General features: G+C 39.5%; 10 protein-coding genes, 1 non-coding gene and 2 pseudogenes across 24 annotated transcripts; 5 read left to right on the top strand and 8 right to left on the bottom strand.

Annotated features, from left to right (window-relative positions):
• Positions 1–2,157: 2,157 nt before the first annotated feature.
• LOC146362035 (cytochrome P450 2J2-like) lies at positions 2,158–13,327 on the bottom strand (annotated as a pseudogene). The gene is made up of 8 exons (XR_014799418.1): positions 12,618–13,327; positions 8,901–9,063; positions 8,599–8,748; positions 7,442–7,602; positions 6,629–6,848; positions 6,110–6,437; positions 2,530–2,671; positions 2,158–2,423 (listed from the first exon to the last, which is right to left on the bottom strand). The product of XR_014799418.1 is annotated as a cytochrome P450 2J2-like (transcript).
• Positions 13,328–14,603: 1,276 nt separating this feature from the next.
• On the bottom strand, positions 14,604–20,834 carry LOC146362034 (cytochrome P450 2J2-like). 3 transcript variants are annotated; one of them, XM_084921166.1, is made up of 10 exons: positions 20,752–20,834; positions 20,125–20,662; positions 17,875–18,037; positions 17,541–17,690; positions 17,190–17,350; positions 16,653–16,829; positions 16,438–16,576; positions 15,827–16,014; positions 15,492–15,633; positions 14,604–15,242 (listed from the first exon to the last, which is right to left on the bottom strand). In XM_084921166.1, the coding sequence occupies exons 2-10, from the start codon at positions 20,323–20,325 to the stop codon at positions 15,067–15,069; spliced, it is 1,497 nt and encodes a 498-aa protein (XP_084777292.1). In that variant the 5' UTR covers positions 20,326–20,662; positions 20,752–20,834; the 3' UTR covers positions 14,604–15,066. The 3 variants fall into 3 exon arrangements, with proteins under 3 accessions (XP_084777292.1, XP_084777293.1, XP_084777291.1); XM_084921167.1 differs by having other exon boundaries at positions 17,560–17,664; positions 17,872–18,037; positions 20,125–20,815; XM_084921165.1 differs by having other exon boundaries at positions 20,125–20,813.
• Positions 20,835–22,044: 1,210 nt separating this feature from the next.
• On the bottom strand, positions 22,045–30,942 carry LOC146362033 (cytochrome P450 2J4-like). 2 transcript variants are annotated; one of them, XM_084921168.1, is made up of 9 exons: positions 30,646–30,942; positions 29,425–29,587; positions 29,133–29,282; positions 28,799–28,959; positions 26,304–26,480; positions 26,063–26,201; positions 24,026–24,213; positions 23,371–23,512; positions 22,045–23,224 (listed from the first exon to the last, which is right to left on the bottom strand). In XM_084921168.1, the coding sequence occupies exons 1-9, from the start codon at positions 30,844–30,846 to the stop codon at positions 23,049–23,051; spliced, it is 1,497 nt and encodes a 498-aa protein (XP_084777294.1). In that variant the 5' UTR covers positions 30,847–30,942; the 3' UTR covers positions 22,045–23,048. The 2 variants fall into 2 exon arrangements, with proteins under 2 accessions (XP_084777294.1, XP_084777295.1); XM_084921169.1 differs by having other exon boundaries at positions 29,152–29,282; positions 29,451–29,587.
• Positions 30,943–31,215: 273 nt separating this feature from the next.
• On the bottom strand, positions 31,216–41,524 carry LOC146362031 (cytochrome P450 2J2-like). 5 transcript variants are annotated; one of them, XM_084921157.1, is made up of 9 exons: positions 41,074–41,522; positions 37,705–37,867; positions 37,459–37,608; positions 37,197–37,357; positions 36,565–36,741; positions 36,349–36,487; positions 35,928–36,115; positions 34,097–34,238; positions 33,464–33,921 (listed from the first exon to the last, which is right to left on the bottom strand). In XM_084921157.1, the coding sequence occupies exons 1-9, from the start codon at positions 41,272–41,274 to the stop codon at positions 33,746–33,748; spliced, it is 1,497 nt and encodes a 498-aa protein (XP_084777283.1). In that variant the 5' UTR covers positions 41,275–41,522; the 3' UTR covers positions 33,464–33,745. The 5 variants fall into 5 exon arrangements, with proteins under 5 accessions (XP_084777284.1, XP_084777283.1, XP_084777282.1 ...); XM_084921158.1 differs by lacking the exon at positions 33,464–33,921 and adding an exon at positions 31,216–32,326 and having other exon boundaries at positions 37,459–37,867; positions 41,074–41,523; XM_084921156.1 differs by having other exon boundaries at positions 37,459–37,867; positions 41,074–41,523.
• On the top strand, positions 34,479–34,584 carry LOC146362032 (U6 spliceosomal RNA). The gene has a single exon (XR_014799547.1). It is a non-coding gene; the product is annotated as a U6 spliceosomal RNA (small nuclear RNA).
• An 815-nt stretch (positions 41,525–42,339) lies between the features above and the next one.
• On the bottom strand, positions 42,340–47,345 carry LOC146362030 (cytochrome P450 2J2-like; the record flags this gene model as incomplete). Its single annotated transcript, XM_084921187.1, has 9 exons — positions 42,340–42,913; positions 43,100–43,241; positions 44,308–44,495; positions 44,707–44,845; positions 44,924–45,100; positions 45,651–45,811; positions 46,126–46,275; positions 46,430–46,592; positions 47,157–47,345. Coding segments are annotated over 9 exons (1,485 nt in total), but the record flags the coding sequence as incomplete, so codon positions are not given.
• A 6,392-nt stretch (positions 47,346–53,737) lies between these two features.
• Positions 53,738–59,079, bottom strand: LOC146362029 (cytochrome P450 2J2-like). Of its 2 annotated transcripts, none has more exons than XM_084921164.1 (9): positions 58,776–59,079; positions 57,573–57,709; positions 57,268–57,398; positions 56,975–57,135; positions 56,363–56,539; positions 56,146–56,284; positions 55,384–55,571; positions 54,657–54,798; positions 53,738–54,391 (listed from the first exon to the last, which is right to left on the bottom strand). In XM_084921164.1, the coding sequence occupies exons 1-9, from the start codon at positions 58,974–58,976 to the stop codon at positions 54,216–54,218; spliced, it is 1,452 nt and encodes a 483-aa protein (XP_084777290.1). In that variant the 5' UTR covers positions 58,977–59,079; the 3' UTR covers positions 53,738–54,215. The 2 variants fall into 2 exon arrangements, with proteins under 2 accessions (XP_084777290.1, XP_084777289.1); XM_084921163.1 differs by having other exon boundaries at positions 57,249–57,398; positions 57,547–57,709; positions 58,776–59,078.
• Positions 59,080–60,465: 1,386 nt separating this feature from the next.
• Positions 60,466–76,460, bottom strand: LOC146362028 (cytochrome P450 2J2-like). 3 transcript variants are annotated; one of them, XM_084921171.1, is made up of 9 exons: positions 76,245–76,460; positions 67,620–67,782; positions 67,386–67,535; positions 66,704–66,864; positions 65,948–66,124; positions 65,663–65,801; positions 65,382–65,569; positions 65,063–65,204; positions 60,466–60,803 (listed from the first exon to the last, which is right to left on the bottom strand). In XM_084921171.1, exons 1-9 carry the CDS (start codon positions 76,443–76,445, stop codon positions 60,628–60,630), a joined length of 1,497 nt encoding a protein of 498 aa, XP_084777297.1. In that variant the 5' UTR covers positions 76,446–76,460; the 3' UTR covers positions 60,466–60,627. The 3 variants fall into 3 exon arrangements, with proteins under 3 accessions (XP_084777297.1, XP_084777296.1, XP_084777298.1); XM_084921170.1 differs by lacking the exon at positions 76,245–76,460 and adding an exon at positions 68,715–68,943; XM_084921172.1 differs by lacking the exon at positions 76,245–76,460 and adding an exon at positions 68,715–68,943 and having other exon boundaries at positions 67,405–67,535; positions 67,646–67,782.
• A 5,306-nt stretch (positions 76,461–81,766) lies between these two features.
• On the top strand, positions 81,767–88,106 carry LOC146362027 (cytochrome P450 2J2-like). Of its 2 annotated transcripts, none has more exons than XM_084921176.1 (9): positions 81,767–82,035; positions 82,489–82,651; positions 83,112–83,261; positions 83,368–83,528; positions 83,612–83,788; positions 84,111–84,252; positions 84,848–85,035; positions 85,140–85,281; positions 85,370–88,106. In XM_084921176.1, exons 1-9 carry the CDS (start codon positions 81,853–81,855, stop codon positions 85,543–85,545), a joined length of 1,482 nt encoding a protein of 493 aa, XP_084777302.1. In that variant the 5' UTR covers positions 81,767–81,852; the 3' UTR covers positions 85,546–88,106. The 2 variants fall into 2 exon arrangements, with proteins under 2 accessions (XP_084777302.1, XP_084777301.1); XM_084921175.1 differs by having other exon boundaries at positions 83,112–83,265; positions 83,372–83,528.
• A 1,503-nt stretch (positions 88,107–89,609) lies between these two features.
• LOC146362026 (cytochrome P450 2J2-like) lies at positions 89,610–94,019 on the top strand. The gene is made up of 9 exons (XM_084921178.1): positions 89,610–89,862; positions 90,142–90,304; positions 91,345–91,494; positions 91,601–91,761; positions 91,845–92,021; positions 92,332–92,473; positions 92,788–92,975; positions 93,074–93,215; positions 93,302–94,019. Exons 1-9 carry the CDS (start codon positions 89,680–89,682, stop codon positions 93,475–93,477), a joined length of 1,482 nt encoding a protein of 493 aa, XP_084777304.1. The 5' UTR covers positions 89,610–89,679; the 3' UTR covers positions 93,478–94,019.
• Positions 94,020–103,920: 9,901 nt separating this feature from the next.
• LOC146362025 (cytochrome P450 2J2-like) lies at positions 103,921–108,551 on the bottom strand. Its single transcript, XM_084921174.1, has 9 exons — positions 108,276–108,551; positions 107,791–107,953; positions 107,311–107,464; positions 107,048–107,204; positions 106,786–106,962; positions 105,733–105,874; positions 105,418–105,605; positions 105,193–105,334; positions 103,921–105,082 (listed from the first exon to the last, which is right to left on the bottom strand). The coding sequence occupies exons 1-9, from the start codon at positions 108,456–108,458 to the stop codon at positions 104,907–104,909; spliced, it is 1,482 nt and encodes a 493-aa protein (XP_084777300.1). The 5' UTR covers positions 108,459–108,551; the 3' UTR covers positions 103,921–104,906.
• Positions 108,552–110,744: 2,193 nt separating this feature from the next.
• LOC146362024 (cytochrome P450 2J6-like) lies at positions 110,745–117,617 on the top strand. The gene is made up of 9 exons (XM_084921173.1): positions 110,745–110,990; positions 113,433–113,598; positions 113,687–113,839; positions 113,938–114,098; positions 114,218–114,394; positions 114,483–114,621; positions 115,500–115,687; positions 115,783–115,924; positions 116,029–117,617. The coding sequence occupies exons 1-9, from the start codon at positions 110,805–110,807 to the stop codon at positions 116,202–116,204; spliced, it is 1,488 nt and encodes a 495-aa protein (XP_084777299.1). The 5' UTR covers positions 110,745–110,804; the 3' UTR covers positions 116,205–117,617.
• Positions 117,618–126,455: 8,838 nt separating this feature from the next.
• Positions 126,456–133,348, top strand: LOC146362023 (cytochrome P450 2J5-like; annotated as a pseudogene). The gene is made up of 9 exons (XR_014799476.1): positions 126,456–126,700; positions 127,760–127,925; positions 128,010–128,162; positions 128,260–128,420; positions 128,550–128,730; positions 128,822–128,953; positions 130,442–130,629; positions 130,724–130,866; positions 130,972–133,348. The product of XR_014799476.1 is annotated as a cytochrome P450 2J5-like (transcript).
• The last annotated feature ends 345 nt before the right edge of the window (positions 133,349–133,693 follow it).

Raw genomic sequence — 133,693 nt, 5'->3', positions numbered from 1 at the left:
CTGCTCTAACAGGTAACAATTAAGTTTAACATCCAGGCATCCATGAAAACAGGATTAATAAAATTTATGGAGTTAGAAGTTAGCAGGGATTTAGCTCGATAGTTTCCACCTAAACATAATATACCAGGTTCTGACAGGGATTTCTGAAAAAAATTAAGACATACAGCTCTGCTATCACTGCGAACATTGAGGAAGACAGCAAGCTAAACAGTAGTGATGTTTGTAGGGTTACTGAAGTTAGACTAGCTGGTATATAATGATGTGCTACGTGATCGCTAGTGACACAGTTGTGTTAGCATAATAGACTTTGACAGTTTTGAGGCCAGAGTGAGTCCAAAAGTCCGCAAAACTACAGATATCAAAGCAACTGCAGAGCAAAAACAATTAATCCTCCTGACAACTTTGTGGGGTTTACTGCCAGGGGTATGCTACTATATCCATTAAGGAAGGGTTTTTCTCAGCCTTCGTCAACGGAGACGGGCAAAAAGAGTCCCAGGTCCACTCTCAGCCAGGCCAAGTTTGTTTACTATATTGGTTAAAGATGGGTGATGCATCACCTTCTGACAGCGAGGACGGGCAGATAGCCTCCCAGGTGCATCTTAGCAGGGCTGAGTTTATTTAACCCTTTCTTTGGACTTATCACCGTTGGCCTTAACACAATCAAAGGTTACTTATTGATCCTAATTACTACATTTGAGACAGTATTGGTCAACATGTCCTCATACAACAAGTGGCACACACTTCATTAATGTAATTGTAGATAATATTTGACCTAAATATGTGGGTCTTGTGATTTAAACATGTAGGTTAGATGCTTATCACAATGATTCCGTTATATAAAACACTCCAGTGTAGGTATATATATAGTGTATGCGAGTATATATGATTACATAGTATATATGTGAAAATATATGTCATAAATTGTGGAATTCTTTTTTCTGGCAGCCACATTTTGGACCAGCTGTGTTTGGTTCATGCAAATGTATAACAAATTGCATTGATCAAACAAAGAGGAATTATAAGCAAGGCATGGCAGCTAGATTCCTTTGGATCAACCTGAGCTGAACTTAATAAGTTGCCTAAGCCAGATAGAGCAAGATTGGACTAAATTGACAGTGATGCTTATTTATGCTGAGGTTTTTACAATATTGGCCCACATTTATAAGCAAGGAGCCCAGCTATATATGAATAAGGTCAGAGTGCCATAGTCTACTTTACTTACATGAAGTAATTGTGCTCTTGTGATGTCACCAATGTCAGAAGGATTTAAGCACCTGGCAACCTAGAAGTGCTCCAGTTCCTGTGACCAGTTCATCCATTTCCTGCAAAGCTGACAGTAGTGCAGGATCCTCCAGACCAAGCTCCTTTCTGGACAGCTTTTGCAAGAGGATCTTAACAAAGAGGACAACAGAACTCCAGATTCTTAAAGGAGTTAAAGTATTGTAAATTGAACTAAAAGAGAAACAATACCCCAGAGGTACAGAGGTTTGGATGCCCAGTTGCAGCCCAAACACTCTCCCCACAACAAGGAAGTCATGATCCAAATCAAGTCCTTCATACCATGTATTCTATACTTTTTTTGATATTGCAACCATCATGGCACACCTCCTACTCATCTATTTTTACATTTCAAATGATTAGTTTTAGAAGTATTTCTAAAAGGATTTCAATGCTCTCTCTACTCTTGCCACCCTAGATTTTCTCATTTTCTCTTACTTGTCGTTTTCTATCTCTAACTTCAAACACACTTCAGGTAAAACAAAAACCTTTGACTGTGTGTTAATGGTGTAAAGAGAAATGAAAAGTCAAGCTTGAGATTTTTTTAATGGTAATTGTTCAGAATTAACATTCATTTCAGGTAAAGTAACAATTTAGAAGAAATGATTCTGTAAGCCTTCAAATACAGTGGAAAGTTTTCTAACAGATTACTTTGATTGTCCTTAAAAGGGACAGAATCCACTTTACTTGTAAAAGCAATGAACCAGGCAGGTATCTCTGAAATCGTTAACCAGAACAGAGACTCAATCCTTTCACTTGCCTTAATGTCAGAAGAAAAAAAAAAGGATAAACTAATCTCATTTTTTTGGTGGTTTAACATTTTTAGTAACTTCTGTTAGAGTAGAATAGATTTATATTGTAAAAGTTTATCAAAAAGGTCTACTGAACTACAAGAACAAAAACTAAACTGCATTAGATGATAAATGTAATAAAGGAGTGATTTATTTTCAGTTTGCCATAGTTGATGGTTTAACGTGGTACAGCACAGAGACGGTAAGGTTTGGGACAGCGTATGCCTCCCAACTGGAACTCCAGACTGGGCTGCTCTCCAGCAGGTGGCGAAAGAGAAAACCTTTGGAGGAGGGAAGTAAACAACAGGAATAACTCCATCCTGGCCAGCTTTTCTCCAAGACACACACGCTTGCCTGAGAATAAACAGTAAGTCATGAGTTTTATTCAAACAATTTTTTTTACTACACTTCTGCAACAAACTAAGGATGCATGCCATTTGGCTAAAAGAGTACAACAAACCTGTAGAAAATGGAAGGAAAGCATCTCTCTTACGAAATTTACCATCCTTGTCCAGAAAGTGTTGAGGATTGAAAGAGTGTGGAGTTTCCCACATTGACTCATCGTGTAGGACTGAGTCCAGGGTAGCCAGTATCATGGTACCCTGAACAAAAAAAAAACCCAAAAACCCCACAAAATAATCTTAAGACCTGAGATACTGAAATTGGAAAACCAACAAGTAAACAAACAAACAAATCTAAATTGTTACTGAAAATTGGTTTAATTTGCCATATGACGGAATCCAAATCCAATTTATATAGCATTTTAAAAAAAACAGAAACGTCTTGATGCATGCTCATCCAGGTAAGTAAATATCCAAAATTTGATTATTTTCATCTGGACGTAGCATTTTCAGTGGGAGAAACATTTCGTCACTCATCCAAATGACTTCTTCAGTCTCAGCTGACTGCAGGTTTCCCCAGTCTTATAAACAGTACATTTGCATAATGACTGAAACCAGCCCACTGAAGGAACAATATGCTGGGAGGCCAGTTGGGGAATGGCTGCAATCACAGCATTGTACGATGGCGAAAGATGTACCCTTAGGCCCCCTCCTCGATTAAGAGGTGGTCTTTCCCTTTTCACGTAAATGGCCTCCTTGACTCCGCGTTCAAACCAGCGTTTTCACTTAGGCAGTAGTTGTCCTTCTCTCCTGGATCGGCTGGAGCTTTCTTTTGGTGCCTTCCCATCTTTGACAAAAGTCCAGCTGGGATAACCACGTTTACTCAGGGACTTCTTGATGTGATGTTCTTCTGCCTCCCTGGCCGCTGTGTCTGTGGGGATTGTGTTATGTCTCTGTGTTGTAGCGTCCTGATGACACCCAGTTTATGCTCCAGTGGATGATGAGAATCAAACCTTAAATACCAATTCATATGTGCAGGTTTACAGTACAAATCAGCTTTTAGATGTCCCCCATTACTGATGGAAATCTCACAGTCTTAGAAGGCTAACCTGCCATTTTTCATATCCTCCCTGGTGAATTTGATGTGTCGGTCCACTGTGTTAATGTGATCCGTGAATTGTGGTACGTCCGGAGATTTGATTTTCACCCAGGTGTCATCCACATATCTGAACTAATGACTTGGTGGTGTTCCAGGGTAGGATAGCAAAGCCCTCTTTTCCACTTCTTCCATGTATAAATTGGCCATGATAGGTGAAACTGGGGAACCCGTGCACACCCATGTTTCTGCCTGTAGAACTGACCCTTGTATGTGAAGTAGGCCGAATGAAGACACAGTTCCAAAAGCAAACACACTTGGTCAATGCTGAGAGTGGTTCTGTTGCTGAGGTTTGGGTCATCCTGTAATCTCTTACAAACTACCTCCAACGCTTCTGTGACTGGGATGCAAGTGAAGAGAGATGTAACATCGTACGAGACCATGGTTTCATCCGCCTCCATAATGACATCTCTCATCTTCTCAACAAAATCCAAATGTAAATGTACTGTTTATAAGATTGGGGAAACCTGCAGTCAGCAGAGACTGAATAACTCACTTGGATGAGTGACGAAACGTTTCTCCCACTGAAAACGCTACGTCCAGATGAACAGAATCAACTTTTGGGGTACAAAACAGAAAGTTCGCCTAAAGTGCTGTACAAGAACAAAACAATAGATAAAACGAAGGATAAAAACATTCACATTTAAACACATAAAACATAAAAGCATAAAAAGCATATCAACTCACACCAGTCTAGACGCTATTGAATAAATGTGTTTTGAAAAGAGACTTAAACAGGAAGTGAAGATGCCTGTGTAACATTTAAAGGCAACATATTCCAAAGTTTGGGAGCCACAATTGAAAAAGCTTGTTCTCCTCTAAGTTTCAGCCTAGTTTTTGGGACAACCAAAATCATCTGGTTGTTGAAGTACATCAGAAAGGTATGGAGGAGCAAGACCGTTTAGGCATTTCTAAGTCAAGATTAGGACTTTGAAATTCATTCTGTGATAAACGGGAAGCCAATGAAGAGGGGACAGGATAGGGAAGATATGTTCATGCCTGTGTGTACCAGTTAAGAGACGGGCAGCAGCATTTTGAATAACCTGAAGATGTGAGAGGGATGATTGGCTGACTCCAGCGTAAAGTGCATTGCAATAGTCAAGCCGAGTTGAGATAAAGGCATGCATTATTTTCTCCAAGTCACACCTTGACAAAACTGACTTAAGCTTTGCTATTTGCCTTAACTGGAAAAAGCTTTTTTCAAGACAGAGCTGATTTGTTTATTACATTTAAAATCAGAGTCCATAATTACTCCCAGATTTGTGACATTCTATTTGATGTATGACCCAAGCCAACCATAATTAAGTGGGGTGCATGAGGTATTATTAGGCCTGAATATAATTACCTCTGTTTTGCTTTCATTGAAGCTCAAAAGGTTGAGAGCCATCCAAGCCTTGAAATCTTCAAGGCAGTTTAAAAGGAGTTGGATGGAGCCTGGACTATTAGGTGCTAAAAGGCAAGTGAGGTGAGCTGATGGAAAAAGGTCATGTAACATTGTCAAAAGATCTAAAAGAGCTATTTAAAACGGAAGCGATTTATTTGGCCCAAATCGATTTTCCAACCCTCCAGATGTTGATTTCACTGTTTTGACCTCTTATTTGAAGAGTTCAATCACAAATCTTGGAGTAAAGATCGATTCTGCACTTACCTTTGATGACCACGTGAATGGGGTGATAAAATCAGCATTCTACCACCTCAGACGTCTATCGAAGGTCAAGCCCTTTTCTCTCCAAACGTAACTTAGAAATTGTAATTCATGCTTTTATTACTTCACGCCTGGATTACTGTAATTCCATTTTAATAGGGGCTGGGCTGGGCACTTTGTCACGCTTACAATTAGTGCATAATGCTGCGGCTCGACTTTTAACTGGTAGAGGGAAATTCGACCACATCACTCCGGTTTTGGCCTCTCTACATTGGCTTCCAATCGAATTTAGGATCCTATTTAAAGTTCATTTATTGGTTTTTCGGAATCATCAGAATCAGAATACTTCATTGATCCCTAGTGGAAATTATGTAAATTGTTTTTGAATCTTTCAATGGTTTGGCACTCATTTATTTGTCCGATTTGTTGAAGCCTTATGTTCCCTTCATTCCCTTCAGGCCCTAAGTCACGGCTGAAACTCAGAGGAGACCGGGCGTTCTCTATTGTGGCCCCGTTGCTTTGGAACAATCTTCCTCTTCATATTTGACAAGCTACATCAGTTGGTAGGATCAATTTTGCCTACCAAAACATGATTTTTTTATTGAAATTTGCCATTTAAATTTCTTTCCCCATTTTTTCAGTGTTTCCTGTAAAAATCTGACTTGCTACCTCTTTGTTCTAGTGTGCCTATTTTTAAGTATTTGTCAGTAAATACAATTACATTTTAATTTCAAGTAAAAGTAATTAAAATTAAATTTTATTAAAGAGGAATTATGCCCTCAGTCATAGGCTATATTGCTTTTGAAGACCTTTGAAGCCAGCCTCAAGTGGTTGAATTGGTAGAAAAGGAATACTTTAGTCTACAGCTAGCTGCCAGAAAGTATTATGGTTTGTGTACCTTTGGGATTGTGTATTTATCCACTGTAGTTTCATTGAAGGCTTCATTGTCATACGAAGCACATTGAGAGGAATGATGTTGGCCATTCTCTGAATCTCATGAATGACAGCATCAGTATAGGGCATGTTTTTTCGGTCACTCACAGAGGGCTGTCTGGACGAACCGACCACAGCATCAATCTCAGCTTGAACTCTCTCTGCACAGTGAAAACAGGACACAATCAGAGTGTGCATCAAGGTTATTACAGTAACCTAAGACTAGATGAAAAACTTAAAGTGAGTGTAAAAAAGACATTCCAAGTCATTAATACCAATACTGGATTACTGGACTACTTAATAAACTATGAAATATAAATAGAAACATGAACAGGAAATATATTTTCAGTTTTAGCATTTGTGAATTAGTTAACCTTTGTCAACACAACAAGCAAGAGGAGACAATCGAGCATATATCTATTAAAAAGTGAAAATATAAATGTTAATCTGCCATCTTTACAAAATGCAGATTTTATATTGTCACACATATGCTGGACTTCTTGTTTCCTGATATATACTGCTGTTTTATATTTAAAAAAAGAATACAATTGCACATTTTAGAGTAACAGAAACTAAAGGTCAAGGATTTCTCTGTGTTCTCTGATCCTGATATCTACGAAGTCCTTTATCTCTTGTGTCAGAGTGAAAATTGTCTTATGAGGTCCAGGTAGCCACTTCATCAGCCAGGGAATTATGTTGTACATCTACACAATAGGAAGATAGATTAATCCATATTTAATGACTGGATAAATATTCATATGGCTGTGTGCTCCACATATGAAGCTGTGCATTTGGAAAATTATGAATAAAAATCTAGCGGAGGATTCCACAGCAGCAGAAGTGGTGGTAGAAATATAATTCCCAATATTTGAGGGCAAATTCAGCAAACTTTTTTTTGTTTGTTTTTGTTTTAATGAGACAGGTTGAGGCCAGGAAGGCTGATTTTCCAAATGTCTGAGATTTTGTGTATCTCTGTGGGCTTTATATTTCCCAGGTCTTAGTTACCTCATCTCTGCCCTTTAGTGTGTTTTAAATCAGTCTTTGTTTTGGCTCCTCACAACTGATTTGTCATTAGAAACCCTATTAGGGGACCAGAAACATAACTCTAGGATGCACACTCCACCAAAACTGACAACGACTTAATAAAGATGTCATTATATAGTCACGATATTTAATTACAGTTATTTAATTTGGACATTTTAGTTATTTAAGACGCTTAAATTTGGCTTGTGCATTTTCCATAAATCGTGATGTAATATGATTATTGCATGATGTAGCACGGTAGGAAGAGGTTCACCTGTATTGAAATGCTTCCCTGTAAGCGCACAACTTCTTTGAAGTTATGAAGAATGGACTGGTACTGCCGATCAGTGTACTCAAATCGACTCCCAAACACCAAACAGCAGATGATATTCGACACAGCATTATTTATCAGTAGCTGGACATTAAATGGCTTTCCTGTAAATGAATACAGAAAATATAGTGTCATGGTTAATGTGTCTGAGGAGCGGACCCAAAAGCAGATACACAAGGGACAGGACTAAAATTTAACAAAAAGCGAGCCATTTAGTTTGGCTGATAACTACAACAAAAACAAAAGCACAAGCAAACAAAGGTGAAAAACTACACAATAACTTAAACTGGGGAAAAAAACTAGCGCAGGACAAGGAAAAGCTCTAACTATAAACCTACAAATGAACATGAGAAACCCAAGACTAGAGAAACATGACATCCATGGACCATGAGGTGAGAATAACAGGCAACCTGAAACTAAACAAAGGGAGACAGAAGACTTAAATACACAGAAGGGTAATGAGGAAAGTGGAAACACATGGGGAACACAGCTGACACAAATTAACATGACGGCACAGGGGAAGCAAAACTAAACACACTGAATAAGGAAACACAAGACTTTCAAAAAAAACCCCCAGGAAACATGGGAAAACATAACCTGGGACACACAAGCTTGAGATGAGTGACAGAGAGAGAGCGAGGGAGGAAAGACGAGAGAGAGAGAGGGGGATTTGAACACTGGGGATACAGCAAGAGGGAACGAAACATGTTGGGCTGAAGAAACATACATGGACAAACATAACAGAGAGGGGAGACATGGAACAGAACATGAGGAGGCGTGTAAACAGGAAGGGGAGATGAGACACCTTGCCAGGACAACATGGGAATAAATATGACAAAACATACAGCCAAAGCATAGAACTACTAAATAAGAGAAAACTAAAACTTTCCAAAACACATTGAATTCACAAAAGAACTAAGACCTCAAAATGCTGGGTCACAGACAAAGCCCCCTGACACATGGGGGACAAGTACCCATGTCATAACAGTAGGTAAACTCTACTGAATGGTGGCAATAAGCCTCATAACTTCAGTTCTATCGCAGAGAAAGTTGGTGATCTTTGGACTCTTTGGAAAAAAGCATAGATGTTTTTTTCATGCCTTGGTGTTCTGTGAAAGCCTCTGAGAGATACTGGCACTCCTGCTGGATGTATAACTCCAGGGTCTTCTTGCCAAGACCAAAGTTTCTTAGGGTATGAAGAGCAAATCTCCTCTGCTGCTTCCATGGATAACCATTTGCTATCGCAAGACCTTTGAACACAAAAATACACAATATTAGACTGAATGTAACAAACACTAGCTACATGCTTACAGCCCCGATTTGGTGTCTCAATTATGCTGTTCACTGTATTCAACACTAACTAAATATATTTTTTTTCAGTGAAAAAAGAGAAAAACAGAACCTTCATTGCCAAATAATTCTTCAAACAGTGGTACGGTGGGTCAATCTATGAAGTCGTCTCCTTGCTGGACCAGGGCTTCTTTCACAAACTTGTAGCTATTAATGACCACGGTTCTTCCACCAAAGATTCTGATGGTGAAAATGTCTCCATATTTCTTTGCAAACTGAACAAAGACAGCAGGCAGATGTTGTGGTTCAACAGTACTCAGAGAATTAATACTGCTTCTACATCTTTACTGCAGATACTATAAGATTGCAGCAATGTTGCCTCATTAATATTATATCTCTTAAGAAGAACCCAAACTGCAAACACATGAGAAAATATTTAAAAAGAGAATATAAGTAACCGAAAATGCAGCTCTGGCTGAACCCTCTTGATGTGGTCTCCACCCATATGGAAAAGAAATAGTAAAAACTTATATGTGATTACTCATGAAAGTGGCCACTTTCATGAGTAAATCATATAAGGCTTACATGATTTACTCATGAAAGTGGCCACTTTCTCATTACTTTCATATATTGTTTTAGTAAGTATCCAAAACATACAAGTTTCATTATATAATTTTTCAAGGGATCTTATATCTGTTTTCACTCTTATATGCTTTTCATACAAGTTTCACACAAGACAGATACAAACTTTATAAGATTTGTATATATCTTTTCCATATGGGCATAAACCAAACTCAAGCAACAAACCTTCTCTCTTGTGTGAATAAAGGCAACTGTAGATAAAGTTCACTGAGTTAATGATTGCCAGAGTTTTAAATGGCAACTTCCCTGAACTTGTCCTTAGTACTTTAAAAGGTGAAGGTCCTTTTAGTATCCATATTACACATTTTCTTCCACTGTGGAAAAGTAATGGGTATTGAAAAAGGATTCTCCTTTAATTCTTGGATACTTTATTATTAACTCTTTGGAGGAGGTTATGTTTTGGTAGCATTTATATCCATGCATGCCAGCATTTTGTTTGTAAACCTGAAAGCTCAATTGTAAAATTTGTTGTTATTTATTGTTTTTGTTGTTATGCAAATGCATTTGCAGCCAAATATCTTGTCATATTTTGACCTCGAATGTAATTTATACATTTCATATCTGCCTTTCTTTCAGGGTGACCCCAAGATGCGTCATATCTTTAAAGAAAGTTTTATCGAGAGAAAGAGAAAATTAGCTAGAAATATACTGTAGTATCATATTGTATAATAAGCTCATGTCACGGACCCGGTTCCGGGGACTTGGGGTCCGTGAGCAGTGTGGACCTTTAGTATTACTATTGCTGTTGTTATTATTATTATTATCATTATTATTATTATTATTATTATTATCATTATTATTGTATTGGATGTATGTTTGCTGCACTGTGCTCTTGTGTTCCATGCTGGTGTGTGTACGTGTGGGTGTCTGCGGGTGTGGCTGAAGGATGAAGGACAGCCACTTGCAGGCCTGATGGGCGTGGCCCTGCCGACTGCCGGTCACGCCTAGGTTCTCACACACCTGCTTCTGATCAGGCTCGTCGGGGGAGCTACTTAACAGTGCGATGGAGCTTCCTCCGGCGCAGGATTGTTGAGTTAGACTCCATGTCAGTGTTTAAAGTGCTGTTCAGTGTATGCCTGCTGGAGTTGGTGCCATAACGGCTGTGTCTGTTGTTTTTCCTCAGGAGGACAGCGGAATACAGGACTGCAAGACACACGGGGTGTGCGAAGGCACAGGGGCAGAGAGCACGAAATACCAGCACTTAGGAGAAGACACGTCACGGGAGTTGAGGGAGCACTTTGGAGATTTATTGTGTGGTGTACATTTACCTCACTGTAAATAAACCCACTGCTCATTCCACTAAGTCCAGCGTTTGGGTCCTTTCTCCAACATCCCCCCACGGTCTGCCAGCCAGACCGTGACAGCTCAAGTTATTTATATTCAGTTCTTTCAGTTCTTGTTAGGAGAGACGGCATCCATCCCACTTTGGATGGAGCAGCTCTCATCCAACAGCTAGACCTCAGTGCAGCATTCGATACTGTTGACCATAATATCCTATTAGAGCTAATAGAACATGCTGTAGGTATTACAGGTACTGCGCTGCAGTGGTTTGTATCATATCTATCTAATAGACTCCAATTTCTGCATGTAAATGGAGAGTCCTCTTCACACACTAAGGTCAATTATGGTGTTCCACAGGGTTCAGTGCTAGGACCGATTCTGTTTACATTATACATGCTTCCCCTAGGCAGTATCATTAGAAGACATAGCATACATTTTCACTGCTATGCAGATGACACCCAGCTCCATCTGTCCATGAAGCCAGATAACACACACCATTTAGTTAAACTGCAGGAATGTCTTAAAGACATAAAGAGCTGGATGGCCGCTAACTTTTTGCTTCTTAATTCAGATAAAACTGAGGTTATTGTACTCGGCCCTGAAAATCTTAGAAATATGGTATCTAACCAGATTCTTACTCTGGATGGCATTACCTTGGCTGCCAGTAATGCTGTGAGGAACCTTGGAGTCATTTTTGACCAAGACATGTCCTTCAACGCACATATTAAACAAATATGTAAGACTGCTTTCTTCCATTTGCGCAACATCTCTAAAATTAGAAATATCCTGTCTCAGAGTGACGCTGAAAAACTAGTTCATGCATTTATTACTTCCAGGCTGGATGACTGTAATTCATTATTATTAGGATGTCCTAAAAACTCCCTGAAAAGCCTTCAGTTAATCCAAAATGCTGCAGCAAGAGTCCTGACAGGGACTAGAAGGAGAGAGCATATTTATCCTGTTCTGTCTTCCCTTCATTGGCTTCCTGTTAAATCCAGAATTGAATTCAAAATCCTGCTCCTCACATACAAGGTCTTAAATAATCAGGCCCCATCTTATCTTAATGACCTTGTAGTACCATATCACCCTATTAGAGCACTTCGCTCTCACACTGCAGGCCTACTTGTTGTTCCTAGAGTATTTAAAGTAGAATGGGAGGGAGAGCCTTCAGTTTTCAGGCCCCTCTTCTGTGGAACCAGCTTCCAGTCTGGATTCGGGAGACAGACACTATCTCTACTTTTAAGATTAGGCTTAAAACTTTCCTTTTTGATAAAGCATATAGTTAGGGCTGGACCAGGTGACCCTGAATCCTCCCTTAGTTATGCTGCAATAGACGTAGGCTGCCGGGGATTCCCATGATGCATTGAGTTTTTCCTTTCCAGTCACCTTTCTCACTCACTGTGTGTTAATAGACCTCTCTGCATCGAATCATATCTGTTATTAACCTCTGTCTCTCTTCCACAGCATGTCTTTATCCTGTTTTTCTTCTCTCACCCCAACCTTTCAGCAGAGCCTGGAGCCCTGAGCCTGGTTCTGCCGGAGGTTTCTTGCTGTTAAAAGGGAGTTTTTCCTTCCCTCTGTCGCCAAAGTGCTGCTCATAGGGGGTCATATGATTGTTGGTTTTTTCTCTGTATCTATTATTCTACGATCTACTGTACAATATAAAGCGCCTTAAGGCGACTGTTGTTGTGATTTGGCGCTATATAAATAAAATTGAATTGATTTTACAAATCAATACCTATTATCCATTAATATAACCATAAATATAACATTTTTGTAATTAAAATAAAGCTACCCTTATCTGATTTTTACTCCACTAACATCTTAATGTACTTTTAAGGAACAAAGAAAGAAAATAAATATATTAAAATTAAAACACTATTCCCTTAATAGTAAACACGAGTACCTCTCTGAACTGCAGGTGTATTCTGTCAGGCCTGATGCGATGAATGTCACCGAGAAACGGGAGAGCCCACGGTCCAGGTGGGAAGTTCTTCGGCACTCTGTTCTGCCAAATATCAGACAACAGCAGGAAAACACAGAGAAATATTAAAATGCTCCTCCCATCTATCCACTCAAAGCCAAGAACACTGTATAATGTCTCCATTTAAAGTTCTTAATGTGGAATGCTGGATTACTGTAGTGTTTTAACTGTGATGCTACCAAGAAACAAAGTGCGATCAGACAAATGGGTGGACTTCCTTAAACACAAAGGTAAGACTCGTGTTCGCGCAGCTGGACTTCAAAATAAAAGCTGGTAATGGTGGGGTTATTTTTAGTGTTTTCACATGTGGGACGTTATTGCTTGCAAAAAGGCTACACAAAGATTATGAATGAGTTTCCTTTTTAAATTCCTTTAAGAGACCTTGGATTGGCCATGGAATTGTTTGAACTAGTGTTGGATGTGGACCCAGTAAAAGACCTTTCCCAGTGAGACAAGAGAGGGACATCCCAGTGAATGCTGGGATGTTCCTACAATATTTGTGTTAAGACTGTTGCGCCCATGTAATGTTTAAATAGCAGCTTGGTGATTTTTAGCCCTGGTTGTTGTTTTTTAAGGCCCAGGCTTGTTTTTATTGTAAATAAATGAAATGTTCTTGATCACCACACTGCGGGTTTTATACTCCTTGGTTATCATTCTATTTTTTAGCTGCTCTCCAACCAATGGAAAGGATTTTTTTTTAAAATGTATTTATTTACAGTGATATAAATGCTGGCAGCACAAGGAGACGATGAGTGAGGAATAAAGAAGATTCAAAAATTGTAAATTAAAAGCAAGAATGATCAAATTAAAATTGATCACTACGAGAAGGTGATGAAAGGAAAGAAAACATATCTAAACTTCTCAGGGAGCTTTTTCCCAGGAATGGTTGCCCTGATGGAAAAGGTTTGGTTAGTCTTGATTCTCACCTGAACTGTGGGACAACCAGCAGAGCCTTGGCTCATGGCCTTAGTTTATGACCAGTGGTGTACGATGACAGGAGATGTGATAAATATACTGTGGCTGAAGCTCATAGAGAGCTTTAAAGGTCTACAAAAAACTCTTAAAACTAGTTCTATAATCAATAGGTAAAGCCAGTGAAGAGAAGCTTAAATATGAGTGTGGTGCCGCATTTTGGACCAGCTGTAGTTTGTGTTTGGTTCAAGCAAATGTATAACAAATTGCATTGATCTAACAAAGAGGAATTATAAGCATGGCATGGCACGGCACATAGCTAGATTCCTTTGGATCAAACTGAGCTGAACCTAATAAGTCGCCTAAGCCAGATAGAGCAAGATTGGACTGAATTGACAGTGATGCTTATTTATGCTGAGGTTTTTACAACATTGGCCCACATTTATAAGCAAGGAGCCCAGAATGTGAGGTCATCGAGCCATAGTCTACTTCATTTACATCTATAAATTAAGTAATTGTGCTCTTGTGATGTCATCAATGTCAGAAGGATTTAAGCATCTGGCAGTGGAGTGCTCCAGCTCCTGTGACCAGTTCATCCATTTCCTGCAAAGCTGACAGTAGTGCAGGATCCTCCAGACCAAGCTCCTTTCTGGACAGCTTTTGCAAGAGGATCTTAACAAAGAGGTTGCAGCCCAAACACTCTCACAATAACAAGGAAGTCATGATCCAAATAAAGTACTTCATACCATGTATTCTATACTTTTTTGGTATTGCAACCATCATGGCACACCTGTTGCTCATATATTTTTACATTTCAAATTATTAGTTTTAGAAGCATTTCTAAAAGGATCGCAATGCTCTCTCTACTCTTGCCACCCTAGATTTTCTCATTTTCTCTTACTTGTCATTTTCCATCTCTAACGTCAAACACACTTCAGGTAAAGCAAATGATTTTGACTGGGTATTAATGGTGTAAAGAGAAATGAAAAGTCAAGCTTAGGATAATTTTTTTAATGGTAATTGTTCAGAATTAACATTAATTTCAGGTAAAGTAACAATTTAGAAGAAGTCATTCTGTAAGCCTTCAAATACAGTGGAAAGTTTTCTAACAAATAACTTTGATTGTCCTTAAAAGGGACAGAATCCACTTTACTTGTAAAAGCAATGAATCAGGCAGGTATCATGTACTCTGAAATCCTTAAACAGAACAGAGACCGACTCCATTATTTCACTTGCCTTAATGTCAGAGTAAAAAGGATGAACTAATCTCAGTTTTTCAGTGGTTTAACATTTTTAGAAATTTCTGTTAGAGTAGAATAGATTTACATTGTAAAGGTTTGTCAAAAAGGTCTACTGGAGTACAGGAACAAAGACTAAACTGCATTGGATGAAACATGTAATAAAGGAGTGATGTATCAAGCTGAGAATCAGACATTTTCAGTTTGTGATAATTCATGGTTTAACGTGGTACAGCACAGAGGCGGTAAGGTTTGGGACAGCGTATGGCTCCCAGCTGGAACTCCAGACTGGGCTGCTCTCCAGCAGGTGCAGAGAATGAAAACCTCTGAAGGAGGGAGGCAAAGAACAGGAATAACTCCATCCTGGCCAGCTGTTCTCCGAGACACACACGCTTACCTGAGAATGCATAAGACAGCGTTATTCAGATAATTTACAAAATATTAAATCGTACCACATATTATTAGTGCACCTCTGGAACAAACTAAGGTTACTGTGAACACCTATGGCCTACCAACCAACGATACGTAAAAAATTGCTTAGGCAAATAAAGACATTGTGGTGGCAAGACGATTACAAGGAAATACAGTATTGGGTTTCATTTTGCTCTTTGTAGAGTAGAACAAGAGGTTTTAACTTCCAACCAACCTGCAGAAAATGGAAGGAAGGCCTCTCTCTTGCGAAATTTACCATCCTGGTCCAGAAAGTGTTCGGGGTTGAAAGAGTGTGGAGTTTCCCACATTGACTCATCATGTAGGACCGAGTCAAGTGAAGCCAGGATTATAGTTCCCTGAAGAATTATGACACAAAAACTGATCACTTATAAAGGACGTGATAATCAGTTTGTTTCAACAGTTTTTTGATTGTTTGTTTCTTTGTCTGTTTGCTTTTTGCCTAGAGGTTAAAATGTTTTTAATTCAAGAATAAGCCAGAAAATCTTACTAGGAAAAAAAAGGCACAAACACTTGTTGCAGATTGTGTACCTTTGGGATTGTGTACTTATCAATTTTGGTGTCCTTGATTGCACTGTGAGCCAGATTCAAGGGGATAATGTTGCCCATTCTCTGGATCTCATGGATGACTGCATCAGTATAGGGCATGTTTTCTTTGTCAGCCATAGACGGCTGTCTGGATGAACCGATCACAGCATCGATCTCAGCCTGGACTCTCTCTGCGCAGTGAAAACAGGAAACAAGTTTAAAAATAAACAAAGTAAACGACTGTGTACTTTTAAAGCTATCAAGAATAAACTCAGAAAAGTAAAAAATTGTCTTTGTTAAGTTGCTCTTTGTTAACACAGCAAGTATGAGGAGTCTACAGGACAATCACTCAAATACCTTCACACATGGTTTTGACATTGTCATCCTGATTCTGGTCTTCCTGTTCCCTTACAAGTTCTACTCATTTTAAATTAACAGAAAATAAACTAAGTGATAACTGAAACTGATAAATTTAAAATAAATTTTTAAAACTTAGAAAATTCAAAACTATGCTGCAAAGGTGGCTGGAAAAAAAAATCCTAATACCACTAACAATAAATATGTGATAGCAAGATAATTACAGCAAATGCAGGCACGGTGGATATTATGCACACCTTGTATGTCACTGTAGCAGATCATGTAAAGTAGTCCCCAGTTCAAAGTAGTGGTAGTAGTTTCACTTCCAGCAATAAACAGGTCCATAGTGCATGCACTTAAACTGCTGTGATCAAAAACTGAATCACCCCCCTCCTTCTAGCAGAGACAGGAATAAATGACTGTTGACATATTTCATTTGAAGTGCAAAAAGAAAACACAGCACACCACTTACCTCTCCCATTTCTATGAGAAAGGCATCGATGTAATCTCTCGGTGATGCTGGGTTAAAGTTTTCTATGTGTTCTCTGATTTTCGTTTTTATGAAATCAGTTACGCGTTTCGTCAAAGTTAATATCTTCTGATGAGGTCCAGGCAGCCACTTCACCAGCCAGGGCATTGTGTTGTACATCTACAGAACAGGAAGACCGTTACCAAATTATATGATGGTCTGGTAACAACTGTGACATTTCTACCTGTGTATTTCTCTATGGTACTCAAAGGACCCTGCATTAACATGTGTTGGGGAATTCCACGGCTCCTAAGATGGTTATAGAAATCTAACGTCCAGGGAAAAATAAAATCTTTCAAAACCTTATTTTGGAGCAAAGCCAACAAACCTTTTCTAATCTAGATAATGATTAATACAATTTCCAAATATGGCTCCTGAGTAGCAAAATTATTTCTAGAGGCGCTGATCAATACATTTGATTCAATATGGAGATGTTTGTAATTTTTATGTATTCTTGACACGTGTTTAAAAGGGGTTTACCTGTGTCCCTATGGTTCCCTGTAGGCGTTCCATCTCAATGAAGTCACTAAGAATAGACTGATACTGCTCATCAGTGTACTCAAATCGATCCCCAAATACCAAACAGCAGATGATGTTTGACACAGCGTTGTTTAACAGTGACTGGGTATTAAAAGGCTTTCCTGTAAAATAAAGAGTACAATGTGAATAAGGCTTGTTTCAGCTCTGCAAGAGTAATGATGTTTCGCAATGTCTGATGATTACACTAATGCTTTAATGCATGCTTGTCTGTTGGAAAGTTGGAAGAAACACAAAATGATGCATATGTATCAAACAGAAAAATATGTGAAAAACAGTGTGATATTTTTATGCCTTGGTGATCTGCAAGAGCTTCTGTGAGATACTGGCACTCCTGCTGGATGGATAACTCCAGGGTCTTCTTGCCCAGACCAAAGTTTTTGAGTGTATGAAGAGTAAATCTCCTTTGCTGCTTCCACTGATACCCATTTGACATCAGAAGACCTTTGAACACAAACACACACACACACACACACACACACGCACACACAGACACATGCACACACACAGGTAATAGAAACTAATTAGAACATCTTAATATCCCTATTTTGGCAGTTCTGATGCTGTTCGGGCATTAATTATAAGGGAGATTCTTTTGAACAAAAAACAAACAAACAAAAAAAACCACCATTATTTCCAAGTAAGTTTTCAAATGAGGGTAATGTGGGCCGATCTATGAAGTCTTCTCCTTGTTGGACCAGCACATCTCTCAAAAGTTTGTAGCCATTAAGCACCACAAGTCTTCCGCCAAAGAGTCGAAGGCTGAAAATCTTTCCATATTTCTCTGCAAACTGAACACAGAGAGTGGACAGGTAATGTTGTGCGTATGAAAACTGTGTATTTATACATCATTTTGCATTTAATAATTAATGATCAATTAAATCTGAATCTCTTGCACACTGTGTTTTTGTCCTGTCTCCCCCCCTCACCCCCAGCTGTTCGAGGCACATGGTTGCCCCTCCTCAAGCCTGGTTCCTCAGGAGATTTCTTCCTGTTAAAATGGAATTTTTCTTTCTCATTGCCAAGAGCTTGCATGGGAAGAATGGGTAATTTTAACCCACTGCCAGATGGTTGATAGGCATCTATAATTCAGTTTTTATGGGTTTAAATAACATATTACAGTTCTGAAATTAAAATGTCAGGATGTTAAAGGCAAAAACCAGGTCAACCTGCAAAATAACAGGGAATAAAAGGAACACAGAATAGTCCATTATTTGCACTTCAGTAAATATTTTTCACAGGGGCTTCCCCAAAAATGTCGTATAGTCCCTCTAAAATGTCACATAAACATAAAATGTCTAAAACTTTGTTTCAACATAAAATTTTAAATGTGAAAATAAAGTGTTGCTCTAAGCAGTAAATTTGTTTAAATATATTATTCTTATGTATACTGTTAGAATCTATTTATTTTTAATGCTCGTAAATCCAAATTATTTTATGTTATACAATTACCTCGTATTTTATATCATACATTTATGTTTTATCCTTTACTGCACACAGATATGTATTGTAGAATACTTTTGGATTTAGGTAGTTACACTCAGACACTAACAGATATATAGGGAGAGGCCGCTTCTCTGAGGAATTTGGGTGGGGGTATTGCACTAGAGATGGTACAATAAGGTACAGAAACTTAAGGCTCACTCCACTAATCAGAAAGCAATGCTATAAATCTTGGTTTTTGGGAAAGTTTTTTTCCTTTCTCTCCCTCTTTTTCTCTCTCTAAAGCAGGGGTGTCAAGTTCCAGTCCTCGAGGGCCAAGTGTGGAATGGAGCAGGTGTGATGAGCTGTCCGTCATGGAGAACAATTTGTTCAGTGACCTCTAACCCTCGCTGACTGAAATGCCTCCAAATGCTGAGCGGTGCTGCTTCCAGCTTTGCAGATTAATTTGTTCATCATTTTGGCATCTCTGGCACTGATGCTGTCCCTACTTGTACACAGCATCACTGCTGGTCCTCCAGTCCAATCTGTCATTCAGGTGAAAGTACCCGTATCTGTCCGTTTCAACCTCCACAACCATGATGTTGATGGGCATAGACCCACTGCAATCCAGAAGACAGTAGAAGTGGAGACACCCATACTGAACAGCTTGCCTCTCCGCAGAACTGTTTGGAAGGTATTAAAGGCACTGAAAAAACATGCTGTCGGCCCTCTTCAGTTTGCTTACCAGCCTTGTAGGAGTGGAGCATGCTGCAACAGGTAGATAATTCCTATCACACTACACTTGGTGTATCGAGGGTAGGTGGGAATTTTTGTTTGACATTTTTTGTAGACTGTACTATTTTCACTCTTCATCATGCTGCTGTAACACAACAATGCAGTATTGATCTATCTCTCCATCTATAATTTTCAGTGAAACACTACAGCTCACTGAGCTGTGAGCCAGAAGAGGAAAAGTGGGGGTGGCCCACAAAGTAAGAATCCAATGAAATATTTGCATCACCTAACAGTTAACATGAAAAAATAGACTTTTAAACATTAAGTACTGTAGTACTGCAATTTTATTTAGTTGGGGATAAGGGGATATATATATATATATATATATAGATATAGATATATATACACACACACATATACACACACACACACACACACACACACATGAATTTCTAATATTTCAAAACTCGAAGTGGATTGAGCAGTTAAATAGTGAAACAGTCGGCACCCGTACCATAATATAGGTAAGAAAAGCGCAACAACATTGTAGGGGAAGCTGGCAGTGCAGCTAACTTTAACTCCACACCGAGGGCTCACATGGCTGCGGTCTGGGTTTTGAAGCCTTTTGTCTCTGAGCTAGAGAGACGGAGGTCCATTTCGCCATGTAAAACTAATGTGAAATTCTAAGCGTTTGAAAATAAATTGTGAAAATAGGTCATACCTCTGCGAATTGCAGGTGAAATCTGTCAGGTCTGATGCGATGAAGATTACCGATGAAAGGAAGAGCCCAGGGTCCAGGAGGAAAATCTCTCGGCACTCTGTTCTTCAAAAAATCAGCCAGGAGCAAAAAAACACACAGGAATAACAAAATGCTGCTGAAGTCTATCCACTCCAACCCGAGGACACTGTATACTGTCTCCATGTCTTCACTTTTTTGTGACGACCTGTAGCTTTCCCGTTGAACAAGTCATTACAAACCACGTGAGAATGTTTAGTCAGCTGGTCAGATGAGTCAGAAATGGGTTACATAAGCTTTATGGTTAGTCGGTAGTCTCAAGTGACAGTTTGAACTCTGTACGTATACCGTATCCTACCGCACCCCGGAATGTAAAGCCTTTACGGCTTCTGGAAAGCGTTTAGCTCCAAATTGCAGCGTACACCAGGTAGTTGGCTCGGATCACGTCTGTTTAGAACCTCCAAATAGTCTCGGTGTGGTGGTTTTGGTCCGCAGGTCCGAACCGCGATTAAGGTGTTCACACCTGTACAAGCGAGAAGCACAAGCAAGTAAATACTGCATGTGTGAGAGCTGCCTTAACTGCGCCACTACAACGGGGAATATCTCATTTACGTTCAATACTGCCTTGTCCCAAATGCATGCAGCAAATGTCCGCAGTGTACTTTTGCCCTCTTGCTGTAGCCACCTGCATCACGTGCGGGGGGCAGTGGGCAAAAAGCAATGCAGTATCAAATGATGGGCATTGCAGCTGAATGCTGGAAGGGGTTCCTTCCAAAGAATATTTATGACTTTATAATATTTATGACTTTTCTTAAGAGGGTGTAAAATAAAATATCCCCTATTTAAATGATGCAGAATCTGCATATGTAAATCACTTTATTTCATGCACTTAGTTTCTTTGTAAAAATGTGTGTAGCAAACAGAATATGTTGCAGTTACAGCAGTTGGTGGATCCATCACATCATAGATGAGTGGAAGTAGAACACAGGAACATACAGTAACACAGATTGCTCTTTGAAAGCTGATATTAGCGTAGTGAAATCTTCACTTGCTGAAAGATGGTTTAACCAGATGTGTTCAGCTTCAGTAGATGTTCCTAGAAACTGATTTTTTCTGGACAGAGACATTGAAGGTACTATGTATAGTGATAGTCATGCACATGTATGTAAATATAAAGAACACCTCAAGTGTAAGACTATACATTTTTCAAAATTTGCTTTGCATACAAAGTTAAAGTGTCACGATCTGCAATGGCAGTGGAAAGAGGAGGAGGATCCAAATGCAGCCACTGGGCGTGAGTGATGTTGAACAAGAATCTGTTCCTAGGATTTAGTGTTTAGTTGTAGTTTCCTTTTGGCTTTTGTTTTCAGTCTCGTACAGCCTAAAATAAATGGCTTGCTGATTGTTAACGCTTACTTTCGCCTTCCAATTGTCTGCATTTGGGTCCTCACCGCTCTCCATGTGCAGATTGCGACAGACAAACTTAAGGCAGTTGGTCATCGAAGCAGACTGTTTTCCTAGAAATCTGTTGAGTGGAATATTTTTTTTTAATTTAAACTGACAGCAGTTTGTGGAATATTTTGCATCTTTAAGGAAGCTATTTTTTATCTACTCTCTTGTCACAAAGGCTCACCACAGTAGAAGCTCCATGTTTGAGAGCGTTTAACATCAGATATTCTTTCTGAAGCATCCCTAAAGGGGCTTTCTGTCTCTTGCTCAAACTGAACCAACAACCTTTCACTTGCCAAACAAATGCATAAGAAAGTTTAAAGCAGCTAGCACTGAACCACAAACAGCACCAAGCACCGTTATATTTCTACACAGTGTTAAGACAATGACTCCAACCTACAGGCTTGAAAATTATGGTTAAAATATTTTCTTTAAACATAAATGCATCAGTCCAGATGTTTCCACATAACTTTATTTAACAATTGAGGTAGGGTGATTACAATCTGTAGGTAGGGTGATTACAATCTGTCAGTGATAGCTGTCAGTCCATTACTTCCCTCTGCCAAGGCAAACACTAAAAGTAACACCGCTCATACAAGTTCATAATGAAAAAGGCAAGCATATGTAGAAAGTCCATTTATTTATGACATTGTGCATTTTATAACAAGCAGTGGTATGAAAAATAAAAACACTCATACTAATTGAAAAGTATGAGTGGTGTCACCACCTACTTTACATGGTTTGTCTGCATCCCTTTGATATCCAAATAAACATAAACTTATATACTTCTCAAAATAGTTTGGGAATTTTAAAGGCCCTTTTTTTAAGAGTGACAAGAGATTGTTGGTAATCAACCTGCTCATTAGTCAAAGGAGCTTGCAAAGAAAAGAGTCTGGACTTCTTTAAGTTGCTTGAAAAAGCAACCTGCTTTTTACAAATTTTACAAATTCAAGCAACCTGCTCATTAGGTTACATCATATAGAGTCTACTGTAGAATAAAAAGTGATTTGTTATGTTCTTAAAGAAATTGGGAAATTTAAGAGATGGGTTAACACTTTTAGCAGAACACCTTCAAAAATTTGTCACCATCAAAGCAAACAGAAAAAAAGACAAAGTCATTGTTAACTTTTGCTTGATGATGAAGCCCAGGTCAGAACAGGTACCGTAAAGAAAAACAGTGAAGGTACTATGCAGTAGGGTATGTAGGTGAAAAAAGAGAACTCTACTCTATGCATAGGCAGTCAAATGAGATCTCTTAAAAAGTTGTAGTTTAATATTGTAAACCTTTACACTTTTACTTGTTGAATACAGTAGACTGAATGGTTCAGTGAAAAGGTCTCCATGGTGAGAAGAAGAAAAAATACAAATTATAAGATACTCATGCTGTAAGGTGAAATTATTTAGCAGGTATAGATAATGCGATGGAAAACAGATGTTTTCAGTTTGTCATAGCTGATGGCTTAACGCGGTACAGCACAGAGGCGGTAAGGTTTAGGGCAGCGCGTGCCCCCCAACTGGAACTCCAGACTGGGCTGCTCTCCAGCAGGTGGCGAAAGAGAAAACCTTTGAAGGAGGGAGGTGAAAAACAAAAACAACTCCATCCTGGCCAGCTGTTCTCCAAGACACACACGCTTACCTGAGAATAAACAATAGGAAATGGGTTTTAGTCAAACAATTTACAAGACATTCACTATATTGCAGAGTTTACTACACTTCTGCAACAAACTAAGGATGCATGCCATTTGGCTAAATTAATACAAGAGGCTTTAATGTACAACAAACCTGCAGAAAATGGAAGGAAAGCATCTCTCTTGCGAAATTTACTATCCTTGTCCAGAAAGTGTTGAGGGTTGAAAGAGTGCGGAGTTTCCCACATTGACTCATCATGTAAGACTGAGTCCAGAGTAGCCACGATCATGGTACCCTGCACAAAATAATCATACGAACCAAGATACTAAAATTGAAAGACAAACTAACAAACAAAACATCTAAATTGGTACTCATAAAGGTTAACAGAAAGTAAAGTATTACATAAGTAATTTTTAGGACTACAAAATTTCTTAATAATTTTGAGGAAAACCAAACAATATTTCCCCATCTTACATCATAAATGCATTTTATTTTTGGGGAGATGAGTGTTATTATGAAAAGGATAAATTTTACCAAAACATCACTGTGTACTGAAATATACTTACAGTATTTTTTTTAATTATTTCCTTTTTTAGTTACCGCCTTATTCTAGTGTATATACCTTTAAGTATTTGTCGGTAAATGTAATTGCAGTTCAATTTCAAGTAAAAGTAATTGAAATTCCATTTTATTAAAGGGGAATTTTGCCCTCAGTCATAGGCTAAACTGCTTTTGAAGACCTTTGAAGCCAGCCTCAAGTGGCTGAATTGGTAGACAAGGAATACTTTATTCAACAGCTAAACTGTACCTTTGGGATTGTGTATTTATCCACTGTAGTTTCCTTGTTTGTCATATGAAGCACATTGAGAGGAATGATGTTGGCCATTCTCTGAATCTCATGAATGACAGCATCAGTATAGGGCATGTTTTCTCGGTCACTCACAGAGGGCTGTCTGGACGAACCGACCACAGCATCGATCTCAGCTTGAACTCTCTCTGCACAGTGAAAACAGGATACAATCAGAGTCTGTATCAAGGTTATTACAGTTACCTAACACTAAATGAGAAACTAAAAGTGAATGTAAAAAAAGACATTCCAAGTCATTAATACCAATATTGGATTATTAGGCTACTTATTAAACTACTAAATATAAATAGAAACATGAACAAGACATTGAATGAATTTGTTAACTTTTGTCAACACAACAAGCAACGAGACATTCGAACATATATCTATTAAAAGGTGGAAAGTCAAAATAAATGTCAATCTTTACAAAATGCTGTTTTTATATTGTATATTTAATACATATGCTGGACTTTTTGTTTTCTGATAACTACTTCCCATTTATTAAAAAAAATTAAAAAAGAATGAAATTGCACATTTTGGGAAACAATAACTAAGTTAAAGAATTAGATCTACTCTGGAAACTAATGGAATCCAAACTCAAAACAAAAATTTGAAGCATGCTAAAAATGCCCCCAAAATTACAAGGTTGTCATCTGGTGATTGGAAGGTTGGTGGTTTGATTTCTGGCTGCCCGAGTCTGCACGCTAAGTATCCTTGGGCAAGATACTAACCCCAAGTTGCTCTCCAATGACTGTGTATGAATTTTAGTTAGAAAGCACCAATAAGCATAGAAAAAAAAAGTGTTTGTGTGAATGGGTGAATCAGTCCATTTACCACTACAAGACTGACGTGACAAAATACACAGTACGGTTGAGTATTACATACATACAGTGTTGGGAAGGTTACTTTTAAAATGTATTCCACTACAGATTACAGAATACATGCCCCAAAATGTATTTTGTTACGTATTCAATTACGTTACTCAATGAGAGTAACGTATTCTGAATACTTTGGATTGCTTAATATATTATCATGCTTTTTTACAACTACATGAATGTACTATTGCTGTGTGATTTATTACTACTATTACTGAAGGCTACTCGCCATACCAATACCAACTAGATTTTTAAATCTTAATATAAATGAGAAACAGTAGGGTGGACATTAGGTAAGGCTGCGCTTTTTGCAGCGATCTCGTATAGAAAACTATTTTGCACGTATATAAAACAGGTCTGCGGCTGCGAACTGTAGTAAAGGAACTTCTGGCTAATAAGTCGGGTTCCGTGTCGGGCTCGTAGCTGAAAACTAGCTTTACTAGTTGTTGTCTGGGTCAACTTTGCTAGCGAGAGACAGAGAAAGGCGTTGAAAGGCTGCTCCAACTGAACTTATTGTTTCAGAGGAAAACACGAACACAGTGTACAGTGAAGTCTTAATAGCTTACTTACAACTGGGCTCGTCAGGCACTGTTTTTGGCTGCAGTGGTTATTATTATATTTACATGATTCCATCTCCCGTTTCTGGTCGGTGACAACTCGCACTTTTCGACTTTCCTTTTTGTCCCTCCCTCGTGCTCACAGACGATAACGGGTATGGCAGTCCGTTCTCCCTGCAGCACGGACTACAGTGCCCATTAGGCTACATTCTTTAGGGCAATGCCTGTAACACTCTGCCTGTTGCCTTCATATTAAATCATTTTTAAAAATATTTCTTCACGTCATTATGAGACACGAGATTGAGACACAGGCATTTGAGCCTCTTAATGCATGTCTTGTTTGGGTTTCCACCAGCGTGGAATTACCAAAAATAGAGAGAGCATAGCCTAAAATATGAAACAGGAAAAGACCACCGTGTAATCCCTTTATTTCAACAAAGTAACTGTATTCTGAATACCACCTTTTTAAAAGGTAACTGTAACGGAATACAGTTACTCATATTTTGTATTTTTATTACGTAACGGCGGTACATGTATTCTGTTACTCCCCAACACTGCATACATACCTTGTATATCAGGGTAGTAGATCATGTAAAGCAACCCCCAACGTAAAGTAGTAGTAGTAGTTTCAGTTCCACCAAAAAACAGGTCCATGGTGCAAGCGTGTAAGGTACTGAGAGAAAAACTTGAATCTTTCTCCTCATTCTATCAACGGTCCAAGCAGCAGAAATTAAAATATCTTATATTTCAGTTTGCATTACAAGACCAAAATGAACAAACATGATGGAGATCGATCACAACTCTCACCTTTGCCATTTCTATAAGAAAGGCATCAATATAGTCTCTCGGTGACGCTGGGTTAAGGGTTTCTTTGTGGTCTTTGATCCTGATATCTATGAAGTCCTTTATCACTTGTGTCAGAGTGAACATTGTCTTATGAGATCCAGGTAGCCACTTCATCAGCCAGGGAATTATGTTGTACATCTACACAATAGGAAGATTGATTAAACCATATTTTAATGACTGAATAAACATTCATATGTCTGTGTGCTCTACATATGAGGCTGTGCATTCAAAGAATTCTGGATTAAAATCTAACAGAGATTTCCACAGCGGCAAAGCTGATGGTAGAAATATAAACCAGAGGGAAAAATATTTGAGGGCAAATTCAGCAAACATTTGTTTGTTTTTTGTTTGTTTTTTGTTTTGATGAGATAGGTTGAGGTCAGGAAGGCTGATTCTCACTGGGCCCCGGTCCGGATGGGCCTGGGCCCCCTTTCCCTGGCGGGTCGCGGAGTATGGGGGTGCCTACTGGGGTCAGCGGGGGAGCTGGCCCCAGGGAGGGGTCACTTGCCCCTCCCTTCCTTCCCTCCCCATCTCCAGCTGCCTCCCTCTTCCCGCTCCACCACAACCACCCACACATGCAGGGCCTTGGAGTAGGGGTGTGTCACCAGGGTGCAGAGGAGGCTGCTCTCTGGCAGGTAGCTCCATGCCCTCCTGGGTTTTAAATGCACCTTAGAACACACATGCATCAACACTACAATGAGCGGGTGGAGGGAGGTTTGGAGTCTTCTCTCACCCCCATGGGGTGGGGCCTCCCTGCTGCTGCGGAGTCGGAGCGGTCTGCTTCTCCCCACCGCAGGGAAAAGGGTAACACCACCTGGGTCTGGGTGCAGTTCCCCCCTCCAGGGGCAAGGGTACCTAGACCCAGTTCGTAGAGTACGCTTGGGGAGTGTGATTGTGTGTACAGCGTCTCTTTATGTCTGTCTCCACGTTGGTTGAGTGTGGAGTAAGTGCATATGAGAGCATGAGGGTGGGAATGGATGTTTGTATCTGTGTGTGCCTGTATGTCTGTGTCTATATGTCAGGTTGGGTATCAGACGCCACCTCTCTGGGGACATCTCAGGCCCTCCAAGGTTTGGAGGCCTATCTCCCCCCACCACTTCCCCTGCCGGTGGCGGACTCCCTCAGACATCGGTGCGTTGGTGGTTCTTTGTGTCCGGGGATGGGTGTCCAGGTACACACCGGCTCATTCCTTGGCGGCCGCTTATCGGGGCCTGGAGCCTGGGGCTCACTCGGGCCACTTCGGAGGTGGGGTGCCCCCGGCCTTTCGGCCTGGGGCTCGGTCACTCAGGCACAGCTGGCTGCCGGCGGAGCTCACGGGCGCGTCACTGCAACCCCCCCGGCTTCTGCTCCGCGGCTGCTGAGTGACCCCTCATCTGGGACTCTCCTCAGCTCTTTCTGGGACAGTGGCGCGGCTGCCCCTCTGTTGGTCTTCCTTGGTCTCTTGTGTTCTGGGGGCCTCTGGATGTCTGGAGTTTTGATCTCCTCCATACCTGCTTCATGCCCTGGAGGACGGGGCAGTGGCTCCCCACACCCTCTAGCAGATCATTACATGAAGGAACCTTTTAAAAAAACAAGCGCGTCCATGCTCACAGGTGTACACACGGGTGATCACACACACAAACTACACCCTTTTTGGCTCCTACCTCGATCTTACGTGCTGCACAATAATGTTTAATATTTAGTATTTACTGTCATATTCCCATATATCATGGTGATGTTGTTTATTCTATTACTCTCGTTTTCTTCTGCTTGTTTTCTTTTTTCTTTCTCAACAGGTGATCCAGGTGATCGATATATGCATTTTTTTTTCTCTGCTTATTCTGTTGGTTTTTGTTTTTTGCCCTTCTCCCCCGTCCCTCTTCTCAGCTGTTTTTCTTTCCCTCTTTCTTTCTCCCCTTCTTTCCCCCAGTCAAGTCTGTCCCGTATTCAGCAAGTGAAAATAAAATAAACAATAAAAGGTGAATCAAATGGACCATTACGGCAAGGCTGGGATGGTCAATTTGGTAAAGTAAATCCGTTGGGCATCTTTCTTCGCCTTTAGACAATAATTCTGATGGCAAAAGAGCCAAACGGGACAGGCAAAAAAAAGGAAAAAAAAAGAAGAAAAAAAAAAAGGAAGGCTGATTCTCTGAGATTTTGTTTATCTCTGTGGGCTTTATATTTCCCAGGCCTTAGTTACCTCATCTCTGCCCTTTAGTGTGTTTTAAGTCAGTCTTTGTTTTGGCTCCTCACAACTGATTTGTAATTAGAAATTTTGACAGGAGACTGTTCTCCCAAAAACATAACTCTGGGATGCACACTCCACTAAAACTGAAATTGACTTAAGAAAGTTGTCATTTTACAGTAGATTATTAAAGTACATTTATTTAAGACACTAAAATGCAACTTGTGTATTTTCTGTAAATCGTGATGTAATATGATTATTGCATGATGTAGCACGGTAGGAAGAGGTTCACCTGTGTCGACATGCTTCCCTGTAAGCGCATAACTTCATTGAAGTTATGAAGAATGGACTGGTACTGCTGATCAGTGTACTCAAATCGATTCCCAAACACCAAACAGCAGATGATATTTGACACAGCATTATTTATCAGTAGCTGGACATTAAATGGCTTTCCTGCAAAAAAAGACAGAAAATGCAGGGTAGAAGGACCCCGTGTCATAACAAAGCAAGCAAACTCTATTGAATTGTACCAATCAGCCTCATAACTTCAGCTCTATCACAGAGAAAGGTGGTGATCTTTAAATGCAATTTCTTTCACAGTAAAATAGCACAGATGTTTTTTATGCCTTGGTGTTCTGTGAAAGCCTCTGAGAGATACTGGCACTCCTGCTGGATGTATAACTCCAGGGTCTTCTTGCCCAGACCAAAGTTTCTGAGTGTATGAAGAGCAAATCTCCTCTGCTGCTTCCATGGGTAACCATTTGATATCACAAGACCTTTGAACATACAAATACACAGAATTACACTGAATGTAACAAGCATTCGCTTACAGCCCTGATTTGGTGTCTCAATTACGCTTTTGACTGTATTAAACACTAACTATATATTTTTTTTTAATGAAAAAGAGAAAAACAGAACCTTCATTCCCAAATAATTCTTCAAACAGTGGTACGGTGGGACGATCTATTAAGTCGTCTCCTTGCTGGACCAGGGCTTCTTTCACAAACTTGTAGCTATTAATGACCACGGTTCTTCCACCAAATATTCTGATGGTGAAAATGTTTCCATATTTCTCTGCAAACTGAACAAAGACAGCAGGTAGATGTTGTGGTTCAACAGTACTCAGAGAATAAATACTGCTTCTACATCCGTAGTGACTGCAGATAATAGAATATTGAGCAATGCTGCCTCACTAATATTATATCTCGTAGAACCCAAGCTTCTCTCTTGTGTGAATAAAGGCAACTTTAGATAAAGTTCACTGAGTCAATGATTGCAAGAGTTTTAAATAAGGGCTTGCCCGAACTTGTTGTGCTTTACTTCAAAAAGGTAAAAGGTCATTTTAGTAACTATTACATCCAATTATACACTGCTTGTGAACATGATAGCGCAATTATAAAATGTATTTTTAACATTTGAATCTAAATATCTTGTCATATTTGACCTCTGATCTCACTTTTAGATTTTACATCTGCCTTCCTTTCAGTTTGACCCTAAAATGTGTTATATCTTTAACAAAAGTTTTATCAAGAGAAAGAGAATGGTTAGTTAGAAACATAATGTTGTTTTATATTGTATAATAAGCTTATTATTATATGCAGTTCTTCAAAAATCAATACCTATTTTCCATTACCTACTCCTACATAATGTTTGTGTAATTAAAGTAAGCCTCTGCCATGCTACCTTCATCTGATTTTTACTGCACTACCATCTGCACTTGCATCTTACAGTAAGTACTGTAACGGATAACCTTATTGACTATCTCTATGCACTTTTGTTTCTTTAAGAGAGATGTTTGGTTGTGCCGCAGGAAAAGCCAATGAGTGTGTGGGAGAGGTTTCTGGTTGTTGTTTTTCGGAGCTGGAGAGGAGCGGTGACCCTCCATGGGGTGAACGCCCGTGTTCCTGTACCTATATACAACCGTGGTGAGATCAAAACGTCTGGTGCTTGAGAGCACATGTGAACGTTACTGTACTTTTAAAAAGACCAAAACAAAAAAAAATCAATATGGTAAAAATAAAATAATATTCACTTCAAAGTAAATACTGCCCAGAGAATAACTGCCGGGTGGAGGTTTGCATTCTCTGAGTGTGTCTTGTTTGATTATACAAAGATAAGAATGAAGCCCAGGGCTCGTACCTCTCTGAACTGCAGGTGTATTCTGTCAGGTCTGATGCGATGAATGTCACCGAGAAACGGGAGAGCCCACGGTCCAGGTGGGAAGTTCTTCGGCACTCTGTTCTGCCAAATATTATTCAACAGCAGGAAAACACAGAGAAATATTAAAATGCTCCTTCCATCTATCCACTCAAAGCCAAGAACACTGTGTAATGTCTCCATTTAAAGTTCTTAATGTTGAATGCTGGATTACTGCAGTGTTTTAACTGTGATGCTACCACGAAACAAAGTGCGATCAGACAAATGGGTGGACTTCCTTAAAATACAAAGCTGAAGCTAAGACACGAGTTTGCGAGGCTGGCCTTCAAAATAAAAGCTGATAATGGAGGGGTTAATATTTAGTATTTTCGCATGTGCAACATTATTACACGAATTAATTACAGATTACTTCATCAGTGTCAATATCAGTGTTTGAGCGAAAAGTGTTTATTTCCTGCGTGAAACAAAGAAATATAAGCCACTAGCACAGCCTACCCACTTTTTAAATAAAAAATACAGTATGTAAACAACGTCCAATTACTTCATACCATTTCACAACCATGGACGGGCCAAAAAACAAACAAAATATACAGCTTCCAAGAACACAGCTGAGTTTCGTTTCTTTATTTACACAATTTAAGTCCTTTCAATGACAGTCAACAAGCATGAGGGATGGTCGTCTGCCATGACCGCTGAGGGGATGAACACAGGACAAAGACATGCTGTGAAAGAGACCCAGAGAAATACAATACTAGAAATAACAGTACTACTTATACACATTATATAATATTCTAGGGTAGCAGTATACAGTATACTGCCTAACTATAGATGCATGAATGCTCCCAAATGGTGTGCCTCTGCTTATTGATGTGTTGAGAATTCAGTGATAGCCATAAAATATTAAAATATTCAAGGGCAGAAGGAAATAATTGTTTGTGGAACCTGTTCCAGATGTAGAGGAGGCGTTAAATCCAATAAAAGCCTTTCTCAGTGAGACATAACCGGTTATTACTGACATAATCCTAGAACCTTTGTGTTAAGACTGTTGCACCTATGTGTATAATGTTGGACTATCTCTGGTTGTTGTTTTTTAAGGCCTGGGCTTGTTTTTAGGTTCAAGGTTCAAGGTTCTTTATTTGTCACATGCATAGTTATACAAGTATAACACACAGTGAAATGTAGCCGGACACGCTCCTCGACATGTGCAAAAAAAAAAAAATATATATATATATATATATATATATAGTATATACATTGGGTGAATGTGCAGTAGTAGCAGCAAGCAGGTGAATTCTGTACATTAATATGAATAGACATCTGACTATTTTACAGAATAGACAATATAAACATATTTAAAATTAAAGGAATTTGGAATGTACATTGTGCCTTGGTTTAGAGTGTCTGGAAGAGAGTCCTGTCTCAGTCAATTATAGATGATGTGAGAGGGCGGGTGTGTGTGTTTGTTTAGGGCCCGGGTGGCTTGGGGATGGAAGCTCCTCTTGAGTCTCTCTGTCCTTGCCCGGATGATGCGGAACCTTCTACCAGATTGCAGAAGTTGGAACAGTTTGCTGCCAGGATGGGACGGGTCCTTCAGTATCTGCGCTGCTCTAGTCCGGCATCTCCTGGTGTAGGTGTCCTGAAGCGGGGGGAGAGCAATCCTGCTCTTTGTAAATAAAAGAAATGTTCATGATCACCACCCTGGGTTTTGTACTACTTGGCTACCATTCCTTTTTTTTTTTGTTAGCTTGTCTCCAACTGGTGGAAAGGACCTTAGTTTGGCTTTTTACATGTACAGGAATTCTGACAGCATAAATTAAATTCATTAGGAATGATCAAATTAAAGTACATTAAAAATGAAAAAGTTGATGAAGCGAAAAGACAACATAGAAATAACTCAAAACTCAAAACACAGAAATGATAAAAATAACTCGTGAAAAAGCCTGGTGATAAAAATCTGTCTTTAAGAGGGATTTAAAAGATAAAAGTGATCTCGCTGTCAGCTCCCTGACAGAAAAAGCCCGGTAACATCGATTCTCACCTAAAATATAGGACGACCAGCAGAGCTTTGGCTGAGGACCTTATGACCAGGTACGATGTCAGATTAAAATACACTTTGGTGGAAGCTCAGAGAGGGCTTTAAAAGTCCAGAATAAAATCTTAAAACTAATTATAAAATCAGAACTCCAAATTTCTAAAGGATCATTCAAGTATTGCATCTTATTGAGCTAATAACAGAAGCAATACTCCAGGGTGCAGAGGTCTTTCTTGCACCAAAATCCTAAACTTAATGGTGTCAATTTGGATGCCCAGTTGCACCCAAACACTCCCCACAGCAAAGAAGTCATGATGCAAATCAAGTCCTTTATACCCTGTATTCGATACTCTTTTGGTACTGCAACCATCATGGCACACCTGCTGCTCATTTTTATACAGCTTAAATTATTGGTTTTGAGAAGTATTTCTAAAATGTGGCAATAACACTTTTACTCAAGAATCCCTTGCCACCCTAGATTTTTCTCACTTCAAACACACTTCAGGTAAAACAAAAAACTTTGACTGGGTACATGCTGATGTATAGAGATATGAAAAGTCAAGCTTCAGAAGAGACAAATTTTCAGAGTTACTATTTCTTTAAGGTCAAGTATTCTATAAGCCTTCAAATAAAGTGGAAATTTTTATAATGTTTTCTTTGAAACAAGCTTTTCTCCTCATAACATGACAGAATTCAGAATTGTAAAAGCAATGAACAGGCAGGTATCATATACTATGAAATTGTTAGCCAGCAAAGGGACTCAGTCCATTCTTTCACTTGCTTTAATGTCAGAATGAAAGGATAAACTAATCTCAGTTTTAGCTGGTTTAACATTAAAATGTATACTTGAATATAAAAGATTCACTGTGTAAAAGTTTATCAAAACTGGTATACCGGCTGACAAGAACAAAAATGACAAATCCCATTTTACACACACTATGAGATATGAAAAATACAGAGGGGTAGATACTGTATTAGATAATAAATGTGATAAAACAGTGATTCATCAAGCTGAGAATCAGACATTTTCACTTTGTCATAGTTGCTGGTTTAACGTGTTACAGCACAGAGGCGGTAAGGTTGGGGACAGCGAGTCCCTCCCAGCTGGAACTCCAGACTGGGCTGCTCTCCAGCAGGTGCAGAGAATGAAAACCTCTGAAGGAGGGAGGCAAAGAACAGGAATAACTCCATCCTGGCCAGCTGTTCCCCAATACACACACGCTTACCTGAGAATACACAGGATACAGTTTTATTATGATAGATAAAATAGTCACTTTTATCACAGATTAATATTGCACAAACAAAGACATTGTGGTGGCAAGATGATTACAAGGAAAGACATAGCATGGGTTTTTCATTTAGCTCTTTTTAGAATAGAAAAGGTTTTGACTTCCAACTAACCTGCAGAAAATGGAAGGAAGGCCTCTCTCTTGCGAAATTTACCATCCTGGTCCAGAAAGTGTTCGGGGTTGAAAGAGTGTGGAGTTTCCCACATTGACTCATCATGTAGGACCGAGTCAAGTGTAGCCAGGATTATGGTGCCCTGAAGAAGTATGACACAAAAAACTGAGATGCTAAAATTGTAAAATAATCAAAAGTGTGTTACGAACTTGCATGTTCATGTGTTTGTTTTGTGCAGGTGATGTATCTTTTTATGTTAATTCAGCTGTGCCAGGGCCCTGCTCCGATTGGTGCGTGGATACACCGCCCTGACGTGACTGGTCCCAGCTGGAGGACACGCCCATTAAAAGGAGACTGGAGTGCTACGGCGGGAGAGGTCCTTGTGTTACTTCGGTAGCACATATACTAAAATTGGAACGATACAGAGAAGATTAGCATGGCCCCTGCGCAAGGATGACACGCAAATTCGTGAAGCGTCCTTGCGTTTCTCCTCATGACCCAGCAGTGTACCTGTGGCAGCCGCTGGCTGCAGTGCGGCTTAGAAGTTGTGGAAGTGGAGTGGGTAGGGGTGAGCTTTTGATCACCCGTTTTCTCCTGTTTTGAATTAGTTAAGGAGGTCTTTATTTTTGGACTTTGTTTTGGTAAGGGCAGGGGTGCGGGATTTGTGTAGATTTGTTTTGTTTATTGTTTTGGCCTTGGCTCACCCTGAAGTGTTGACACTCCCGTTTTGTTGTTCCTTTTTTCCACATTGTAAATAAATCACATTATAACGAACGGATTTGTTTGCTGTGGCTGCTTGGGTCTTGGGGGGGAAGCGAGTGCCTCACTCATGTTATTGCCTGGCCCTAGACGGGTCGTAACAAGTGTAATAAATAAAAAAAAATAAAATAAAATCAGAAGAAAGAGAAAATATCAGATATTTAAACTAATAAAATTAATTGGGACAACACCATGTTTACCACTGTGTACTATATCATCTTTTTACTCATTTTTTTTACTCATTTGCAAACTGAGGAGACCTGCTACTGGACTTTTTTGGAGAAAATGTCCCATCCTTTCTGATATAGGAATTTAGCTGTTAGGCAGTCTTGAGTTTTATTTGTTATATATTTTTTTGTTTCATGACTCTTCTACTATCCCACCTTTTTAGGACATGTTTCTGTAATCAGATTCAAAATAAGCTGATAGTTTTTATGAAATAGTAAAATATCTCAATTTAAACATCTGACATGTTTTCTAATATATTTCTGTTACATGTTGGTTTATAAAACTTACAAATCACTGCATTCTGTTCTTATTTAAATCTCACAAAATATCCCATTTCCATATATTTTAGCCAATAACTACAGTTAATAATAAATGCACCTAATTTATCAGGAATTTAGATCATTTTATGAACAATATTCGAAAGACTCACTCACCTACAGGTTCAAGCTCACATAAACACATGATTTCTGTCTTCCCATACAATACTTGAAACACTAGTGTGAACTAGAGTGAACAGCTACTTAATTAAAGTTATAACTTTGTGCAACTTCAAAAAAAATAAACAATGTTTGCATCATCAAGTATCAACAATAGTCCAAAATGGACAAATGACAAAGCTGAGGTCGAAGAGCAAGTGTAGGATCTCCTGAAAGGACGTGATAATCACCTTGTTTCAACAGTTTGTCTGTTTGTTTCTTTTTGGTTTTATTTGTGTATTGTGTATTTATTTGCTTTTTATGTTTGGGGTGGGGGGTTGGGTTGGTTCCTGGATGTTTAAAATGCTAAGCCAGAAAGTCTGTCTTGGAAAAATAAAAGGCACTAAAATTATTAGTGGATTGTGTACCTTTGGGATTGTGTACTTATCAATTGCAGTGTCCTTGCTTGCACTGCGGGCCACATTGAAGGGGATAATGTTGCCCATTCTCTGGATCTCATGGATGACCGCATCAGTATAGGGCATGTTTTCTCTGTCAGTCATAGACGGCTGTCTGGATGAACCGATCACAGCATCGATCTCAGCCTGGACTCTCTCTGTGGAGTGAAAACAGGAAACAAGTTTAAAAATAAAGCTTAAGATGAAAATAAACTAAAAAACTAAAACTAAACTGAAATGAGTGAGACTTAAAAAAAAACTTAAAAGCCATAATAACTGAGTGTTGTCTGCTGCACAGATAACTGGGGAGAAAATTCTCATTCCACCTGCAATCAATATGTGATTGCAAGATGATTACACAGTATGCAGGCATGGTGGATATTATGCACACCTTGTATGTCAGGGTAGAAGATCATGTAAAGTAGTCCCCAGTGTAAAGTAGTGGTTGTAGTTTCGCTTCCAGCAAAAAACAGGTCCATAGTGCATGCACTTAAACTGCTGTGATCAAAAACTGAATCACCCCCCTCCTTCTACCAGAGACAGGAATAAATAACTGTTGACATATTTCATTTGAAATGCAAAAAGGAAAACACAGCACACCACTTACCTCTCCCATTTCTATGAGAAAGGCATCGATATAATCTCTCTGTGATGCTGGGTTAAAATTTTCTATGTGTTCTCTGATTTTTGTTTTTATGAAATCAGTTATGTGTCGTTTTAAAGTTAATATCTTCTGATGAGGTCCAGGCAGCCACTTCACCAGCCAGGGCATTGTGTTGTACATCTACAGAACAGAAAGACAGTTACCAAATTATATGATGGTCTGGTAACAACTGTGACATTTCTACTTGTGTATTTCTATATGGTACTCAAAGGATCCTAAATTAACATGTGTTGGGGAATTCCACAGATCCAAAGATATTGAAGGAAGTCTAACGTCCAGGGAAAAATTAAATCTTTTAAACCTTATTTTAGAGCAAAGTCAACAAACCATTTCAGTTTGGTGATTCTATACACTCAGTTTATGTTTCAGTGACCACTGAAATTAAAGGTTAATCTAGATAATTATTAACACACTTTCCAATTATGGATGTTCAGTAAAAAAAATTATTTTTAGATCAAGACATTTGAATTCAATAAGGTGATGTTTGTTACTTAACTATATATGACATATGTATTCAGGACATGTTGTGATGTAATAAGATTAATAAATGTTGTTGCCTTTTTAAAGGAGGTTACCTGTGCCACTGTGGTTCCCTGTAAACGTACTATCTCGGTAAAGTTATTAAGAATAGACTGATACTGCTCATCAGTGTACTCAAATCGATCCCCAAATACCAAACAGCAGATGATGTTTGACACGGCGTTGTTTAACAGTGGCTGGGCATTAACAGGCTTTCCTGTAGAATAAAGAGACAATGAGAATACGAGGCAGTAAAAGGCTTGTTGAGTAATGATGTTTGTGCAATTTCTAAGTGTGTGTGCGTGTGTTTGTGTGTGCCTTGATGATCCGCAAAGGCCTCTGTGAGATACTGGCACTCCTGCTGGATGGAGAACTCCAGGGTCTTCTTCCCCAGACCAAAGTTTCTGAGTGTATGAAGAGTAAATCTCCTCTGCTGCTTCCACTGATACCCATTTGACATCACAAGACCTTTGGACACATACACACACACACACACTGATGCTGCTGGTCTAATTACTGCTAATGAGATTCTTTTGGGGAAAAAAAGGAAAAGAAAAAAAACACCATTATTCCCAAATAAGTCTTCAAATATGGGTACTGCAGGACGATCTGTGAAATCTTCTCCTTGTTGGACCAGCGCTTCTCTCAAAAGCTTGTAGCCATTAAGCACCACAACTCTTCCACCAAAGAGTCGAAGACTGAAAATTTTTCCATATTTCTCTGCAAACTGAACACAGAAAGTGGACAGGTGTGTTTGTGAGGATGACAACTGTGTTTTTATATATCACTTTGCATTTAAACATTCGTTTTTATTCATCTCTGACTCTCTTGCACACTATGTTTTCATACTGTTTCCATCCCCTCACCCCAAACCAGTCGCGGCAGATAGTTACCCGTCCCTGAGCCTGGTGCTGCTTGAGATTTCGTTTCGTTTCGTTCTGCTAAAATGCAGTTTGTTGCCATGTGCTTGATGGTTGCTGGGGTTTTCTCTGTATTATTGCAGGAGTTTACAATATCCTAATCACACTGAAAAAAAGTTTTTAAAAAAATGGTGGTAGATGTTGTTTATTTGATCTTTTTTTTTTTAACCGACTGCCAGGTTGTTGCTAGGCATTTATAATTCACCTTTTATCAGGGGCGGATCTAGAGAACTATTCTTAGGGTGGCAAAGAAATCAAATGGGGTAGCAAAATCAAAGCCTCCCCCCCCAAACACATATGCAGGTGGTTACTTATGGTTAAAATGATTCAAATGCAGTAAGTATACAAATTTTCAAATAAATATAGTCTATAAGTTAATTATTGTCTGTAGTCCACATAATTACACACTTTAGTTACATAAAACATGTGAGTTTTGATGTTATGTACTGTATAGCCTGTATAATAAATAAATATGTAGCCCAATAAGTATAAAATCCAGAAAGCTACACAACATGGGGTGGTTCATTTACAAACACAAGTCTAACTTAAGTTTCACACTGTTTTTTGTTAGAAAACAATCACATTGTTACATGCTTAAATTACACAAAATGTCAGAAATCTGCACTGTCATGAACAAAAATTTAAACCTAATTTTTCATGATTTGTTGGATCAACCCACTGAGGTCTGAAATACAACCGGCCATTTTTGACTCCTTTTGAGTTTACGTTTGTATTTCACCCTCAAATTGTTTCATTTTATTTTTTCCCCCTTGCCTTGTTTGGTATCATTCTTTTCAGCTCAACTGAATTTAGTTGTTTTTTTCACTGACATACTGCATTAGTACTACTATTACTATTAATAGTACTATTACTGATCTGAAATCACACAAAGAACTTAAAATCCTAGTAGTATTTTTTACTGTAAAAGAAACCCCACAGACATGTTGAGTTAATTTTTATAACTTGAAATGCAAATATAAATTGTTCATTTTGTAAACATATACAACTATTTATCTAAAAATGCAGCCAATACACCTGCCGTTTGTTTTTTTCATTTTCTACAACCATTTAAAAATATTACTAAAACTAAAGTGAGAGAACAATCAGGTGTTGCAATAAGATGCCCCACAAATGATGTGTACCAATAAAAAAAAAGTTTGTCCACCAAAAGACAGAGGAGAACAGCACAGGGATAAACCTGCAGGCCTGACAACAGGAGGTGTATCACTCCGCTGGTTTTCTACTTAGTGACAGTGTTTACATTGCAAATGTGCCTTAGTGACATTCATTAGTGCCCTCACTGACACACAAAACAAAACGACTACACAACAGAACAGCTACACAAGACAACACAATACACTAAGTATACACTCCACACTAAACGTCACAAATCTCCCACATCTAAAAACTCTCTCTCACTCGCTCTGTCTCGCTGCCCTTACCGTCACTCCCAAAACTTTTCCCTCTTCCTAAACAACCAAATCCCACAGGTTGACTTTTTTTTTAATTGGTCGACATGGTACATTTTTCCACCGATAGGAAAGAGGTGGCTTTTTTTCCTTTCTTTACTGTTTTCGCGCTGTCCTTAGAAAATGCTTAAAACACACACACACAAAAACGTGATGACAGTATTTAGAAAAAAAGCATGGCTTATATATATTATCATAACTCTGGATTTACTGGCCTGTAATTAAAATGTAAAAACATTAAAGTCCGAAATTTCAATGTGGGCTGAAATAGAGACTCAGCATGGCTGCAGCTTTTTGCTATGTCAGCTTAAAATAGTCATGTGATTTGGAGGTGCAACGTGGACCACGGAGGGTTACTAAAACTCACCTTCCTTCCATTTCCAGAGTGTAACATCCAACCACCTGTGTAAAATCCAAAATTCCCATGGTGTTGTTCAAAATGTGCTCTGGCACAATCATAAGCATGGCTTGCTACTGAAAACAAGAAAAAAGCCGGTCCTGCTATGGGCTGAACCATTTGTTAAAGGTGCAGGGGGGGAACACTATCCAATATATTCAGTTTTAGCATTTATATTCACTGTTGACTGTAACTACGATAAAAACTGTTAATGCTATCTTATTTTAATAAACAACACCGTCATATGCAAAACTGGGGTGGCACTTGGGGTGGCAAGGGATCATTTTAGGGTGGCACTTGCCACCCCATGCCACCCTTCTAGATCCGCCCCTGCCTTTTATGGACATAAATAACATGCTACAGTTCTGAAATGAAAATGAAATGATGCTTAAGGCTAAATCCAAGGTCATTTTTACATGCTGCTAGGTGATTGCCAACATGATAAATATGTAAAAATATATATATTTGAAAATAATTAAATATATAAATAATTACTTAAAAATCGAGTATCATCATTTAAAGAATTTATTAACTCATTCATTTTTAATTAATGTCTTGTATTAATTAATAATATTTTTATTATTTAAATATTTAACATTTTAATTCATTAATGATACATTTAATTAAATATTTAATAATGTATTTATTGACACTCCAAGCCCTCCATACATATAAACACGCTATGCAGATTTAGAACTACACACGCATAGCACACTCATACCGCAGAGAAATGTGAGCACGTTTATAAAAGTGCAAAAATGTTTGTGTTTGATTGCAAAAGCAAAGCAGGAGTGACATTATTTCATTGTCGGTAATGTTATAAAACCAGCTCCATGAACTGCTGAATGAACAGTTTGACCTACAGAAGCACAAAGCTATTGCGAATCGAATAACAAAATATAACTTGCGCATTTGATTAGTGTAACTTAAAGTGTATCAGTACAATTCAGTTGATGAGGCAGAGTGACTTTATTGGGCAGGCCTGGTGTCTTCATCTTAAACTCTAAACTTAGCATAAAATCTTTAAGTTTAATCCTCTAATGAAAACAATAAATGTGTATTTTAAAAGCGGTCAAACTAGAGTGTTACTTTAACCTGTCAGCAATTTGTTTAATATAACATATTATTCTTATGTATAGTGTCATACCTCTGCGAACTGCAGGTGAAGTCTACTAGGTCTGATGCGATGAAGATCACCGATGAAAGGAAGTGCCCAGGGTCCAGGAGGAAAATTTCTCGGCACTCTGTTCTTCAAAAAATCAGTCAGGAGCAGAAAAACACACAGGAATAAGAAAATGCTGCTGAAGTCTATCCACTCTAAGCCGAGGACACTGTATAATGTCTCCATGTCTTCACTTGTTTGTGCTGACCTGTAGTTCGTTTACAGGTAACAATCAGTTGATCTATTTGTTAACTTGTAGCGTTCCCCCTCGAGCTTTGGTTTCTTTTCACAAAGAGAAAAAAGAGAATCAAAATGCGTCATTACAAAACACGTGAGAACGTTTACTCCGCTTATTCGTCAGATGTGTCAGGGATGGGATAACACTCTTAACTGCGCCACCACAACAGATCTGAGGTTTGGTACCAAATGCATGCGGTAAGCATGCAGCTGGGGCATGCTACGTTGTGAAAACAGTGCTCAGTGCTCTCTTGTTGTACCTGCAGCTGCTGCAGAGGGGTCCAATGGCCAAAAAGCAATATAGTAACACAGATTTCTCTTTGAAAAGCGCATATTAGCATAGTAAAACCTTCACTGGCTATAATGATGGTTTAAGCAGATCCCTTAGTTTCTGTAGATGTTCATAGAACTTGATTTTTTCTCAACAGAGACTTCAGAAGTTGAACTTCAGAACCTGTAATCTGCTGAATGCACTCTCCCAGTTTAGGGGTTGAAGTCTCCAATGCACCCATTCAACCTCTCAACCTGCTCCAGTTGTACCTCAGTCCTCTTAATCTCACAATTTTACTGTCACCAATCTGAAACTTGCTGTTTTCAACCACTTTTAGAGGTGTGTCCCATTGTGTGTCTGTACAAAGAACAGGCAGATTCCACACAAAAGCTCCAGCCAGCAATGCGGTTCACATCCAGCCTATAATTATCCTTTGTTTATAATCTTAAGATTGCTGAATTATTGGTCACTAGTAGTATTTGTGTGGTAATAGTGCTTTCACTTAAGGATTTAAATATTTGCCTCACCATGGTTACTTTAGACGTGGTGACATTCTCTCACTGGTTATTTGATATCATGCACATGTGAAGATAAAGAACACCTCAGAATTTGCTTTGTGTGCAAAGGCAAAGGTTTGATTTACACCCAAGAAAAGTTCTTTATTTCTTCACATGCCAGAATGTGGTGTTTTATTCATGAAGACAACAAGTGACTCTGAAAGCCTTTAAATAAAGAGTAAAGTTTTTATTGAAACTGAAGTGTCCAGATTACATCATGCATTCTCAAACTGATAAACAGCACTGAAATGAACTGCACTCCCACCTGTTAAAGCTCAGTCTGAAACTATATTGTGACCTTAAACACAAATCTTAATGACAGTGTGATTTATTTGAGCACAATGAGTTTGGTAGGCCTGACAAATTTAATGTGCACTGGAAAAGACTTTAAGAAAGTTGCAGGAGACGATATTTACTGCATATTTTAATACGGAGAGGATGAAAAATAACAATTGACCTTAATCTAAAGAAATAGTAATATAGCAGATCATCATTCATTACAACATAAATGTAATGGTAGACGGTGATTCGTTGCGATTCATTTTGCTGGGAAAATAAGTGCTCAGATTAAAAGAGCTGGTGTTTTAACGTGGCACAGCACAGAGGCGGTAAGGTTTGGGAGTGCGAGTGGCTCCTAACTTAAACTCCAGACTGGGCTGCTCTCCAGCAGGTGCAGAGAATGAAAACCTCTGAAGGAGGGAGGTAAAAAACAGAAATAACTCCATCCGGGCCAGCTGTTCCCCGAGACACACACGCTTGCCTGAATACACAATGAGACACATAAGTTTTATTCACACAATTTAGAAGTTAACACTGTTATTGTGAATAGCTGCTAAGGCAAAAGGTTAATGGCAAGACATTCTCCTTCAGTAATTTTGCCTCTTTAAAGCACTTGGCTTTAAACATCCTTTAACTGGATTTTGATGAACTGCAACAACTGACTAACCTGCAGAAAAAGGAAGAAAGGCCTCTCTCCTCCTGAATTTACCATCCTGGTCGAGAAAGTGTTGAGGGTTGAAGGAGTTTGGAGTTTCCCACATTGTCTCGTCATTTAAGACCGAGTGTAGAGCAGGTATGATCATTGTACCCTGAGAAAATACAGCCAGTTAGAAGCGTTATTTATTTGTGTCTCTTTAGCGTTTGTGCTAGTCAGTTTGTCATACATGTTTCTGGTATTGCTAATTGTTTGTGCATTTATTACTTCTACAGTTGACTATTCATTAGTACCAGGTCACTATAAATGCTCACTGAAAAGCCTTCAGCGAGCATTGATCCAAAATGCTGCAGTAAGAGCTCTGACAGGGACTAGAAAGACAGAACAGATTTCATTCATATTCACTTCTCTTCATTGGCTTCCAGTTAAATCTAGAATTAAATTTAAAATCCTTCCCCTTCCCTTTCTTTTTTCATTCTTTATGTGTTCATCCATTTATTTGTATTTAATCATTAGTTATTATTAATGTCTGGCTCTCTTCCACAGTGTGTCTTTTTGTTCCTTTCTCCTCCCCTCACCCCTCGTCTGGTCACAGCAGATGGCTGCCCTTCCCTGAAGCTGGTTTTGCTGGAGGTTTCTTCTTGTTTAAAGGTAGTTTTTCCTTCCTACTGTTCCCAAATAATTCCTTAAAAGCAGCCATCTGATTGTTGGACTTTAACAATAATCAGCATCCCAAGGTGACAGTTATTGTGATTTGGTGATATCTAAATAAAATTGAACTGAAACGAACTATATTCATACTGTGTTTAATGTTTTGGCCCCAAGTATATTTTGGGATGTCTCAGCATCTCAGTCCATCTCATTTGTGTCCCATTCTCACTCTTGCTCTAGCTTTTATTTTCTAGCTTAAACACGTTTTACAGGATACATTTTCTGCATTTTGTGGTGAAGCTGGGGCAGCTTTTTGTGGAAGTTACAGTGTTACTCCATCTTCTCACATGACATATAGGCTTGTTTAACTTAACACAACAGGTAGTTGTAGTTTAGGATGTTCTGGAATTCAAAACAAAACTTTATTTAAGTCAACCAACTTTGAGAATCCTGGCATTAGATGATAAAAGGACGGCTTTCCTAGTTTTTAATTCAAAATCTATCTGAAAAAGAAAAAAAAGAAAATGCAAAAGTGCTATAAAATTTCTCTTCACAATTGCTTTGTGTACCTTTGGGATTGTGTACTTATCCACTGTTGTTTCCCTGTTTGCAACATGGGCCAGATTGAGGGGAATGATGTTGCCCATTCTCTGGATCTCATGGATGACCGCATCAGTATACGGCATGTTTTCTCTGTCAGTCATAGATGGTTGTCTGGATGAACCAATCACAGCATCGATCTCAGCCTGGACTTTTTCTGCACATAGTGAGAAAACAAACTGGTGGCTGTTGTTGCAATTTGGCACTATTAAAAAAAACTGATGTTTGTGCTGCTTAGATAACCAGGGGGGAAATTTACACATCTTTCTCTCCTAAAACAAGAATGATCTGTGAGAAATCCCTGAAAAAAACTAATAGAAAGATGGTCACAAGTGTGTATTCAGGATTAATATTGTTCATACACACACCTTGAATGTCAGGGTAGTAGATCATGTATAGCAGTCCCCACCGTAAAGTAGTTGTAGTGGTTTCAGTTTCAGCACCAAACAAGTCCGAGGTGCAAATACACAAATTGCTGAGACTAAAACCAGAGTCTTCGTCTTCCTTCTATCAGAAACACAAAAGTGGGAAACATGTTTCATTAAAAAATGTAAATGAACAAGAACACATTTTGAAAACACTTACCTCCCCCATTTCTAAGAGAAAAGCATCAATGTAGTCTCTTGGTGATGATGGGTTGAAGTTTTCTCTGTGTTCTTTGATCTTGACTTCTACAAAGTCAATTATCTTTTGGGTCATAGTGAATATTTTTTGGTGAGGTCCAGGCAGCCACCTCATCAGCCAGGGTAATGTGTTGTAAATCTACAGAACAAGAAGACAGCCAATAAAGCATCTGACACCCTGGAAACAGTTGGCTTTCAAAGATATTACATCACATGGTGTCCCTGCAGTTCACTTATCAACTACCCATGGCAACCTACTAGAAGTAAACAGAATAACCAATATATTAATGTTAAGTAGCTCAAATTGGACAAAAGTAGGCTTAAACTGTGATAGACAGTAATTAAAAGTAACCAAGCAAATTCATTTAAACACAATTTTAAAGTGTACTTTAATTGTAATTAATATCACTTTTACATTGCGCCAGATTTCAAAATATGTAACTTTCTTCCTCCACTGTTTTTAAATGAACTCAACATTGAAATATTTCTGCTTTTGGATATCAGTGACAGAATCTGAGAAAAGGCACAGTGTTGGTGGAGTCTAATATGCACAATAGTTATGCTCCACTAACTGCTCCGTTTGCAAAAACAGCTTGGGCTGCACAAAAAAGTTCAGTTAAAGTGGTTTTATATATGTTCTGTATGAATCCTGAGTCAAACAACAACTACAGTATGTAAAAGAGTTTCACCTGTGCCCACATGCTTCCCTGCAAGTACACTATCTCATTAAAGAGCTGCAGAATTGACTGAAACTGCTTGTCAGTGTACTCAAATCGATTCCCAAACACCAGACAGCAAATGATGTTGGACACAGCATTGGTTAACAGTGACTGGGTATTAAAAGGATTTCCTGAAAGAGGCCATTAGACAAAAAATTCGAGTAAACTTATATTAATGAATTTTGGATTCTTTAAAACAAATTTTACATGGACTTATGTTTAAGTTTGTTGTGTGTTTCACTATGACTGTTTGAATAGTTGGATTTAGAGTCTTATGTAGTAATGTGTGGGTGTACGTTACTGTCTTGCAGAAGTTTGAGGTAAAGTAAAAGGATATATCCATATTAACCATTAATGGTTATTATTAACGAAGATTTAAAAAAAGTATTATTACTGTGTCATCATAAAAAGTGTGAGTTTCATGTGTTTGTGTGTCTGTGTGTGCCTTGGTGATCTGCAAAAGCCTCTGTGAGATACTGGCACTCCTGCTGGATGGATAACTCAAGGGTCTTCTTGCCCAGACCAAAGTTTCTGAGTGTATGAAGAGCAAATCTCCTCTGTTGCTTCCACCGATACCCATTTGATATCACAAGACCTTTTGGAAAAACAAAACTGCGTTAGACGCAAAGTAACTTAAAATCAAAGTCAAAAACATATTGACTTAGGTTTTAACATTGCTAAAAAGGTGACAGGCTAGTGATGCTGGTCTTATTAAAACATTTTAAAAACTTTTTAAGGAAAATTATCACCTTTATTCCCAATCAATTCTTCAAACATTGGTAGGCTGGGACGATCCATGAAGTCTTCTCCTCGTTGGATTAGGGCTTCTTTGACAAGCTTGTAGCCATTAATGATCACAGTTCTTTGACCAAAGAATCGAAGGCTGAATATGTTACCACGTTTCTCTGCAAACTGAACATGAACAGAAGATTCTGTTCAGTGCTGGTTTGGGATCTGCATAATTTGTTTTAGTTACTTCCTCTTAAGAAAGCTAATATTAATACAGCTTCTTGTGAATACAAATACAGCTTCACACACTTTAATGTCTATTTCCCTCAATAAATAGACAAAAATGACAACAAAAAGAAATACTTTATTTATTCCATAGGTATCTATTTTTATGTAAGAAAATAAATGTCATGTCTGCTGGTTTATTACTTCCCAACCCACAAGTGACTCATGATAACTGTTGTCTTCACTGTAGAATGCACACACACACACACACACAAAGGACAGACAATATATGGTTAACAGTGGTGAAGATGAGGTGGTTGGTGGGGGCGCCACATCATATTCTGGTTAACACCCCATAGAAAATTGGGCAGGCTCTGCACGAATACATACTAACCTTTCAAAAAGAGAGCAACAGCACTTTTAATGCCTGGGGCACACAATTTTTATGACATGAAATAACAACAACAGCAACAAAAATATTATTCTACAACTACTACTACTAATAATAATTAGTATGTATACCTCTGCAAACTGCAGATGAATTCTATCAGGTCTGATGCGATGAAGATTTCCAATGAAAGGCAGAGCCTTCGGTCCGGGAGGAAAGTTTTTTGGCACTCTGTTCTTCAAAACTTCAGTCGTAAGCAGAAGAACAAACAAAAAGATTAAAATGCTCCTGCTGTCTATCCACCAGAGGCGGAGCCAGACATTTGAAACACCCGGGGCTTAGCCCTAAAGGGTAGTATGCATGTGGGATTTTTTTTTTTTTTTTTTTGGGGGGGGGGGGGGGGGGGGTTAGAAATGACTGAAAGATTAATAGGCTCTGTTTTGAGTTTTGTTCAAAAAAGAATGACTTCATATAGGGAAAAATATATATCACATGTGCAGGACACCTTAAACTAGTTTTTTAATTAAGCAGCAAGGCAGAACAAAGTCGGGGCTGTATCAAGACATGAGGACTAAACCCCAATTCAACCAGACCAAGAACTGATCCGGAATTAAAACAGGACTACAACAGTTCAAAATCAGGACTACTGAGGACTTAACCAAGACAGAACCAGAATCAGAACTAGATGATAGTAGCACTAAAAATCATCATAGACCTGTACTACACTTGTTTTTTTTATTCTACCAAAGTCCACTATTTAGATTGAGAAAAGTTTATATAATTATTTAGCCTTGTTGTGCAAACAAGCCTGCATAACTTAATAAATGTAGAATTTGAAAAATAGCAAACCTAAAAAGAAACACTAGGTACAAGATACATGAGGACCTATGATACGGTGATACTTTTGGTAAACAACCATTTGACTAACATGTGTGTCTCACCTGCTCTTGTTTCATCTCTGTTCTGTCCTCATTCTCCATCTCCCTCTCTGTTCCTCTCTCTCCCGCTTTGTGCTGACAATCATCAAATATACAGTTGAAACCAGATATTTACACACTCTTCAGATCAAAACACAAACACTTTTTTAATTGTAACATCAAATCAGACTAAATGTTTATTTTTTTAGATTGATAAATATAAAAAACATATTTGTTAACTTTAAGAGTAAAGAGAGAAACTATCTGTATTTCTTAATTGCAAATGGCACCAAATTGTATTCAAAATTGAGCCACATTTATGGAGCTCCACGATTCTTTTTCTGGTGTTTTGGTTGATATCTCTTGATTTTCCCATTTCAAAGAAACAGGCTCTGTGTTTTGCCTTATATGCATCCACAGCTGTGCCACCAATTTACTCACATGGACAATAAACTTAGTGTACATGTACTCCTAAATTTGATCAAAGTGATAAAAAATAGACAGCTCTGTCTCTCTTTATTCTGACATTTAACTAATTCAAAAGATATTTCAATATTTATCTAAAACAAAAGTTTACTCTAAATTGATGTTGTACAGTAAAAAATTTTATGTTTTCTCCCTAAAGTGTATGTAAATATCTGGTTACCAATGTGAATATCCTGCTGTGTACTGAAATCCCTCTTGTTTTGCATAGAAATATACTGAACAACATACAAAGTATAATATATAAAATAACATTTACCTGAGTTTTTTCTTTGAAAGAACCCTCTAATGTCCATTCTTATATTTCAGTACATAACTGAAACCTATTTAGTCGGGGAGGGTAAGAACTGAAAATATGAAATAAACACACGTAAGTTCGGCTTTTCATTTCGCCATTTGTTGATTCACTTGAAGAGCAAGTAACGTAATATTGGTCAAGTGATCAGTTTGATATCAATCTTTCGTGATACACCATCATATTTACATTATTTGTACGGTACGAATGATTTGCTTTGGTACCTGGTCAAACTTAAGCTCTCCTTAGTATGGCTTTCTCCGTTTCTCCAACAGCGCACTCACAGGCAGCAGCTTCCCCGCCCTCTCGCTCAGTCGCTTAGTGCCTGAGCTCGGATCATACCAATATCAGGGGGGAATTCACGCACAGTCGTAAATTCCCACAGTGTGCACTATGTGCTTCGAATATTGTGTGTACTTTTTGTTTTATACAGTTGTCAGCCAGGCATCTAACTATGAAAAAATTACACTCCAAAAGACCCCGGGCTTCTGACAAAACAACCCGGGCTTAAGCCCAGTAAGCCACCCCCACGCTCCGCCCCTGCTATCCACTCTGAGCCAAGAAGGTTGTATAATGTCTCCATGGCTTCGCTTAGTGAGGCTGTCGCTTAATGTTGAGATGGGCTATATCTGCAAATATGACGATGATTGTTTTATTGCCGGAGGACGTGGTAAGACTCCAGAACAACGAACCGTGATTTGCTTTCAATATAAAAGCACGTGGTTAAGACTTAACCAATGTAAAATTAGACTACATCTCTAAGACACTCTGTTACAACTGTTACACCTGTACCAGGTGGTTAAGAAAAATTGGAGTTGTAACAGTGTATGAAGTTAAGAAAATTTAGGGCTACGTTTAGGAGGAACACAGGTAACAGTGCTTGTTTCAGGTCTTAGACACACGGTCTGCTTTCAGGAGTTTCATTATTTTCGTACATTTATTAATTAAGAAAACACCTGAGAAATAAAACTTTTACCTTTTAGTTAAATTTAGAAAGCTTATGGCTTTGTTTTTCACTGACTGTCTACTTTGGTTTTTTTCTCAAAGAATTACGTAATATATTTATTAAATATTTCATTCACAAAGATCTCATTTGTGATTTAAGCACGATCAGTTTTTGAGCAGTATATTTCAGACCTCTACTGGCCTGTATGGTTTACAGTAGTTGGTATTCTTCTTCTGTCGACCTTTGGGTTCTTGCCATAATTACATAACATATTCAGAGCCAAAGAAAACAACACACTCAGTGTGTGAAAAGTTTAAACCGCCCAGTAGGTTAAAGGCATTGGCACCTTATCTTGAAACCCGAATCCTAATTTGGTTTGGAATGTGGGAAGAATAATGAGGAGAACTTTAAAGAAAATTATTTAAAATGATACAGTTAACAAAAGATATCGGTGTGCCTTTTATTCGAATGGATCGCTTTTATCTATATACACTGTCTTAAGAGAATAGCGATTAATTGTTTAAGATTTATCTTTGTTTATTCTTACGTTTTGGTTCTGTGTATCCCCTCTAGTGTAGTCAGATCTCTGTGTAAAGTCCGCGTCTCTGAGTCTGTGTCTTTGCGTGTGTGAGTTTCCTGTTTTACCTTGAAGGTCTGTGTCGGATGTCAGTGTGTTCAATTTATGTTTCCCCTGTCTCGTCAGCTCTGATTTGTCCCAGGTGTGTTCCCCTCCTGTCTCCCATCCCTTGATTACTGCTGTGAGTATTTAAGCCCTGTGTGTTCTCCTGCCTGTTGTGGGTCTGTCTGTGTTAATGGCCTGTGGCAACCTGGGTTTCCCTGAGTGTTTCTATGTTCCCCTGAGTCTCCAGTTAGCGTTTCAAGTTTGTTTTGTTAGTTTTTTCCAGTTTAGGTTTTGTTTAGTATCCTCCACACCCCCGCCGTTTCTTTTTGTATCTCCACCTTCTCAATAACACTCTCCTGCATCTCAGCTGCCAGCATCTTGGGTCCTCATTAAATTCCACACGGCTCATCCCGCGAGCCTTGACAACAGTAAAAAGTATAATATGTAAGTGATGTGCCAAAAAGAAAAAAAAATCTGCTTATTTAAATCACTTGAGTTCATGCATTTAGTTTCTTTGTAAAACTGTGGAAAGGCAGCAAACAAAACATATTTCAGTGTAGTAGGATTAATAAACAACTATAGGTTATTTTTCTTGCTTCCAGCAATTGGTGGAATTTATAGATTTCCATTAAAACCCATAACATCATAGATGAGTGGAAATGGAACGCAGAGGCATACAGTAACATAGATTTCTCTTTGAAAGCGCATATTAGTAAGTGAAATTGTCACTAGCTGAAAGGTGATTTAACCAGATCCCTCAGTTTCTGTCGACATTCTTAGAATTTGATCTGTTCTTGTCAGAGACTTCAGATCTTTTTGTACCTGGAATCTGCTGAAGGCACTTTAATGGTTTTCGGATTGAAACCTCCAATGCACCCACTAGTTAACCTGCTAAACCTGTTCCAGTTGTACCTCCAGGCCCTGATACTTCTTCATTTCATAAGTTGGTATAAAGACATCATCTTGCCCAAACGATGTCGTGCCAACACGTTTCTTAAAAAAGATTTTGAATGTTGTTCTGTTCTGACATTTTAGCAATGTTTCATAGCAGTCTTAGTTCAGGGGTGGTGCCAGCCTGCTTTAAACATGTTGTTGTGCGGCCTGTATTTAAAAAACCTAATCTTGATTCCTCTGTTCTTGCAAATTTTAGGCCTATTTCAAAGCTCCATTTTCTGTCAAAAATCTTAGAAAAGATTGTATTTGTTCAGGTGCAATCCTTTCTAAATTGTCACAATGTTCTTGAGAGGTTTCAGTCTGCTTTTAAAGCCTTTCACAGCACAAAAACTGCACTTTTAAAAGTTCTTATCGATCTTTTACTAGCCACTGACTCAGGTGACTCAGCTGTGCTTCTGCTTTTAGACTTTACCACTGCCTTTGATACTGTTGACCACAGCATCTTGATCTCTCGGTTGGAGCACTGTGGCATCAAAGGCACTCCATTAGAATGGTTCAGGTCACACCTCTCTGAAAGGACTTTTTCTGTGAGCCTTGGAGATTTTATGTCTTCCTCAGCCCCCTTTACGTGCGGTGTTCCCCAGGGATCCGTACTAGGGCCAATTCTGTTCTCTATCTATATGTTGCCTCTAGGTCTAATTTTCAGGAAATATAATATCTGTTTTCACTCATATACTGACGACACTCAGATTTATCTTCAGCTAAAGAGTAACAGCTCCGCTTCGCTGGAATCTTTATTTCAGTGTCTCGGCAAAGTTAAGGCCTGGATGGCCTCTGATTTTTTTTAATTTCAACGAGTATAAAACTGAAGTGATCATTTTTGGACCAAGTTGCAATTCTAGCACCTCAGATCTACGCAGTTTAGTACCTTCTGCCAAATAGCATGCAAAAAAATTTGGGGGTTATATTGGATAATAAGGTCACTTTTGAGAAACAGGTTAACTCAGTTGTACAGCAGTCCTCCTTTAAATTGGGGCTTTTATCCAAGGTGAGATCATTTTTATCTTTTAAAACCTAAAGCGGACAATTGACGCTTTTATTCTACCTCAACTGGACTACTGTAATTCTTTATATGTAGGCGTTTGGCAGACTTGTTTAGCAAGGCTCCAGGTGGTCCAGAATGCTGCAGCTTGTCTCTTAACACGAACGAAGAGACACAAACATATCTCCCCAGTGCTTGCCTCACTTCACTGGCTCCCAATCTGCTTTAGAATTAAATATAACATTTTACTGGTGACTTACAAAGCACTGAATGGACAGGCCCCAGAGTATCTGTCTGACTTACTGCAGCCTTATATGCCCCCTAGAGCAGCGGTCCCCAACCTTTTTTGCGCCACGGACCGGTTTATGCCCGACAATATTTTCATGGACCGGCCTTTAAGGTGTCACGGATAAATACAACAAAATAAAACTAGTACCGGTACCGAAAAAAAGAAAATTTATTCATAACACACGTGAAAAGACCCAGGAAAACCGAGTAAACGATAAAAACGATAACAAAATAACGCTGAAAACCGATAAAAACCCTGAAAACTATACATTTCACACCTGAGCCTCAACTCTCGCGGCCCGGTACCAAACGACTCACGGACCGGTACCGGTCCGAGGCCCGGGGGTTGGGGACCGCTGCCCTAGAGCTCTTAGGTCAGGTAAACTTTTGCTCTTGGCTACACCAAAGTCGAGGCTGTTTCATAGAGGTGACCGGGCGTGTGCGGTCACTGCGCCTAAATTGTGGAATGATTTAGCTCTCCACATCAGAAAGGCCCCTACCGTCAATCTTTTCGAATCCTATCTCAAAACACATTTTCACACTTTCAACACAGCATGAGAGTTATTTATGTATTTACTTATTTATCTGTTACTTGGTATTCGTTATTTGATATTGATGCTATTTTCGTTACATTAATTTTATTGTGTAATTTCTATCTTTGTACATCACTTTGGCCAACACTTTTGTTGTAATTAAATGTGCTATGTAAATAAATAAACAATAAATGATAAGTTCAGAAGTTGAACTTCAGAACCTGTAATCTGCTGAATGCACTCTCCCAGTTTAAGGGATGAAGTCTCTAATGCACCCATTCAACTTCTCAGCCTGCTCCAGTTGTACCCAAGTCCTCTTAATCTCACAATTTTACTGTCACCAATCTGGAACTTCTTGTTGTTTTCAACCACTTTTGGAGTTGTGTCCCATTGTTTGTCTGTACAAAGAACATGTAAATTCCACACAAAAGCTGCACCCAGCAAAGTGGTTCACATCCAGCCTATAATTATCCTAAATACTTGCCTCACCATGGTTACTTTAGTTTTGATTTTTTTTTTCTCACTGGTTATTTGATATCATGCACATGTATGTAAAGATAAAGACAACCTTAGAATTTTGTCTCTGTGTAAAAAGGTAAAAGTTACAACCAAAATAAGTTTTTTTTTTTTCTTTCACATGCCAGAATGTGGTGCTTGACTCATGAAGACAGCAAGCAATTCTGAAAGCCTTTAAATAAAGAGTAAAGTGTTTATTGAAATTTTATTTTCACAAAACCCATTTGAAGTATCCAGATTACATCATACATTCTCAAACTGATAAACAGCACTGAAACTAACTGCACTCCAACCCGTCACACCTGATTCTGAAACTATATTGTGACCTTAAACACAAATCCTAATGACAGTGTGATTTATTTAAGCACATTGAGTCTGGTAGGTCTGACAAATTTAATGTGCTTTGGAAAAGACTTTAAGAAAGTTGGAAGAGAATGTATTTACTGCATATTTGAAAACAGTCATTTAATACAGAGAGGACAAAAAAATCACAACTGGCATTATTCAAAAATTGTAATATAGGAGATCATCATTCATTACAACAAATGTAATAGAATAGATTAGCTGGAAGACAGTGTAATAATAATGGAAGACAGTGATTAGTTGTGATTCATTGTGCTGAGAAAGATATGCCCTCAGTTTACAAGAACTGGTGGTTTAACGTGGCACGGCACAAAGGCGGTAAGGTTTGGGACTGCGAGTGCCTCCTAACTTGAACTCCAGACTGGGCTGCTCTCCAGCAGGTGCAGAGAATGAAAACCTCTGAAGGAGGGAAGTAAAAAACAAGAATAACTCCATCCTGGCCAGCTGTTCTCCAAGACACGAGCGCTTGCCTGAGTACACAATGAGACACAAGTTTTATTCACACAATTTAGAAGTTAATCACTTTGATCACAGATTATTGCTGCAGCTCTGGAACTTAACAGAGATACCATTAAGAGACCGATCCCCTACCAAAGTTAAGGCTGTAACTGTAAATGGCTGCTAAGTCAAACAATTAATGGCAAGACATACTACTTTAGTAATCTTGCCTCCTTAAAGCACTTGGCTTTAAACAGCCTTTAACTGGATTTTGAGGAACTGTAACAACTGACTAACCTGTAGAAAAAGGAAGAAAGGCCTCTCTCCTCCTGAATTTACCATCCTGGTCGAGAAAGTGTTGAGGGTTGAAGGAGTTTGGAGTTTCCCACATTGTCTCGTCATTTAAGACCGAGTGTAGAGCAGGTATGATCATTGTACCCTGAGAAAATACTGCCAGTTAGAAGTGTTATTTAAACATGTCTAGTGTTTGTTCTAATCAGCATGTCATACGTGTTTCTGGTATTGCTGATTGTTCATGCATTTATTACTTCTACAATCATCTATTCATTATTAACAGGTTGCTCAAAATGCTCGCTGAAAAGCCTTCAGATGATCCAAAATGCTGCAGCAAGAGTACCGACAGGGACTAGAAAGAAAGAGCATATTTCATTCATATTAACTTCTATAAAACTTGTGGTTCCCAGTGCATTTAAAAGTAGAATAGGAGGCAGAGCCTTCAGCTTTCAGGCCCCTTTTCTGTTTCTCCCAGTTTGGATGTGGGAGGCAGACACCCTCTGTACTTTCAAGATTAAGCTTAAAACTTTCTTTTTTGATAAAACATATAGTTTCCATGATGCACTGAGTGGTTCTTCTTCAAAACAAAATGTTATTGAGGACAACAAACTTTGAGAGTCCTGGCATTAGATGATAAAAGGACAACTTTTTCATTCAAAATCCATCTGAGAAAACAAAAAACACCAAAAAGTGCTATAAAAAAATTCATCTTCGCAATTCCTTTGTGTACCTTTGGGATTGTGTACTTATCCAATGTTGTGTCCTTGTTTGCAACATGGGCCACATTGAGGGGAATGATGTTGCCCATTCTCTGGATCTCATGGATGACCGCATCACTATACGGCATGTTTTCTCTGTCAGTCATAGACGGCTGTCTGGATGAACCAATCACAGCATCGATCTCAGCCTGGACTTTTTCTACACATAGTGAGAACATGAACTGGTGGCTGTTGTCGCAATTTGGCACTAATAAAAGGAACCTGGATTAAAAAATAAAACTGAAATAAACTGAACAAAATTAACCAACACAAGAATGATCTGTGAGAAATCTGTTAGATTTGTATTGTTGGATTGTCATTTATGCCTAGAAATATATATTTGTTAGGTTTGGGGAAGTCGTTTATGGGGTCACACACACACACACAAACATACTTACACAACGCACAGGCAAGGTACTCTTTGTGTGTATGTATACGTCATATGTTAATGAACCTATGTATATTCATGTAACCTAAATAAAAGAGCAGTGTTACGGGGGAACGGACGAGAGCAACTGGGGTCAAGCGAAGGAACGGCATTTGTCCAGTTCTCTCGCGTGCACGAGAAACATAAAGAACTTTGCCTACTCGTGTCTTGCTTTGCTGTGTAGTTAAATTGTCTTGAACGTTCCAGCGAATTGGTTTAAGCTACAAACCTGTCAAAATCTCTGAAAAAAGTAATAGAAAGATGGTCCCAAGTGTGTATTCAGAATCAATATTGTTCATACACACACCTTGAATGTCAGGGTAGTAGATCATGTATAGCAGTCCCCAGCGTAAAGTAGTTGTAGTGGTTTCAGTTCCAGCACCAAACAAGTCCAGGGTGCAAAAACACAAATTGCTGAGACTAAAACCAGAGTCTTCGTCCTCCTTCTATCAGAAACACAAAAGTGGGAAACATGTTTCATTAAAAAATGTAAATGAACAAGAACACATTTTGAAAACACTTACCTCCCCCATTTCTATGAGAAAAGCATCAATGTAGTCTCTTGGTGATGATGGGTTGAGGTTTTCTCTGTGTTCTTTGATCTTGACTTCTACAAAATCAATTATCTTTTGGATCAGAGTGAATATTTTTTGGTGAGGTCCAGGCAGCCACCTCATCAGCCAGGGTAATGTGTTGTAAATCTACAGAACAGGAAGACAGTAGCAGTAATAGGTCAAATTTTGCAAAAGTAGGCTTAACCTGTGATCGACAGTAATGAAAAGTAACCGAGTAAAATCATTTAAACACAATTTTGAAGCATACTTTTAATAGTAATTAAAATCTCTTTTACACCACAGCAGATTTCATAAGTGACTTTCTTCCTCCACTGCAGTTAAAGGAACACAACAATAAAATATTTCAGGAAAGATAATCTGCGTTGAGATATCAGTCTGAGAATCTGAGACAAGGCACAGCCCTGGTGGAGTCTAATGTGAACAATAGCTATGCTCCACTAACTGCTCCGTTTGCAAAAACAGCTTTCACTTGGGCTGCACAAAAAAGTTCAGTTAAAGTTTCTTATTTGTTATTTTTAAATCCTGAATCAAACAACACTAACATATGTGAAAGAGTTTCACCTGTGCCCACACGCTTCCCTCCAAGTACACTATCTCACTGAAGAGCTGCAGAATAGACTGAAACTGCTCATCGGTGTACTCAAAACGATTCCCAAACACCAAACAGCAAATGATGTTGGACACAGCATTGTTTAACAGTGACTGGGTATTAAAAGGTTTTCCTGAAAGAGCATATGTTCATTAGACAAAACATTAAAAGCAAACTCATAATTAATTTGGATTATGTAAAAAAATTGTGTACGTTTTGTGTGTGTGTGTGTGTGTGTGTGTGTGCCTTGGTGATCTGCAAAAGCCTCTGTGAGATACTGGCACTCCTGCTGGATGGATAACTCCAGGGTCTTCTTGCCCAGACCAAAGTTTCTGAGTGTATGAAGAGCAAATCTCCTCTGTTGCTTCCACTGATACCCATTTGATATCACAAGACCTTTTGGAAAAACAAGACTGCGTTAGGCCCAAAGTAACTTAAAAATAAGGTCAGTAAAATACTGACCTAAGTTTTAACATTGCTAAATAGTCAGATGATGCTGGTCTTATTAAAACATCTTGAAAAACTTTTCAAGGAAAATTATCACCTTTATTCCCAACCAATTCTTCAAACATTGGTAGGCTGGGGCGATCCATGAAGTCTTCTCCTCGTTGGATTAGGGCTTCTTTGACAAGCTTGTAGCCATTAATGATCACAGTTCTTTGACCAAAGAATCGAAGGCTGAATATGTTTCCATGTTTCTCTGCAAACTGAACATGAACAGAAGATTCTGTTCAGTGTTGGGTTGGGATCTGCCTCATTTGGGTGACCGCTTCATAATTTTGGCTATTTCCTCTAAAGAAAGCCAATATTAATACAGCTTCTTCTGAATAAAATACAGCTTCACATACAGCAACGTCCCTTTCTCTCAATAAATAACCAAAAAGACAAGATAACAAATACTTTATTCATACCATAGGTAGGCATTTTATATAAGCAAATATTTAAGACAATGTTAAACTCTGTGACTGTTCTGCTCTATTGCACATTTCAAAAGCAATTAAAAGCAATTTACCTGCTTTATAAATGCACTGTCTGTTTGTTTATTACTTTCCAGCCCACTAGTAACTCATTATAATGGTTGTGTTCTAGCTGTAGAATGCACACACACTAGGACAGAGTATTAGGGCAAGAAAATAAATACTGTTGATCATTTTGAGAATAAGATCAAAAAAGTATTTTGAGAAAAAAAGTCAAAATACTGTTCTTTGAAAAAAGGCGAAATTATGTTTCTGGGGAAAAAGTCAAAAAGCCTATTTAGAGGAAAAAGTCAAAATGTGGAGATTACAGTAGTTGTTTCACGACAAACTGCCACGTTTGCTATACTCTCTGAGTTAGTGAAAGCATACTTCAGAATGAGTTTTTAGTAACAAGAATATTAGGATCAACATATTAGGATGTTGAAAAGATGGTGCAGAAAGCTTCATCTGCTCAGATGGAAAACCACACAAACTTCAGACAGTTGGCCAGATTTGTACAAAATGAAATCGATATTTGTAAGGTTATTGATAGTTACACTCTTGTCCAATAAAGAGGTCATATGTCAGGATTCTGGCCTTCTACAAGTTCTTTTCATGCCCCATTTTTGTAGAACAACCTCCTTCAAGGCATGCTCTGTGGAGGTTTTTAAAGCTAAGTTGAAGACCCACTTGTTCACCGCATCCTACGTGTCTTAATTCGGTAAAAAATTACCACTTTTAATGCCCGGGGCACGTTATTTTTATAACATGACATTTTATTAATAAAAATTAGTAGTAGTAGTAGCAGTATGTATACCTCTGCAAACTGCAGATGAATTCTATCAGGTTTGATGCGATGAAGATTTCCAATGAAAGGCAGAGCCCTCGGTCCGGGAGGAAAGTTTTTTGGCACTCTGTTCTTCAAAACTTCAGTCGTAAGCAGAAGAACAAACAAAAAGATTAAAATGCTCCTGCCGTCTATCCACTCTGAGCCAAGAAGGCTGTATAATGTCTCCATGGCTTCGCTTAGTTAGGCTGTCGCTTATTGTCGCTTGTTGAGATGGGCTATATCTGCAAATATGACGATGATTGTTTTATTACCAGAGGACGTGGAAAGACGCTTTCAAAATAAAAGCGCGTGGTTAAGACTTAACCAATGTAAAATTAGACTACATCTCTAAGACACTCTGTTACAACTGTTACACCTGTACCAGGTGGTTAAGAAAAATCGGATTTGTAACAGTGTATGAAGTTAGGAAAATTTAGGGCTATGTTAAGGAGGAACACAGGTAACAGTGCTTGTTTCATGTCTTAGACACACGGTGTGCTTTCAATGTAGGATTATTGTTTTCGTACATTTATTAATTAAGAAAACACCTGAGAAATAAAACTTTTACCTTTTAGTTAAATTTAGAAAGCTTATGGCTTTGTTTTTCACTGACTGTCTACTTTGTTTTTTTCTCAAAAAAAAAATATATATTTATTAAATATTTCATTCACAAAGATCTCATTTGTGATTTAAGCGCGATCAGTTTTTGAGCAGTATATTTCAGACCTCTACTGGCCTGTATGGTTTACAGTAGTTGGTATTCTTCTTCTGTCGACCTTTGGGTTCTTGCCATAATTACATAACATATTCAGAGCCAAAGAAAACAACACACTCAGTGTGTGAAAAGTTTAAACCGCCCAGTAGGTTAAAGGCATTGGCACCTTATCTTGAAACCCGGATCCTAATTTGGTTTGGAATGTGGGAAGAATAATGAGGAGAACTTTAAAGAAAAATTATTTAAAATGATACAGTTAACAAAAGATATCGGTGTGCCTTTTATTCGAATGGATCGCTTTTATCTATATACACTGTCTTAAGAGAATAGTGATTAATTGTTTAAAATGTATTTTTAAAAAAAGGGGGAAAGCAAGTTGAACTGAACAAGGGGAAGTTAAAGTAACAGAGTCGTTTGTTAGTCATTAAATGCTGCACAATAATTAATCTCTATACAACAATTTGTTTGCAGGTTTGTGTATTTCTGCTATTACATTGAGGCAGACAGTTGAGCAAACCTCTTGGCTAGCGCCCCCCAAATTGCTAGAACATTTGTGTACATTAGTCTTTTGCATCATCCAGCTGTATTGAAACACTCAAATGGGAATGATTGGTTGTTAATACTGCAAATTTGTTTCCCATAACATTTAGATTTAACCAATAATATTTAGAACTGGCACATATACTTAACATGTTTATGTAACATTTAGATTTACATTAAAAAGTCTGCAAATATTTGTGACTTGAAAAGCAATATCAAAGCAGACTTTTAAGAAGTTTGGAGCTAAATGTGATACATTTTGAAGTTGTTTTCAGCATGCTTCAATTTACAATCAGCTCCATAGTAACCAGCTGGAAGAGCTCAACCTCCTGACTTGTTATTTACATTGGTTTTATTACAGCATCAATTTACAATAAGTTATCTCTCTCAAGTCATAAAAGGTAAAGACACTTGCAAATCAAATCAGAATTTGTCAGTTGCTTTAATAAAGTTGGTTTTCTGCTTCTGTTACACTTACACTAAAGAGAGAGAGAAATAACATTCTTGAACATCAAACATAATAGCAGAAGACAGTCATTGAGAGAGCAGAGAAACAGATATGCTCAGTTTAGGATAACTCGTGCTCTATTGTGGCACAGCACACAGACGATAAGGTTTGGGACTGAGTGTGGCTCCCAAAATGAAGTCCAGACTGGGTTTCTCTCCAGCAGGTGCAGACAATGAAAACCTCTGCAGCAGGGAGGTGAAAAACATGAATAACTCCATCCTGGCCAGCTGCTCCCCAAGACACACACGCTTACCTGAGAATACACAAGACAACAAGTTTTAATTAGTTAACATGAATTTCACTTTGACACCAACTTATTAGAGAAGCTTTGGAACAACCTAAGGGTACAATCAAGACACTGATGCCCAACTGACAAAGAAATGTTGTGATAGATGGAAGATTTTTTTAATTGTTTTTTTTTATCTCAATAAATGAGGCACAAGTCTGAACATTTAAAAGCACACAAATTTTTGCCCCTTGTCTTTTCCCAATGTTGCACGGTATGCGCTTTTGAGTTGACCTTCTCGATACATTAACAGACTACAGTGCAGCAGACTACCTGCTAATCTGTGTCTACTTCACCACTTTTTCAATTTATATTTAATTTGGTTAAAGGTTTTAAGATGCAGTCGTGATTGCCCTGTCGTTTGTCTGAACTTAGTTTTGAATATGCTGAAATGGTTGGCTAAAATGGCTGATGCCACCAAGGCAAAGACAAGTGAGCTCTGGAGAGATTCCATCAAACCCTCAAAGCTATGCTGCGCAAGTTCTGCGCAGAGTCGGGTAGAGAATGGGATGAGGGTCTGCCGTTATTGTTGTTTGCCGTCAGGGAGACCACTCAGGAATCCTTGGGATTCAGTCCGATGGATCTGGTGTTTGGACATGTGGTCCGCGGTCCCCTCCGGCTTCTCAAGGAGAAGTGGTTGTCAGAAACTTCTGAAACTCAGCATAATGTCCTGGATTATGTTAGCGGACTTCGGGAAAAACTCCACCTTGCATGTCAGTTAGCTCGAGAAAATCTGTCACATACGCAGGCTAAAATGAAAGCTCGTTATGATAAAAAGGCTGTTTGCAGAAGTTTCCAGCCGGGCGAGAAAGTGTTGGTGTTGCTGCCTGTGGTAGGGTCCAGTTTATTAGCCCAGTTCGCTGGCCCATATGTGGTGGAAAAGAAACTCAGTGACAACAATTATGTGATCCAGACCCCAGACCGCCGGAGAAAGTCTAGGGTTTGTCATATTAATATGTTAAAATCGTATCACTCGAGGAGCCCTTCGGGTGCGCCATCTCCAGTGTGCGCCGCTAGTGTTGTTTCTCCTTATGAACCCTCTGATGACGGGCTGCTCCAGAAAAGTGAAGCGCTGGGTAGCGGCCGGTTGAAAAATTCGGAGATCTTAAATGATTTAGACACATATTTAGCCTACCTATCTGAGCCCGCTCGAGCTGACATCACTGATCTGATAGAGAATAATTTATCACTTTTTTCTGATCACCCTCGTCAAACTGCTGTCCTGTGCCACGACACTGACGTGGAAGGACATAAACCGATTAAGCAGCATGCCTATCGAGTGAACCCAGTGAAAAGAGCGATAATGCAGAAGGAAGTTGACTATCTCTTAGAACACGGTTTAGCCATTCCGAGCGCCAGCGCATGGAGTTCGCCGTGTGTGCTGGTACCAAAATCTGACAACACTCCTCGGTTTTGTAATGATTACAGGAAAGTTAACAGGAAACCTGATTCATTTCCTCTTCCCAGAATGGAGGATTGTATTGATAGAGTGGGATCGGCATCTTAATTGTAACCAAACTTGATCTGTTAAAAGGTTACTGGCAAGTACCTTTAACTCCCAGAGCATCTGAAATATCTGCTTTTGTCACGCCAGATCATTTTCTCCAGTACACGGTTATGCCGTTTGGGTTGCGTAATGCACCCGCTACTTTCCAGCGCCTTATGGACAAAGTACTGGCAGGCGTGAATAACTGCGATGCCTACTTGGATGATGTTGTCATTTACTCATCCTCCTGGTCTGACCACTTACAAACACTCTCTCTCGTTTTCAGCCGTTTTCAGAAAGCCTCGCTTACACTAAACCTAGCCAAATGTGAATTTGGCAGGGCCACCATCACGTATCTGGGAAAACAGGTGGGTCAGGGACAGGTACTGCCGGTGACTGCGAAAATACAGGCGATCGTTGAGTTTCCAGTCCCACAAACGAGAAGGGCGCTGCGCCGATTTCTAGGAATGTGTGGTTATTACAGAGGTTTTTGTAAGAACTTTGCCACTGTTGTCGTTCCTCTCACCGATTTGATCAGTCCGGTGAAGCCTTTTGTGTGGACGCCTGTTTGTCAGACTGCTTTCGAGTCTGCGAAAGCATTACTGTGCAGTTCCCCTGTTCTTATGGCACCTAACTTCATGTCCCCTTTCAAGCTCGAGGTTGACGCTAGTGCGGCTGGTGCAGGAGCTGTCCTTATGCAGGAAGACCATCGCGGCGTGGATCGCCCAATTTGTTATTTTTCCAAAAAGTTCAACAAACATCAGATTAACTACAGCACTATTGAAAAGGAAGCCCTTGCCTTGTTGTTAGCCCTGCAGCATTTCGAGGTGTATATCGGATCCAGCTCTATCCCCGTTCAAGTATTCACTGACCACAATCCATTGGTGTTTCTCTCCCAGATGCAAAACTCAAATCAGAGACTTATGCGTTGGTCCCTTCTTTTGCAAGATTTCAACCTGCAAATCAAACATAAGAAAGGGACGGAAAATGTCATCGCTGACGCCCTGTCGAGAGCAATTACGTAGTTTGGGAATTAAACAATAGGAGGGTTGTTTAATTCTTATGGAAGGGGGTGTTACGAACTCGCATGTCCATGTGTTCGTTTTGTGCAGGTGTTGTGTCTTTTTATGTTAATTTAGCTGTGCCAGGGCCCTGCTCCGATTGGTGCGTGGATACACCGCCCCGATGTGACTGGTTCCAGCTGGAGGACCCGCCCATTAAAAGGAGACTGGAGTGCTACAGCGGGAGTGCGCTTAAAAGTTGTGGAAGTGGAGTGGGTAGGGGTGAGCTGCCGTTTCTTTTGATCACCCGTTTTCTCCTGTTTTGAGTTAGTTAAGGAGGTCAGACTCTGTCTTTATTTTGGACTTTGTTTTGGTAAGGTCAGGGGTGCGGGATTTGTGTAGATTTGTTTTGTTTATTGTTTTGGCCTTGGCTCACCCTGAAGTGTTGACACTCCCGTTTTGGTTCCTTTATTTCACATTGTAAATAAATCACATTGTAACTAACGGATTTGTTTCTTGTGGCTGCTTGGGTCTTGGGGGGGAAGCGAGTGCCTCACTCATGTTATTGCCTGGCCCTAGACGGGTCGTAACACCTTCAGTGTGGCTCTTTAGAACAATTTCCTAAATGATTATTCTCAGAGAGCTCTGCAATATCAAGTTTAATTAATGCAAAATGCAGTTCCTGGCAGACTAAAAAAAAGTGTTTTTTGTTTGCTTGTTTTGTTGAATCCATCCATGATGATTGCAGTTAATCTAGTTTATGTAGTTACACATGCAAAAAGGAGAATCAAACTGCGGTGTATTAAACACCTTTGATTTCCAATTTCCTAGCTGTTATTTTACTTGGTTTTGAGGGGTGTTATAAAAAATATACTGTAAATCAAATTAACAGAGGGAGAAGGGAAATATGGTTAAAGAGCTCTCTGATTACAGAATGGTCCCATAAGTGTAAATATGGATTAGGTATAAATACTGTCTTCTTTTCAGCTAAATAAAACAACTGTTACTAAACAGTTAGTTAAAAAATTACTAAACTGCAAATTCAAAGCTTACATTCATCATTTTAATCACATATTGGAATTGTGTAGGATGTATTTTGATAAATTGTGGTTTTTCATTTTTGTGAAACGTTCTTCAAAACAAACTAAGCTATACTAACTTTATGTTACTCAAATGTTGATGAAAATACTTGGTAGTTATGTGCAGGATAAACAGGTTAGTTTGCATTAATGTGGTGAAATTACTGGTGCACAGTAGCTGTGGTGCTCCTGATCAGATTTAGGTTACATCAAGTGCAGCAGATATGAATTTGCATTTAAGATGATGATGCTTAGATTCATTCACAGAATTCCCACTTCATGCCAACTGTATAGGCCTAGTATAAAGATAGTATAAAAAGTATAGTGTCTGTGTAGCTGATAGGCACCAGCCAAGATAGCTCGGGAAACTGCTGACATCTTGTTAAATTCACTTGTGTACATCCACAAAGAGCAGCAGGTCAGCTGATCACAGCCGGTGCACTAAGAAAACCTACTGAGGCTCATGTTAGAAATTACTGAGTTGTGATTACTGTTTAGGTGTGGCGGCAAAATCACCCTCTATCATTTACGTGACAGAAAATTGTTGCTTCAGTACCTCAACTTTTAGTGAAGTATTTTTTTTAACACAATTATCTTTATTTCTACCTAGGCAAAGAAAGTCTGTACTTTTGCCATCTCTGATTGTAACTAATAACTAACCTGCAGAAAAGGGAATGAAGGCCTCCCTCTTCCTAAATTTTCCATCCTGGTCCAGAAAGTGTTGAGGGTTGAAGGAATGTGGAGTTTCCCACATTGACTCATCGTGTAGAACAGAGTGCAATGTAGCCAAGATCTTGGTGCCCTGAAACAAAAACATTTGTTTAAATTATAGGATTTGAACTTCCCATTAGCTACAGTTCTTTAGCATCAAGCCTGCGATTTGAGTATCTCAGAATTATTCTTTATTCATTATTTATGGTCTTCTATCAGGTTAATTTGTTTTGTAAATACACACATTTGTTACTAGTGGATTGTATACCTTTGGGATTGAATATTTATCCAGAGTTGTGTTCTTGTTTGCCATGTGGACCACATTAAGTGGGATGATATTTCCCATTCTCTGGATTTCATGAATAACTGCATCAGTGAACGGCATGTTTTCTCTGTCACTTGTAGACGGCTGTCTGGATGAACCAACCACACCATCTATTTCAGCCTGGACTTTCTCTGCACACACAGAAAACAGGAAAACAAGTGTGTTGCACAGCTGACTAAGCTCACAAACTATATATTGCTGGTAGATATTACTTATACACACACCTTGGATGTCAGGGTAGTGGATCATATATAAAAGCCCCCAGTGTAAAGTAGTAGTTGTGGTTTCAGTTCCAGCGCCAAACAGGTCCATGGTGCAAGCCTTCAAATTTTCTAGGTAAAACCCAGAATCTTTATCTTCCTTCTATCAACAGATAATCGTGATATTTGATTATTTGCATAGTGCACACACCTACACACACACACACGAAAATGATGGCACACTTTTAAATCTCATAAACCCATCTTTTATATAAGACAAGCAAGAAACAAGAACATTAAAACACTGACCTCTCCCATTTCTATGAGAAAGGAGTCAATGTAGTCTCTTGGTGATGATGGGTCAAGGTTTTCCTGGTGTTCTTTGATCCTAGTTTCTACAAATTCAGCTATTTTCTTTATCAAGGTTAATATTTTCTGGTGTGATCCAGGCAGCCACCTCATCAGCCAGGGTAATGTGTTGTACATCTGCAGAGCACGAAGACAGTAACCAGATTATCTGATTGCCTGGCTGTATCAACAGCATTCATAGAGATCATTATTACTGTATTTTCATGTGTTCCACAGCACAGCAGTATCATTGCAGGAAAGGATATCTAGATGTAAATCTGAGTTACATTTTATTATTGGACTTCTGGTCTAATCTCTCCTCTGATCTCATGTTGTGATTAGTTTTATAATTACAACAGCTCTCCTTAAACTGATGCATCCTCTATCTCAGGCCAGGAAGCATTAGAAAATGAATGGTTGAATTGGTTCTAATGGGCTCTTACAGGTGATGGATGAACTTGTTATTGTTTTGTTGTAGATCCGCATTCAGTAAATTATCCTTTCTGGAGTATATTTCACTTGTTATGCAAAGTGGTGAAAAACAGTAAGTATATTTTCTCAAGCATTGTACTTATAGTACTTATACAATTTCAGCTGCTCTCTTATTTTGAAGGGGACATCACAGCAGATAGACCTGCAGATTGATTTGGTACACATTTTACATCCAAGCTTGAGACTGGAACTAGAAGTACATGAGTGTGAGTAAAGTTCACTCACCCGTACTGTCAAACTTCCCTGTAATCGAATAATGTCATTTATTGTCTGGAGAATATACTGGTACTGCTTGTCAGTGTACTCAAATCGATTGCCGAACACCAAACAGCAGATGATGTTTGAGACTGCATTATTAATCAGGTTCTTAGCATTAAAGGGTTTGCCTGGAAAATGAGAAGAAAAACACCTCTTAAATATACTAAAATAATAAATAATTTTTTTTAAAAGATGATGGGGGCCAGCTACATGGCAGGGCTCAGTTGGGAACAAATGGGACCTAATTTTTGAAAATTGCAAGTGGTTCAAACATTGCAAAATGCACACAGTTCATGAGGCCTAGAAATAAACATTGGTGGATTAGAGAAAGATTGTTTCAAAACATAACAAATAATTGTTAATCTAAAGAAAGAATTGGCGCTATATCAATAAAGCTAAAATCAAATGAACAGGATATAATGCATGTCAACAAGTGGAGAAACAGTGGGTGCCGTTTGCTGTTTGGCTTCTGATTAGAACCCCTTGTTATAACATAAATCAGGTGATGAGCCACAGGTAAAGAAAAGTCTTTAGTACTCCGAATCCTCTAATGTCATATGGTATGCAGGGAGAAATTATATTTAAATTTTATAAAACATGAAAAACATAAATAACATGTCACTATATTGTAAAAAAAAATAAATTATGCCTTGGTGTTCTGCAAAAGCCTCTGTGAGATACTGGCACTCCTGCTGGATGGATGACTCCAGGGTCTTCTTCCCCAGACCAAAGTTTCTGAACGTGTGAAGAGCAAATCTCCTCTGTTGCTTCCAGGGATAACCATTTGACATCACAAGACCTTTTGGAAATAAAAAAAAAATAATGTAGACCTGATCTTTAGATCTTTAGAGGGAAAAATGCAACCACTTTTATCAAACACTACCTTTATTCCCTATAATTGATTCAAATAAGGGCATAGTTGGGCGATCCATGAAGTCTTCTCCTTGGTGAACCAGGGCTTCTTTCACAAGTTTGTAGCCATGAACGACCACAATCCTACCACCAAAGAGTCGAAGGCTGAAAATGTTTCCATATTTCTCTGCAAACTGAACACAGACGGCATATTGTTGTTTTTGGAACAAGATACATTCTGAGGAGGCTATTTATATTTATCATTTCTACAATCAATACTTGTTGTTGTTTTTTGTTTACTAAATATCAGCACTGCTAAAATTTAGTCATAGTAGGCTGCAATCTGTTAGGTTGATTGAACCCTTTACCCTCATGGGCACATGAGGACCGCTATACAGAGGAAGCCAAATATACACATAGGAATGCGACTAAAAATAATTAACCTTTTTGTCGTGATAATTTCACTTGTTAAAAATATTTGAATAGAAAGAAAAATAAATAACTATTTACAAGCACTTACAAATACATTATACATATAACGCGTATTTGGTTAAACAAACAGTCCAAACTTCAAAAGAAGAACCCAAATTACTATCACAGAACCCATTGCACAAATATTTCAAAAATTAACTTTTGAGAAATTGGAATTAGTGCATTGCTGAATGTAATTGATTAAAATGTTACAGATTAACTAATTTTATGTCTATAAATTAAAATATTACAATTCCAATGCAGGATATTTTAGGGTCCATTTAATTTATGAATTGTGCTAGATTTGTTTTTCTGGGTTGACGATTCCATTTTATAAATAATTTTATATTTTTACTTGTTATTGACCCTGTATGTAGGGCTTGCGCAAGCCAGTAAAAGTTTGCTAAATAAAGCCTTAATCATTATATAGTTGCTTCAAGCCTCATGCAAGCTAAATAACAACTCTGTCCACTCCAGTGTAAATTATGCCTCCTTGCACTCCAGTGATTCATTTCACATGTTTGTTTCCTTTCACATTATTTTTCTTGTTTTATTACTAGTCACTCAGCTGCAGGTGAAATCTGTCTGGTTGAATGAAGGTTTTTGAAACCTCAAATGCAATAACTTTATTTTTTATTTTGGTAAGGACTCATACCTCTGTCAACTGCAGGTGAAGTCTGGTAGACTGGATACGATGAAGGTCACCAATGAAAGGAAGAGCCCAGGGTCCAGGAGGAAAGTTTTTTGGCACTCTGTTCTTCAGAATATCTGTCAACAGTAGAAAAACAGTCAAAAATATCAAAATACTCCTGCCGTCTATCCACTCCAAGCCGAGAAGATTGTATATCGACTCCATATCTTCTATTCAACTCTCCTGCTACAAGTGAACAGCCGACAACATGTCCAGGTATGTCAAGGTTCAACTTTTCATGGTCAACTCTGAACATAAGAGGACATGTTTGCTCTTCTGTGACAACAGCCTGTCTGGGGTAAGTCATATTGTGGAACCATTAAATAAATCCTCCAAATGCCTTAGCTTTAAACTTGACATAAAACTTAAATCCACTTAATAGGAACATATACACAGAACAACTAATGACTAATGATCTATCTCTGACTAGATACATCCTGAGAAAAGATCACAGGTTAACTTGTAACCTGAATCACTGATAGCGCTGCAGTCCCACCTCATACTGAACCGTGAGCAAAGTGCAAACTTTAACACAAAGAAATCTCTCAGTGTAAAGAAACCTCAGTGTGATTTATTTGCATTAATTAGATTTAGAAGGCCCTACAAGTTCAGTGTGCATTACAGAGGATTGTAATATGGTTGTTCCCAGTTATTTCTTTTGTCACGGTCTTGGGTCGGCGACGCAGTCTTTTCCTTTTTGGTATTATTACTCTTTGATTTCTTGATGTGTCTTTGTTAGTTCTTAGGTTTTGGTTCTGTGTTCCCACTGTTCCGTGTTAGCATTGTGCCTCTAGGTTTAGTCTGTGGATTTCTTGTTTTACTTTGAAGGTTTTGTCTCATGTTATTGTATTGTGCTTTACTTCCTTGTCTTGCCCAATTAGTTCCAGCTGTCTTGCCACCTGTTCCTCTTTCCCTCATGTTCCTGCCATTGAGGATGTCCACAAGAAGAGATGTCTACGCCGAGCAGGCTTCATTCTCAGGGACTCCTCTCATCCTGCCAATAAACTCTTCCAGCTCCTCCCCTCTGGAAGACTCTACAGGACCCTACAGACTAAAACCAGCAGGTTTAGGAACAGCTTCTTCCCCACAGCTGTCACCCTACTGAACTCAGTCCCCTGCTGCTTCCATCCACACTAATTCTCCATCCATAACCCCTTATCCCTCTCAGGGACCATGATCATGACTCGCATTCATTTGTAACATTCACCATATGCTCATATTGGTTAATACTGTAGTTTAGGACACTGACATAGTATGCTCTCTGGTACAGTGCATACACTTTTAGCTATTATAGTCTACTCAGAGCGCTACACTCCCGCCGCTGTAGATATACTCATGGGACTCTGTAAATCTGTTTACCTTACGGCAGTACATTGGTACATATGTAGCACATCTGTATATATTTAGGTAATCTGTATATTTGTTCATAGTACATCTGTATATCTGCCCATCTGTATAGGAATATAGAACATCTGTATGCTACACAGATCATCTGTATATCTGTACATATGTCTGTAGTTCATCTGTATACTTCGTCTCTCCGTACATAATCTGTTCATAGCCATTCCACCCTTTATACAGTGGCGTGCAAAAGTATTCGGCCCCCTTGAACTTTTCCTCATTTTGTCACATTACAGCCACAAACATGAATCATTTTTACTGGAATTCCACGTGAAAGACCAATACAAAGTGGTGTACACGTGAGAAGTGGAACGAAAATTATACATGATTCCAAACCTTTTTGTTTCCGTAATTATTCAGCCCCCTTTGGTCTGAGTGCAGTCAGTTGCCCGTAGACATTGCCTGATGAGTGCTAATGACTAAACAGAGTGCACCTGTGTGTAATCTAATGTCAGTACAAATGCAGCTGCTCTGTGACGGCCTCAGAGGTTGTCTAAGAGAATATTGGGAGAAACAACACCATGAAGTCCAAAGAACACACCAGACAGGTCAGGGACAAAGTGTACACCACTTTGTATTGGTCTTTCACGTGGAATTCCAATAAAATTGATTCATGTTTGTGGCTGTAATGTGACAAAATGTGGAAAAGTTCAAGGGGGGCGAATACTTTTGCAAGCCACTGTAGTACCCTTATCTGTATATATGAGTATATCCGTACATCTGCCTGTAGTACATCTGTATATTTGCTTAACTTATCTGTATGTAATCTGCTCTTATTGCACTTACTACTCTTGCACTTCTTATTAGATGCAAACTGTATTTTGTTACCCTGTATTCATAGCTGTGTAATGACAATAAAGTTGAATCCAGTCATAATCCTAATCACTTTGCAATATGTAACATGTGCAATGTTATATATTACTGTATATATAAAATCCATATTTATTCTTGAGTATGTACTTAGCACCAGAGAACTGTGCACTTTTACCTTTTTTCTTTTTCTTTTTTTTTTACATGTTTCCACTGGGCAGGAGTTTCTTTCAATCTCATTGTACATAGATCTATTCTATTCTATTCTATCCTATGCTATTCTATTATCAACATAGCACTTGTAGCTAGTGGGACATGATGATTTGCTTCTGTCTGCTTACTGTCTTGGATGGAAGATGACAAAGAGTTATTAAAAGTGGGCCAACATTTCTCCACAACTATGTGAGAGACAAGTCATACAGAACGAAAATATTTAAAGTTACTGTTGCTAAAGATAGTTTTTGTTTTTTACAGTACTGCAGTGTCCTGTGAAACGTTTCTTTTTCGCATAACTGAATGCAAAGGCAGTTCATTTTAAAAAAGTATCCTTTTCTAATAGCAAATGGGTATTTTTATGAAGTAATTTATTGAGATTGAAATCTCCTTTACACGTGAGATTCAACAACAAAAGCATAAACAAAGTATCAGTAAGAAAAAAATAGTTACAAGATGCTGTACTGAATCTCCATAAACAAGGAAGGACAATATGGTGCACTGACCAGTAGTTATACAGGTGAGGAAGGCATCTCACCTGTTTAACTTCTCACCATTTAAAAAAATTATATAGATAAAAGAAGACAATTTCAAAAGTCCATCATCTCAAAGATGGACTTGTGTGAAGATTTGCTGGTTTTCTGCTATTATTTTCAGATTTTCATTCTTTTGGTAAGTGATCATTTTAAAAAAGTATTTTATATGTGTAATAATATCTAAATAAATTATTTACAGGTTCAACAAATCCAATGTGCAGAGAAATTATAAGTACGACGTTTTGGTGATTCCCTTGAGAGGTTGTAATGGTCTGTGGATTTTATTGCATCAGGATTATTTTATTTGTGAGTCCATATTTATTCAGAAAAATCATGCAAAATTAAAATACCTTCAAATTCTATTTAAAATATATATTACTTATTAATTACTTACACTAGAGCGCTAGAGATAGACAGAAAGAACAGTAAAGCAGATATTCTTTATGCATTGCATCAAAAACAATCGCAGAAGACAGTCATTGAGAGCGCAGAGAAACAGACATGCTCAGCTGAGGATAACTCGTGCTCTAACGTGGCACAGCACACAGACGATAAGGTTTGGGACTGCGTGTGGCACCCAAAATGAAGTCCAGACTGGGTTTCTCTCCAGCAGGTGCAGAAACTGAAAACTTCTGCAGCAGGGAGGTGAAAAACAGGAATAACTCCATCCTGGCCAGCTGCTCCCCAAGACACACACGTTTACCTGAGAATACACAAGACTACATGTTTTAAATACATAATTTACAGGGTTTCCACGCTAATCACAGCTTATTACAGTTATTTATTAATTTAGATCAACAAAGCACAAATCAGAACATTTAAAAGCACACAATTTAATGCAAGGAACAAGCAGCAGAGTATCTGCTAATCTGTATCTACTTCACCACTTTATCACTGTATTGAGCAGTGTAAATATGATTATGCTACAAATAATAAAAAAAAAATGTTACATATACAAAAAGTTGACCATAAGCAGCAACATGTAGCATTTTTTAAACTTCTGCCTAAAACAGCATTTACCAGAGTTTTAAAGGATTGCAACTGATGACTAACCTCTTCCTAAATTTTCCATCCTGGTCCAGAAAGTGTTGAGGGTTGAAGGAATGTGGAGTTTCCCCACATAGACTCATCACGTAGAACAGAGTGCAATGGAGCCAAGATCTTGGTGCCCTGAAAAATACCATTGTTCAAATTGCAGGATTTGAACTTCCCCATTGGCTACAGTTCTTTAGCATCAACACTTGGTATTTGAGTATCTGAGTATTTGAGTTGTAACTGTTCTTTGTTCATTACTTATGATCCCGTGTCGGGGTGTTTCCAGAGGTGGGAAGTAACAAAGTAACTCTATTACTGTAACTAGAATTTTCAATTCAATTCTATTCTATTTATATAGCGCCAAATCACAACAACAGTCACCTCAAGGCGCTTTTTATTGAACAGTAGATCGTACAATAATAGATACAGAGAAAACCCAACAATCATATGACCCCCTATGAGCAAGCACTTTGGCGACAGTGGGAAGTAAAAACTCCCTTTTAACAGGAAGAAACCTCCGGCAGAACCAGGCTCAGGGAGGGGCGGCCATCTGCTGCGACCGGTTGGGGTGAGAGAAGGAAAACAGGATAAAGACATGCTGTGGAAGAGAGACAGAGGTTAATAACATGTTCGATTCAATGCAGAGAGGTCTATTAACACATAGTGAGTGAGAAAAGAGACTGGAAAGGAAAAACTCAATGCATCATGGGAATCCCCCATGCCTACGTCTATTGCAGCATAACTAAGGGAGGATTCAGGGTCACCTGGTCCAGTTTTCAGGTATCTGTATTTGAATATTTATTCTTCTGACAACTTTTTACTTTACTCCCTACATTTTTAAACAAATATCTGTACTTTCTACTCCTTACGTGTTCAGAAAATGCTCATTACTTTACGTTCAGTGTTATCATTTATAACGTTTATACTCAGGGGTTAAAGTTGGCCGGAACTTTAATAAGGCAGGTGTCCGTATGTTGTGTTGGCGGTACTTCAGCATCTAGCTAGTGCTACAGATAAGGAGGATGCATGAAGCGAGTGTTTTTTTAAGTGGCATGCAATTTAAAAATCAATGTTTCTATCAGTCTAAGTAGCCTGAAAAGAAAAGCGTCTGGACTTCTTTAAGTTTCCTGGAAGACGTTTCACCTCGGATGAGAAAAAACCTTCACAGACAGTTTCTATTAGCTCAGCAAACATCAGAAAACACACAAGCTGTTTGTGTGCAGTTTGTCGCACAGTGCGTTCATAGCTAAAGGTCAAGTTGATGGATTTCACAGGGAGAAAAGAGAATGAGAGCTAACTTCACTGGGAGATGGATAAAGATTTGGGAAGACAAACTCGACAGGAGAGGAGGAAGAGAGGTTAGATTTAAAGCTGAAGACTGCACAGTGACGCTTAAACAGAAAATTTAAAGCTTACATGCAATGTCATTATTTTAACCACATGTTGGAACTGTGTATGATGTGTTTTGATAAGTTATGTATTTTCATTGTCGTAAAATGTCCTGCAAAACAAACTAACCTATATTAACTTTGTGCTATTCAAATGTTGCATGGAAATACTGGGTAGTTTTGTCCAGGATAAGCAGGTTAGTTTGCATTACAGGGATAAAGCACTGTGTTGGACTGGTGCACAGTAGCTGTGGTGCTCCTGGTCAGATTTAGGTTACATCAAGTGTAGCAGCGACTTTGCATTTTAGATGATCATGCTTAGATTACTTCACTGAATTTAAACTTTATAGCAACTCTGTATAAAGTGTAGGGGGATAGACATCTGCCAGGATAGATGAAAAAAACCCATCTACACTTGTTGTGTAATTGTGTAAATCTACAGAGAAGAGCAGGTCAGCTGATCACATCATGTACGCTAAAAACCTCCTGGAGCCATAGCTGGACTGGCCATCAGGCATAGCAGGCATCTGCCCGGTGGGCCAATGGTGAACCAGGGCTTCTTTCACAAGTTTGTAGCCATGAATGACCACAATCCTACCACCAAAGAGTCGAAGGCTGAAAATGTTTCCATATTTCTCTGCAAACTGAACACAGACAGCATATTGTTGTTTTTGGAGCAAGATACATTCTGAGGAGGCTATTATTATTATAATAATAATAATAATAATAATAATAATAATAATAATAATAATAATAATAATACATTTTATTTATAGGCGCCTTTCAGACCTTCAAGGTCACCTTACAATAACACGTGAACAATACCATAAAAAAACATTAAAAAAATATATGTATATATAATAAACATGGTAAAATAAAATTTTGACATAAACAGTCATAAAAGTATAAAGGCAAGTATAAAAACTGAGCAGGTAAAAATGGACTAAGACAGATCAGGTGTATGCAATTCTAAATAGATGAGTTTTGAGACGTGATTTAAAAGTGGTGAGACAGTGTGTGGTCCGGAGAACAAGTGGAAGTGCATTCCAAAGTCTTGGGGCAGAACAGCTAAAGGCTGTGAGTCCAATGGTAGTCAGGTGAGCAGGTGGAACTGACAGAAGGGAAGCTGAAGAAGAGCTGAGTGTACGAAGGGGCGAGTATGTATGGAGAAGATCGGATAGATATGGAGGAGCTAGGTTATGAAGCGCTTTGAAAGTGAGAAGCAGGATCTTGAAATTGACACGGAGGTGAATTGGAAGCCAATGGAGCCGTTTAAGAACAGGTGTTATATGTTCAGTGGATCTAGTTCTGGAAATAATACAAGCAGCTGTATTTTGAACTAACTGCAATTTATGGAGGGATTTATGAGGTAGACCATAGAGAAGAGAATTACAGTAATCTAAACGAGATGTGACAAGAATGGCGGTACTGTGTGGAGTGAGGGACGAAGGCGGTTATTATTACGGAGATGAAAGTAGGAACACACACACACACACACACACACACACATATAAGAAAAGGTTTTTGTTGTTTTTTACTTAATATCAGAACTGCTGTAAGTTAGTAGGCCACAGTTAATTTCTTCTGAGATTAATAAAATATTCTTATTCTGCATTCAGCAGAGTGGGGAATTCAGAACAGCTTTGGCATTAAGACAAGTTCCTATAGTTATGAAAATGTCACTATATCAGGTGTTAGCCTACCTGTAATGAGGCCATTAAGTTAATATTCAGTTAAATAGCTAAAATTGTGAGGAATAAATACCAGTTCAGTGAAGGGTTCAATGAACCTCTTAGGTTTATTGAACCCTTCACTTTACCCTCATGGGCACGGGAGGAAGCCAAATGCAATACAAATACAAAGTATTTCTATACAAGCTAAATAACAACTGTCTACTTCGGTGTAAATTATGCCTCCTTGCACTCCAGTGATTCATTTCACATGTTTGTTTCCTTTCACATTATTTTTCTGCTTTTATTATTAGCCAGTCAGCTGCAGGTGAACTCTGTATGGTTGAATGAAGGTTTTTTGTTTTTTTTCCAATTTTCAAATGTTTTTTAATTTTATTATAATATAATAACTTTAAATTTTATTTAGGAATGGACTCATACCTCTGTTAACTGCAGGTGGAGTCTGGTAGATTGGATACGATGAAGGTCACCAATGAAAGGAAGAGCCCAGGGTCCAGGAGGAAAGTTTTTTGGCACTCTGTTCTTCAGAAAATCTGTCAACAGTAGAAAAACAGTCAAAAATATTAAAATAATTTTTCCATCTATCCACTCCAAGCCGAGAACCTTGTATATCAACTCCATATCTTCTCTTCATCTGTTGTGCTACAAGTAAACAGAGGACAAACACAATCAGATAAACAGCACTGACTGGTGTCCCACCTCACACTAAACCGTGAACTGTGAAGAAAGTGCAAACTTTAACACACGTGTCAAAGTCAAGGCCCGCGGGCCACATCCGATCCGGCCCAGCGTACATTTAATCAATCAATCAAGGCTTTATTCGTCACATGTAGGTTGCCCTGCAGTGAAATGGGACATTCATGTGTCGTGCCAAACTAGGTATCCCCGACAGCATTTATTTCCCCTCTGTCGGGAGCACACGCTGGACTGTCCAAATCACGGACAAACAGTATCCCACATTGTTGATTTTTAGTTTACAAACACTTCTTATAATGACTAACTACTCCTGACACTGATACCTACTTTGGCACGACACCTGTGTTGTGCGGTGAAAAAAGCGGACTAGTCAGCAGGATGCGAGTAAAGATGCAGGAGGAGAACTGTACCGGTGAGTTAACAGTATATCACTGATCATACACCAGGAAAGGCTGTGTGGTAAAGTCCTAAAAATCGAGCATGTAATGATCACCCTAACGCAGACCGTAAATTTTATCTGAGCTAAAAGTTTAAATCACCGTCAATTTCAGTCTTTTATGTGGGAAATAGATTCAGAGTTTGCCGACATTCCTTATCATACTGAGGTCTGTTGGCTGAGTTGGGATAAAAATTCTCAATAGAGTTTTTGAGCTCAGCAAGGAAATCTGTCAGTTCATGGACATGGCATGTGTGATGCTGAACTGCACAATTTTGACAGGATATATTTTTATGAAGAGCAAAATATTTAAACTTAAAGTTGGTGAGTTTAAAGTCAGTAATACCCAAAAGGTTGATTCTGTTCTCTGTTCAGCCCATTCATTCAGTGGTGCTAGTTTCAGTCATTGTGCAAATGTACTGTTTATAATGTTGGGGAAACCTGCAGTCAGCGGAGACTTAAGAAATCACTTGAATGAGTGACGAAACGTTTCTCCCATTATGTCCAGATGAACAGAATCAAGCTTTTAGGATTTATTTACCTGAATGATTAGAGTCAATAACACTGAGTTCTCTTATTTATAACATTTCAATACAATCAAGGGAATGGTTTATCAGGCAACTACTAAAGTAAAGCAAAGATTCTAGCATCGCATTACAGAAGTGCCACATCCGACTAATCTCATCAGAATAAGGAAGTTTGCTTTTTACTGTCCACATCCAGAAAGAGTTTCCTCACATCAGCGCTTCAAATTACACGCATGCGCACAAATGCACAGTTTTATGTAACTTACACCATCAACAAGTGATGGTGTAACTAGAGCGTGGTGTTTTAAGTAGAGAGCACAGTCAGACGGAGAATGTCAGCCCCAGCATTTTTGTCCTGAACTCTCTGGAGACACAGTAAACAATGTGAGACTGTGTGCATGGATTTTCAGGGTGGAGGAGGGTGATTACACATTCCACACAGTTTCTCTTCCTATACACGACTGACCTATGAGAGACTATTGACTAGACAGTCACATCATGATACTTTTAAAATATATATGGGAAAGATGCTTTTTTAATTCATGCACACTCCTTATAATGGCCCTTCTTTTTGTGGTCACTATGATTAAACAGCACAACATTTTGGTGAAATATTTAACGTATTTGCTCCACTACATTAATCTGACTTTGACACTTTTAGAGGTCCAACTCCTGAGTTGGGAAACCACTAGACAATATAACCTGCTTCTGTATCAGGTAGTTAGAAATTCCACCTAAACCAGCAAAATTCTTCAGTAAGGTTATTGGAGGCCTCATCAAAATTTACCTGTAAAATAAAGAGGAACATTAGAAAATAGAAAAAAAAAACTAGCATAAAGCAACAGTGAGAGGGTCAAAAAGCAGTTTGAACTTTTATCAGTCAGATTCGCTTCACTATAACGAGTTTCTTGCTTTACATCTGTTTTCCCTCCAGTAGTGGCAAAGCTATATAACCAAAAGCAATACAACCACAGCAGAGATTATGGCTGTTACACCTTTTTTATACTGTCAAAGTAGAAAATTGGAAACACTTGGACACTTCAGACATTTCAAAGAATATCAGCAAAATAGTCTTCAATAATTACGCTTAAATTAAGCTAAATAGCCAAAGTAATTCTTTACTGACAAAAATGCCAATTTTAATTTGTGTTTTAGAAAAACATGCTTAAATTAAAAATAAAAGTTTTTACTACAGAGAAGGTAATTGTGGCCATAAAATGCTAGCATTCTCATAATGCATGCTAAGTAATTAATTAAGGATACATAACAAGCCATAATACTTTTTTACTAGTTTCTAAATAATAATGATCACAGACATTGGGAGCGCAGTTAACAGAAAAATGGCATGTGTATATGATGCAAGATTTATGGTCCAGCATTTTGATTTAACTTGGGCACCCGGAGGTGTAGCAAGTAGAGCTTGCTCTTCAGTTCTCTCTGGAGAAGCTGGATTAGCAGAGGCTCCAGGGGAAGCTAAGGAGTCCTGAAAAGGTACCTCAGTTGTAGCAGGGCTAATTAAGATACCCAACTTGATTAACCCCTCCAACAAACCCTGCTTAATATCCTTCTTCACTCCATATTTTGGTATGGAAAGTTTATACTGGGCAGCAATACTTAACAAGTCGTCTTTGCAACACAAGTCAATTTTTTCAACGCTAGGTTGATTAACAAAATCAAGCAGGTCAAAACTCATCTTCAACCGCAACCATGAAACGTAGCCACCCTAAAAATCACGACACACTTTCATTTAGGTTGTCCACAGCATAAAAATCTCCCGGACGAGCCCCCACTTGTGTTACGTCCCCCCCCACCATGGTGGAGGCAAAGGTAGGAAGGAGACAGCAACACTGGACAACCACAATCAATGAAGGAGGAAGACAACAGAACAGTTAAAAACCAGGCAGGATTTATTGGTTGCTTGCCTTGATAGTCAAACTTAACAAAAGAAAAGAGGTGGGGGAGGAGGACTGGGCGGTTGATCCAAATCAAAGAAATTAATAAAACAAAAAGAGGTCGATAGCTTCCAGGGCCTAACTGAAACAAAAAATGCAAAACAAAAGGCCTACCTAGCTACTCGACAAAAGGTCAGTGAAAACATACAAGAGTGGCATCAACTGCATAACCTAGTGTGACTAACAGTTTAAAACCTGCAACCAATGTATAGGGTACCCCAGCTTACCTGTCCAGCCTCCCACCAGACACAATACAAAGACGCCTGTTCGCAAATGTTTGTCATAAAGCAGAAGCCAGCAGCCACCAGCTGGCCAGGGAGCTGCTCATTTGTAGTGATCCTCGGAGAGTGATTGGCCAACTGGGCCCAGACCAGCCAATAGACACATGCCAATTAACTTTGAACTGGCCAATAGGTGGAGGCTTGACACCTGAAAGATAAAAAGAACACCAAAAGCAAAGCCACATCCCTTGGCACGTAACACCCAGTATAGTTTTATTAACAGGATTCAAACAGGCTCTGTTTGCAGCTTTGTACAGACATCTGACAGTCTCACCAATATTTGGAACAACCTGTAATGTGGGCACTTAAAAACTTTTGGGTAGTTTGACTCGTTTTTATGTATGTAGTCCTTTAGCTACGTCCCAGTCAGAAGACAGAAAATAAAGAAAAAAACTTCTTTGTTGTGAAGTGAAATCAAGGTGGAGGGGGGGTGATCTCCTGCTCAAGCTAAGTTCTTTAACCAATCAGCATTCAGCTGACATGTAACATCATCAACACCTACCTACTTATTGTTGCCTTTTTGAAGGACTGCACTAGAGTACCTCTTCACAATTGCTACATTGATTAAATTTCCACAATCACTCCCTCTTCTTTAAACCACAACAGTTCATGAAATATTCACATCCTCTAAGCTAAGTTAAAGTTGGACACGGATTTAACAGTGTTTGTGTTCCACACGTAACATTTTCCACCCTTAAAAGGCCAAAACGTTCAAGATTAGGCTTAAAACTTTCCTTTTTGCTAAAGCATATAGTTAGGGCTGGACCAGGTGACCCTGGATCCTCCCTTAGTTATGCTGCAATAGACGTAGGCTGCCGGGGATTCCCATGATGCATTGAGTTTTTCCTTTCCAGTCACCTTTCTCACTCACTATGTGTTAATAGACCTCTCTGCATTGAATCATACTTGTTATTAATCTCTGTCTCTCTTCCACAGCATGTCTTTATCCTGTCTTCCTTCTCTCACCCCAACCGGTCGCAGCAGATGGCCGCCCCTCCCTGAGCCTGGTTCTGCCGGAGGTTTCTTCCTGTTAAAAGGGAGTTTTTCCTTCCCACTGTCGCCAAAGTGCTTGCTCATAGGGGGTCATATGATTGTTGGGCTTTTCTCTGTATCTACTGTACAATATAAAGCACCTTCAGGCGACTTTTGTTGTGATTTGGCGCTATATAAATAAAATTGAATTGAATTGAATCAAAACAAAAAACAACAAAAAACAAAAAATTTCGACAGGGAAAGAATAATTTCTTCCATGTGGCACTGCAGAGAAAAAACAAGAAGCAGGATCATAAATTCTGTATAAAATCTGGAGGTGGTCAAACACAAAAATGCTGAAAAGTGGAGATACAGTCATTGAGATGGCATACTTATAAAAAACATATTTAGCTTGCCTTTCTTGTACTGCTTCTTCAAAACTTTATCTTTAATTCTGTCCTCACTCGACTCATTATTATACTTGTATCCATGCTTTACCTATCTTTCATTCTTGCCCTTTAGATTCTAAAATGTGTAATACATGATTGTTTTTATTTTTGTGTGATAAGTTATACATGGACATTTAACCTTGTACACATGAAACAAGAACAAATACAACATATGAGAATTACCGAGCCTTTAATGGATCATCTAATCTGTTTCCTCCATATGTTGACTCCCCATCGAGCACTGCTGGGTTTTCAGTCTCAGTACTCACGGAAGCAGAGCTTTTGTATTCTTTGAGCTGTTCCTGAATGAACTTTGGAAGAGTTTTGCCTCTTTCCTCATTACTACTTCCTGCCTGAATTGTTTATCTTACCAGATGGCCACCCCCGCATTACCTTTCACTTCATAATTGTGAACTGTGTAATACTGACATTTTTCAAGTGTGAAGCATTTTGAAAATACACCACAAAATAAGTTATTGTGAAACCAAAAAAAACCTAATAATATGTCTTTTACGCATCTATGTTTAACACACAAGCTCACAGTCATCAGCCAGCTGAAACAGTTCAAATTCCAGCTTCTGACAGTTCCCAAGAGTCCATTTGTGTTATGTAACATGTTTGGGGCCGCTTTTTTGATGATAACACCACACATACCACAGCACTCTTTGCTGGATCGCACTGCTTCTCCTGCAGAGGGATTTCTGATACTTCAACCATGATTTTTCAAGCTTTCTTTGATTGTATGAATTTTACTAGTTGGTTTTTGCTCAGTTTTGTATTGTTAATTTTAAGTGATGTAATACGAAACCGGAGGCCTCGCAACTTTCCACCAGGACCCTGGGCTGTGCCTCTGCTAGGAAATGTCTTCACTGGAGTAGACTACAAAACAATGCATGAGGTGAGCAGGAGAAGATCCTTACAGTGCAATTTGGTGTACACGCAGTACGCTGGCCAATATAATGTGCACATGGAAAAACAACAGATAATAGCAAGACTTCAACTTTAACCTCCTAGGACCTGGCATCCACATATGTGGACATCACGTTTTGGGTTATTTAGACCAAAATACTCAATTTTGCTCTCCAAGGGCCTGAGATCCACTTACGAGGACATTATACTGCTACTGTTCTATCGAAATTTTAAACGAATATCCTCATATGTGGCTCTCATTTTTCTTAGAAACAAAAATCAGGTAAAAAAAAAATCTGGTAATTCTTTGTTTTTACATTCATCTGGTCCCATTCAGCCCAAATATCAAAGAGAAATTAAAAATGCATGCCGTGGAAGAGTTCAGGTCTTCTAAAGGAATACCAAATGTGAAACATTTCTCTTGATTTATTTCTAAATGCAGCTGGCTCAGAAGTATGGCCCCGTCTTCAGTTTGAGGAGGGGCAGTGAGAGGATGGTGTTTGTTGCAGGATATAAAATGGTCAAAGAGGCTCTCGTTAGCCACCTGGACAACTTTGTTGATCGACCAATCGTCCCTCTTTTCCATGTTATATTCAAGGGCATTGGTGAGTAGTTAAAACACGTGCACGAAAGCATGTGCTATCACATATATTTTTGGGTGTACCAACCTCCTTCCCCAAGTCTTAAACTGTATTAAATTTTTGCCTTTTGGAAATGACAAGCACCAATATATCATTGTCATAGCATTAAATGAGAAGTCCTGCGGTGAAATGCAACTAGTAAGTCAAATTTTACCTACTTTCTAGAAACTTTAGGTACATATTTTAATGTGCTCTCCATTAGACACATTACACACAGCAAGAACGCCTTGGGTTGATTCACTGCAATGAATTTGGTAGTTGATGATTTTCTTTGTGAAGTGTGCATGTTCTCCCTGTATCTGCATGGGCTTTATTAGCTCCCATGTTTCCTCTCACAGTCCAAAAACATTTTACCCCGTGCCCTACAAGATGTACATTAATGCAGAGACTTCCTTGTTATTAATTCAATATAATATTCTAATAGGTATAGCGCTGAGCAACGGTTACCTGTGGAAGAAGCAGAGGAAGTTTGCCAACACTCACCTGCGTTACTTTGGAGAAGGCCAAAAGTCACTGGAGAAGTACATTGAAGTGGAGTGCAGCTTCCTTTGTGAAGCTTTCAAGGAGGAGCAAGGCAAGTAGGCTGCAGGAATTCACATGACTCAAGTGATTGCTCTGCACTGAAATCATTTTTGTAGCAGGATTTCTCTTGACTTGAACAGAATTTGACATCTTCACAGGTAGACCATTCAACCCCCACTACATCGTAACAAATGCAGTGGGTAACATCATCTCCTCTGTGGTCTTCGGACATCGCTTTGAATACAGTGACCCCAGCTTTCGCAAAATTCTGGAGCTGGACAATGATGCCGTTGTGCTTGCTGGTTCAGCTCAGACGCAGGTACTCCTTGTTTAAACTACCATGTGATGATCATTTGCGATGTTGTTGTTGGTCTTTTACTAAGAGTTTATCATCCTCACCAGCTGTATGATGCCTTTCCTGGCTTGATGAAGTACCTGCCAGGACCTCACCAGACTGTCCATGCCAACTACAGGGAGATTGTGGCTTTCTTGAACAGAGAAATTGAAAAGCACCAGGAAGAGTGGAACCCAGATGACCCTCGTGATTTCATTGATGCATATCTATCAGAGATGGAGAAGGTAACACAAAAACATTTCTAGTGAAGCATATGAATACTATTCTGTTAACTTTTTAAAAAATTAATTGAAACAATAAGCATGTGTTCATGTAAACCATGACAATTGTCTATACTGGCCACTAATAGGTCACATTTGTAATGTGCCAGAACTGTGTTTAGATTCAAAAGAAGTCCTTCAAAAGTTTCTGAGACTTCAGCCACCCAAATGAATCAGTTAATCAAAAAACACAATCCTTATGATCATGAGATTAACTGGTAATAAAGTAAATTGCCTAAATGAACCGAGTACTGTCGATAATGTCTGTATTTTTCTGTTACATTAGAAAAAAGAGGATCCTCGTGCTGGCTTTAATATTGAAACGCTTCTGGTTTGTACCCTTGATCTGATTGAGGCTGGCACAGAGACAGCTTCCACCACTCTACGCTGGGCTCTAGTATTTATGATGAACTACCCAGAAATACAGGGTTGGTAACTTATTACTCTATCCCCCTTTCTCACATCCCAGATTGCATATCTTCAATCCCTGCTTTCAACTCTCCTTTATCATCGCATGAAGAAAAAGTGAAGGTCAAAAAGCTTGAGAATCTTAAACAGCTGAAAGCAAATAAAGGATGTGTCTGTGAAGGTTCTCAGTCATCCAGGTCATCGTAGTCAAAGGAGCTTGCAAAGAAAAGCGTCTGGACTTCTTTCTTTTAAAGAAGTCCAGACGCTTTTCTTTGCAAGCTCCTTTGACCAAATAAAGGATGGTTTCCTCCTCCAAGAAGAATTTGCAGGTTAAATTCTAGGTGGGCCACTTTCATAATTGATACGCCTTTGCATCCTTGACTGTAACTCCAAAGGAGAGAACTCCCTTTTTTCTGTCTGTCAAATGCATTTTAAGAATTGTAAACCACTGGTGTATTGTCATGAGATTTTAGGTCACAAGCAGGATGAGGGGGGACAGATGGGCAGGCACAAACAAGAAAAATGAGAACAGCCTGAAGAATTTAGATTTTAGACCAGTCTGACTATGATGGTTATTAAGTTGTCTGCTTTAGTCGTTACTGTTTCCCCTTTCAGAAAAAGTCCAGGCAGAGATAGACAGAGTGGTCGGACAGTCTCGCCTGCCCACCTTGGCCGACAGACCCAACCTACCCTACACTGATGCTGTTATCCACGAGACCCAAAGGTTTGGAAATATTGTTCCATTGGGATTCCCAAAAATGGCCAGTAAAGATTCTACACTGGGAGGATACTTCATTCCTAAAGTAAGGGATTATTTACCAGACTGAGCCAGAAATTAACATTCATTTCATATGTCTTTCAATTATTTATAAATAGCTAATAACAACATCTGATAACACTATTTCAGGGCACAGCTATTACTACAATACTTTCATCTGTGCTGTTTGATAAGAATGAGTGGGAGGCTCCAGATGTCTTCAATCCTGAACATTTTCTGGACTCAGAGGGCAAATTTCAAAGAAGAGATGCCTTCTTGCCATTTTCAGCAGGTAATTTTATAGTGTGTATTTTAGTTTCCATTAAGAGTACATTTGATAGCAAAATGAACAGCAGGATAAATACTTCTGTTTCCCACAGGTAAACGTGTGTGTATCGGTGAGCCCCTGGCCAAAATGCAGCTCTTCCTTTTCTTTGCATCTCTGCTCCAACGCTTCACTTTGACTCCTGTTCCTGGAGAAATGCCGAGCTTGGAGGGTGTGATGGGCTTCACCTACTCTCCCGAGGAGTTCAGGATGCTGGCAGTGCCTCGCTGAGGTCATGCCATGCAAACACAAAGATGAATAAACTGAAACTCCACAAGCTTTATGGGATCACCAAATCACAGCATACAGAAAAAGCATACTAGAAACCCAGAAAATATACTCTGTAAAACATTTTACGAACATTTCACATAGTAAGACACAATGTGCATGTCACAGTGCTAACTGTTGTTGTACTTTTATTTCTTGTCTTTTACTGTGAAGCACTTTGAGTTTTATCTGTGAAAAGTGCTGTATAAAACAATAAAGTTTGCTTACATAATACATAATAATGGTTAGACAACCTTGAAAAAATAATGTGCATGCATTATAGCAGCGGTCTCCAACCTTTTTTGCGCCACGGACCGGTTTATGCCCGACAATATTTTCACGGACCGGCCTTTAAGGTGTCGCGGATAAATACAACAAAATAAAACCAGTACTGGTACCGAAAAAAAGAAGATTTATTCATAACACACGTGAAAAGACCCAGGAAAACCGAGTTAACGATAAAAACGATAACAAAATAACGCTGAAAACCGATAAAAACCCTGAAAACCATACATTTCACACCTGAGCCTCAACTTTCGCGGCCCAGTACCAAACGACTCACGGACCGGTACCGGTCCGAGGCCCGGGGGTTGGGGACCGCTGCATTATAGCAACTGACTGAACATTAGGTGCCACATGATGCCATAAGCTAATAGTAACTTTATCTATAATAAGGCAAATTCTTTAAATATATGTTGTATTGAAATTAAATTAACAAAAAGAAAGTTTGATGACATGTGGATAAAACTGCCCTTTTTATCTATTTTTATCTATTAGACTTTACAATTCTTTGCCAATCAAACTGTTCTGTGAACTTTGCATCTTTTTACAACTATTAGAAATGCAATTTCCTTTCATGATAAAACAAATTTCTCTGGACTGCAAAAGACTACATGTTACCTATCAACCTATCAACAGATAGATAAGTGATTGTGTAATACTGAATACAAATCTAGTATAAGAATTCACAGCAGAATTACAGGGAGTGCAGAATTATTAGGCAAATGAGTATTTTGTCCACATCATCCTCTTCATGCATGTTGTCTTACTCCAAGCTGTATAGGCTCGAAAGCCTACTACCAATTAAGCATATTAGGTGATGTGCATCTCTGTAATGAGAAGGGGTGTGGTCTAATGACATCAACACCCTATATCAGGTGTGCATAATTATTAGGCAACGTCCTTTCCTTTGGCAAAATGGGTCAAAAGAAGGACTTGACAGGCTCAGAAAAGTCAAAAATAGTGAGATATCTTGCAGAGGGATGCAGCAGTCTCAAAATTGCAAAGCTTCTGAAGCGTGATCATCGAACAATCAAGCGTTTCATTCAAAATAGTCAACAGAGTCGCAAGAAGCGTGTGGAAAAACCAAGGCGCAAAATAACTGCCCATGAACTGAGAAAAGTCAAGCGTGCAGCTGCCAAGATGCCACTTGCCACCAGTTTCCATATTTCAGAGCTGCAACATCACTGGAGTGCCCAAAAGCACAAGGTGTGCAATACTCAGAGACATGGCCAAGGTAAGAAAGGCTGAAAGACGACCACCACTGAACAAGACACACAAGCTGAAACGTCAAGACTGGGCCAAGAAATATCTCAAGACTGATTTTTCTAAGGTTTTATGGACTGATGAAATGAGAGTGAGTCTTGATGGGCCAGATGGATGGGCCCGTGGCTGGATTGGTAAAGGGCAGAGAGATCCAGTCCGACTCAGACGCCAGCAAGGTGGAGGTAGAGTACTGGTTTGGGCTGGTATCATCAAAGATGAGCTTGTGGGGCCTTTTCGGGTTGAGGATGGAGTCAAGCTCAACTCCCAGTCCTACTGCCAGTTTCTGGAAGACACCTTCTTCAAGCAGTGGTACAGGAAGAAGTCTGCATCCTTCAAGAAAAACATGATTTTCATGCAGGACAATGCTCCATCACACGCATCCAAGTACTCCACAGCGTGGCTGGCAAGAAAGGGTATAAAAGAAGAAAAACTAATGACATGGCCACCTTGTTCACCTGATCTGAACCCCATTGAGAACCTGTGGTCCATCATCAAATGTGAGATTTACAAGGAGGGAAAACAGTACACCTCTCTGAACAGTGTCTGGGAGGCTGTGGTTGCTGCTGCACGCAATGTTGATGGTGAACAGATCAAAACACTGACAGAATCCATGGATGGCAGGCTTTTGAGTGTCCTTGCAAAGAAAGGTGGCTATATTGGTCGCTGATTTGTTTTTGTTTTGTTTTTGAATGTCAGAAATGTATATTTGTGAATGTGGAGATGTTATATTGGTTTCACTGGTAAAAATAAATAATTGAAATGGGTATATATTTGTTTTTTGTTAAGTTGCCTAATAATTATGCACAGTAATAGTCACCTGCACACACAGATATCCCCCTAAAATAGCTAAAACTAAAAACAAACTAAAAACTACTTCCAAAAACATTCAGCTTTGATATTAATGAGTTTTTTGGGTTCATTGAGAACATGGTTGTTGTTCAATAATAAAATTATTCCTCAAAAATACAACTTGCCTAATAATTCTGCACTCCCTGTAATTCTAAAAATGGCTGCCAGAATCAATTTACTGAGCAAATTTAAAATGAGTCTTATTCCTTTAAATGTAAAATTATTTTCTGTTACAAATACATCAGTGAGTCTTTGGGTCATGACTAAATAACTCTTACAGGCTTTAGGAGAGAATAGTGATAAGACACCATAAAATGAAACACTTTAAACATACTGAAATGCTTTGAGTGCTCAGTAAGACTAGAAAGGTGTTCTATAAATGCTTTTCAATATCCAGTTAAACTTCATGCCCAAACTGCTTTGGACCTTGAGTTCCCTGTTTGCACAGTTGAAGTGGGTGAGAGTTAAAGGAGCTGTTTTGCTCTGGTTGAAAAGGAAAAAATATGAGTTGGTGTGGTGAGCTTTAAAAACTTATTTAAATCAGTTTCTTTCATTTCTTTCATATTGTTGAAGAGCCTTTCTTGGGCGGGCAAAGCAGCTTCCCTCTGGGTCTGTATTTCTTAGCTACATCCGGCAGAAGGTTCCTTGTGGCATACACTGTGGCTCCCTGTAAGAGGGATACAGATGCAGTGAAGGAAGAACACTTGGAGGCAGGAATTATCTTCACCTGATGTCCAATTTATTCACAAATGCTTATAACTATGGCGTTATTTTTGTGCATCTGCAAATGGTTTTTACATGCGCTCAAAAATTTTTTTACATGCGCTCAAAATTTCTTTACGTGCACTCAGAATAATGGCACAAAAATAACGCCATATATAACAAAGCCGCTTAGACTGATGGTATTTACCACAAAAGAAAAGGAAAACAATCTGAAGACAAACTTAGAATGTTAAATAGGACCTAAGGAAACTAAAACCCATGGCTATTTGGCAACATCCGCCAATTTGGTCTTTCATTGCAACCTCGAACTAGTAGATGGTTAACTCTGTGCTGAGGCTTTGCAGCATATGTCAAGAACCCTAGGTTGTTTTCTTATCAAGGGTATCGAGGCTGGGGTTTTTTTAAGGGCAAATGGTGTCAGTGATGATGTCTGAATTTTGAGTGTTGAGCTATTCAGGCTTGCTGTGGAATACTTGTGCAGCCCTGCTTCCTCAGTGCCAATGTGAAAAGGGTTTCTCCAAAGCCAAAAAGATTATTTCCAAAAAGACAAATCAACAGTGGCAAAAATATAATTTCTTAATACAAATGAATGAAGTTACAAGAACCCCAGCATTCATAACTGTTTGCTTTACCAGCTGACTACCCCAAGATGACCTTTCACCTTATAATTGTGAACTGTGAAATATCATACTTTCCAGATGTGAAAAAATTCTGAAAAAACCCAAACAAACAAACTTTGATTTACCTTGTAATAGTCTCATTTATGTTAACATTTAACACATAAGCTCACAGTCATCACTCAGCTGGAATAGTTCAAATTCCAGCTTCTGACAGTTCCCAAGAGTCCATTTGTTTTATGTAACATGTTTGGGGCCTCTTTTTCCTGAGCACTCTGCAGCCTGATGATAACACCACACATACCACAGCACTCTTTGCTGGATCGCACTGCTTCTCTACAGAGGGATTTCTGATACTTCAACCATGATTTTTCAAGCTTTCTTCGATTGTATGAATTTTACTAGTTGGTTTTTGCTCAGTTTTGTATTGTTAATTTTAAGTGATGTAATACGAAACCGGAGGCCTCGCAACTTTCCACCAGGACCCTGGGCTGTGCCTCTGCTAGGAAATGTCTTCACTGGAGTAGACTACAAAACAATGCATGAGGTGAGGAGGAGAAGATCCTTACAGTGCAATTTGGTGTACACGCAGTACGCTGGCCAATATAATGTGCACATGGAAAAACAACAGATAATAGCAAGACTTCAACTTTAAAAACATTTAAAAGTTTCAGTGAGTTATTAGTAACTCCAGCTCAGATCCTTTTCAATACTGTGTTTATGTTATTGTCTACCACTTGAAGGGTTTTTAATCTGACAAAAAAGTCTTTACTTCTAAAGGAATACCAACTGTGAAACATTTCTCTTGATTTATTTCTAAATGCAGCTGGCTCAGAAGTACGGCCCCGTGTTCAGTTTGAGGAGGGGCAGTGAGAGGATGGTGTTTGTTGCAGGATATATAATGGTCAAAGAGGCTCTTGTCAGCCAGCTGGACAGCTTTGTTAATCGACCAATCATCCCTCTTTTCCATGTTGTATTAAAGGGCTTAGGTGAGTAGTTAAAACATGTGCATGTAAGCATGTGCTATTGCCTATATTTTTTGCTGTACCAACCTCCTTCCCCAAGTCTTAAGCTGTATTAGATTGTCATCAAACTAGAAATGATCAATACCTGTACATCCTCATTATATCACGTCCCTGTATGGCCCAATTCTCAAAACAAACCCTGAAAAAGCATATCAAATGTAAAAATATAATGAAATTATTTTTTAGTGCTGTTACAGTCCTGGGTCTTGGACCCAGTTTTTCAGTTTCATTTTGGACCTATTTATTATTTCATAATAAGATAATTATGAACTAGTTCCTGAGTATGTTAGTTTCCTGTGCGGATGGGTTTATTAGTTATACTGTAGTTCTTCCATTTTGGTTTCTTCACGTTTGTTCTGTTTGTGTCCAGTTAATACTTTCTTTAGTCCTCTCTGTTTGTTTTCTCCCTTCATGTTTCCCTGTTCATCTCTCTGTGTTTTGTTCCCTTTACTCACCAGTCTTTCATATCTTCATGGTTCTCCCTAGTCCCAGTGTCAAGTTTGCGTGCCGTAGTCTGAGTATCAGAGTATGTGTGTTAATTCCTATTTTATTTTGATAGTCTTGCGTGTGTTATGTTCAGGTTTTCTTCCTGTCCTGTCAGTCAGATTCTGTTCAGCTGTGTTCTTCAGGTGTGTCCACTCTACCCCAGTCTCCTCCTCCTGTGTACATACTGTCTGCGTCTCCCTCTCTTCTCTGTGGTGTCGGCTTCTCTAGCTGTCTTCTGGAATTCCATGTTTCCATGTCATTAGTTTCCTAATTCATCAGTTCCTTAAGTTTCTAGTTTTATTTCTCACCTGAGTTTTTTGTATTTTTAAGTGCATAAGCTACAGCAATAAAGCTGCCTCTTTTAGTTTACCCCTTTGTCTCAGAGTCTTGCCTTGCCTATCACATAGTCCTTAATGATAACTTCATTTTGTTTTGGCTCACATTGTACTCCGTCCCCTACAAAATGTACATCCGTGCAAAGGCTTCCTTATTATTAACTTAATATAATATTCTCCAAGGGATATCTATGAGCAACGGTTATCTTTGGAAGAAGCAGAGGAAGTTTGCCAACACTCACCTGCGTTACTTTGGAGAAGGCCAAAAGTCACTGGAGAAGTACATTGAAGTGGAGTGCAACTTTCTTTGTGAAGCTTTCAAGGAGGAGCAAGGCAAGTAGGCTGCAGGAATTCACATGACTCAAGTGATTGGTCTGCACTGAAATCATTTTTGTAGCAGGATTTCTCTTGACTTGAGCAGAATTTGACATCTTCACAGGTAGACCATTCAACCCCCACTACATCATGACAAATGCAGTGGGTAACATCATCTCCTCTGTGGTCTTCGGACATCGCTTTGAATACACTGATCCGAGCTTTCGCAAAATTCTGGAGCTGGACAGTGATGCCCTTCTGCTTGCTGGTTCAGCTCAGGCACAGGTGCTCGTTGTTTAAACTACAATGTGATGATCGCTTATGATATTCTTGTTGGTCTTTTACTAAGAGTTTATCATCCTCACCAGCTGTATGATGCCTTCCCTGGCTTGATGAAGTACCTGCCAGGACCTCACCAGACTGTCCATGCCAACTACAGGGAGATTGTGGCTTTCTTGAACAGAGAAATTGAAAAGCACCAGGAAGAGTGGAACCCAGATGACCCTCGTGATTTCATTGATGCATATCTGTCAGAGATGGAGAAGGTAACACAAAAATGAATCCTGTTATGTTCACTTTATTAAAAAAAAAAAAAAAAAAGCAACAATAGCCATGGGGGCATATGTTCATGTAAACCATAACAATTCATCATGTTCATGTCATTCCTGGCCACTAGCAGATCCCTATTGGCATTCCAAAGAAGTCTTTTAAAAGTTTCTGAGACTTCAGCCACCCAAATGAATCCATTAATCAAAAATCACAATCCTTATGATCATGAGATTAACTGGTAATAATGTAAATTACCTAAATGAGCCCAGTACTGTGGATAATGTCGGTATTTTTCTGTTACATTAGAAAAAAGAGGATCCTCGTGCTGGCTTTAATACTGAAACACTTCTGGCTTGTACCCTTGACCTGATTGAGGCTGGGACAGAGACATCTTCCACCACTCTACGCTGGGCTCTAGTATTTATGATCAACTACCCAGAAATACAGGGTTAGTCCCTTATTAATCAATCCCCCTTCAATTTCCCAACTCCTCTCCTTGTGTAATAGTCTCCAAAGATGAAAGTGAAGGAGGTGTAGACCGGAGGGACATCGAGGCATTTTTTTTCCCCAAGAAAATTAGACATCGTTGGTTCAGAGCCTCATTTTCACACAACACCAATTAAATATAAATACTGCAGCAGAAATTGTTGTTATAGCAAACCTGCTGCTGACATTTTTTTTAAATATTTGGGACCACTTTTACTTCAGTTAATAATATGGCATATTGTGATGACTTTTAGTTGTTACGGTTTCCCCTTTCAGAGAAAGTGCAGGCAGAGATAGACAGAGTAGTCGGACAGTCTCGCCTGCCCACCTTGACCGATAGGCCCAAACTGCCCTACACCGATGCTGTTATCCACGAGACCCAGAGGGTTGGAAATATTGTTCCACTGGGATTACCAAAAATGGCCAGTAAAGATTCTACACTGGGAGGATACTTCATTCCTAAGGTAAGGGATTATTTACCAGACTGAGTCAGAAATTCAATTCATAAGTCTGTCAATTATTTATAAATAGCTAATAACAACATCTTATAATGAAACTTCAGGGCACAGCTGTTACTACAATACTTTCATCTGTGCTGTTTGATAAGAATGAGTGGGAGACTCCAGATGTCTTCAACCCTGAACATTTCTTGGACTCAGAGGGCAAATTTAAAAAAAGAGATGCCTTCTTGCCATTTTTAGCAGGTAATTTTATGGCGTGTAATTAGGTTTCCATTAAGAGTACATTTGATATCAAGGGTTAGCAGGATAAAAACTTCTATTTTTCACAGGTAAACGTGTGTGTATCGGTGAGCCCCTGGCCAAAATGGAGCTCTTCCTTTTCTTTGCATCTCTGCTCCAACGCTTCACCTTCAGACCTGTTCCTGGAAAAATGCCGAGCTTGGAGGGTGTGTTGGGTTTCAACAATTCCCCTGAGGAGTTCAGGATGCAGGCAGTGCCTCGCTGATGTCATGTCGGGCAAACACAACGATGAATAAACTGAAACTCCACAAGCTTCATGGGACCACCAAAGATTTAATGAAAATTTTACATATTGAGACACTATATGCATGTTACAATCCTAATTGTTGCCATACTTTTATTTCTTGTTTTATTGTGAAACACTTTGATTTTTATCTGTGAAAAGTGCTATATAAAACAATAAAACTTTCTTGCTTACCTGCTGAAAGCTTACACAATACTTATTAAGGTTAGACAACCTTGCGAAATAACAGCCATGTGTTAATAACGGTTGACTCAACACTGTTAGGTGCTACATTATGTGACTTGAGTTTTTCTTAACACAAAGGACTTCAGATATTATCCTTTGTTTTTAAATTCACAAAAATGTTTGATGTGTGGATAAAACTCTGCTTATTTTTATCTATAAGCAAGGCCTACACATGCTTGCTGCACCTCTGTCTCCTCAATGCCAGTGTGAAAGTATTTTCTCTAAGTCCAAGTTCAGTGGCAAAATGTTATTTTTTTTATATAAATGAATAAAGTCACTATAACCCCAGTAAACTCCATTAAAAAAATTTGTCCTATTGAATTTATTTAAATACTGACTGAAATCATACAAGTTTTCTTGTATTGATAGACCTCTTCTACAATCACCAACAAATTAATCAAAAATATATTAGACAAATGAATGAACCACACAAAATCAAGTGTTATTTCTACTCTTGGCAGTGATTATTCCGGTGCTGACAACCAAGTTGAAATGGTAGTAAAGATTTATACAGTCCCGATCAAAAGTCCACTTGAAAAATAAGTTTAAGTCCACTTGAAAAATGGCAAAAACTCAAATTTTGCATGATTGGATCCTAAGAAGGTTCCAAGTAGAGCTTCAACATGCAACAAAAAGAAATGGGAGTGAGACAAAACATTTTTTGAGCGTGTAATTTATTGAAAACAACAGAAACAGACTGTTTACAGCTGATCAAAAGTTTAGGACCACACCTCCAAAAAACCCATAAACTCCGCTAAAACAGAAATTAAAGTTTCAAACATGAACTCAGTAATGAATAGTTCCACTATTATTGTTGATCACTTCAAAAGTTCATTGCGGAATGCTTGACGCTAGTGCTTCCATGAGATGAGTGGGAACATTTCTCCAAGTGGTGATGGCCACATGAAGGGCATCTACTGTCTGAAACTGTTTTCCATTTTTGTACACTTCCCTTGCCATCCATCCCCTTCTATAGCACATTTAAAAGACTAGTGTACATCAAAGTGCTTCACAATAAAACCGCCAAGCGGGTAGAACAATTAACAAATAGTACAGTTACAATTAAAATTACATTACATGGTGTAGTGCAGGCAGAATGAAAGTCGAACTTATATGCTTCAAAAGCTAAGTTGAACAGGTGTGTTTTTGTCACGGTTCTGGGTCAGTTTGACCCAGTATTTTGAGTTGTTATGTTTTTGCAGGTTTAGTTTAGTTCCATGTGTCTTTTTCTGTCTGTCTCTCTATGTCGAGTCTGCGTCTTAGTGTGATGGTTTCTTGTTCCTGTTTTATTGTGAAGGTCTGCGTCTCATGTGAGTGTGTTCAGTTTTACCTCTGTCTCGTCTTGTTGATTATTCCCAGCTGTGTATCCACCATGTTTCTTCCGTGTGTTCCCTGCTGTCACCATCTTGTACCGTCGTCCACCTTGCTTTATGTTCAGGTTCGTGTTCTTGTTCATGCTCTGTAGTTTAGTTGTCCCAGTATAGTTTAGTTCTCCGTTTTGTCATTTGCCTCTCTATATTTTGTGTCAATAAATCACCTTCACACCTGCCTGCGCTTGGATCCTCTTTTTCCTTTTTTCACACGGCTCTTCCACTCACCGTGACAGTACGGACCAGCCAGTTATGGATCCAGCGGCAGTCACCCCACCCAGGGAGCTTCAGAAGGCCGTTATCGACTCTGCTTCTAAATTAATTTACCAGTGGTTAGAGCATGAGGGAGAAGCCTCTCTTTACTCTGTGGAAGCCGACCTACAACACCTTATGTCCAGTTATCCCTGGCTATTGGACTCTGCATCCGCTCGTGCAGGGATTACCCGGCCTGTCGGAGCCGTCTCCGAGAAAAAAGCGACGTTTGTGCCGTCGGCGTGGCACCCCACAGCCGGATGTCGGGACATGTAAACAATCGGCTGTGGTGAGTGAAAGGGACACTTTTTCTGCTGCATCAGACTCTGTGACTGTGTTTTCTGGAGCTATTTTTTGTGTATCTTCTGAAGATAACAATAATTTTTCCGTCTCACCCATGGCCACTGCTTCAAAGACTGTTTCTCCTAAACCCACGCTCTGTGTTAATGACTGTTTCCATTCTGTTTCCAAGCCTGGTATTATGAATTTAGAGAATGGTAATGTTTGGGACCCTTTTTCACCTGCACTGATTCATTCAGGGGAAGTTGTAAACCTCACCGAAACAGTTTTTCCTGATAATGTTTTCCCATCCACACTTTCACCACAGTTTAACGTTGGGTCTGCAATTCAGTTAACAGTTCAGTCAGCAGCCGCGCTGCCCTCAGTTCAGTCAGCAGCCGCGCTGCCCTCAGTTCAGTCAGCAGCCGCGCTGCCCTCAGTTCAGTCAGCAGCCGCGCTGTCCTCAGTTCAGTCAGCAGCCGCGCTGTCCTCAGTTCAGTCAGCAGCCGCGCTGCCCTCAGTTCAGTCAGCAGCCGCGCTGCCCTCCGTTCAGTCAGCCACTCCACCTCTCATTACGACTCCACTACCATCGTCTCCGCTACCTGTAGGTCAGTCTGTAGCCGCTTCGCTGCCTATTGCTCTGTCGCCACCAGTTCAGCTGTCTGCCCGCTCATTTACTCAGCCACCATCCTCACTGTCTCATTCAAAGCAGGGAACACACTTCACCACAATATCTGCTGGTTCTCTTAAGCTGGCCATGTCAGAGACAGTTGCTCCCTCAAGGGCCTCCCCAGAGGCTGGGTGTCAGTCACCAGCCAACTCTGGACCCCTAGAGGTCAAGACGCCAGCGCCAGAAGCCTCACCGGAGAACTCACCAGAACAGTCTCAGCTCTCAGCACCCCCTGAGAGTTCAAGTGAGTTCACCCGTCCGCCTCCGTCCTCTGCTGAGTGTATTGGGGAACACTTTCAGCCCTCTGAGGACTGCATCCCACTGTTGCTGCCTGAGTCTAGCCACTGTGCTGCTCAGTCCCAGCCAGTGTCCACACTGGCAGAGGTCTCCGTACCTGCTGCTTCAGTGTCTGTTTCCACTGGAGGGCCAGAGGAGCCCGTCCAGTCTCAAGTCATGTTAGCTGGGGGTTCAGGTGAACCCAGCCAGCGTCCTGCCTCGTCAGCTGGAGGGCCTGAGGAGCCCATCCTGCCTCAAGTGTCGTCAGCTGGGGGTTCGGGAGAACCCAGCCAGCCTCAAGTGTCGTCAGCTGGGGGTTCGGGAGAACCCAGCCAGCCTCAAGTGCCGTCAGCTGGAGGGCCCGAGTCGCCCGTCCAGCCTTAAGTGTCGTCTGCTGGAGGGCCCGAGTCGCCCGTCCAGCCTCAAGTGTCGTCTGCTGGAGGGCCCGAGTCGCCCGTCCAGCTTCAAGCCAAGTCAGCTGGTGGGTCCGAGGAGCCCACCCAGCACCACGCCTCATCTGCTGGGGGTCCTGGAGGACCCAGCAAGCACATCCTCACGTCTGCTGACGGTCTGGGGAAGTTTGTTCAGCCATCACCTGCTGAATCATCCCCTGTGACTTCTACACCGTGCCCTCCGTGCCTTCGTCTGGTCCTGCCTCCGTGCCTTCGTCTGGTCCTGCCTCCGTGTCTTCATCTGGTCCTGCGGTTGCCACACCGCCGTCTGAGCCAGCTCGACCTGTTCCGCCTCGCCTCTGCCGGCCGTTTTCCAGGCCTCTAAGTTGGCATCATGGCCTTCGGGGACGGCCTCCGGAAAGAGTTCGTCGCCGCCGCTGGCATCGCGGCCGACCTCCGGACCTGCTCAGTAGCCGTCACTGCCTTCCAAGCGGCCGGCCTCCAGAACTGTTTGCCCGTCGCCGCCGTTGCCGTGTGCACGGTCGGCCTCCAGAACTGTTTGCCCGTCGCCGCCGTTGCCGTGTGCACGGTCGGCCTCCGGAAATGTTCGCCCGTCGCCGCCGTTGCTGTGTGCACGGTCGGCCCCCTGAACTTTTCATGGACTCTTGTTGAGCTCTGATTTGGTTTTGTTTTTGATCTGTTTTCCTGTGTTCTTGGACTGTTTTCTTGTGTGTTTGGACTCTTGTGCTCCTTGTTTTTTGTTTCGGACCCTCCTTCCTGGACCCCCTCCGCCCGCCCTGGTCTGGTGCTCTGTTTTTTTGTTTTGGGCTGTCGGGAGCCAGCCCTTGGGGGGGGGGGTACTGTCACGGTTCTGGGTCAGTTTGACCCAGTATTTTGAGTTATCATGTTTTTGCAGGTTTAGTTTAGTTCCATGTGTCTTTTTCTATCTGTCTCTCTATGTCGAGTCTGCGTCTTAGTGTGATGGTTTCTTGTTCCTGTTTTATTGTGAAGGTCTGCGTCTCATGTGAGTGTGTTCAGTTTTACCTCTGTCTCGTCTTGTTGATTATTCCCAGCTGTGTATCCACCATGTTTCTTCCGTGTGTTCCCTGCTGTCACCATCTTGTACCGTCGTCCACCTCGCTTTATGTTCAGGTTCGTTTTCTTGTTCATGCTCTGTAGTTTAGTTGTCCCAGTATAGTTTAGTTCTCCATTTTGTCATTTGCCTCTCTATATTTTGTGTCAATAAATCACCGTCACACCTTCACGACTGCCTGCGCTTGGATCCTCTTTTTCCTTTTTTCACACGGCTCTTCCACTCGCCGTGACAGTTTTTAAGCGTGATTTGAATGATTGAATTGATTCCGATGTACGGATATCAACTGGGAGATTATTCCAGAGTCTAGGGGTGGCAATGGCAAAAGCACGGTCACCTCTGGTTTTTAAACGAGGCCTTAGTTGCATTAGAAGCAGTTGGCTGGAGGATGTTAGTGCTCTCTTTGGGTTGTACAGATCAAGGGGATCAGTTAGGTAGCTAGGGGCCACGTTTTTTAGAATTTTAAAAGTGAGCAGAAGGATTTTGAAATCAGTGTGATATTTGACAGGAAGCCAGTGCAAGTTAGGGAGTATGGGGGTGATGAGCTCATGTCTTCTAGAGCCGGTTAAGAGGCCAGCTGCCGCATTTTGGACTAATTGCAGGCGCTGAAGGAGGGAGAGTTGGAGGCCCAGGTAAAGAGTGTTGCAATAGTCCAATCTGCAAGTGATTAAGGCATGGATGAGTTTTTTGAGTTCTTTATGTGGTAAATAGGGCTTAGCTTTGAAAATTTGCCGTGATTGATAAAAGCTAGTTTTTACCACAGTGGATTTCTTCTCTAATTTAAAAGAACTATCCAGGAGTACTCAAAGTTTTCTGGCAGAAGGAGAGAGGTGGCTGGTGAAAGACCCCAGTGTATTGGTTAGCTGGCCCTGGGGAATGTGGCTATCGAAAATAATCATTTCTGTTTTGCTTTCATTTAAGACAAGATAATTCTGGGATAGCCAATTTTAAACCTCTCGCAGACAGTTGAACAAAGGCAAGAGAGGAGATGGGGCATCCAAGTTTAGAGGAAGGTAGATTTGGATATCAACCGCATAGCAGTGGTAGAATATGTTATGTTTTTTAAAGATGAGTCCCAAGGGCAGCATGTACAGGGAGAACAGCGTAGGGCTTAATACGGATCCCTGAGGCACACCACAGTTAACCGGGGCAGAAGAGGAAGAGTATTTCCCCATGGTGACAGAGAAGGATCTGTCTGATAGATACGATTTAAACCATAAAAGAACTTTGCCTTTAAGGCCAACTACATCTTCCAGCTGTCATGGCTGGGTCTGTGACCCAGCATTTTGAGTTCATTATATATTGTGTATTTCTGTTTTTAGTATGGGGATATGTTAAGTTCTTGTTTTTGCATTAGTTAGAACTTGAGTCTTTGTGTTTTGTCATTTATTGTTTGGGTTAAGCTCATCCACCTCTCTTAAACCCCTAAGTTGTTCAGCCTTAGTTCTGTTTATTGGATCTCCTCATTTCCCCTTCCCCTGGATCTTAGTCTCATTTGCCCTTTGTGTTCCACGTCTCATGTTGTCATGCTGTTTGGTCTGTCTCATCATGTTTCCTGTTTTATTTTGAAAGAGTCCTCTGTTCTTTGTTCATTGCATTTAGTTTCACTTCCCCTGTCCTGTCATTAGGTTATGTGTGTCAGCTGTGTCCTCATGTGTCTCCACTTCCTCTGATCACCTCATGTGTGTATTTAGTCCTCAGTCTTGCTGTGTTCAGTGTCAGTGTTATCTCCCCTACCCCTTGTCAGAGTTTCCCAGCCATAGTAAGTCATAGTTTGTATGTTGTTTAGTCATAGTCTAAATCTCAGTAGAGTCATAGTTTCCCAGTCTATGTTCAGGTTTTCCCTCAGTTACTTTGTTGTTAAGTCCAGTTTTGTGTCCTCTACTCACTCCACACGGTCTGCCCCGGCAGTCCGTGACACCAGCCTTGTTAGGAGAATATTATGGTCAACCATATCGAAGGCAGAAGTTAGATCTAATAAAACTTGAGCCACAGGGTGCCCTGAATCAGCGGTTAAAAACTCTCAATAAAGCTGTCTCAGTATTATGACAAGGTTTGAATCCAGATCGAAATTTGTCACTGACACCATTTGTCTCTAGAAAGGACTGTAGTTGCTGGATAACTATATTTTCGAAAAATCTTAGACATGAAGTTAAGTTTATAAATTGGCCTGTAATTTGAAAGAGCGTTGCCGTCAGAGTTGCTTTTATTAATATCAGGTTGCACGACTGCATGTTTGAAGGCAGTCGGAACACAGCCTGATGACAATGAAGAGTTCATTAAAATTGAGATACAGGGTCCAATAGTAGTCAGAGCATCCTTAATGATGCGGGAAGGAAGAATGTCATTTAAAGCTTTGGAAAACTGAAACGGCCTGGACTCTGTCCAGCAACGGAACCACACCCTCAGCGGTGCCGGAGGAAATCCAGAACAGGCAACCCAAACTGGCACTTGGAAGGGTTGATAATCAGGCCGTGCGCTGCCAAACGCTGGAAAACCTGGCGCAGATGGGACTCGTGCTGGCTCGCCAAGCAGCTGGCCACCAAAATATCGTCCAGGTAAACAAAAACGAACGGCAGCCCACACAAAACGGAGTCCATCAGCCGCTGAAAGGTCTGGGCGGCACCTTTCAGGCCAAACGGCATGCGCAAAAACTCGAACAAGCCAAAGGGGATAATGACTGCGGTTTTAGGAACGTCTTCGGCGCACACGGGAACTTGGTGATACCCCCGCGCCAAGTCAATTTTAGAAATAATCGAGGTCCCGGCGAGATTGGCGGAAAAATCCTGAATGTGGGGGATGGGGTAACGGTCATTCTCCGTGGCATTATTTCAGCGGCGGAAATCTCCACATGGCCGCCACCGACTGATTTGGGCACCATGTGAAGCTGAGAGGCCCATGCACTGTTCGAGCACTGTACAATGCCAAGGCGCTCCATGGCTGCAAACTCTTCCCGAGCGACGGACAGTTTCGTAGGGTCGAGGCGGCGTGCGCATGTGAATACCGGGGGCCCGCCCGTGGGAATATAATGCTCAACCCCGTGCTTCGTTACCATGCTAGAGAAATTAGGGACAGAGCGATGGAAACTCTAAAAGCAAACGCTGAAAAGCATTACTGGTGTTCACTACATTAGCCCAAATCAGGGGCTCGGCTGCCCAAGTAAAACAGGGTAGCGAAGAAAACGAGAGAGAATCAATTAAACGTCTGTTAGCAACATCGACAAGCAGTCCATGGGCACACAGAAAATCAGCACCTAAGATAGGTACAGAGCTAGCGGCAACAACAAAGTTCCACTGGAAATCCTGGCCATGAAAACAAACAGTCACCAACCTTTTCCCAAACGCTGTGATGGGAGAGCCATTAGCTGCAATGAGCTGCAGCCCGCAGTTTGCTGCTAGCCTGTCGGCAGCGGTCGGGGGAAGGAGGCTCTTCTGGGAGCCGGAGTCCACGAGAAAACATCTCCCGGAGCGTGAGTCCTCTATGAAGAGCAGCCTTTCTGTATCTGTATCTTTCTTCTTTGTTCCTCTCCCAACTTCAACTGAACACATCGCGCCACAAAACACAGCAACATACTTCCTCAACACTGGTTATGAGTGGAGCCCTCTAGTGGTCCACCACAATATCTCAATTGTGGTTTCTGACAAAAGATTAGCATACTGAATTAAGCTATTGAAGAATTGAAGCTAGCAAAATAGCTCATGTGATGTGCACAGCTTGTTAGTATGAAGCAAAATAACAAAGTAATTTGGTAAAGCAAATATATTTATTACACTTTACATTACAGTTTTTAATGAATTACTAGACTGGTATACAAAATGGTCTTAAAAATCTAATTTTTCAGATGTATATGAATAAAAAATGTTGTTTAACAGATATTTTAAGGTGACCATCTTGTCTCAAAATCTATTTTGGCTATGTCAAACATATAGCACCACTATCTGCTAGATGCCTTTCTTCAACATTGTCTAGAGCTTTCTAGACTAGATTTAAGAACAAATGAAACTCTGTGCATTGTAGCTTTCACATTGTACATAATATAACTGAGACCTGCAAATCCAGGACTTACAAATAGGGAAATTAGAGGAAGACAATGGCTTTCAACTGGAACTCACTAAAATAGTTTTCTAGATTAAATATGTATGTGTAAATCCAAATATCACAATTTATTTTTAAAAAGTTAAATAATGACTTTGTATTACAGTAACACCAGTCAGTGATCATAAACAAACATCCACAGTACCGGTGCTTAGTGCTGTTATAGTATTAAACAATCTTCGTCTTTTTCCTCTTCTTTTGACTGCTCGGTTTAGGGTCAGCACAGGTGATCAGCCAACATCTCACCCTTTCTCGCGAGAAGAGGTTTGGACCAGCTTCCTTGTCTGTTCATTGTCTTCAGACTCTGATTCAGATGAGGAAGCCCTGTGTAACAGGGCCCTGAGTTTGTACAGAGCAGGATCCACCATCAGCAAGAAAGACTAATACTATCTTCATCAACCCGCTCTTCATCCAAGGTTGCAATGCTGTAGATAAATCACAGAATATGCTGGAGAATATTCCTCAGTAAGTAATTCTGGATTCATATCAGTAAATTTAGTCAAGAGTAAACGTGGAACTCAAGATTATGGCAACCAATTTTCTTTTCAATGAATGACACTACCCAATATTCTAATTAATATTATAAAAGCATCAAAATTATAATTTCATGCTTTACAAGTACTACAACTGCTTTTTTTTTTTTTTAAGAAATAGTCATACTTGCGGATGATCATCTAAGTGCATTTGATCACCAGCTTTACCTTCTTAATTCATTTGGAAACACTAAAGATGTTTGAAATTTTCCAAACTGCTTCTGCATTTTAGCTTAATGTTTGTTAAATAACTTATGAGTCACTGCTGTATGTAATGTGTTGTTTTTCATGTGAGGTTGTATTTGCCTAATTTTACAACCTGCTATTAACCAGGTGATTTTTTTTAATTTACTTTGTTCTCATACCTAAACGGGAAGAAGGTGGACTTTCTTTTTCACAAAATACACATCCTGACAAAGACAATAAGGGGTTCTAATGTCAGAGCGGGACTGAACAAACCTTGCAGAACTGAATTCTGCAAATCCAGGACCTAAAGTCAATGGCTTTCAAGTGGAACTCAACTTATAAAATAAACTAGTAACTCAACTTAGCTAGTTTTCTACATTTGTTGTGCATGTGGCAATTCCAGGAAAACAAACAAAATGTCAGTGATGCGTTGAGGCCGGGCTTTGATTACTGTGTCTGACACGCAACCAAAAAAATTCTCTGCCTATCCAAAATACATGAAAAACAATCTTTTCAACAAAATTTAACATAATAACGGGAACAAAATATATTTAAATGATCAAAGTAATCAAAAGGAAAATAGCAGTCAACAAAAAAATATGGAAATCCCCATCGCTCGCTTTCCTCAGTACACACAGATGAAAATGTGCTAATATCAATTACCTGACACCACCAACATCCGTGTGATCCAGCATTCCCTAATTACTGCAATCAACCAACAAACAAAACAACATTGACAACTAATAATAAAAAATACGAATCACATTTCAAGTCATAAATCCTTTTCTCTCAAACACATTCATGGCTCATACATTGCATATGTTAATCTAAATATGACAATTTTTGTATCAAATTTATTGGGGAATTTGATACAATGACTTTGTATAGCACAATAGTCCTTTTCTCTACATGTTAAAATGCTGGCTTTGATACAGGGAACACATATTCTCCCTTGCATAGTTGATGAACTGGAGGCTTTTAGACAACAACTAAATCCATGAAAGCCACCAATAAAATGACAATCATAAGCACGCAGTATGCAATTGTTTTATTTCTTAACGTGTTGATTAATACATTTAAAAACATAAGCAGGAAATAGAAAAGCAGCACTCCTACATTTGAATTAATACCCATAAATACAGGGTCTTTGTAAAATTGTAAAAGCAATTTGCAGCATGCCAGGTTATATGAAGATCAGTTAATTTTTTACAAAAAAATCTTCCACTTTTTTGGTCTAATTTACGAGGTGTGAATTTTTCACTTTTTTGAATTTTTTGAATTTTGCCCTGTCTTCTGTCTATGATCGAATGGGATCTTGTGTTCATAATTACACACAGTTCAAAAGAAATGTCTCATGGAACCAAATATGTGCTTTAGATGCCAAATATTTAAAGAATGATCACGACTAGACCATGATCCTGGCATCAAAGTGTAGCTTTGTATATTTGATATCAAAGTGTAGTTTTGTGTATTTGACTTGGCAAATTTAAAAAACAAATTGTTACGCAAAATGTCCTTCCTGCCGCAATCACCATCCCTTAATCTCTTAATCACTACACTGTGGCCACTCCAGTTTAAACTATGCTGTTGATGATATTTGTTCTCTAGCTGTATATAAAATAGCTGTTGAACAAAATCAAGGTTTTTGTTATATGGTTGCTGATTTTCCAAAATAGTGGAAGAATCAATGTCAAGAAGTCATTCTTGAGGTAAATTACTTAAGAACCCGACTGAAAGTCAGTGACAGTAGATAGTATAAGGGGTTAGGCACACTGCGACAACTTCTAGACAATTTTTTTTTAAAAGGCAGCCAACATCAAAAAGAGATTTTTGAATGTTCTTAAGAAGCCTGGAGAACTATTCCTCAAGACTACTTAAAGAGAGTTACATTAAGAAAGTTGCTTTTTTTTCAGTTGCAGGTCAGAATATATATAATAAAAGGTGTTGCTTCTCTTTGGGTTTCTAGTATGCTCATAAAGAGGTTCAGCTTCTTGATCTTTATGTTTGGATAGAATGACATCAGCGAGGCGCTGCCTGCATCCTGAACTCCTGAGGCGTGTGGGTGAAGCCCAACACACCATCCATGCTGGGCATTTCTCCAGGAATAGGAGTGAAGGTGAAGTGTTGGAGCAGAGATGCAAAGAAAAGGAACAGCTCCATTTTGGCCAGGGGCTCACCAAGACACATACGTTTACCTGTGGGGTGACAAACAGAAGTATTTGTTTTTGGTGGCAGTCATTCTCTAAAATGGGAATTCTGATTATTGTTGCTAAAGAACAAAAAAAAAAAGTAGATTTAAAATGACCTGCTGCAAATGGCAAGAATGCATCTCTTTTTCGAAACTGGCCCTGTGAATCCAAGAAATGCTCAGGATTGAAGACGTCTGGAGTCTCCCACTCATTCTTGTCAAACAGCACGGATGCAAGAATCATAGTCGTAGCTGTGCCCTGAAAATAAGTTTTACAATCTTTTTGATATTAACTGTTTAGAAATAACCATCTCTGGGTGAGTCAGGTAAATCGTCACTTACCTTAGGAATGAAGTATCCTCCCAGTGTAGTGTCCTTAGTGGCACGTCTCGGGAATCCCAGGGGAGCAATATTTCCAAACCTTTGGACCTCATGGACAACAGCATCAGTGTACGGCAGGTTGGGTCTGTCAGCCAAGGTGGGCAGGCGAGACTGTCCGATCACTCTGTCTATCTCTGCCTGGACTTTCTCTGAAAATGTAAGCACAGTAAGGACTAACACAGACAGTTCACTGCTCATCATGGTTAAACTCTCATCAACAGTCTCAGTCCTTCACTGAAATACATCAGTGTTAAGTGTTATTGATTAGACTTTGACCCTGTATCTCTGGGTAGGTCATCATGAATACAAGGGCCCAGCGCAGGGTGGTAGCAGTTGTTTCTGTTCCAGCCTCAAGCAGGTCAAGGGAGGATAACGACAGTGTTTCAAGGTTGAAGCCAGCCTGGGGATCCATTTGTTTCTAATGTAACAAAAAAGTACTGACATTATTCAAAGTGATGAGCTGATTTAGGCTATTTTACATCACCACTAAATATATTATTATTTAACAGCATGTTTTACATTTTCTTGACAAATTGTACTCATAATGAATACGTTGCCCTAACTTAGTTATTTTAAGAAAGCTTTATGTCATTTTTCACAATTTTTTTATGTTTTGGGAACTAATTGGATTTTCCGGTGTACTCTCCAGAAGCATGTTCAGAGTATTCACCACCATGGCTAATTGAAACTCCTGGTTCATATAAGCATTTAGATATTTTATCAATTTTCAAGTGACACTGATAATAATTCTTTAGGGAATTAAAAGTGGTATTTTGGTGAAGAACTAAACAAATTTCATCAGCAAGTAATGCGCTGAAAAACGTTAGAATCTTTTTTAGTCCAGTTTTTGCTTGTATTACAGTTTGGTGTGTCTGATATACCCATTTTGTTGCTGTTCCTGCATCAAAGTTGCAACTGACAAATCACACTGTTGTGATGTCATAGTGTAGCTTTGCAAACTAGGGATAAAGGGAAAAAATAATTTATACAATATAGTTAATATATTATCAAGCTGGGCTTGCTGTTTGCCAGTCATATTAGCACTGACTAAGTGTAATGCAGCATTTATGTCTTGACATTTTTTTCTCACATTTTTCTCACATTAACATAGAAAAAACTTTGTGTGTGTGTGTGTGTGTGTGTGTGTGTGTGTGTGTGTTTCTTTTCTTTACAATGATATGTGCTTTAGTTGTAAATATAAATTAAATTTTAAACTATCTATTTTGAGCAGAAACTGCTGACTTTGTTCACTTTGTTCAAGGATGCAAATGCATGCAATTCTTGACCTAACAGGATTCATAAGCTTTGTTAGAAATGCCTTCATATTACCTTCTCCATCTCTGACAGATATGTATCAATAAAGTCACGAGGGTCTTCAGGGTTCCAGTCCTCCTGGTGCTTTTCTATTTCCTTCTTTACAAATGCCAAAAGCTCCTTGTAGTTGTTTTGGATAGTCTGATGAGGCCCTGGCAGGTGCTTCATCAAGTCAGGAAAGGCATCAAGGAGCTGTTGATGACGACAGTCTCTCAGAACAGCAATAGACCAACACAGCTTATTTTGTTATTACTACAATAGTTTACATAAGGAATACCTGCGCTTGGGCTGAACCAGAAAGCACAATAGCCTCATTGTCCAGCTCCAGAATTTTGCGATAATTTGGATCAGTGTATTCAAAGCGATGCCCAAAGACCACACAGCAGATCACATTGCTCACTGAATTTGTTATGGTGTAGTGTGGGTTGAATGGTCTTCCTGTGAAGATGTCAAATTTAACTCAGGTCAAGAGAAATCCTGCTATAGAAATGATTTCAGTGCACAACAAACAGCCCAACTGAGTGAATTCCTGAACTCTACTTGCCTTGCTCCTCTTTGAGAGCTTCACAAAGGAAGCTGCACTCCACTTCAATGTACTTCTCCAGTGCCTTCTGGCCCTCTCCAAAGTAACGTAGGTGAGTGTTGGCAAACTTCCTCTGCTTCCTCCACAGGTAACCGTTGCTCAAAGATATGCCTATGACAATATTATATAGAATAACTAACAATTAGTTTCTGCTCAGTTATATTTCTGTTTTTCCCACAAAAAATATAACTACAGTTTCATGTAGTGGAGTAATATTTCAAAGTAATATTTCCCTCCAAAATATGAGTTGTAAAATGCAAATACTTCAGTAAAGTATATTCAGATTGTATTTAATTAGAGATTAGATTTAATTTAATTAGAATACTTGGTTACATCATGAGCCCTTTTTGTCAAAGTGACAGACCGATGACACTTGGTGGTGCGGGTGGGAGGGGGTATGTTTGGCAGTTCCTAGACCTTGATGCCCCTATACTCACCAAGACCCTTATAGATAATATGGAAGAGAGGAAGAACTGGTCGATCAATAAAGCTGTCCAGCTGATTAACAAGAGCCTCTTTGACCATCTTGTATCCTGCAACGTACACCATCCTCTCACTGCCTCTCTTCACACTGAACACAGGACCGTACGTCTCAGCCAGCTGCAAGCAGGAAAAATTAGGAGGAGAAATGTTTCACAAACATTTATTTTTTTTCAAAGTAATACCTTCAGTATGTAGACAATGACAAATATTTCATTAAGAGATTGAAGTTCCCAAATCCCCCACTGAAACTGCTGACACAGTATGAAAGTGTGACAGTGATGACTAAAAATCTTTTAAGTTGCAATATTGTTATTCTGCAGTTGTGATTTCTTTTGCACTTCATGTGGACCACGTTGTTGTGTGTAAGTCAAACTTCTGCTGGAAAAAATGCATGTGCATACTGTTGCATGCATTACTTTTACATGATTGTTAAGCTCACCTTCATCATTGATTTGAAGTCAACTCCGGTGAAAACATTTCCTAGAAGAGGCAAAGCCCGGGGTCCTGGTGGAAAGTTACGAGGTCTGCGGTTTCTTATCAAATCAAACAAAATCAGCAATACAAAAGCAAGCAACAGCCAACTACTAAAATTCAAACAGTCAAAAAGAGCTTGAAAAACCATGATGAAAGTATTGATGATCCTTGTGGAGAACCACACTGATTCTGCAGACAGGGCTTTGGTATGTCTGATGTTATTTGGGTAGAACCTGCAGTTCTGGGAAAACAAGCCCCCATGTCAGGTTACATAACACTGAAAGCTTTGTGTGAAAATAAAAGGCTGGAACTTGGACTCCTCGTACTCTCTGCTGACTTTAAGAATGTCTTTTAAATGTCAATACCCAGGTTGATTTGTCAGTGACTAATGGTATATTAAAATATAGATTTTGCCAATTCTATGGCATATTTTACAAACATGATTAGTAGATGTTTCACAGTTTAAAATAAGTTTAATTGTCTTAAAGGAGGGAATAACAATGCTGTTCTAAAAAATGGCTGGTTTAAGATGGAATGAATTGCATATCTGTGGCACTGCCCCAAATTCAGAAGTTAACAACTCAGAGAAAACATAGTTGCTTCATACTTCTGCTCGCTTCTGACAGAGGCGAGGCCGCCGGACACTGGCGCCACCGGGCCCTCTGACCACCACCAGTAGGCAACGGGTGAAGTGTCTTGCCCAAGGACACAACGACCGAGACTGTCCAAGCAGGGGCTCGAACCAGCAACCTTCCGATTACAAGGCGACCTCCCAACTCTTGAGCAACGATCGCCCCTAGAATGATTTGATAGATGGATGGAAATTCAAATTACATTTCCTTTTTATAAGCACAAAACTAAGTAGATTTTAGTTTCAACAGCTCAAATAAAAACAGCAGCTAAAAGTTAAATGAATTACTGAGTGAAACAAAATACAAAACATAAAGGTACAAACAAAGGTAATTTATTTCCATTTCTTTAAAAAGAAATAGAAAAAATACGTTATGCGATAGGAACTTTGTAAAACCTAGTATTCTACAAGATACACAGACTTCGTGGGTTTTTAAAATGAGATCATTTCTCTCTGCACCTAATATTTCCATTGCCTTTAGCAATACTAGAGGTCGGCTAAGGGTTCTGTACATTTAGTTTAGTCTGTGATGAAACACTGACTAAATTTCTTTATCCATTGTACAGCACTGAACCCTGGAGTTCAATACTAGTACATTTTCCATTATATTATGTCTTCATTGCTTAGGAGTGCTGCTACTCTGCAAACTTATTCATGTTATCACTTCTTTTAGCATCATGTATTACACTTCTAAAACAGAAATTGGAGCCAGTTCCTCTGTGACATTGGTCTTTCATTAAATATATTTGAGTTTCATTCAATACACTCAGTTAAACAGTGCATTCAAGTTTAAATTTTAATTCTGCCTTCGCTCTTTGTCGTATGTTTGTGGTTTTCAGTGGTTTTATAAGCCTGTTCATGCTTCATGGACTTTGACAAAGTTCATATAGAATATTCTCTGTTCAAAGGTGCTTGAGAAACAGCGTTTGTGAAATGGTCTGCAAAGCAAATCCAGACCCATCAGGCTCTGTGACCTTACATCTACTCACAGTGTAAATAATGTTCAGTGGAGGCAAATATCAACAAGCAGATTCATGAGCAGAACCCTGGATAATTGCACTATTTGAAAGCAATCAGTCACTTTAATGAATATCCAGCTGAATCTCTGAATCCCTTGGAAGGTCAAATGTGTTTAACTATGAACTCAGAGCGCATCGCAGGATAAAAAAAATCAATAAAAATTTCTTCATACAAAAACATATAACCTGTCGTGTGTGCAAATGTGAGGGAACGTGCGTATGTCCATTTACAAACCACTTTATCACTAACCTGAGAAGAACAGAAAAAAAAGTTTCCCTCCTGCTCCTGCAAGTCAGAAATTGAGACCTGTACTGTAATCTGATCACAGATAAGGTTTTATGCAGGATCAGGACAAAGGGCACTCCTTTTTTATTATTTGTCCATGAAAACCATGTGACAACATACTACATATATACTATGTATATTTGTGTTGATAATATGACAATATATCTTAGCTATATAGCGAAAGAAACAGTAAAACCATGATTCCTGGTCATCGTTCATGTGACTTCCACTCAGAAGTATATGAATTTGCAGGATGAATTTACTAGATGACTTTTGTTACCACTGGACAGTATTTACACTTTGAGTAGATGTAAGTTCAAAAGCCTTGAACAAATTCATCCTGCAGAGCTGAGCAAATGGATTGTGTTTCGTAGCCCAGCTTGTTATGTAACCACTGTATCACAAGCACCTTTGAACAGACAAGTATTAGTACTGTGCGTCATAAACATTTGCATCAGATGAATATTTTATCAAGCATCAGGTTTATAAACCACTGGTTTCTGCCAGAAAGAATCACATCTCCAGATTGGAAAGAATCAGCTGCTGTTGAATTTAACAATGTGGTTTTCCAACTTTTTGCTGAGCAACGAGGGAGTTTTACTCTCTGTGTTTTTGCTCCTTCTGATCATGTACCACCTCAGAAACAAGAATCCAAGAGATTTTCCACCGGGACCATTCGCTTTACCTTTTATTGGGAATTTCCAGATTGTGGGAAAGAAACACCCACATATTTATTTCAACAAGGTACTGGTTCATGCTTGTATAATATCAGGGGGGTTCTAAGGATAGAGTGCAATTTAAAGTACTGCTTTGTTGTTTGCATGTGTACTTGTGTGCTTCTGTCTGCATTGTTCAGTCATCAGGATCAAAACTGAGATTTTGATTTTGTACTGCAGCAAGATTTTTTGTTTTGTTTTGTTTTGTTTTTTACTGAAATACAGAAAGGAGAGAATACTTCAGAAACAACTCTAATAGATTATCAGAACAACTAACTATAGCTGCAGGGCTCGCAAAATTTCAAAATCCCTGGTAGCCCTTCGGGCAGGGACTCTTCAGTTTTTGGTAGCCCAAAATAAATTTAAGTAGCCCGAATAAAAAAGAGAGCAATTTTTTGATTGATGTTTTGTTTCCTGTTTTGTTTCCGTTACATTATTATACATTAAAGTATAATATTATAACGGAAACAAAATATTAATCAAAAAATTGTTGAAACACAAATGACAACATTGTATAAAAATTACAATCATCAACTCAAATACTTGGTTCTAATTGAACAGAAATTTCTTTGACCTTGTAAGAACTGTGTATGAATCAGTCTGTGTCAGATTCTGAATTTGAAATTTCCACGGGTAAGAGGCTAGTGGAACCAAGATCTAGGCCATTTGCTTTTTGAAGTTTGCAAAGACTGCTAAATTGTGCCAGTGGTAGTTCACTCTTTGCAACATAGTACGCTGTTCTAAACAGATTTTTCAGGTTTATTTTTAGTATGTTATTTGCAATTGGTGTTTGTTCTGGGAAAGATATTGCAGACTGAGCAATAATGCATTTCTTGCATTTCTCATGGGTTCTAATGGGGGCCTTTCTTAAAATTACTGGTCCCAGTAACAAATGCGCTTGTCGACTCAGAAATCGAGGGAAACCGGCAGAACAACACACCCGGCAGAACATTATGTTATTTACACGCATGTGCGCATTCGCTGTCAAAATAAAAGATGCGCACCAGATAAGAAGTTGCAACGAGCGTTTGCGTCCATATAAAAGGCACTGTTTTTGTCCGCTAGAGTGGGATTTTCACGGCACATTCTGCACCACATCTCTGTGCGTTCATCATTTGTTTGAAGCCAGCTCATCTCCTGCAACCACTTTTCCGAGAATATGCGCTTCTTTGTGGTTCGGATTCCTGACATTTCTTTGCAGGTGGAGGAAAACCAAAGTAATTGCTTAAAGGAGCTTGCTTCTTCGACATCTTTAAGAGTTCTAAACAAACGTCTGTCCTCCTCCAGAAAATCTTATGTACGCAAACGCGCGTTGCAACTTCTGATCTTGTGCGCGATTTTTATTTTGACAGCGAATGGGCACCTGTGGACCACTTATGTGCACCCCTGGTTATTTAGCTCGTCATATTGCAGCCACAGAAATTCTTTTGTCCATGAAACCATAAAGCTGCACTTTCTTTTTGCCTTATAGTCTGATTTGTCATAACTTTTCCGTTTTGTGGTAAGCTTTTCTTTGGCTGTCACTTCTTCACCCTGACCTGTCTTATTTGGCTCAGCAGAAATAAAATATATATCCTGCTGCTTTTACACACGCACTCACATAACGCTCAGCGATTCTCTGCGCGATCAACCTCTCACATGTTTAAGCTTGCTGCGGGAGATTTCACTTGTCATGTTTGCATAGTAAGCTAACGATTGATAAGACGATGTCAGAGGAATTGGTGCGCAAATTATCGTCACTCACCAATCAGTACTGTCTCTCTCTATACACAGTTCGCGCGATTGCAAAGTGGAAGCAAAAAACAAGCGCAAATTCAAACGATTTCAATATGTCACATATTGACAGTGGCTCACAGATGCCAATGACATAACTACCCAGCTACATTTCCGAAAGAATGCAAAAGCATTGACATATATTTTTCCTTCCTATGATAGCCCGACAGGCAGGGCAGAGATAGATTTTGGTAGCCCAACTGAAAAAATCGTTAGCCCCGGGACGTCGGGCTAGCGATTTTGCGAGCCCTGAGTTGGTACTTAGTGCTAATAAGCAGATGTAGGTCTAAGCAATTTCTTCAAATATGGTCAAACAAACAATTATATGGAAAAACTGTGGATCCCAGAATTTTAATTATGTAAATTTATGTAAATTTCAGTCCACTTGAATTTCAACAGTGTAAAGTTTAGATTTAACTTTTAAAAAAGGCATTCGCTAACTATTAGGTTGATTGGTAAATTGAAATTTCTCATAGTCTCAAAGTGAATGGTTGCCTGTCTGTCTGTGTTAGCCCTGTGACAAACTTGCAACCAATCCAGGATGTACCTCTAGAAAATGGATGATAAGATGAAATATTGATTGATAGTCAGTATCCATGTAGATTTCCAGCCTCTAATTACAGCACTTCCCACTAATTTCTTTCTGTAGATTACAAATGTTGTGGTATATCCTTCATGTTTGTTGTGTTTTTTGTAGCTGGCTGAAATCTACGGGAATGTGTTCAGTTTCTGCTTCGGCAGGGATAAAATGGTAATCGTCTCTGGATACAAGATGGTAAAAGAAGCTCTGGTAACACAAGCTGACAACTTTGTGGATCGACCGTACAGCCCCATGGGCGACAGGTTTTATTCGGCAAACTCAGGTTTGGAAGTCACTATTTGATGTACCATTCAGTGTTGAAATTATTCTCCATAGGTTGTTAAGTTCTTAAGTTGCTTGTGTGTATTGAGATGGTCTGTTCATGAGCAACGGTGGAAAATGGAAGGCACAGAGACGCTTCGCTTTGTCTACATTACGAGACTTCGGCCTGGGGAAAAACCGCATGGAGCAGTGTATCTGTGAGGAGATCCGATACCTGCAGGAGGAGATAGAGCAGGAGAAAGGTGTTTTACATTAGGTGCAACATAAGCACACAATCCTGCACAAACAATGCTAAAGCAAAGAATTTATGTTTTCTTAACAATCATCTATTTGTCTTCAGGTAAACTTTTTAGGCCAGCAGGCCTCTTCAACAATACCGTGTCTAATATAGCGTGCCAGCTGGTGATGGGGAAAAGATTTGACTACAGTGACCACAACTTCCAGCTCATGCTGAAGAATCTGTCTGAGATTCTTCACCTGGAGGGCTCCATATGGGCTCAGGTATGTCAAAATAATTTCCTTCTGTCACAAAAAGAATGAGAGACAGCACTGTGGCATGGGTGTTGGATTTCTTCTCTCTATCGTCCTTTGAATAACGCTTCCTCTCATCAAATCTCAAGCTCTATGAATCATTCCCCGGAGTGATGAAGCGTTTGCCAGGTCCTCATAACAAAGTGTTCAGCAATTTTACCAAAGTCAGAGAGTTCATCACTCAGGAGGTGAAAAGCCACAAGAAGGACCTGGATCACAACAATCCCCGAGACTACATCGACACTTTCCTCATCAAAATGGAGAATGTATGTGGACACTGCATTGCACAAACTGCACTCTACAAATTAGCAATTTGTGTTGTGTCTAATGTGACTTTTTAATTTGTTTGAACAGCTCAAAGAAACTGACCTGGGCTTCACTGAGACCAACCTGGTTTTGTGCTCTGCTGATCTTTTCCTGGCTGGAACAGAAACAACAGCCACTACTTTGCTGTGGGCTCTGGTTTTCTTGATCAGACATCCTGATATCCAGGGTGGGTGTTGTACTGGGCTTCATCCGGAGCTTTAAAATAGTCGGAACATAACGCTAGTAGCTCTAATACAATTTACTATAAATGCTAACAGTAGCAAAAGCAGACCACATATACAACTAATGGAATGCTTTTTATTTGTGTTTAAAACTAATAGTTGGGAAAATGTAAATCCAAACCTGAAAATGGCACGAGAGAAATTTGTTCCCCAGAATCAATAAAGTCTATTTTCTAGTTCTGTCAATGCAAACGCATCATCACGATTAACGTCATTAAAATTTTTACCACATTTACCCCCATCTGGAGCGCAGAATGTACAAACTTTGGACAAACTGCCCGAAATGCGTTGACAGAGACATTTTGGGGATTTTGAGTCATTCTGTGCTCCAGATGGGTAAAATATGTTAAAAAATTGTCATTGCATTAATCATAATGACAGATTAATTCACATTGACGCGTTAACGTTGAAAGGCCTACAATTATATAACTTTTCTGGAAAACAGTGTTATTGTTACTAAACATTTTAAAAACTTGTGATTTTAAAAAAGTTCAAAACTTGAATATTAAGTCATTAAGTAAATTGAATGAAACAATTGCAAGATTACTAGCGTCAGTGCAAAGTTTTACAGCAATCCTTCCAGAATTTTGACATATTTGTTAGACATGTCTACCATCCAAGTTTGTCAATGAGTTAACAGGTATTAAATAAAAAATACAAACTAAAAACAATCATCTTATGGGACTCAGTAGCTCCATAGAAAGCTTGGGCTTATGGTTTTGGCCACACTATGTGTGAATTTAAAGACAAAACATACCTCAGTTTGGGAAAATAAAAATTTCTCTCACAGTTGAAGCTGAACTTTTTCGATTCTCTTTCACAGAGAAAGTCCAGGCAGAGATAGATAACGTGATTGGACAAACCCGCCAGCCTTCCATGGCTGACAGACCAAATCTGCCCTACACTGATGCCGTCGTCCACGAGATTCAGAGGATGGGAAATATTGTTCCTCTCAATGCACTCAGAATTGCTGCCAAGGATACAACCCTGGATGGTTACCACATACCCAAGGTACATGTAATATACATTTTAAGCTTTGCATGTTTGTTCTGTCAGGTGTTGTTGTTAAAGTGCATCTTTTTGTTATCTTGTCTGTTTTTTTCTAGGGTACCAGTGTGTTGCCTGTACTCACCTCTGTGCTGTTTGACAAGACTGAATGGGAGACTCCAGACACCTTCAACCCAGGACACTTCCTGGATGCTGATGGGAAGTTTGTGAAGAGAGAAGCATTCCTACCTTTCTCTGCAGGTAAAACCCACAATGAGTGTTTTGTTTTAGCAAAACCTGAACAAGAAAAAAACATCATCCACAGGTTGTAAACTTGCACGTGTATGTGTTTGTGAATTCTTCAGGGAAGCGTGTGTGTCTTGGTGAAAGCCTCGCCAAGATGGAGCTGTTCCTGTTTTTTGTCGGCTTGCTGCAGAAGTTCACTTTCTCTGTTCCTGATGGAGTGGAGCTGAGTACAGAGGGAGTTTACGGAGCTACACGTGTGCCTGAACCCTTCAAGGTTCACGCCAAGACTCGCTGAATTACATTTACTCATTTTCCATATAACCAGTGTGTAATACACAAGACTAAGTGAGATAATTTTCATTAAGGGTGGATTTTTTTTATTTTGTGGGAATAATGTTGATATTATTTTTCAGTATCAGTCTTCATCTGCTGTGTAATTGCTGCCTATTAAACTGACCTGTTCATTTTTTACGTCTATTTTTGATGATTAATGTCATCAATCAAAACCTATTTATAGGTTCTATACAAAATGTATTTCATTAAAAAAGAAAGTTTTGATTATTTTGTTTTTATTGGTAATGTCATGTGTATGAACGTTTGTGGTAATAACATATTCACAGAAAATAATTGACTGATTTGTGTCATTAACTTTATTAAAGCCACAGGTTATGCAACCAAACATTTGGTACAATGCCTTACAATTAATGTTAACGCAATATAGTACTTTCAAATGTAGTCAGCTCTTTTCACATATGCAAACATCATTTCAGTTGAATTTTACCTTTAAAATCAACTTATAAAGAGATGGATGACCTTTTGCAGTGTCTCAGTATAATTCAGAATCAGAATCAGAGAGACTTTATTTATCCCCAACCCACATAGCAGACAGATCTGGCCCGGATCTGGTGTCACGCCAGCATTGCTGGCTGACTTCTGGCATGGTAAGTGGTATTTCATCCAGATATGGACCAGGCCTGGCAATGATGGCACTGTTTATGTGATGGCATGCCATATCTGCCCCGCTTATGGTTTGGTTTATGTGGCCCAGGCTCATAGAAAACAGGTCTGGCCCGGATCTGGCATCAAGCTGGCACTTCTGACCGAATGGTGTCATGGCAGAGTGTATCTAACCAGATGTTGGTCAGCTCTGGCAATGATGGCACTATTTATTTATCACCTACTGATCGGAAGGTTAGTAGTTCGATCCCTGGGTCCTCCAGTCTGCACGTTGAGAGTGCGAATGTGTATAGTTAGGAAGCACTCAGTTTAGAGAAAGTGTGTGTTTGGGTGAATGTAGCATGTTGCATAGAGCACTTTGAGTAATTCGGGAGAGTAGAAAAGCTCTATATAAGAATCAGTCCATTCACTGTCTGAACAGAGTTTTGTCATGTTACTTTTGCACTATTATGTTGCGGCGCATGTTGTTATTACATGGCTTGACTAAGGAACACATTAGGCTGGTATTGAAACTGTTCTGGGCCAGCACAGGACCAGCAGTGTGATGCAACTGGCCAGTGGCTGCACACCACTTACACATGACCCACATACCGCAGTCCGTTTGCCAGAGGTAATCCACACATGGGCCAGCACAGGACCACCAGTGTGTCTGCAAGGACAGGGCATAAACAGGCAATAAGAGTGAGATTAAAAAAAAAAAAAAAAACTTAGAATATACAGTATATACACAGTTTTGAAATTAAAGTGGCTGAATAAGTGAATAAATAACTGTAAGTGACTAAAACTGAATAAAGTGTCGGCGGTATAAAAAAAGAGTCTTTCTGTTTATGGGTGTGAGAGTTAAAAAACAGGGTGGCTTTGGCGACAAAGGTGGCTCTCCTCCTCTCAGTCCTGCAGGAAATGCAGCGGAGGCGCCGACCATAGGGCAGCCATTGAAATGTGGGGTGAAGAATGTGAGAGGGGTCATTAATAATTTTGGCTGCCTGTCTAAGGGCCTGTTGGCTGAAAACCTGTGCAAGAGTTCTGACAGGCAGGCCAATGATTTTAGAGCACACTGATGCAGTGTGCTGCAGTCTGCTCCTGTTCTGAAGGCTGAGGGAGTGGAACCAGCAGGTAATGGAGAAGGTCATGATGCTTTCTAGGAAGGCATAGTAAAAAGTCATCATGATGGGTGTGCTGACTCCAAAGGAGTTGAGTTTCCTGAGGTGTAGCTGTTGGTGGCACCTCCTAAGAATCTCCTCTGTGTTGGCAGAGAATTTCAGAATTTCAGATGGTTCCCAAGTATTTGTACTCCTCAACTACCTCCACTGGCTTCCCATGGATGGTGGTGGTGACTGAAGCAGCCAGATCCCTCTGCCTACTGGAGAAGGTCAAAAGCATCTCTTTGGTTTTGCTCGCATTCAGTTCATAATAAATAATAATAAGTAATCACATAATTGAGTCGCATAATATCTCATCACAGATTTCAATATAACACACCAGTTTTAGGGTAGACACTTTAGTCCTGAGTCAAAGGCTAATTATGTTGACCAGAATTTTTCAAAATAAAGACTGGCCTCGTCTGTCCATGAAGCCAGTTAGTTAAACTGCAGAAATGTCTTAAGGACATAAAGATCTCCCTCAGAATCTGCACATCACAGTGTGACTTTGTCAACATTCAGCTTTGTTACCTGAAATTACCAGAAAATCCCACTGAGTACCCCAGTGTTTTTCTGTTGCTCTCAGCATTACAAAAAAACCCAAAAACAACAAAAAAACATATACAGGGAGTGCAGAATTATTAGGCAAATGAGTATTTTGTCCACATCATCCTCTTCATGCATGTTGTCTTACTCCAAGCTGTATAGGCTCGAAAGCCTACTACCAATTAAGCATATTAGGTGATGTGCATCTCTGTAATGAGAAGGGGTGTGGTCTAATGACATCAACACCCTATATCAGGTGTGCATAATTATTAGGCAACGTCCTTTCCTTTGGCAAAATGGGTCAAAAGAAGGACTTGACAGGCTCAGAAAAGTCAAAAATAGTGAGATATCTTGCAGAGGGATGCAGCAGTCTCAAAATTGCAAAGCTTCTGAAGCGTGATCATCGAACAATCAAGCGTTTCATTCAAAATAGTCAACAGGGTCGCAAGAAGCGTGTGGAAAAACCAAGGTGCCAAATAACTGCCCATGAACTGAGAAAAGTCAAGCGTGCAGCTGCCAAAATGCCACTTGCCACCAGTTTGGCCATATTTCAGAGCTGCAACATCACTGGAGTGCCCAAAAGCACAAGGTGTGCAATACTCAGAGACATGGCCAAGGTAAGAAAGGCTGAAAGACTACCACCACTGAACAAGACACACAAGCTGAAACGTCAAGACTGGGCCAAGAAATATCTCAAGACTGGTTTTTCTAAGGTTTTATGGACTGATGAAATGAGAGTGAGTCTTGATGGGCCAGATGGATGGGCCCGTGGCTGGATTGGTAAAGGGCAGAGAGCTCCAGTCCGACTCAGACGCCAGCAAGGTGGAGGTGGAGTACTGGTTTGGGCTGGTATCATCAAAGATGAGCTTGTGGGGCCTTTTCGGGTTGAGGATGGAGTCAAGCTCAACTCCCAGTCCTACTGCCAGTTTCTGGAAGACACCTTCTTCAAGCAGTGGTACAGGAAGAAGTCTGCATCCTTCAAGAAAAACATGATTTTCATGCAGGACAATGCTCCATCACACGCGTCCAAGTACTCCACAGCGTGGCTGGCAAGAAAGGGTATAAAAGAAGAAAAACTAATGACATGGCCTCCTTGTTCACCTGATCTGAACCCCATTGAGAACCTGTGGTCCATCATCAAATGTGAGATTTACAAGGAGGGAAAACAGTACACCTCTCTGAACAGTGTCTGGGAGGCTGTGGTTGCTGCTGCACGCAATGTTGATGGTGAACAGATCAAAACACTGACAGAATCCATGGATGGCAGGCTTTTGAGTGTCCTTGCAAAGAAAGGTGGCTATATTGGTCGCTGATTTGTTTTTGTTTTGTCTTTGAATGTCAGAAATGTATATTTGTGAATGTGGAGATGTTATATTGGTGTCACTGGTAAAAATAAATAATTGAAATGGGTATATATTTGTTTTTTGTTAAGTTGCCTAATAATTATGCACAGTAATAGTCACCTGCACACACAGATATCCCCCTAAAATAGCTAAAACTAAAAACAAACTAAAAACTACTTCCAAAAACATTCAGCTTTGATATTAATGAGTTTTTTGGGTTCATTGAAAACATGGTTGTTGTTCAATAATAAAATTATTCCTCAAAAATACAACTTGCCTAATAATTCTGCACTCCCTGTATGAGGTGTGTGACAAAGTGGAGGAGCAGTTGCAATGGTCTCCATTTGTCCCATATGTGTTTACCTTTTTTGGCACATTGTACACATTATTCTGTTTCTATGTATTTGCTATGACTTGCTATTTGTCAAGTAACATTGCTTCACTCACTATGAAGCAAGAGCCAGCGAGGAATAGAGGAGGTTCTGTTGTGTGGGAGAATTTTGAGTTGATTTTTGTCAATCGGGTGGGTTTTCCAGCTTTGTGTTCTGGCCGTTTGCTTTTGTTTTGTGTGTTTATTTTATCTGAAAACGGGAAAAAGGTAAAATGTCAAAAATCTGCTTCCATAATATAAATATCATTAAATAACTTTAGAAAAACTTCCACTTGACTCTTTACATGTAATGTTGTAAAAATATATATTTTATTGTTTAATTAATCTGAAAATGTTAGTCTGCCAAATGTGCAGCAATTGAATTTATTTATTCTCTTTATCTGATAGTTTGTGGGGCCCAGATAGACTGTATAACTGCATCTCTACCAGTTTCTCTGCACTCCAGCCTCTTCTGTGCCATGTGAAGGGATTTCCCTTAAGGCAGGAGAAATTATCTCCACGAAAAGGAACAGGTTCGGCCATCGCACACTAGAACAAATTCTCTTCTTAAATAAAAATGAAAAAGGGCTACTTTAAATGCATCATGTTTTTAATTTGCAAGTTCATAAGCATTTTCCCTTTCCATTTCACAATCCATTCTACCCCCAGGTCAAAAATATGTCTGGGAAAATTTCCCTAATATAATATTATTTATAAATATACCCATCTAGCGGTTAATTGCATAAGTGCATGGAGGCAGGACCTCACAGCAGAAGCATACTCCATAATGTGTTGTACATTATCATATGTATATTATATGTAATGTGGTATTTTTCAATTATTGTATTTACCAACATCAAGAAGTCACAAGCAAAGAAAGACCACACCATGGTGCATGTTTAAACAAGGAGAGTTTACTGGTCAAAATTATTTATTAAACAAATAAACCACATTTTTTTTAACCACCAAAAAATACATGTTTAAAGCAACACAACGGAGGCCCAATAACAGACAGAATTCCACTCTGTAGAGTGGGCAATCATTATGAAGCAGTTGGTTTTATTTTGTGGATTCAAGCTGCTCTTCATATTTTTGGCCACCAGATGTCACCAGAGAGGACTGTGTTTAAAAGCTTCGAGTAATGAACCATTTTTCAATACAAGCTTCAGTGCTTCAGAAAGCTTCATTTGGCCATCACTAGTTCATACTTACTTTGTTTGTCTTTTCAGTCTTCATGAGGGTCAGGTGTGGGGAAATGCCCGCCTAGCATTTCCTCATTTTAAAGTCCTGATGATGTCACATATGACATCAGCAGGTCAAACCAAGTGGAGGGGTTTCTTTTTCCATAGAGATGATTCCTTTTGTTGGTGTTAAGGTTTAAAGGGACTTGTTGAATGTTTTTCCTTTCGTTAATACTGCCTTTTAGTTGTGTAAATGTGCATATTAGAAGTGTGTAGAGGTTTTGTGTTTTTAGATCATCTGTGTAGAGTTTTAGATCCCTCAGGTTGAGTGAGTGGTACAGGCTGGGCAATTGGAGGGAAATTGATGGCCCTATTTAAAGCCAGTCTCTACCAGATGCAGCAGAGAGGAGAGGTGAGCTGTTGAGTTTGTTAATTGAGTTGATTTGGGGGGGGGGGTTTTGTTAAGTTACATATTAAATGAAGTTCACTGTAAATAAATTGCTCACCTTGGAAACCTGAAATGTCTGCATAGTCTGCTTCCCTACCACCTTCCTTGGCGTTAGAGTCTGAGTACTTTACAAGGTGAATATGTAGAAAAACAAATAATTAAACTCAAAGACAATTTTCTTTATCTGTAAAAAAAAAAAAAAAAAAAAAAGGAAGAAAAAAGAAATTAGACTTTTGGAGTTTGGGCGGGGGTTGCAGTTCACATGTGAGTATAGCCTCTGAGCCTAGTTTAAATCCAACACTTAGTGTGCACATGAAAATGTCCTATAGTTGTTAGGTTGATTTTGATAATAGTTGTCATTGTTGTACTTAAATTTGTAAACCTTGCCTTAAACTGCATGTTTAGATATTCTTCTGTTCCTCCCCTACACATATGCTGGGGGGGGGGTAATTAGTTATAGTGGTTAACTGCAGACATTGCATGTAAGGTTCTGGGTGTCCTTATTTAGTGAGGATGTTTTACTTCCTCCTCTTTATGGCCTCCGTGTGCTTGTGTATGGTGAGACTGTTAAAAAGGGGTTGAGCCATATACAGGGTGAGGGGAGATGACCCTTTGTGATCAGCAGGAAATCACACAAAAACACTCACATACCGGTTAAGCTGTTCATCTTGCTTTCTTCATGGGTTATAAGCAGTGTTGGGACTAACGTGTTATTAAGTAACGCGTTACAGTAACTACGTTATTATTGTGGTAACGAGCACGGTAACTAGTTATTATGCCAAAATCAGGAACGCGTTACTCGTTACTGGGATTTAGATAGCCACCACACGAAGTAACGAATAACGAGCCTATCGCGGAGCTTCCACATTCAGTAACATTAGCAAGTGGATGAGGGAAAGTGGAGGCAAGAGGAGAGACCCGAAGCGGCCGCCCGTCCGAGTATCAGGTGAACTGAACTTCAGGTAAGAAGTTATGACCTGCAGTCTATCTGGGTCAGATATAAACCAAGTTTAGGTGGAGTTTATTTTCGTTATGCTGACTTTTTCGTACTGCGTGCTAGCTAGCATGACGGGGTTTCTATACAGCTGGGTGGTGCTATGTTACTGATGTTGAACTTTATTTTGTTCATAAGGTTAATTATTAGAGTTGCCAACCATCCCCTAAAAAACTGAATCGTCTCGTATTCAGAGAAAATATTACGCGTTTCGTATTGAGGTGAAAAGGAACACAGTTTGTCCCGGACTTCAGCTAGAATGAAAAAGACACAAAGCTGGAGTTATTCTGTGTCTTTGCTGCACAGCTGCCTCTTCTTCTGCCATTCTCTCCCCCTCCCTCTCCTGTTTCTACTTCAATCATGAAACTGATCAATGATCAGCTGATCGGCTTTTCTCTCTTGTTTGTTTATCGCCCACTTCGCGCCAGAAAGAAGAAACCAGCAGATGTCACCTTAAACAGCAGCAGCACGTTTGATCAGCTGTTGTTAGAATTTATTTAATATTACTTTCTAGTATCAGCTGATGTTTGCTGGAGCCACAGCTGTAAAAGCTGCTGGTCATGATATCGGTTTGGTTATCTGGTGAGAGGGAAACATGAAGGTGAAACCAGGAGATGTCCTTACTGAATCATCAGAGCTGAACAGGTGATGGAGAAACAGGTTTACCTTTTAGGTGACATGGATGAGTTGAAGGGAAGTTATGAACTGTTTCTGAGAGATAAATAACACCAGGATCCTTTTCTAAGTAGCTGACAGCTGGTAACTGTGCAGGGGCGGGTCTAGCAAAGTGTTGCCAGGGGGCCAGGTAGGGCATTAACAGGGAGAGGGGGGCACAAGGAAATACTTATTCTCATTTAAAATGTCTAGCTTTTAAAAAATAATTATCTGAGTCTTACAACAAACGATTGATAGATTGATACATATATACCATCAAGACAGTGTACATCACTGTCACAACAGTGTTTGTTTTCGGTCTCTAGTCAAAATGCCCGGGCCGATTTTTTTGTCCCAGTCCAGCCCTGTATGCAGCTTATCTGCAGTCTGGTGTTACCTACATCTTCCTATTCAGAAGGCAGAATTTCCGAGTTCTGAGTACAATCAAAAGCAAGCTAGAAGACTGGCAATCTTGCTGGGTATCCAGTTACGGAAGCAACACATTAACAAGAGAAGTCTAAAACCAGAGTTACTTTCCCTAGTAACTAGTTACTTTGAAAGTAACGAGTAACTTGAAGTAACTGAGTTACTTTTGATGGAAGTAACTAGTAATGTAACTAAGTTACTAATTTAAAATAACTTACCCAACACTGGTTATAAGCAATGTTCCCTCTAAGCTGCGTGTGTGCGCAATTGCGCACTGATGGCACAAAAAAAAGAATTCTGACCTAAATTGAAATTAAAGTAAATAGGTTAACAATTCCGTTTTGCAGTGTTAGTCAGTAAGTGACTGGCTGCTCCAGTATGGGATTAGAACGATGCCACCTTATCCTATAGTCCAGCCAATCACGTGATTCACATTCACGTATATGCGCAGCTAATCAACGTCGTTGACAGGCTATGACAGCGTCCTTATGTGCCCACACCGGTGTTTTAGCTAGCAAAGCGGCATGGATGATGTGGAGTGAAGCCACTATAATGACAACGTGTACAACCATTGGAGATGTGATCAGGACAGACGGAACAAATGATGGAAAAAGTGTGGACTTTATACCAGTTTTTAAATTGTGTTGATAGGCCACATAAAACCAGAGTTATGATAAAAAATGTATGCAATGTTTGGTTTTCTTCCTGAATACTATCGTTGTTTATATTTACTGCGGGAAGAAACGGTAAGAACAGCGTTTTATAAGGAAGATGCTCGAAAGCACTCTCCGCGTGTGAGCAATGAAAGCAAAACACCCCCACCCTTTCCTATTGGTCGAAAAATGTACCATGTCGACCAATCAAAACACGGCATTTAGTTGTTGCGATACAGGAGGAAGTTTTAGGAGTGACGGCGGTGGTTTGAGATGTGAGAGATTTGCGACGTTTAGAGCAAATCTTGTGTAGTTAGTGTGTAGTGTAGTCAATAGTTTTGTTGTGTGTGTCAGAACAATGAGGCGACTGCTGAATGTTACAGGTGTTACAGGAGTGATACATCTCCTGTTGTCAGGCTGTTGTTCTCCTTTATCTCATAGTGGACAGAAATTATTTTTTGGAGTGGCACAAATAATTTGTGTGCTGATTGTTCTGTAAATAGTTTGAAATGTTTATTTAAAAACAACGCCTTGGCTGCATTTTTAGGTAAACAGCTGCAAAAAACTTTGTTGTTTGCAAAACTCAGTTACTTTTTTGAAGAAGTAACTATATAATTAATTGCCCAACATTGGCCATTATATACTGTATTTTGCAGACAGAGTTACAGGACTCTCTCCCAGACCACAGACTCATACTCATAATACAAGTCAGAGCTTTATTTAAAAAAAAGAAAAGAAGTTGTGTTTTCAAAATTGGAGTTCAAGTTATTTTTACTTCCAACAGTGTTAACATACTACACAGGTCATGAACAAGATTTTTTTTTTTACATTTTCATTGTAAGTGGGCTAAAGCAGTTAATTAAAAGTAGTCTAACATAAATGTAAATGCTGTCATTTTATTATTTTAATAAACCATGTAACTTGGATGGATTTGATGCTGGCGTGACCACAGTGCACATGTCTGCTGTTGCTCACAGTGGTCCAAGGGACCACTCAGGGAGTTTGTGTGCTCGCTCAGACACATGAAAAATTAGAGGAAACATTGGTGATAAGTCTCTGAACTATCGGGCCTGCTGAAGCACAGACCCAACAATAGTAACTCATGCTTTTCAAATATGCAGGATTACTAAACAAACAACAAGATAAGCAACCTCATAAACCTATACAAGCTAAACAACATTCTAAGCCATCAGTTTATTGTTGCAGCAGCTGCTTCAACCCCAAAATTAACATCCAGAGAAAAACAATAGATGGCATTTACCTAGGTGGTATCAGTGACTGTTTTCAACAGCCATTGGGTGGTGCAAGAAACACTTTTACCACCACTTTATCACTAATCTGAGAAGAGCAGATAAAAAAGTTTCCCTCCTGCTCCTGCAAGTCAGAAATTGAGATCTGTACTGTAATCTGATCACAGATAAGGTTTTATGCAGGATCAGGACAAAGGGCACTCCTTATTTATTTTTGTGCATGAAAATTATGTGACCACATATTATATATATATTTGATATTTCTGCTGATAATGACAATATATCTTAGCTATATAGCAAAAGACACAGTAAAACTGATGATGATTCCTCTAAGGTCATCAGAAGTATATGAAACTAGATGACTTTTGTCACCACTGGACAGTATTTACACTTTGAGTAGATGTAAGTTCAAAAGCCTTGAATAAATTCATCCTGCAGAGCTAAGCAAATGGATTGTGTTTTGTAGCCCAGCTTGTTATGTAACCACTGTATCACAAGCACCTTTGAACAGACAAGTATTAGTACTGTGTGTCCTGAACTTTAGCATCAGATGAATATTTTATCAAGCATCATAAACCACTGGTTTCTGCCAGAAAGAATCACATCTCCAGATTGGAAACAATCAGCTGCAGCTGAATTTAACAATGTGGTTTTCCAACTTTTTGCTGAGCAACGAGGGAGTTTTACTCTCTGTGTTTTTGCTCCTTCTGATCATGTACCACCTCAGAAACAAGAATCCAAGAGATTTTCCACCGGGACCATTCGCTTTACCTTTTATTGGGAATTTCCAGATTGTGGGAAAGAAACACCCACATATTTATTTCAACGAGGTACTGGTTCATGCTTGTATAATATTAGGGGGGTTCTAAGTAAGGAGTGCAATTTAAAGTACTGCTTTGTTGTTTGCATGTATACTTGTGTGCTGGTGTGTCTGCATTGTCATCAGGATCAAAACTGAGATTTTGATTTTGTACTTGTACATGTTTTACTGCAGCAGAAACAACTCTAATAGATTATCAGAGCAACTAATTGCTGTACTATAGTTTGATATAGGATGTAAGTCTATGTCTTATATCTTTATCTATCTATCTGTATTATGCTATGTTGTTCAAATATGGTCAAACAAACAATTATATATGGAAAAACTGTGAATCCCAGCAGTTAGACAGATGTTGGGGGTCTGGTAAGGAAATGGGGACATTCACACAGGATGCCTGGCACGAGTGAAGACTCCACAAGTAGTGAGTTTTTTGTTCTTCTCCACTGTAAGCGGTAACAAGGGAGTGTGAGCTCTTTCTTTGGGAGGGAGACTAAAGGTATGAAAACAGCCTCTTGTTTCTGTAGAAAGTTGTTAAACCCAAGGCTGTCCTGGGTTCGGTAGAGACTCTGCCGGCCGTTTGTATCGCTATGGCTGCTCTCACCAAGCTTGGGTTTTTGTTCTTTTTGATTAGAGGATGTGCTACACTCACCGTTGGTCTGCAGGCTTTATTAAATGGAAAACTACGACATCAAGTTCAATCCACTTAAATTTCAATAGTGTAAAGTTTAGATTTAAGTGTAGAAGAAGACATGCACTAACTAATAGGTTAATTGGTAAATAAAAATTTCTCATAGTTGAAATGTGAATAGTTGGCTGTCTCTCTATGTTAGCCCTGTGACAGACTTGCAACCTGTCCATGACGTACTTAACCTCTCGATAGGCTCACGGGACCCTGACTTGGATAAGTGGAAGAAATTAGATGGACAGATTAAATATTGACTGATAGTCAATTTATCCGTGTAGATTTCTGGCCTATAATTACAGCAGTTCACTCTAATTTATTTCTCTAGTTTATGCATGTTGTAGTATATCCTTCATGTTTGTTGTGTTTTTGTTTGTTTGTTTATAGCTGGCTGAAATCTACGGGAATGTGTTCAGTTTCTGCTTCGGCGGGCATAAAATGGTAATCGTTTCTGGATACAAGATGGTAAAAGAGGCTCTGGTAACACAGGCTGACAACTTTGTGGATCGACCACACAGCCCCGCAAGCGACAGGTTTTATTCAGAAAACTTAGGTTTGGAAGTCTCTATGCGTTCATTCAGTGCTGAAATTATTCTTCATAGGTTGCTAAGTTCTCAATCTGCTTGTGTGTATTCAGATGGTCTGTTCATGAGCAACGGTGGAAAATGGAAGGCACAGAGACGCTTTGCTTTGTCTACATTATGAGACTTCGGCCTGGGGAAGAACCGCATGGAGCAGTGTATCTGTGAGGAGATCCAATACCTGCAGGAGGAGATAGAGCAGGAGAAAGGTGCTTTACATCAAGTGGAACATAAGCGCACAATCCTGTGCAAACAGTGGTAAAGCAAAGAATAATCTTTTTGTAACAATTGTCTTTCCTTCTTCAGGTAAACTTTTTAGACCCGCGAGCCTCTTCAAAAATACCGTGTCTAATATAGTTTGCCAGCTGGTGATGGGGAAAAGATTTGACTACAGTGACCACAACTTCCAGCTCATGCTGAAGAATCTGTCTGAGATCCTTCACCTGGAGGGCTCCATATGGGCTCAGGTATGTCAAAATAATTTTTTTCTTTTAGAAAAAGAATGAGAGACAGCACTGTGGCATGGGTGTTGGATTTCTTTTCTCTATCATCCTTTGAATAATGCTTCCTTTCATCAAATCTTTTATTCCGACAAGCTCTATGAAGCATTCTCCAGAGTGATGAAGCGTTTGCCAGGTCCTCATAACAAAATGTTCAGCAATTTTGACAAAGTCAAAGAGTTCATTGCTCAGGAGGCGAAAAGCCACAAGAAGGACCTGGATCACAACAATCCCCGAGACTACATCGACACTTTCCTCATCAAAATGGAGAATGTATGTGGACACTGCATTGCACAAACTGCACTCTACCAATAAGCCATTTATGTTGTGTCTAATGTGACTTTTTCATTTGTCTTCCAAACTCAAAGAATCTGACCTGGGCTTCACTGAGACCAACCTGTTTACGTGTTCTGCTGATCTTTTCCTGGCTGGAACAGAAACAACATCCACCACTTTGCTGTGGGCTCTGGTTTTCTTGATCAGACATCCTGATATCCAGGGTGGGTGACGTGCTGGGCTTCATATGAAAGGTTAAAATAGTCAGAACATAATGCTAACTGCTCTAACAGAATTTACGATACAGTGGTCCCTCGTTTATTGCGGAATTACGTTCTAAAAATAGCCCACGATAGGTGAAATCCGCAAAGTAGCCAGCTTTATTTTTTACAATTACTATAGATGTTTTAATGCTGTAAAACTCCTCACTACACACTTTATACACTTTTTTAAGATAGGTGTGAAAATGTTCATGCCTTTCTCTCTTGTTTAAACACTCTCAAAGTTCAAACCTTTGTAGAAAAATAAGTCCAGTATAATAAAAATGAAACCAAAGGCACCCGCAGATGCCTTCTTTGACAGTGCAAAACGTTTCATCAGCATTGGTGTGTTTGTTGGGGAGAAAACTTACAAACATACAGTACAGCGTTTGAGTCACACTGCTAGCGATCGAAGATTTATGTAAATTTGACAAGCTGAACACATTGTGTACTGTACAGGAGACATGGCATGAGATTGATTGACAGTGGTCTACAGCCAATCAGGACACAGAACACAATGCGCTGTAAAAAAACAAAAAACAAACAAAAAAAAGCATGCAAATTTGCACAAAAAAAATCCACAAAACAGGCCGCAAAAGGTGAACCGCGTTATAGCGAGGGACCACCTTAAATGCTAACATTAGCAAAAGCAGACCACGTATACAACTAATACAATGGTTTTTATTTGTGTTTAAAACTAATAGATAATTTTAATTCAAACCTGATAACTGTGTGAGAGAAATGTGTTGCCCAGAATCAATAAAGCCTATTATACAACTTTTCTGGAAAACGGTGTTATTGTTACTGAACATTTTAAAACTTATTATGTTAAAAAAAATTATGTTTTTACTTTTTCCTTTCCAGTCACCTTTCTCACTCACTATGTGTTAATAGAACTCTTTGCATTGACTCATACTTGTTATTAATCTCTGTCTCTCTTCCACAGCATGTCTTTATCCTGTTTTCCTTCTCTCACCCCAACTGCTCGCAGCAGATGGCCGCCCCTCCCTGAGCCTGGTTCTGCCAGAGGTTTCTTCCTGTTAAAAGGGAGTTTTTACTTCCCACTGTCGCCAAAGTGCTGCTCATAGGGGGTCATATGATTGTTGGGTTTTTCTCTGTATATATTATTGTATGATCTAGTGTACAATATAAAGTGCCTTGAGGCGACTGTTGTTGTCATTTGGCACTATATAAATAAAACTGAATTGAATTAAAAAGTGCCAAACTTGAATATTAAGTCATTAATGTAAATTTGTTAGTCATTGAGATAACAACTATTAAATAAAAAATACAAACAATCATCTTATGGGACTCAACATCTCCATAGAAATCTTAGACCAATGTTTTGAGCCACATTATGTGTGAATTGAAAGAAAAAACATACTTCAGTTTGGGAAAATATAAATATTTCTCCCACAGTTAAAGCTGACCTATTTTAATTCTCCTTCACAGAGAAAGTCCAGGCAGAGATAGACAACGTAATTGGACAGACATGCCAGCCTTCCATGGCTGACAGACCAAATCTGCCCTACACTGATGCCGTCATCCACGAGATTCAGAGGATGGGAAATATTGTTCCTCTCAATGGATTCAGAATTGCCGCCAAGGATACAATCCTGGATGGTTACCACATACCCAAGGTGCATACAGTATACACTTTAAGATTTACATGTTGGTTCTGTCAGGTGTTGTTGTTAAAGTGCATCTTGTTGTTTTCTTGTCTATTTTTTCTAGGGTACCAGTGTGTTGCCTGTACTCACCTCTGTGCTGTTTGACAAGACTGAGTGGGAGACTCCAGACACCTTTCAACCCAGGACACTTCCTGGATGCTGATGGGAAGTTTGTGAAGAGAGAAGCATTCCTACCTTTCTCTGCAGGTAAAACCCACAATGAGTGTTTTGTTTTAGCACAACCTGAACAAGAAAAAAAACATCATCCACAGGTTGTAAACCTGCACATGTATGTGTTTGTGAATTCTTCAGGGAAGCGTGTGTGTCTTGGTGAAAGCCTCGCCAAGATGGAGCTGTTCCTGTTTTTTGTCGGCTTGCTGCAGAAGTTCACTTTCTCTGTTCCTGATGTTCCTCATTTTCCATAAGGCCAGTGTGTAATAGACAAGACTAAGTGAGATAATTTTCATTAAGGCTGTATTTTTGGGGATTTTGTGGAAATAATGTTGATATTATTTTTCAGTTTCAGTCTTCATCTGCTGTGTAATTACTGCCTGTTAAACTGACCTGTTCATTTTTCACCTGTATTTTTGATGATTAATGTCAATCAAAAACTATTTAGAGGTTCTATTCAAAATGTATTTCAAGAAAAAAGAAAGTTTTAATTATTTTGTTTCTGTCAAGAACCGTAGTTCAAGCGCGCAAGCTGGACCCAGAAGCAAACACAATACGCAGAGATGCACGCAACTTTATTTCTGAACTAAGGGTGTCCCGGAATGGTCAAAGGAAAACAAAGGGACCGGAAGACAAACAACTCGGGAACGCCGTGATCAGGACCGTGGGATGGATCAGGGCTGGGCCGTGGGAACAGGAGGGAAGGGTGAGGGTCCGCGGGAGAGCTCCAGGGAGACAGAGGAGATGATAACCGGTGGTTTATCCAAACTCCAGGCAGGTAGGAGGACAGGCAGGTGTAGGCTCAAACACACCAAGTGATAACCGCTGAATGGTGACTAACGGACTGGCGTGGACTGGTGTGGGTTAAATAATCCTCCTGATGATCGCCTGGAATGGGATGCAGGTGTGGAGACGACAGCCACACCCGTAGGCGTGGGCATGCCATCTGCTCCTCAGACACCGGCCGTGGACCATGACAGTTTGTATTTGTAATGTTATGTGTATGAACGTTTGTGGTAATCACATGTGCTGACTGAGCGAATGAACCCTATTGTAAACTGAATTAGCGTCATTACAAACGTGGTTTAAATTTGATTTAGTGATAGTCGAGTGTGTTTATGCTTGTCTGTGTGGAGAGGAATGTTGGAATAGTGATGATGATGTCCGCTATCACTGTCAGTTGCCAGTAAACACTTCATCTGGCTGCTGAATCTTCACGTGACATATTACAAAGTCTGTATTATTAACTCAGTCATTAGGCACCACTCTTCTTATTTTACGGCGCTGTTGTTCAATCGGGGGACGCTCTCTGTTGAGGAGAAAAGCAAAAATTTGTTGCGGATACGGATTATACATTGTTTAAATGTCCCGGTAGTCGAAAAGGAGGCAGAGCTGTTGAGAAATGCTAAGAGCTAACTGGGCGCTAACCGTGTCATTCAAATATATTGAATGTCGCAATGTTGGCAAAGAGAGGAAGTGACGTAAGATTTGCGCATGCGGGGTACCGATCGGGTTTCCGGTACGGATCGGGTGTCCCAATTCAGGGGCTGTATCCCAATTCAGGGTCTGCAGCCTTAAAGTACGCAGCCTTAACGGTCCACAAGGGCCGCGTACTCAAAGACCGCTAAGGCCGGAAGTGCGAGGCTTGTGAAATGGGAAGGTCTAGCCTCCGTTGCGCTGCCAAGGTTGCCTAGCAACCATGATACTAACAGCTGGAAACGTTTCATACAGCATTGTTTGACAGAAATGAAGGAGAAAATCTTTTGTTCATTTGTTTGTTTGTTTCTACATGAGCTTTGATCATTCTCTGTAAGATTAAGGTCAGCTGTTGAACGGCGTATATTTTAAAGTAAAGGCTTTAAAACCAAATTAGTACAAACGTCACTAATGTCACATAACTTTGCCGACATGTGGCCAACAGTAATGTTTTAATGTTCTTCGTTATTAAACATTTGCACATAAATAAGTGACATAATATTCAGTACTTACTTAAAGTTTACTCTTCGGGCGCCCCTCATCCGCCGTTTTTTTTCGGCAAAATTATCCACACCCAACGCCGCGCTATGCATTCTGGGATATGTTGGGCCACGAAGTCTACACCGCCACATCCTTAAAATTCAGGGAAATGAAGGACGCATTTGAGGGCCGCATTTCGAGCAGCCTTCGAATTGGGACAGCCTTCGTCACGTCGCTGTGACGTAATCGACCTTAAAATGCGGCCTTTAAGGCTGCAGACCCTGAATTGGGATACAGCCAGGGTCTGCACGCTTGAAGTACGCGCACTACGCGTACTACGTACGGTGCGTACTATAAGTACGAGAAGTGCGGAAGTGAGAGGCTTGTGAAATGGGACGGTCTAGCCTTCGTTGCGCTGTTCAGGTTGCCTAGCAACCATGATACTAACTGCGAGAAACGTTACATACAGCATTGTTTGACATAAATGAAGGAGACAAAATGTTTTGCTGGTCATTCATTTTTGTCATGACATCACCCTGATTAGTTGAGTATCTGAGGCTGAGACCACAGGACTGTAAAACATGATTGTTGGGCTTCACTTCTGTGCTGAACAGTCATTGCAAGATTAGTGAGTAAATAACAATTAGTTAATGTTGTTCATGAGACTAAAGTCATCTCACTGTGGTAATGTAAATATAATATGGCCAATATTATAGTATTGTCAGATTATTATGAGATATATAAAAAAAAAAAACACCCATCTCGCCCCTGCGGGCGGTTTATCCTTCAAGCTCGGGTCCTCTACCAGAGGCCTGGGAGCTTGAGGGTCCTGCGCAGTATCTTAGCTGTTCCTAGGACTGCGCTCTTCTGGACAGAGATCTCCGATGTTGTTCCCAGGATCTGCTGG

The sequence above is a fragment of the Perissodus microlepis genome, chromosome 23 (assembly GCF_051167445.1).
Source record: "Perissodus microlepis isolate ML-2025 ecotype Zambia chromosome 23, ASM5116744v1, whole genome shotgun sequence".
Taxonomy (NCBI): Eukaryota; Metazoa; Chordata; class Actinopteri; order Cichliformes; family Cichlidae; genus Perissodus; species Perissodus microlepis.
Note: the sequence above shows the minus strand (reverse complement) of the source record. Positions and strands in the feature narration are given on the sequence as shown.

Bases quoted from the DNA above. Each gene is read 5' to 3' on its own strand.
- LOC146362029 (XM_084921163.1), bottom strand. From the start codon at position 58,976: ATGGAGACATTATACAGCCTTCTTGGCTCAGAGTGGATAGACGGCAGG. The intron at 57,710-58,775 runs GTATACATACTG...GTTCATGTTCAG, and splicing joins TTCATCTGCAGTTTGCAGAG to TTTGCAGAGAAACATGGAAA. The intron at 54,392-54,656 runs GTTAGTCAGTTG...TTGTGTACTCAG, and splicing joins CTTTCTTCCTTTTTCTACAG to GCAAGCGCTCGTGTCTTGGA.
- LOC146362024 (XM_084921173.1), top strand. From the start codon at position 110,805: ATGTGGTTTTCCAACTTTTTGCTGAGCAACGAGGGAGTTTTACTCTCT. The intron at 113,599-113,686 runs GTTTGGAAGTCA...GTGTGTATTGAG, and splicing joins GTTTTATTCGGCAAACTCAG to ATGGTCTGTTCATGAGCAAC. The intron at 114,622-115,499 runs GTGGGTGTTGTA...TCTCTTTCACAG, and splicing joins CAGACATCCTGATATCCAGG to AGAAAGTCCAGGCAGAGATA.
- LOC146362034 (XM_084921166.1), bottom strand. From the start codon at position 20,325: ATGGAGACAGTATACAGTGTCCTCGGGTTGGAGTGGATAGACTTCAGC. The intron at 17,351-17,540 runs GCATAAAAATAT...TTTATTTTACAG, and splicing joins AGCTCTTGCAGATCACCAAG to GAAAGCCTTTTAATACCCAG. The intron at 15,243-15,491 runs GTTGGTTGGAAG...ATGCATTCTCAG, and splicing joins CTTCCTTCCATTTTCTGCAG to GTAAGCGTGTGTGTCTCGGA.
- LOC146362031 (XM_084921156.1), bottom strand. From the start codon at position 41,274: ATGGAGACATTATACAGTGTCCTCGGCTTAGAGTGGATAGACTTCAGC. The intron at 36,742-37,196 runs GTAACCTCCTTT...TCTGTTCTGTAG, and splicing joins AGGGAACCACAGTGGCACAG to ATGTACAACACAATGCCCTG. The intron at 36,116-36,348 runs GTGTGCATAATA...TTCACTCCACAG, and splicing joins CTTCTACCCTGACATACAAG to AGAGAGTCCAGGCTGAGATC.
- LOC146362025 (XM_084921174.1), bottom strand. From the start codon at position 108,458: ATGGTTTTTCAAGCTCTTTTTGACTGTTTGAATTTTAGTAGTTGGCTG. The intron at 107,954-108,275 runs GTGAGCTTAACA...TCCTGCTTGCAG, and splicing joins ACTTCAAATCAATGATGAAG to CTGGCTGAGACGTACGGTCC. The intron at 105,875-106,785 runs GTAATATGAAGG...TTGTTACATTAG, and splicing joins ATCTGTCAGAGATGGAGAAG to AAACAAATGGATCCCCAGGC.
- LOC146362028 (XM_084921171.1), bottom strand. From the start codon at position 76,445: ATGGAGTTGATATACAAGGTTCTCGGCTTGGAGTGGATAGATGGAAAA. The intron at 66,865-67,385 runs GCATAATTTATT...CTCATTTTCCAG, and splicing joins GGCTTTTGCAGAACACCAAG to GCAAACCCTTTAATGCTAAG. The intron at 65,802-65,947 runs GTCAGTGTTTTA...ATCTGTTGATAG, and splicing joins TTCTCATAGAAATGGGAGAG to AAGGAAGATAAAGATTCTGG.
- LOC146362033 (XM_084921168.1), bottom strand. From the start codon at position 30,846: ATGGAGACATTACACAGTGTTCTTGGCTTTGAGTGGATAGATGGAAGG. The intron at 29,588-30,645 runs GTACGAGCCCTG...GTCTTTGTTCAG, and splicing joins TACACCTGCAGTTCAGAGAG to TTTGCAGAGAAATATGGAAA. The intron at 23,513-24,025 runs GTACAGTTTAGC...TATTTTGTGCAG, and splicing joins ATAAATACACAATCCCAAAG to GGTACCATGATCGTGGCTAC.
- LOC146362027 (XM_084921176.1), top strand. From the start codon at position 81,853: ATGATTTTTCAAGCTTTCTTTGATTGTATGAATTTTACTAGTTGGTTT. The intron at 82,036-82,488 runs GTGAGCAGGAGA...TTCTAAATGCAG, and splicing joins ACTACAAAACAATGCATGAG to CTGGCTCAGAAGTATGGCCC. The intron at 83,789-84,110 runs GTAACACAAAAA...CTGTTACATTAG, and splicing joins ATCTATCAGAGATGGAGAAG to AAAAAAGAGGATCCTCGTGC.
- LOC146362026 (XM_084921178.1), top strand. From the start codon at position 89,680: ATGATTTTTCAAGCTTTCTTCGATTGTATGAATTTTACTAGTTGGTTT. The intron at 89,863-90,141 runs GTGAGGAGGAGA...TTCTAAATGCAG, and splicing joins ACTACAAAACAATGCATGAG to CTGGCTCAGAAGTACGGCCC. The intron at 91,762-91,844 runs GTGCTCGTTGTT...CATCCTCACCAG, and splicing joins CTGGTTCAGCTCAGGCACAG to CTGTATGATGCCTTCCCTGG.